A 135,775-nucleotide genomic window follows, 5' to 3' on the forward strand; every position below is an offset into this window, starting at 1 on the left:
TTAATTATGAGGTTTCACATAGAAAGAAAATCTCGAAAAAAACAGAGTTATATGGGTTTTTCATTTGATAGGTTTCTTCTGGTTTTTTCGAAAGGAAAAAGCTATCTGGTGAGCACTGGAGTCTGGAGTACAGAACATCTCGGCTTCAAGGGAACTTCTGAGGAGGTAGTGTAGTGGATTGAGCTGCAATGTAATAACCAATAAATAATGCTATACCGTGTGTCAGATGTTTGTCTCAATGCATGTGAGGGTTCAGTTCTTTTGACAAGTCTCGTTAATTTTGTGAGTCTTCACCATTTTTTCCCAATTATAGCTCAGAAAGGGTGGATTACAGGTTTTACAAATTGTTGGGTGGTTGTGTAAGCTGGGTGAGAATTGAAAGTAATTATCAGAGAAGAGGGCTAATAAAGGGCATTGCAATTATGTTAGTTAATAAAGGGTATTGTAGTATTTTCATGTCAAGTTTTGGTTAAAATTATAAATGTTTATAATAGTTGGTTAAAATTCTATACATGATCCAAATTTGGGCTATTTTTCCAAATTTCCCCCATAGTTCCCGACCCCGCTCTCTCTATTTTTATATTCTTTCTGGTTTTGATTTGGTTGCATTTAATGGGAAGAGATCCCCTCCGGATCTCTCCCACCAAATCCTAGTAATTCGAAGATCCGGGCTTAAAATTTAATCCAACGATTACAAATAGGGATCCTTGCAATTTCGATACAGTGAAAACTAACACCATGTTTAGATGAAGAAAATAAATTTAGAATTTGGGTAAAAGTCATAATTTATAAATTGACATACACCAATTACTTTGTTTGGATTCATAAACATAAAAATTTAGAATCTTGAGTACTAAACCCACCCTATTGTCTTATCTTCTCACCCACTATAAAAACGTAAATAATAACATCACTCTTTTTCCACCACCATAATTCCAATTATAACCTTTTAAATATCTTTAAGTTCTTTAAATTTTATTTTCTGTAATATGTATACATAAATATGTATGTATAATATATATGTAAATATTTATTTCAAAAAAAACCAACCATGGGATGAGATAGCAAGCTCCTTGGCTTGGGCAACAATGATTGAAGAAGGAATACATTAATGCTGTTTCCCTGTTCGTTCTTGGATAGAAAAAGCCCATCTTACTCATAGGAAGAGGCTCATGCTACTAATATAATATGAAACCAATTTTCAGAGAAGACAAAAGGGCAAGTTCAGTAGATTCTCTAGGAAGCATGACTAATCTCCGTTGTCGTTGACACAGTTAGTTTGGCTACTGTACAAGAGATCAGGCAGGAATTGGGTTTCGCAGGTATTGGTGCAAAACGATTAGAATGGTCTTTTCTTACCCATGGTCGCTGTCAATGGCTTCGACCGAATAGACATAGACAGCAGCACAACGAGTTCTACATGCACAATAGATGAAATTTGAAGAGGGAGGAGCTGTCATCGACGCCGCCGTGCGTGCGTGCGTGCTGTCAATCAACCAAGAAGACATCATAAAAAAGCAACAAACTTTTCACATACAAAATACTCCTTTTGTGCCTTTTCAAATAATCATTGAAACTTGAAGTTCTGAGAAATCCCATTAAAAAAATTACATATAAGAAATAAAATTGGAAGTTTTGGGAAGTTTAGGGGAATAAAAAGAAGAAGATGGCAATAAAATTTCATATCCAGCCTACCCCATTTCAACTAAGCACTGAATTTGAAACTTCTACAGAAACCCATTTAAATATAACAAAACAAAATTGGGGATTTTGAGAAGTTTAGGGCCAAGAGAATGAAGATGAAGACGAAGAAGAAGAAGGACCTTGAGCCGAGGCGCTGTGATGCTTCCGGTATTGGCCGAGCCAACTCGCACGAACTGCTCTCTCAGAATTGTCGACTTGTTTTCCATTTTCTCTCTACTCTCTATTCTGTGAGAAGCTCACTTAGTCGTTTGAGTTCTCTCTTTTATCCATTCCCTTGAACCCCTTCTCTGAAATCCTCTTGGAACGCAGCGTTTCGCACCGTGTTTTTATTTGCAGTTCACTGTTTCAAAATCTCAACGGTAAATTTTTAGAAAAACTAATTAAAATAGTTTAAAGGCTTTGAGTTTTAACGATAAGGACAAAATAAAGGGTAAAGTGAATAGTATCATGATTGACTTTTTAATGTAAAAATGTGATTTTTCGTTAAAGTGAACAATACAGGAAACTTTTCGATAAAGTTTTCTAAATTTTTCCTATAATCACAGCCTAAAAAGACCAAATAGGCCCTTCCACGTCAGCTAAACTAACGTTTCTGCAATTCAGTTGACAAAATGGGAGAATATGGGACACAAAGGATGAGTAATAGGGATGAGCTGAGACATATAACATCATAAGATTGTAAACAAATCCCAATTATCAAGAACAAAAGTTGCATCTTAAAAAACACGACACTTGAAAACAGTATCACGGGATACTAAACATCGAAAAAATGCGCTAACATCTTTAGTCCTAAATGTAGAATACAAAGTCCTCCAAACATATTTGCAACCTAAACGTTGCACACCAATGATGTGGATCGATCTCAGGAAATTTTTTTTTGAAAAAAACCACATGAGACAAAACTTCAAGACAAAGAAATAAGAGCGCGGCAAATACAACGTTTTATAACTTTGGACAAAAGATTAGTCGACTCAAATCAACAATCATTCAAATCCATCACAGCAAATGGAATTTTGGCCAAAATTCTAACATAAGATTGGATAGGAATTGCAGCCTAGGATATTTGAAATGCATTCGATTAATTGTAACATAAATATTTTGGATTTGAATGTCGATAAATTCATTTCAAATGCAATTCTTGGTGCCACTCTCACCCGAACGTCACAGGTTTCTCTCAGCAACTAGGTTTGATTTTCAGAATGCATTGTGGCAACAGTTTTTAATTGTGGCCGCAGTTTTTTCAGAAAACATTCACAATATCCGCAGAGAGCAGACTAAAAGATAGTCGTTGGAGTTGTCAACGTAATATGTTCTTCAAGGCGTAAACGAGTCAATCAAAAACTACGGGGAAGAAAAAAAAAACATTCACATTATCTGCAGAGAGCAGACTAAAAGATAGCTGTTGGAGTTGTCAACAAAAGAAACCCGCTCTAATATGTTTTAAGAAACACACCCCCCCCCCCCCCCCCCCACACCAGGACAACTTCTGTTGCTCGGAGACAACTCAAGAAAGAATCTTGGTCGCTTAAATGTGATCGAAGTTGTCTGTCAGCACGATCAGTGATCCAAGAGGAACTCAGCTGGTTGAGCTTTAGCTGCATAGCCAAACTTCTGTGTGCTGTACTTCCTGTGCACTCCGGTCAGTTTCGCGGTTTCAGCCTTCTGATGAAAAGTAACCATCATCCTCGAGCATTCTCTGTCGATACATAAATTACACATGAAACATTTCTGACAAGTAAACAATACGCAATTGTCTGACAAGTATGCCAATGTGGTCCAAATAACTTTATTATTTTGCGTATACCATAAAATTGCAATGAATCGTGACAATCAGTGCAAGAGATACTCACAGGAGTTCATCTTCTGAGTAATTTGTATACCACTCGCTGGTTTGGCTCCATTGCTTGAACCGGGACAGAGTGCACCGAGCAGTATAAATTGCGGCAGCGGCTAGCATAGAAGGGGGGAACCTGAGCATTTCGTACTCCACCAGGCATAGCTCAATGAAGAAGAAGGACAGAAACTCAAGCTGTTTATTCAATTCCATGAAAACCAAGTACATTAATACAGTTATTTTTATAAAAATAAATGATATTACTTCATTTACTGTGGGTTCGTATGACTGACGTTTTTGTCCGATTGAGCTGCCTTGAGGAACCGCCTCATGAACACATACACGGTAGGAACAGAAAAGTTGAATTGTAAGCTGTTCACCATTGATTTCTCCATATCAAGCACATCTTTCCTTGAATATGCCTTATCTGATATCAGAACAAAATCTTCCACAATTGGGACAGAAACCTCCTCATACTTGCAAGCTAAAAGCATGGCAGTCACACCAACCAACTGAAGCTTCTTTCTGATCACTGTTTGGCGCTCAAGGAACCTGTCTATAAGATTTACGGTAAGGAATAGTGTCTCGTCCATAAGCTCAAACTTGTAGTGGACCTGTTGAAAAGAATCAAAACCGTTAACAATCTGTTTACATCACAGGTACCAAACTCTTAATACTTAAACTATGGTCTTAGAAAAAATCCAACCGTTGACACAATATGGGTACCTCGATAAGCCAGTCGATGAGAATTGCCCTCATTTTCTCGTTGATGTCAGGTTGGTGAGCCATGTAACCTGGGGAGACAGAGCTTGAATTCTGCATGATTAAGATGCTCATTTTTCAGTATACTGAACTTAGTCAATAACCTCCCCCATGCATCTAGTTAATCTAGTTAAGGGGTGTCTCACTGAACAATCTGGCCAACTAACCAATTTGATTATTACATGTTTGAGCTCATCTAATCAAACAAATTATTTTTCGACAGATCAACATTTGCATGTCCAACTATTTTGGTTTAGCTACATGATTTCAGAAATTTTAGCATTCGTTCGTTTCTACCTTTAGCCATATGAGAACAAACAGTGCAGTGCTTTTAATTTTCGAAGCTCATCTGATCAAACAGATACAATAATTTAGAAGTTTTCGTTCGAATCTACCCTAAGCCATATGAAAACACAAAAGTGCAGTGCTTCTGATTTTGAAGCTCATCTAATCAAACAGATGCATGAATTCAGAATTTTCAACATTCGTCCAAATCTACCCTAAACCATATGAGAACAGATGTATTATGTGCTTGCATTGGATTCAGTGATAGCATAGTATAGCTTTTAATAGCTAATGAAAATATACCTCAGATTTCCTGTAGTGAGCATAGATGTCATCTATGTACTCAACAACATTGAGCGGATCCTTCGAGCTGCTGCTGTCAATATCCATAATGGGGTCCTCATCCTCCAGATTTTCATCCTCTTCCTGCAGTAATCAACAGTTCACGTTCTGATATGTATGTATGTATGTATGTATGTAGGTATGTATGTATGTATGTATGTATGTATGTACATGTATGTGTGTGTGTGTGTCTATATATATATATATATGAATAAGAAAACTGCTAGTAGTACTAGACATCAAGACACACATACCATCCTATCAATTTCATCTAGCATAGCTTCAGTGTGCTTAACAAACATTGGCACATGAGCATCACAAGCCTCATCCTCAATATTCTCCACATCTATAATTTCGCAATCCACCAGACCACTAGAATTGGCAGTATATGAGCTCAGTTTCTGAGCTTCCTGATCAACATCCTCCACAGCCTTCGGATTCGCAGCAAATAAACTCACAGTCACTTCCATGGTTTATTAATTACATATAACAAACACCAAACATTGCAAATTGAACCAAAGCGAAAGAACAAAATGTAAACAAAGGATCCTTGTTATCAGTCTAAAAGGTACTACCTTTGGGTGCTGCTGAAGCAATTGCGCAAACCTCCTATACAAACATCAAGAAATAAAAATCAAATTCTTCGGATAGCCTATTATGACACAAACAGGAAGGAAAATTGAATAGAGTGAATTCAAACCTTGTCACTGGTCTATGTAGCAGATCTTGCACATTTTTCTTACATTCCGCAACATCTTTTCTGAATAATGTTGATTATCCAATGTCTCCAATTAGTTCATTATTAAGCGAAAGACTACTAAAAAAGAATCAAACATCAAAACATAAACTTGGAAAGAGCTTCATCAGATTGTAAGAAAATGTCACAAACCTAGGACATTCTCTTGTGGTGATGTTATGGACATCCCTCAGTGCTGGTCGAGGATTCGGCCCAACCTCCTTCACAAACTTGGAACCCCACATTCGCGGACCTTTTCGGGAATCCAAAGAAAATAAATACAAACGAAGAACATAAATTCCCAAAAATTGAAAATTACGTTAAGTTTAAATCCTGGGGTTTTGCTGCGTCTCTTACCTTGATAATTTGAGGGCCTAACGAGAGCTGGGTTGTTCTCCTTTGATCCCATTTCGATCACCTTCGATATGAAATCACCATCAAACCGCAAAAATCAAACCCCAAATTAAAATTTGAATAAAATAAGAAAAAAAAACCCATGATCTAGAACAGGAAGAAAACGACTGAAAATCTGAAACAATCAAAACCCAGAACATTCAAAATTTCAAAAAAAAAAAAAAAAGGATAAAAAGAAACCCACAAACCTTGAAGAGAAATCAAGGGACTTGATCAATGTAACACAAATATCAAAGCTTTGAATCTTCAAAACCCCAAGAGAGAAATGACTGACATAGGAAGCCGCTTTCTCTCTTCTCTCTCCCCTCTCTCTCTCTCTGTACTCTGCGCGTCTGTGTTTCTTCTTGGGTTCTTTAAAATGGGTTTTTATTTATTAAGCAGATTCACATTCGAATAAAGAAAAAGAAAATAAAAAAGCGAAATTTGGAAGAGAAGGCCATGTGTTCGTCTCGTTTTGAATACAACGGCTACTACATTGCTAACCGTCGGATCTTCATACTACCTAAGAGTCCCGATGGTTTGTGTCTAACGGCTATCTCGCTTTTGTGCTGCCTGCCCTATTTATTATTTCAAATGATGACAGATCTCCGGGCTTTGTTTGTTTCTTTGATTGGTTGGGCTTGGCCTTTTGACCATTTTGTCTCTAGTAATAAGCCCGTTAACTACGCTCTACGCTATTAATTTGGCTTTTTCCCAGGGTTAATTTCGGAAATTTGGGGTACGCTCTACAGCACCGAGGATGGTATCCCTAGTCTCCTAGAAGCTCCTTCATGAAACACTTTTTGCCCTTATTTTTTTTATTTAAATCTCAAGGTTAAAAAATCCAACCTAAAAATTTCGAGTACAAGAATAAATACTTTAATTAGGTTAAGCGCTTTAATTATTTGAGTTACAAGCCATTTTGCATTATTTTTTGTTTTTGTTTTGGGTGTAGCAATGGGTAAGGTGAAATTGAAAAAGATTGTCAAAAGAACTACTATGTATTAAGTATCCACAAATTAATTTTCCTTTTTCTTTGTTTTTTCTAGAACTGTTATTGAAATTTCAAACCAATGTATTGTTAAAGAAACAATGAGTGTGTGATGATTATTTCAGAGCGCCAATATCAATTCACATCGTTTAACAAATCAATTATCACGTAATGTGATCAGGTTATATATAATCGTATTAATTCTACACCAACATTTTCATTTTGAACCTTTAAACTTTAACATTAATTAGTGACAAAATCATATGAATTGACTTCATTTGCAAGACAACAAAGGAAAAGAATTACAGACATCGAAGAGCAATGTTAGTATTCCTTGAATTTGGTTATCTTATTACAATCATCTTAGCAAATAGTGTGGTGTCTACCTCCATTGCAGATTCAGTTTCCCCTTTTGGTTTTTACCTTTTTCTTGCCAAAACAATTTAATTTTCCTTCCCATATTCCTCTACAAACTCTATATGATGATGACCATAAAGGTAAATTGGCCTATAAATAATTTTGAGTGCTACTAGACCCACCCCAGTGTCTTATTTTCCCACTCACATGATAATCTCACCCACCATAAAAAGTAAAAAATGTAAAATGTTATTTTCCCACCCACCATTATTCCCAAAATAACCCTAATACATCTCTAATATTCACTGTTTTAAAAATCCCCACCTAGCGCCGCCTAGGCCCCGCCTAGGTGCTAGGCCCCAGCCCACCGCCCCGATTAATGCCTAGGCCTCAGCCCACCGCCTAGGTTGCAACTCACTTAGACAGAAAATACATAGCTTTCATTTTGCATTTTGTTTTTTTCCAATAAATTGTAAGAGACTTGTTGCATATTTGAATGAACAAACATTATATCCTTATTTCACATGTTTTCATTATGTTCCAATACTTCATGATATATATGCATTCTATTTTGTAGTTTATGATGAAATTATATATATTTCAAGTAGAAGCAGACACTTATTTACATGAAATATGATAGATTTACTTAAATCCGCCTAGTCCGCCTAGGCGCTAGGCCCCAACCTGCCACCCAACTAGTGCCTAGCGACTTTTAGAACCTTGCTAATATTTAAATAAATAAAAAAAAGTTGAAAGAAAATGCAAGCCTTGGACATTCATCATCTCATTCAAATCACGCATGTCCTTAAACTCATCGCATCCCTTTCATAATATCTTTTCCTACTCCAATTCCCCCCCCCCCCCCTAAAATCTCTTTCCAAATCCCCACCCTTTATTTACACCGATATTCCCTACCACCCACCCCCCCTCCAAATGCCCAGTATTCACACCTACCGCCGCACCGTAGAGGCTCGATTGAAGTTTCTCGCCTCCATCTAACACACACCACTCCTTCCTCCAACCTTTATGCCGATTGTAGCCCAAATCTTTCCCAGCCTCTCTCCAACGTATATATCACACCCCACACACCATTATTTATTTATTATTTTAAATTATGTTTTTTTTTTTTGAATTTTTGTAATTAATTAAATAGGGATTTAGAAGTCTTCTTTTAAAAGGATAAACATGTCATTAACATTTTTATTAAATGGTGGGTGGGAAAATAAGACACTGGGGTGAGAATATCAACACTCATAATTTTTTATAATTACATATGGACCGTGGTAGAAGCTGTTTTCACGAAAGTTAAACATTATAGCATATTTTACTGGATACAATGATATTGGGAGGGTGAAGATTGTGCACAGCCAAATAATAGGTCAACCATAATTTCGGTTGCAAACTCACACTCTAAAGATTTCAAACATAAATCCTCTCACTTAAAAGGAAAGAAATATATAACACTAAACACTAGTATAAAGTCACGAGGTCCACCAGTACATAAAACATCACACAACAATGCTTGCCTAATAGGAGAGAGGGGGTTGGTTGCAAGCCCAAATTACATCAGAAGGAATAAAATGAGCATAATTGGCTAAAGTATCGGCGACAAAGTTAGCCTCTCGCCAAATATGACTAAAATTAGTATACTCTAAGGTAGAAGCTAAATACAAGATTATCAAGAGAATTAATTCTCCAAGAAATAAGACAATGATGTAGAATGCAGTAAAAATGAGCTTCGAGTCACCTTTCAAACATAAATGTTTGTATTTGATACCAAACAAATGTTTATATTTCAGTAAGAGTGATGTTTGGTAGACTAAGTTTGCAAATTAAATATATCATCGATATAAAATAATTACGTTGATCAATACTTAAGTAATAATAGTAATGAAAGGAACAATGACTTGACCTAATAAGCTTGGAGGTGCATGTATCATGCAACCACATACCACATGCCGAGAAGAAGACGTTGACCAGCGAAATGTGGTGGCTGGCAATCACTCACAAGTCGGAACTTTCTTCGGCTTTCGATTTGTGGCCCTTAAAAAGACTTAATTACAAAGACCCCAAGCATGAAGTCAAGGTTGACGTGGAAAAGACTCCATCCAAATGAGGCATAATTCTTCCACTCTGCAGATTCAATCCAATCTGTAATTACTAATTTTTAATCCTTGTTAACGGGTCAAATTGAACATTTTGAATGTTTTCTTAAGCACCCCCACAAACTCGGCTCAACTCATGGGCTAAGCACAACTGATTTTGCTACCAATCAAGAATTCAATTTGGAAAATTTACTGTCTGCCATTAAAATCTTTATAATCTTATTATAATATTAGCGAACGATATATTTATATTTTCAGGAATGATTTCAACGAGTATTTTCGCATAAGAGAGTAACTTTTCAATACGGAGATATGTCTTAACTTTTCATTATATGCATCATTTTACTACACAACTTTTCATTCTCTTTATTCTTGTTTAAAAGATCATGTTTAGAAAAAAAGGAATCTTAACAAAACATTCCTGATACTGTTCATTTTTAACGTTAAGGACATTTTAACTCTAAAAAGTCACTCCCGGTACTATTCACTTACAACACATTTTTGTCTTTTTGATTAAAATTCAAAGTTTTCAAGTTATTTTCATTAGTTTTTCTTTAGAAAAACTCGTTTGATATGGAGAGCGTTTATTCTTTCATATGAATTAAAGAAACTACGGTTCATCATGAGGATACTACCATGCATGTGATCTAATATCTTAGTAGTTAGGGTGTTGAGTTTCTATTCATGTATGTCAGCCAGTTCGGAACTCTCCATCCTCAAAATTATTGTAATAGTTTCAAACCCTCTCTCTCTCTCCCCTTAATAATAATAAATTAAAAAGATAGGGATACTACTATAATTGTCAATAAGTACAAAAATATGCAATGTCGCCGCATATAAATGTTTATGTTGAGCTAAAATATTTCTATATAATTGTTTGGGACAATGTTTGATTTTTTAGAATTGATAGCATGTCATTGGGCTTGCGGGGATGTAATTCCTTGTCAACATGGAAATCTTCTTGGTGAAGCCATAATGTTTTTAGCTTCTCAAGCATATTTACGGAGAAGCATTAAAGTGAGCACTACATACACACATGCACTAGATTTTATATATAGGGTGTTTTTTTTCTTTTCAATGTTACATCTTGGAAATTGACGGGCTCTACTGGTAGTTCTTTACAATCTATACAATTTTCATAAAGGATAACTAAGTAAAAAAATAATATGTTTTAGCTCCAACTCTATTAAGTAATAACCTCTCTAAAGTTATCAAATTGGTTTGGTCCCAACTTTATAATCAAATAGTGGTTTTAGTATATCAAGATTGAGCTCAAAATATAGACTCGCAATGCCTCCTTCGACACTCAACTAGTGGCTCGGATTGGCCTCATTTTCTTTCGCTTTGGCCCGGCTGCTGATAGTATTAAATCGATCGACTTCGTCCTAGAAGCTACTGCTTCATCCTTCTAAAACTTTGTTACCCTTCATATATCACTGGTGTTAACATGTGTTTTTCGGAGGTCAACACAGACTCTGAGCTCGGCAAATGTTGATCAAATTTGGGAGAGGTTGAGAATATGATTTGCACATTCTTGGATAAACTTGATTTTAGTTGGGCTTTACCAGTTCAACTTCTAATTCAGTCTACGACGTCCTTAGTCTGCTGCTGTGCATGCATTTACATGCATCAGTGCCGTATGTGTCATCCCGATTTCAAGAGGTAGTAGGTCAAATGGACATTAATATAATGGACGTTAGTCTATGTGCATACAAGTAATTGTCGACCGCTGATGAAGTTGAATTTCATAAGGCATAACAATGAATAAGTAAACGACTCGCGCTTGGTGATTGTCGCAAGCACAACTTATCTTTGTCACTAATTTAACTGTAAAATCAAAACCTATGGGATCGCAAACCCGAAACCCTTATTTGTCTGATCCAGGTCTCATGTCCTGCATATAGTAAACGTGTTAGCAAAGAGTCCTCTCTGACTCCAACCTAGTTGTAGTCAGACCAACTGTGTGGCTTTAAACATAAAAATCTAAGTTTTATTTGTTACACAATCATAGTAATTAGCGGGTTTTAATTACTTTCTCGGGAAATTCACCAGTTGTCCGGGAAAAGTTGAAGATTTGTAAGATTTAAAGACCCTTTTAAGGAGTGTTTTGTATAGCTTAGAGATATAGAGCTAGTGAAGTGGTACCAGTGGGAAATGGCAGAGAGGCAGACAGTGATGGAGGTTGGGGAGAAGAATGTTGGCAGTTCTGGAAGAGGTGAGGGAATTGGATATATTCAAGATTACTTCTACAACAAATGCTTTAAATTCTCTGGTCAATCTGAAGAAAGCACTTTTTTCAGCCAATAAGTTGCTGAAGAACTGCAGATGTGGAAGCAAGATTTACTTGGTGAGTCTTCTCTCTCTCACTCTCCTCTCTTTCTCTCTCTACAATTGGCTTTTGGCTTTTTGGGTCCTCAGATTAATGGTTTTGTTGCTTTTTTTTTGTGTGGTTAAAACATGATTTTAGACACTGGAAAGTGAGGCAGTGATGGAAGATTTCATGCAGTTTATGATAAAAATTAAGCCAGGCTTTGGATGATATGCCATACAGTGAGCAAGTAACTTGGATTCCTTTTCCTTTTAACTTTTCCTTGTTTTGCTTTAGCCATCTTCAAATTATGTTATAACATCTCGTAAGAGATTGTTGCTCAAGTGGTTAAGAGTGTTTATATTGCAGTCGAGGACTGACATCCTGTGTTCAAAACCCCCTCACTAATATCGCTTGTCAAAAAATGGAAAATTTTCTTAAAAGTAGACTTGGACAAAATTCAAATATTGGGTTAATAAATTACTGATGTGCTTGTAAAATTGGTCGATTTTTGTATTGATTTTCAGGTTGAGCTAATGCTCATGCAGCTCAAACGGGCAAAGAAATGCGCTGACACACGTGACATAGAGCTAGCAATGGACATGATGGTTGTGTTCTCTAAGGAAAAGGAAGGCAGGAATGCAGACGGTGCAATTCTGGAAAGGCTTGCCAAGAAGCTGGAACTTCATTCCATTGCAGACTCGAAGGAGGAAACAGTGGCAGTTAGAAAGCTGGCTAAGAGATCGGTGAGGCAGAATGCTGAAAGCATTCAATAAATCACTGATCTTCTGGGAAAGTTCAAGGAAATTGCAGGTAATTACGAGGATTTCTTGCTTGATGGTCCTGTTTCGACGAGAAGTCTAAGGAGGTGTCAGTCTTTGATGATTCTTCATGAATTTCTCTGTCCAATTACTATGGAGATCATGACTGATCCTGTCATTGTGGCAACCGGACAGGTAATCTTGAATTAGAGGACGACTCACCTGTCACGGGGTAAATCCCCAATGTCTCCAGCTCACTCCTCGCGGTGAATTGCATGAGTAGTGAGATATAGAGATGACTTTGGGGATATTAACCTAGGGATAGGTGAGCTTTTTCTGATTAATTAGACCATCTAAACACTTTCTGCAACTGGTTATTACCATTTATGAATTGCTAGAGTCAATACCTCTTATTCAAAGTGTTTTTACATTTTGGTTTATGGATCATAAGTTAGGGTTTAAGCGTCTGTATCAATCCCTGTTATTACCATAACTGAAAACTTGATCCAGAAAAAAGTTGCCTAAAGTCCAACTATCGTTGAATTTTCTTAAGTGCCTAACATGGGGTCTGAGATAGTTTTCCTGCATTTTTCTGAAGACTTATGAGAGAGCAAGCATACAAAAGTGGTTGGATTCGAATCACCGCACCTGCCCAAAGACGGGACAAACGTTGGATCACTTATCCCTAGCGCCAAATTTCGCCCTCAAGAGCCCAACTCAGCAATGGTGTGAGAAGAATAATTATGACCTCCCCAAGAAGGATCCTTACGCAAGTTCGGATGGCTCTTCTACTGAATCATAGAGGAAGTATCCCGCTTAGTCCAAAATCTATCTTCATGTCAGCTGGATGTTTTGAGAAAAAAGCCAAATCATAAAATCCGAATACTCTCCAAGGAGAATCCGGAAAACAGAATTTTGATTGCTAACAGTGGAGGAATCCCCCAGTTGATTAAGCTCCCTTCATATCTGGATTCCAAGATTCAAGACTACACCGTGACAGCGCTTTTAAATTTGTCAATTGACGAGGCAAACAAAAGGCTCATAGCCAGAGAAGGGTCTATTCCCGGTATAGTTGAAATACTGCAGCATGGAACAGATGAAGCTGGAGGGAATTCTGCTGCTACATTGTTCAGTTTATCGATGCTTGGCAAAAACAAAGTACTGGTGGGGGCTTTGAATGGAATTCCTCCCTTGGTAGATGTTCTGCAAAATGGAACAGTCCGTGGCAAAAAGGATGCTGCCACTGCATTATTCAACTTGTCTTTAAACCAAGCCAACAAGTCTAGAGCCATCAACGCTGGCCTAATACCGCCATTGCTTCATTTGCTTGAGCATAAGAACTTGGGCATGACGGATGAAGCCCTCTCGACGTTGTTACTCCTTGCATCACACCCCGAGGGTCAAAATGCGCTGCACTAGCTGTCTTTCATTGAAACACTGGTTGAAATTATAGAGGACGGGACCCCAAAGAACGAGGAATGTGCTACATCAGTTCTTCTGGAGCTGGGATTGAACAATTCGTCAGTCACTTTGGCTGCACTTCAGTACGGAGTTTATGAGCATCAGGTGAAGCTGGCTAGATGTGGAACCAACAGAGGGCAAAGGAAAGCAAATTCCCTTTTGCAGCAGATGAGTAAATTTGAAAACATTCCCCAACATTTCATACAAAATAATTGGATTTGTAGTTAATCCTTTCCTTATATATTGATTCTTGAATGCAGCCTAATTATGCTGAAAGTTGTTGATTCTAATGAGTGAGAGAAGATATCTTTACATACAGATTCTTAGACTGTTCCTTTATCTTCTTTCTTCTGCATAGTTATGTTTTGAAAGGGGAAATGATTTTCTCACTCCCTTTTCTCTCTATTTACTCGTCCCTTTTTTCTAGAATTCAGATTGAACAAATTGAAAAAAAAATCAAGGAAGATGAACAAGGGTGGAGTAAAGTTGCAGGGACAGAAAACGAGAGTGAAAATCACTATCCTATCGAAAACTTTCCAATATCATATAAACAAAGGAGAATCAAGGGCTGTACCACAAGAGTAGGAGTAAAGTTGTGGAGACAAAAAACGAGAGTGTAAAAATGACTACCGGATTGAAAACTTCCCGATCATCATATGAATTATTAATTAGTGTCTCATTGGATGCATAGTACAATGAAAACATATTGATAAAAGAGTGGAATATATTAATCTAAACCATGTTTAGTCAAACTCAGATTCAGATTGGCTCAATGTGATATTATTATTTAGTTTCATGTGAAAGTGTTAATTGTGCTGCAAAGCTACTTGACCCTCCTTTTTTTTCTTTTTTCTTTTTTTTTTTAAAATAGGGGGTCATATTACTTGTAAGATTTTCAAACTAGTTATAAGATTTGGTTAATCGTACTAAAGAAGTAGCTTTATTCTTTAACATGCACAAAATGGTCTTAAAGAATCAAGACCTGGAATTTAGCCATTACCTACAAAATTAGGCTACTTCTTTCCCACTCAGAACAATTAGAAAATGCTAACTTCCGATAAAACGACCATCTTATATTTTATCACTAGAAATTTAATAATGTAATACAAAAAGAGACAAACGGGGGGACAAAAAAAGACCCGTAGATAGAACAATAGAATCAACGAAATAAAAAACCAGTACATGAAGCTGCTGATGAGGACCACATCACATTTTATTTCCTGAAAGTCCAGAGAAATTTTCTAATAGCAATCCAACAAAAAATATACCAAAAAAGTTGATAAAGAAATAAGTAATTAAAGATAATATTTTGCAACAAGCAACGTGTAGTAAACATAATGAAATCTATCCACCACTCATATTCCTAATGTCCTTTTCATTTACAATTTAAGCATCTTCTCAAATTCTACACACAAGTTGATATGGCCGATCACATGACCACTTTGGATATTAATTTTAAAAGCTCATTCTGTGTAAGTTTATCTTACATTGTCCAGATAAAGAATGAGGGAGAGGGTGTCGAGCAGTCGACAGCTGACACTCCGTTCTTACGCTGAATCCATATGATAATGAATCCTAAATGAAATTCCCCCTTTGTAGAAGTAGGCTTTGTTGTTGTTGTTGTTTAATTTGCGATAACTAAAATATGGTTTCAAATATTTAACTTGTACATGATTACTGACACGTAGAATCTCGATAAAACTAAGAATTTTCCTCTTAAAGTCCAGAATCCAAAACTTCAATTAGAAATCAAGTCAACTAGAGGATTAGGTGATCCGATTTTCTTGTCCTTACTTCCCCTTTTTCTAAAAGTTGTTCGATCCCTTGCTTCTATCATCCTTTTAAGTAAACAGAAAGATAATTAATGTCATTTAGCACATCCATTGGTGTTTATACTTTTTATAAGAAAATTAATATTACATTTGATCAACTTTTATGCCCACCCATCTTCATTATCACCAGTATTGTATTCCAATCGCTTCTTCTCTTACACTGATAGTTTTTCAATATTTTATGGGGGGGCAAAAAAACCAGGGTTTTCTTTGGCAAGAAGCAAATATAATGGCATTATGAATCTGTTTTCTATTAAACCATCCAAATGGAATGTCCTCACCCATATTTTCTAATCTCTCTTTTCGTCATTGTAATGAATTAATGTTATCCTATCAAATTGAATGTCCTCACCCATATTTTCTAGGGAATTTTAACGAAAAGCTTCCGGTACTGTTCACTTTAACGGAAAACCTTTTTTTTACACAAAAAAAGGCAATTATGGTACTATTCACTTTACCATTTATTTTGTCCATATCGTTAAAACTCAAAGTTTTCAAGTCTTTTTCATTAGTTTTCCTTATTTTCTAATCTCAACTAATCATAGAAACCAAACATGACCTAAGACTTGAACACATAAGTCATTTTAGCACTTATTTTTTCTTAAAACAAACGATGGGAGGTTGAGAGTTGAACAATCGTTGTAAATGAGATGATAAATGTTCCAACATTGAATTTGTAACCTCTCTATCAAACTGAATTTTGATCATTGACTTTTGTTTATTAATCATTTTTTGTCATTTTCATCTAAGTTGAGTGCTAATGTGTGTACGTGGCACAACAAAGACTCATACATTAGATTTTTTTTGTTTTTTTTTAGTACAACGATATATTTTTTTACTGAGGTGAGGGGAAGTTCGGGTAAGCCACACAATGGACAACCTAAGCTGGTATTGAATTGTCATTCACGAGATTCGAACATAAAACTTTTGGTTTACAAATGAAGAGGAATATCACTAAATTGTATGAATGACCATACATTATAGTTAATTAACGTCAAATTAAGCGAAAAAGATTTTAAAAATAATTATACTGTGTTTGGATGAAGAAATTTAAGATTACTAAGGAATTTCAAAATAACGGAAATTGAAATGACAAGATTTTATTTTCTAGAATTTGTAAATTTTCTTGTTTGGTTAACCTAAAATAACAATAGAATTGAATACGGAATTTGTTATTTTTAAACTCTCAAACATAGAAATGGGGAAATGACACCTATTTACATGGAATTTGAACTTGGGAATTGGAGGTCCCAAATTCCAAGTTTTTTTTCCACGCGAAAATTCTAAATTTCTATGTTTATGAATCAAAACAAAGGAATTGATACATGTCAATTTATAAATTCTGACTTTTACCAATATTCCAAATTTATTTTCCTCATCCAAACATAGTGTTAAGGACATAAAACACAATAACAAATACTTCAACCTTAAAAGACAATACCAAAAAAAAAAAATCCAAACAAAATACAATAAAACACAATAACAAATGGTATTTAAAAAATACAAGTACAACCACTTTTCCTCTCAATTTTAATAGAAAATAATTGAGTGGGTCCATCCTATATAATATGAGTTATAACGAAATTTTATAAAAATGCATTATAAGTTATAACTCATAAATAAAAGAAATCGAAACTGCAAATGAGGCTTTACTGTAATAGCAAAAAATAATAATGCATATACAGATTGATGCGGTTTTGATTCCAACTGATTCTTTCACCCATTAATAACTAACTGTTTAGAGTGTAACTTTGCAAAACCCCTAAAGTGGAGGTGATGCTTACCCCCCATTGATTTTGGTTTAACTGATTTAAGATATATATCTCAAAATTTAAATTAATCTAATGACAATCAATGGAGGGTGAGTCCCTTTAACGAGTGAGCAAAAATGCACTTAACTATCTAACCGTTGACGTTGTCACTCTACTAAAAAAACTTAAACTTAAAACTCATCAACAACAATTAATACAATGGTGAGCAAAAACGACTCGAAGAGGAGAAATTTTTCAATGTGATCAAAACACGTGATGATACATCACATGTCACTATACAAATGGTGAGATATGTGTATTAAAAGTTAATAACTTACAAACTACAATTTTCTATTACTTGTATAAAACACGTGGTGTACCATCTGTATTCCGGTTACAAGAAAAAATTTATCCCCAAAGAGAATCTCACCCTTCATTTCTTCAAGAATATACGAACCTAACTATAGAGAATCTAACCCCTTCTTTCATTTTGCCTTTGGCACACAAATCCACCTATGCACGTTACGTTTTTAACCTGTTCGATTCCAAATCTTCTTCAATTTCCTTTCTTTTCTCTCTTAATTTTAGTTTTTGAGATTTTGCAAATTACAATTTTAATTTTTTAATTCCCAAAAAATATATTCCGCTATATAAATATATATTTTTACTCAGTAACACAATTTTTCTGGGCTGTTCCCTTTTTAACTTTCACTCAAAGGCATCGATTTCAATTTCATAATTTATAGGGTTAGGGTTTTCGATTCATTCCTCGCGATCGATCGATTGGGTGGGAGCGAATTATGGGTGGCGAGGGCGATTCGAGCGAGCCTAAAGTCGGTGGCGAAGGAGAAGGAGGAGAGCAGATTAACATTCGATGCTCGAATGGCTCCAAGTTTTCGGTGAGGGCGAGCCTGGACTCGACTGTTGGGGCATTCAAGGAAGTTTTGGCTCAGAATTGCGATACTCCAGCTGATCAGCAGAGGTTAATTTACAAAGGTCGTATTTTGAAGGACGACCAGACCCTCACTAGTTATGGTACGCTTTGTTTCCTCTTCGATTTGATTCTGTGTTCGTTTTGACTTTTGAATATTGATTTTGTGATTTTAATCGAATCTGGGGTTGATTGTGATGTGGGTTTATGTTATTTTATCGAAATTTGATTATAATTTTGTTATATTTGTATTGGGAAATTGTAATTTGGGGAAATTTTGTGGATTATTGTATCGTTGAATGTTTTGGGGTGAGATTGTTGGATTTGGATGCTGTCCATGGCTGTGAATCTGCCCATATGTCATGTTTTGGGTGATTTACTGTATTCTAATGCATAGTTGATTTCTTGTGTTGAAGGTCTGCAGGCTGATCATACTGTTCACATGGTCCGTGCCTTTGCTGCACCTGCGTCAACCCCCGCTCCCCCTGCTGCTACTGCTAGTCCTACCACTGCTCCAGGTGTTACACGCGGTGTTGGTAGTGAGGGGCTTCAGAGTCCTGACCTTGGGGCATCTTTGTTATTTGGGCAGGGTTTAAACCCACTTGGTGGCGGTGGTGGAGGACAGGGTTTATTTGGAGCTGGGCTTCCGGAATTTGAACAAGTGCAGCAACAACTGACTCAGAACCCGAACATGATGAGGGACATAATGAACATGCCTGCCATTCAGAGTTTGATGAATAACCCTGATTTGATGCGTGGCTTGATCATGAACAATCCGCAAATGCGTGATATCATAGACCGGAACCCAGAGCTTGCACATATACTTAATGATCCTGGCATTCTCCGGCAGACATTGGAAGCCGCAAGGAACCCTGAACTCATGCGTGAGATGATGCGAAACACTGACAGAGCAATGAGTAACATTGAATCTTCCCCTGAGGGATTCAACATGCTGAGGCGGATGTATGAAAACGTTCAGGAGCCATTTTTGAATGCTACAACCGGAAATGCTGGAAATGATTTGGGTTCAAATCCTTTTTCTGCTCTTTTGGGAAACCAGGGTGGGGCACAGGCCAGGGATGGGTCTAACAATCCTTCAACCACTGGTTCAGAAACAGCTGCTGGTTCTGCTGCTCCTAATGCAAATCCACTTCCTAACCCTTGGGGCATTGCTGGTGGTGAGCTTCTCCCTCTTTGTTCTCTATTATCCAAATATTTGTTTGCAGGTAGTGTTTCAATTTATCTCCACAATTTATGGGTATTAAATGGAAGAGACTTCACATGGAAGTATAATATATTCTCGGCACTAAATTCTATCCTGAAAGTAGGACTGATTTTGCCGTTGGACATAGTCTTGATATCTGATATATGGTAATCAATGGTTATGCAAACTTGTTGCTGGGTCTTGAATCTTAATAATATGCTTAGTAGTAAATTCCTACATTTGTTACATTTGTTGGGAAATTTTAGCATGATATGGCCTTCTCAATTTTAATGGGTTATATAGATGCTCTGACTTGCATCCTTCTGGAAGTTTATGTTCAAGTCTGCATGTATTATTTAAACCGTTGCATAATTTAAGAGTCTTTAGTAAATTCCGTCGCTTGTTTGACCTGAAATTGACTGCTGTTGGCCCTTCAAATTGATTATTAGGTTAGCTTATGCCTTTTTCTGTTCTATTTTTGAGCTGTTTTTTAATAGATTTTATGTTGTAAAAGAAGAGGTGCTTTGAATACATTATGACAATTTCCATATTCATATATTTGATCTGAATTGTCAGGAGGAAATCAGCCAAATACTACGAGGACAAATCCTGTTGGGGATGGAAGGGCCGCCAGTATTGCTGGCCTGGGAGGGCTTGGTCTCCCCGGAATGGAACAGATGCTTGGTGGCATGACAGATGCTAATGCAATGAATCAGCTTTTGCAGAATCCAGCCATATCACAGATGATGCAAAGCATGCTTTCCAATCCCCAGTACATGAATCAGGTACCATCAGTTGACAAAGTTTTCCTTACCCAAGATGTGAATTTTTGCGAAAAGTGATGTTTCTTAATGTTTCCAATTTTTTTTTACCTTTAGATTCTGAGCCTCAATCCACAACTACGCGAAATGGTTGATTTAAATCCTCAACTTAGGGAAATGATGCAAAATCCAGAGCTACTAAGGCAGTTAATGAACCCTGAAACAATGCAGGTACTTTCCCTTTCAAAGTCTGCTAATATATGTTTTTGAATATCTCTCCTGGCTTGTTTATTCTCCCTAGTCCCTGCGTGGATCTTTATTTTTTTTTTATAATCTAGACTTATTGTCCCTAAGAACACTGAAATTTTTGGGATGTGAACCACCTATCTTTAACTTTAATTTTTTACTACTCTGACTTTTCCTCTCGCAGCAAATGCTCGCGTTACAGCAGTCACTATTTTCTCCCAATCGACAACAACCAACTCAGTGAGTCTAATACACCTTACCACGCCTGCTTGGTTTCCACATTCAGATTTTATAGTTACATTTTCTATCAGTATTTATGGGTTTTTTACTTTATACTTTTGTCAAAATACAGCATCATTCTAGGGTGTCAATGATTTCTTAATATAATTGTGTCTAAATAATATAGATCATTTACCCATAATTAATTCTCTATCCGTGGAGGTGTCAGCCTATCCCAAGTAGGAGTTTTGGCCACTTAAAAAGAAACAGAAAAATACTTGTCTTGATGTTAACCTTATTACTAATCATTTGTTGCGTTCTTGCCAGGGATCCAACTCTGACCGGTGGTGCTACAGGTACTCCGAGAATAAGAAGTTCAAATAAAGTTATGGGTTCCAGTCATTTTCTTCTTTTGGGTGTTCACACTTGTTTAATTCCTGTGTATAATCAGGTGCCCCTAATAATGCCGGTTTGGAGATGCTGATGAACATGTTTGGAGGTCTTGGAGCCGGCGGCTTGGCCGCTGCAAACCCTAACGGTTAGGCTCCCTATTCATTCATAACATCTTAATACAATCTTACCCTTTATGAAATCAACTTTTTATTATAAGAAGTCGAATTAAATAAACCGTTATGTTGTCTCTGAACACTTGTCATTGCGGTTGCAGTACCACCGGAAGAACTGTATGAAAATCAGCTGAGGCAGCTACGAGAAATGGGTTTCTTCGATACCCAAGAGAATATCAGGGCATTGCAAGCCACTTCTGGGAATGTCCATGCTGCGGTAGAGCGACTTTTAGGGAATCCTGGGGTGTAACTTCACTCGGTTTCAAGTTTTTATATTATTCGATTGGGAAATTTTCTTGTGGACGTGTGAAATTAGTAAACTTGGAGTAAAGTCATCGCAAGACAAGACATACAGGCACTTGTAGATTCCATTTTGAGGGGTGTGAATAAGCAAGAACACACGATGATGGAGCTGTGAAACTACTTGTGGCTAAGCTTTTGCATTACCCCTACTATTTACTTGGTTCTCTCTTACTTTCTCTCCCTTGTTTGCTTGAAAAGTGCTTTGGTATGCAAAAGTGCTTTTTGATCCGGAGTAGGTTCCTCTCCTTAATTATTCCTCTCCTCTTCCCTTCCCTCATCTCACACTTTACTTTTTGTTTATAAAAAATCAACATAAGATGTAGACGTGCCTTAATCGTTTAAGTAGAAGGAGAGAGATTAAAAGAGGAGATAATCCTCCTCCTTTTGGGTTATGTATAAGTCCACATTTGAATGGTTTCAAATTTAACAAATCTTAATTTTTGTTTGATCATAGAACAAATCATAATTGTTGCTGTCTGGTTGAATTATTGAAACGACTATCAATCAATTCAAGGCCTTTTTTATATAGCAACTTACTTGCCACAAATACACCGTCAACCGCGGTGGGTTCTTATGTGCGCAAGATCAAACTCAGAACTTTGGGTGCAAGAAGCTTCGTAACCGATTGAGCTGCAACCCCATAGCAAAATTCTTTTGATTACCGTATTTTTAATTTTTTTTTTTTTTTTTAACAAATGATAAGTTTCGTTCGATTAGATGTTAGATTAGCTACCGACGGAGTTTGAATCCAAGTCATCATGCAACGACACAAAACATTTCTATCACTGTGGTAAAGGGTTACTAGCCATCGATGAGGTTCGAACTCAAGCTATCATGCAAAGGCACAATATCTTTCTACTACTGTAGTAAATGACCACTTCAATTTCTCTTCACTGTTGTCACTGTACTATTTTTTTAATATTGATCAGTCCTACCAAAAGCTAAGATCATTTCCCTAATATAATATCATTTGATAATGATACACCTTAGGATTCTTTAGATTTCGACCCAAAGTTAAAAGATAAATGCAAAGGAGTGTGATTCTTTTCTCTATTTTTTTTCCCTCCCTTTCCTCTCCTTCTAATTTGAACGGTCACAGTTAAGCCACGTCAATATTTTATATTAATTTTTTATAGCAAGAGAAAGACAAAATAAAAGAATATGAGAGGAGAGGATGAAAGATGATGGAAAGAGGTGGGGAGAGAATCCTAGTCAAAATGGAAAAAGGAAACGTAAATTGTCAACAAAGAATTAATGAACTTCTATTTTACTTATTAGAGTTTCATCCCTGGCCAACGATGTGGTTTGATTAAAACTTTATAGTATTTCATGCCTTGATCAAGGTTATTTGACTTTTGTACACGTCACATTTTAGCATACATATATTAACATGTTATTAATATATTTTTTAAGCATAAATTTAAATTACTTTTTTAGGGCTTTTAGTGCTCACATTCAATTGGTTTACTTTTTTTTAGAGGTTTTGTTTAGCAAGATTATCTCTTCATTAATTTCAGTTTAAAAAATTCGTTTCCTTTTTCATTTTGAAAAATTTTCAGAGTTTGTCTAAAAATGCACCCGTTATTTTTTTTTCTTCTCAAATGTACCTAATTTGTTTTGTTAAAATGTACTTTAAAAAAAAAGCACTCATTTTCATTAGGTGGCAGGAGAGGAACTTCAATAAAAACCTAAAATGCATAGGGGATGTTTGTTTGTCTTCCCTAACTCTCTCTGGACAAGATTGGACTATGGGTTAGTCCAGTCCTGTGTTTGTTACCCGCATGTAGGGATGACAATTATAATTGTTAAAACCCAATAACCATGGATAACCATCCGAATGGATTGGATATGGGTATGAAAATTCGGGTATATTTGGGATATGGGGAAAAATCGTGAATATTATTCGGTTATGGTTTTGGATATGGTTATAGGGGTCCCCAATCTGTATCCGTCTCCGAATCTGAACTTAATAATATTATTATACATAATTGTATTATAATGTATTAATATATATACATATATATTCATTACTCACCGAATCCATTACCTTGAGAATACAAAAGTTGCATTGTGTGAGTTGCATTTTGTGGGAAAATTCAAAAGTTTTGATATGAATCAAAATCAATGAGAATTCATGGTACTTATGGGAGATATCAAGGATCAACCAATATCATCAATGTTTAGCTTTAATTTTATACTCCACAAGATCCATTCATTGAATCATTTTAGACATCAAATATTTTATGAAGAAATTAATATTTACTAAATTATAATACGTCAATTGAACAAATATATTTTTTGTATTGACGAAGATGGATATAACCGTTAACCGATAGGAAATCCTTTACCCAGTGGGTATGGTTATGGATAATACCCAATGGTTAATTTATGGTTATGCATATGGTTAATTTCGTGGTTATGGGGATGGATATAACATTTCCGTCCCCAAACCCCCGCAGGGATTAGGTTTGCTGACACTAACCTTCACTCACGTCGACTAACCATGTGACTAGCAGTTCTTAGCGACACCTCCAAAAAAGCATGAGACTAGCTAAGACTAACCAATTTTCAGATATGTTTCACAATCAATTTTCACATGAATACCAAATTGAAGCCGGGAGTGTTGGGGGAGGATTATACCTGAATTGAGAACAAAAAGGGGTAGGAGATGGTGGGAAAATGGCCTGGAATTCTCAACCGTGACAAATTCGAGCATGCAAAGATCGAATTTGGATCCAGGGATGGTGAGAACTTTGTTGGTGGTGCTAACCTCATCTAAGTCGACGAGGTTAAATAGAGATATAATTAAAAAAATCTCTCTCCTTCGTGTGAGAGGTCTTCTCTCCCTACTGTGAGAGTCTCTTCTTGCCCGTGTGTGGGCTTGGTTCTAATTTTTCGTTCCCCCTCCGCTGTCGGCCCTAGCTACGGCCAGGGTCGATGGTCCTTCTTCCTTGCTTCATTTTCTCTTTTTAATTTATGTTTTTCCTACTTCTTCCGCACCGATCTGCCATTTCCTCCAACCCTCTATGCTTTAAAAATCAAAATTTTAGCCATCACTTTCGATCTCCCTTTCCCGTCCTCTTTTTTCTTTTCCCACCATCAATCTCCATGTTTTTCTTCCATCCTTTTGTTACCATTCCCACCTGGTTCCAACAATCCTTGATTCCAAGTTTTTTTGGATATGCAACTTTGAACCATCAATGCGTTTTGATGTGGTTCTCCTGGGAAGTGCGTAGAGCTCCGACTCAGGTGTTCGCACCACCACTTCCCATGGATTTGTCTTCAATGGCTTGGTTGCCTTCGACGACTTTGTTGCTGGTGGGTTATTTCTCACTAGTTTCCTTTGTTTTCTAGTTGTTGTCCCGATCTTCATGATGGTCTTTGGATGTTGTTAGAGTCGTCTTCTCCTTCACTCTTGCGGATTTGGTTGGCTGGATCAATGGCGTCGGGTTGGAATTTTAGTCTATGGTGGTTTCTTGGCTACGCGGTAGCGGCAGCTGTGGTTGTAGGACTGTAGAGTTGTCTTTTTGGTTTTTCTGTTTCCAGGTTCAAAACTATTGTTTTGGGCTTTGGTTTGGGGTCATTTTTTTATTTGTGTTTATCTTGTAATTGTTGGAAATGTGCCCTAAACCAATCATATGATGATACTTTACGGACATTTCACATGTTAAACTAATCTAGTTTAATATAAAAGACAAAAATTATTGTTTGAAGCCGTCTCATATAAATATTATATGCTTAAATGATAAGTCCAAGGAATATGTAATTGGGAGAATGTGATCTAAAGAAGTTAGATTCAAGAGACCATTCTCTTTTTTATACATATCCTAAACGTTCCTGATCATAGGATTACCAATTGGGCGTTGACAGTCCGTTAAGATCAGTATATGTTATGTCTTCTCTTAGGGAGAGTAACTGATCTCGAGTCATTGGTGTGACTGACACCAAGACAAGCATGTAGGTGCACAATAGAGAATGAGTTCATTGAACACGATCAACAAGGAGTTCTCATACTCATGTCACATGAGAATTCATGGTTAGGATAATGCAAAGTAATCATTTGACCTGAGACATCATAGTTGTCTTGTGATTAGGTCTTTGATCTTTGACTATGTCAAAGTCACTCCATCAGAGGGTGTCCACGACATAGTTAGGGTTAAGCCACTTAGTCATGGAGGCAAGTGAATGTGCAACAAGGGATCTCTAACCTTCAAACCTTTTGAGGGAGAATACTCTATGATATGATTAAGAATCTCTGGCCAGAGTATGAATGAGATTTAGGAAGTCGTTCCAAATCACATTCAAGGTAATCATATAAGTAAAAGAATCACATTGGATAGTAGACATGAATAAACTATCAAACCAAACAATGTGGTCAAGAGTATTGAATTAGAGAAATACCGTATTACATTGTAATCCTAAACTAAATAGGTTCTCCACCTCTTCTGATTAGCTTAGGTAGCCATGACATATTGCTAGGTGTCACTCATGGTTTGTGGAAGCCCTGGTAATCTTCATTAAAGGGAGAATTGAAATGTTGTTTCAATTCATAATCGATCGTTAAGAGTAACAATCGCTCACTGCCTCGCTAAAAGGAACCTAATGGATCGTACACCGTGTAAGGTAGAGATTGAAGAAACAATGGAGTTGAGTAAGAACAATTAAATGGTTTAATTGTTTATGGCTATGATTAATTAATATGTTAATTAATCAAACGAATAAATTCGTTTAGACCTCATGTTAGTTTTGGGCCTCAAGGCCCAATGGGCTTCGAATGTTAAGCCCATTGACTTAAGTTGTATGACAATTTAATGAATAAAGATTCAAGAGGGCCCAAACAGACCATAGAAGGTCGGCCATATTGATAAAATAGGGTTTTGGTTCTTTTTGTCACTTAAGTGAAGTGACTATATAAAGAACTTTATAGCCAAAATTCATTTAGGCCTTGTTTGGTACGTCGGATAACACATCGGATAGGACTAATAATACGGAGTACGGTGTTTGGTGTCCGTTTGAATTAAATAACCACCGGATTAAATAATCCAGGCCCACTTCCTTTATACGGTAAACACCCGTTTCCTTATCCCCTCTAAAAGCACGGGACAATTTAGTCAGAACGAACTCTCGCTCTCTCCTTCCTCTCCAGACGGTACAAGAAAATCTCTTGGTCTCTCCTTCCTCTCCAGACGCACTGCTCCCAGGTTTGTATTCTCATTCTTCTTCTTCTTCCCAGGTTCGGCCCCTTCCTCTGTTCTTCCCCCTCCTCTCTTTTTCTTGCAATTTTCTTTCAATTGTTTGAATCTAGTTATTGTTTTCTCTGTAATTATGCAATTGATTATGTAATTTTGTGTTTTAATTAGAATTTTCGAATTTTAAGGTTTGTTGATGGGGTCGAATTAGGGTTTGTTGGGGTTGAATTTTGGCACGAGAATTGTGCTAAAAAATGAGCTGCTTCCATATCATTGTTCTGCAAATTCTTATGTGGGTTTTCTTTGATTTGAGATTTGGTTAGTGGGATTTCGTTGAATTTTCAAGATTTTGTCTTTCAATTTTTTGTTGAGTGACTGATGCATGGTGAAAGTTTGCTTTGATTTAGCTGTTATGTGTTTATTGTTGATATGATGATGTTAAAATAATTGAGTAATTAAAGGAGTGGTCAAACGTTAATGGTAAAAAAAATTGCTCAGATGAACAAGATTAGTAATGGGTAAATGGGATATTATATAAAATTTGTGCAGATGATTAACTCTAAAGGCTACTCTGTACTTGATGGGTAAGAACTGAAGGTTACTCTGTACTTGATGGGCAAGCTACAAGATTGTCAAGGGCGGTTAAATAGAAGAAGAGATAATGTGGGCCGAAAGGAAGTGATTAAAGTGTGTTATATGGTATCTGTTTACATGTTAGAGTCATTAGACTGCATATGTTGGGGACTTCGTATGTTATATGGAATATCGTGTATTTACTGCTTGTAAAAAATTGTTGTGTTTTGTGTGGTAGTATTTTCTCATAAGTTTTATATGTTAACTGAGAATAACATACTGTCTTGGTTCATTTTTCTGTTTGTAACTGAAACTTTAAGTGGTGGGACTAAGTAAATGAAACACTGGCTAGTTTCACTTCAGTGGTGTGTTGATCCTTTCATGGCACTTACGTCAGTGGTTTGTAACAGAAGCTTTGTCTTCGTTTTGTTGTTTGTCTTGTTAGGCTTTCAAATCTTGTTCCTTTTAAGCTTTTTTAGTTATTTTATTCATTGCATTTATCAGATTTTAAGTGGGGTTGTCTAGGTTTTGTTTGTTAAATTTCTCTTATTGTTTGTTTGGACTTATGTTTGCGACATTAATGCATCTGGCCTTTATGATTGCAGGAAATATTTGTTTTGTTGATGCTCCCTGTGTTTGTTGGTGTTTAAGGAGAAAGCAAAGCAGAGGGAAGAGTTTGCAAAGCAGCAGCATGCATATATTTTGGCTATCTGGACAAACTGTTTCTTAGTGAAACCAATTTGCATTTGTATATTTTATGAACTTTGATATGTGGTTGGATTAATCTATATAACGTAATGACTTGTAGTTGTTTTTTGTGAACCTTCTTTTATGTTATTGGAAAATATTTTGAATTTGATGTATGAAATTTACTATTTATCATTGTTATTTGAAAATTTGTGTGGTTTTCAATACGTATAAATATGAGAAAAGTTCATTAAACAAACAAAGATTTGTTTTTTTTTTCTTGTCCTATCCGGCTCAGTACCAAACACAGTATAAATAATACGGTCATTAGTCTGATACTACACCAAACGCCCGACTAATTTAGTCAGTACTATTTGATGGCTATTTATCCTATCCGACAGAAATAGTCAGTACAGTCCGAGCTGCCAAACGAGGCCTTAGGGTTCTTTTAGAGGAAATTGGATAGAACAAGTCTCTCCCTTTCTCTCTAGGAGGCCGGCCCCTTGGAGGAGATTAGCTAGCAATCTTCCCTCCTCCAAGATTACTCATCTTTTCTTCTAGTCTCTCCTTGGTGTGGAGACTTAGATGTTCTCTATTTTGGGAACTTGGAGAATTCATTCTACCATCCTCATCCAAGAAATCCATGAAGCTAAGAAGTAAGGAATGAATACCCTATCTCTTGGGTGACTAAGGAATGAAGACCCTATCTCTTGGGTGACTAGCCTTTGCTTATGCAAAGAGGAATCAACAAAGGTATAATATTTCTCAACTCACTTTGTTCTTGAGTTGAGTCTTGGTTCACCACACTCACTAGGCCTTGAATTTCATGGGTAAAGTTTTGTTTTTGAGTGCATATAAGCATGATTCCGCCTTTAATTGTTAATTGCATGTTGTAGATGTTGCTTAAATGAACTTGTTTTCACAAATATTTCCTTCAGTAATTGGGTATTCTTGTATATTTGGTGTTTGTTCTTTGCTTGGCCTTTGCCCTGGAATACTATTTCCAGTTTACCAAAGAAAAAAAAAAGTCGATGATGTTTGGCCGAAAAAAGCTTCAGGAAAAGAGGTTTGGCTGGGAGGGTTTTGTTCGAATAACGCACAGCTAGGAGAGAGAGAGAGAGAGAGGGGGGGGGAAGGAAAGAGGGAGATATAGAGAGGAATCAAGAGGGAGTTGATGAGAAAAATTTCGAGGAGTCCAGTTCATTGAGGTTTGATATGGGGAAGAAGGGAGAAAAAGAAGGAGAGAGTGGGACGAAGAAGTGAGAAAAGAGGGGATTAATAATAAAAATATAATACCTATCCTACTTCTTATTCTGACATTGTACCAAACATTTCATTAAGTTAATCCAGCTTAGTCTATTCTAAGCTAGTCCTACTTAGTCCCTGAAGCTAGTCCAGTCCGAGATAGTCCGGTACGACAGTCACCCCCATAAGGTTTTTGTCCGTAACAGTTGGGGGCGATGGACCACAACTAAACCGCTCAGTTAGTACTTCTCTTTCAGACATTGAAAGTGATCATAAGCTTGTATTTATGCTATTTGTTGATATTTTATTCAATGACGGAATCAAGCTTCATTTTTTATTTTATTCAGACCTAATATTTTTCTTTCTAAACCAACATATAATTTTTATTTTTATTTTTTATTTTTTTTGAAACCTTTGTTTTCCCCATATACTACAAGGCTTTAAAACCCATATACTACAAGGCTTTAAAAAAAAAAAAAAAAAACCAAAAGGCAGCCCATTAGTGAAAATACCTTCGATTATCTCATTCCCGCTCCTCCATGAAAACACCCTCTCTATCTAACCCCCGATCGCCAAAATCATTTGTCATTCCTATTGAATGGTTTAAACTCATTGAGTTTCAACCTCAAATTGATTTATCACAAAATAGTTGATTTTTTTCTGAAAAGGAAGAACGAAGAACTAGGATTATGCACACATACTCATTGAACTCATTTTTAATGATTGGGATTGAACAAATTGGCTTAATTAGATGATACCTCTTAATTGATTTATTATTATGGTATTTGGAGTATTGCATCTTTATTATGGTGGGATGAGATTTGGGTTTTTAATTGTGGGCGGTATGGGAAGTGCAAATGGCGTGGTTAGGTGGTTGGTGAGGAGGTGAAGAACATTGGATGTCTTTGGGTTTAGAGAGGCAGGGGAGGATGTCGTAGGTGATGTTGGCGGGGTTTCTTTTTCGTTTTCTTCTTTTTCTTTCTAAACCCATTTTGCATCTATTTTTCTCACTTTAAACACCCTTGTTAATTTTTAGTTTTTGAATTGAATAAATCACAATAGAGTCAGGGAACACGTGCATGTGGTTTAGTATCCTAGTGGATAGAGTATTGAGTTTCTACCCATGTTCTCTAGTTCGAAACTCCTCATCTTCTAAATTATTGTAAAAGTTTCGAACTCCCCATCTCTTCTTGTAATAATAGTAAATTAAAAAAAGAAAAGGAGTCAAGCCCAAGAATGTATAACCAAAGCAACAGTTCAGGCCCAACAGGATACAGGAAAAGGATGATAATCAAGTCCTTCTGGGGTAAAAATATAATATCAAAAGACTCTAAGTACCAAAATGCAAAATGCCTTGCGTAGTTAGAGAGCCAAAGCTTCCGGCTTTTGAAACCCGTAGTTTCAAGCGGTTCCAGTGGGCTAAGGTAAATGCTCTTCCCCTTCACCTTCCATTGCTTTTTCTCGATCAAGATCTTCGTTTTCTTCTTCGAATCATTAGCTGTTCTGGTATTTTTCTTCTTGTTTTTGCGTATATATGCATTTACATTTTCAACGGTCTGATTAGGTGTTGTGTGATGTTAGAACATGAACAAAATCTCAATTGCATGTTGATCTTTTGGTATGGAGTTTGATTTTAAAGTGAAATTGATCAGATGGGTGTTGCTAAATTTTCGATTTTAGTAGAACCCATGTCTGGAAACTGATAAATTCATGCGGAAATGCAGTGATTTGGATAATGGTAATTTTCTTTGATGCATATTTGTCTTTAAGTTTCCAGAATTAGGAAGTGGTATCTAAACGTGTGAAAGCAAGTTATTTGATCATTGATTAGCCTTTAAACTGCTTTTGGTGTGAAAAAGGAATGCAGCGTTTGGTATTTGGAAGCTAAGCTGGCGTTTTTGTGAGACTTGAGTTTGGGTCTTCTTTAAAGTTTAAAGGAAACTTGGAATGCATTTTTAGGTCATAATACTGAACTTGAGTCTTTCCCGCCAAGAAAGAACAAGAAAGATAAAACGTTCGGTATACTACATTTAATGTTTTTGCTGATTTGGATAAGGGTAATTTCTTTGATGCTATTTATCTCAAAGTTTATAGAGCTAAATAGAGGAATCGAAATGTATCCATAGAGCAAGTTATTTTGATCATTCATTAGCCTTTAAGCTGCTTTTGGTGTAATAAAAATGTGCTTTGTTAGGTATTTGGAAGCAAAATTGGTGTTTTTATGAGGCTTGAGTTTGGCTCTTCTAAGTAAGTTTAAAGGAAACTTGCAATGCAATTTAGGTCATAATACCGAACTTGAGTTTTTCCCGCCAAGAAAGAACAAGAGAGAATGTTGAGCATACAACATTTAATTGTTTGCCGATTTCACTTATTTCTTTATTTAATGCAGTAATGCACTTATTAGCACCTTCTTGTATTAGATATGGTAGTTTTCTACTTGTGTAGATAATTACAGAGGATGAATACTTGGTCAAACTACTTCTTGTAAGATATTACTTTGATATTGTGTTAGATGAACTCTTCCAACGGTTTTAACTATGTGTAATACTTTGAAACCTATATCAAGAACGATGTATTCTCTTGTGCGCACCATTGGGGTCTGTAGGAGAGAATTTCTGATCAAGAACATGCTTGGTTTGTCGTGCTCTGGAGATCTTATGTAAAATAAGCTTGTCTGCTTTAGTTTACCATTGTAAGTTTGCTTTCGTTAATCATCGAATTACTCTTTTGTTTCAAATTTTGACTGGTTTTTCCATCACAAGGTCTCTTACTTTAGATGGTTCAGCAAACCATAGGTTGTATAGTCAGTAATATGGGATGGGAACTACTGAATCTGAGTCGCCTATTCATGATAAACAACTGCCAGTTCCTGTAAAGAAGACAGTGTTAAGAGATCTGCAAAATGTGCCCAAGGATATAGGACGCACTAGTAATGTCCCTAGAGTTTCGAGCACCAAGAGACCTTTACCTGAGCGGCAGATGAGCCCTCCTCAACACCAATCCCACGGTAGCAGTGCTGCAAATGCACAGCTTGTCTATGTTCGTAGAAAATCAGAAGCAGACGCAGTCAGAAATAACGCATGTGATAAAGCAACCATTAATGCCGAGTGTCAGGTGTCAAGGAAACTTAGTCACCACGACGCAAGCACCCGACCCATATCCCAAGCAAAGGAAACAAAAGTTTTTTGTGTACCGGCTTTTGCACCTTTTCCAGTGGCAGCTTCAACCATTCTGCCTGGGAAACCTTCAGTTCTGGTCCCGCTTTGTAAGTCTGGTACTGGACTACAACCAGCAGGAGCCAATTGCCATCCCCATACTTCTGCGACATTGCCAAAGGGTCTAAAAAATCTGCACTGGGAAGGGCGATTCCATCAATTGCAGTTGCTGTTGAGGAAATTGGACCAATCAGAGCATGAGGATTATATCCAGAGTACGCTCTTGAATTGAGAAAATCCACCTTAATATGTTTTGATTGAATTTCCTTAGATTGTAACTGTACTGACTTCCCCTTTGGATTTTGATTTTATGTTAGTGCTACGGTCGCTGTCCTCTGTTGAACTGAGCAGACTTGCAGTTGAGTTGGAAAAGAGATCAATTCAACTTTCACTGGAGGAAGGTATTATGATTCTTTTTTTTTTTCAGAGATCTATTATAGTTAAAAATTTGCTAAGCAAATATCCCTTAATTGGAAATCATTAATGGAAATTCTTGTTTTATTGTCTTGTTACAAATATAATTATCTTGGTCTTTGTGTAACTCCGGAATGGGGAAGTTACCCAAAATATATGTCAAGAAATCTTGACCTTCTTCAATGTAAACATTGTCGTCCAAATACATGGCTTCTATCTTTTTCAAAATCATTCATTACTTTCTCATTTAAAAGAGTGCATTTTTGCTCACCACCCTCAATGGTGGTAATGCTCACCACCCCTTATTACTATCGGATGAGTTTAAATCTTGAGATTTGTCTATCCACTACGCAGATATCGAAATTTAAACTTATCCAACAGTGAGCATCACCATCACTTGAGGGTGTTGAGCAAAATTATTCCCCATTTAAAACTCTGTGATCCATTTGATGTTGGGTCAGAGTTGAAAGAGCCCAAGTTTTTTTAATCTTCTATAATTATCTGGTAATCATGCATTTTCTTGTTGCCATAACTGTTGTAGCCGGATGGTGGTTACATATAAACTTTTCAAGCATTCTGTTAATTGTTCCTATTATATTTCCACCGTCCATATCTGGAAAAAATAGAAAACATGTGCCTCTTACATTCCCTTTTGCATCTCCCATTATTGCAGCAAAAGAGTTGCAACGTGTTGGGTGTTTCAATGTTCTTGGGAAATCTGTGAAGCACTTTAATGTGCCCTCAACTCAGGAAGACCGATCCGAGAAGTGAAATGACACCAAGAAGTAGTAAATTGCAGCTGGATAAAAGTGTGCATACTAGTTTTTTTTCCACCGGTTCTTACCTTTTCTGCAGTTGGGTCTCCTGCTGGTATTCACTGCAAGTTGTCTGTAAAATTTGGGTTGCCATATCAATATGTGCAGTATTTTTGCATCAGCAGTAGCCAAAGCTGCTGAAAGTATTGAATTGAAACTGTTGAAAAATAAAATTAAAAGGTAAATTTGTCAACTGCATTCCTGATGCTTTTTTTGTTCCTGCAGCTTCTAACTTTACACTTGCTTGTTTGTGTATTGGGCTCTGTCCTCTTGTGTTCATCAGGCTGAAAATGTGGTGGGTCACTTCGATCATAAGGATCAATTTCTAATCGCATAGCTTCATAATAATTATGTAAAGCTTCTGCATAATTTTCTTCGGATTGAGTTGACATTTGTTACGATCATCATTCGATTCAAAAAATCTCCGTTAAATCCAAGGTTTATGTGAACGTTTGGCCCAGTTGTATGATCTGCAACAAATTAATGTGGGAAAAGCATAGCGACTGGTTTTTAAGTAGAAATTGTTAAAAATAATAATAATAATAATAATAATCGAATTTGTGTTACAATGCATCCTTAGAAGTCTCCTTTTTATTTAATTAATTTGAAGTCCGCCTTTCTTGTAAAGAGAGTAAAAATTTGCGTAATGAAATCTTGGGTTAGGCGGCTTGAGATTCCGTCATGCCGTTCATATTATTGATACATGCTATATGGGACACTAATCATATTTGATGCCTTGATTCCAAAACTATAGGTATGTTTGTTAGCTAATGTCACTCTAGGCAGAATTCCCATTGTCGAAAGTACATGACGATTTGGCAACATCTGAGTTATCGAAGAGGATACATGATTAGGTAACCAACTCAAAATATTTCTCATTTGACGCGTTTACTTACCAGAAATGGGGAAAATAAAAAATTAAAACTTGGTAATTGTTGCAGTTAAAAGATGGGAAACTTATAAAGAAAGTAAGGAACGAAAATCAGATAGATTAGAAGGAAAGAAAATCAGATAGGTTATTTCCCTTAGTTGATCTAATAATATTTTTACGGAATGTGCTTGCATATTTGGGCTAAATAACCTAATCTGGATTCATTACTTTAAATTGATGGACTAATCTGTTAATTTGCCTGCGTATTCCAGTGTCCAAAGAAGACCTAACTAAAAGAAAGCAATTTAAAAATTGCTTCCAAACTAACTTAACTATTGGAATGGAACAGAAGAATTGATTCAATAACCCTAACGTCTGAATTTCTAATTTTTCAGACTCGAATTTCCTGTATAATATGACACAGCTTGTAGCTACAAATCCATCCGGCCAGTCGCCGCTAACACCATATTTTGGCTAATACTGAACCTATAAACATCGTGGCTTGTAACTCAATCCCAGAGACTAAACAAATACCAAAGCAAACTAGCAAGAAGGTGCAATTTGAGTTCATACGTTGGAAGATGAACAACAAATTAATGTGCTACATGCATTAAGACAAACATCTGACAAACCCAACTCAGCTAATTTGTAATTTCTTAGCTAAGAAATTTAATTGTAATGAGAAATTTGTCTAATACACTATATATTTATATATAATCTCCCAATTGAGGAGCCAATAACAAGTATTTTAACTAAGTACACATATATTTCCATGTCAAATATCAATTGTTACAAAATATACCAATCACCTATTTAAGTTCCAAAATACACACACTAACATATATATATATATATATATATATATATATATATATATATATTCAGTAATTCAGATTCCTTCAAATACCCAACCTTAAATCCAAAGTGAGTCCAGAAGAAGAGTAGTGCTGATGATCATCTTCAGTAGTGTGAGAAGCAGAAGCAGCAGCAGCAGCAGGCAAATTCAAGTCCAACCCCCCACCACCACCAGAATTTTGACCTAAGAATAATCCTTTTGAAGTTTCACACGGATGCTGCAGGTTGAACCCCAACCCTAGCTCAAACCCGAACCCTAATTGGGTCTCATCCCCTTTGTCCCAGTGACACCTCATGTGCCCTCCCAATGCCTGCCCACTTGAAAAGACCCTCCCGCAAACACTGCACTTGTGCCCTAATGATGATCCCAAGTCCATGTGATTCTCATCCATCACATCCTCATCACCATCACCATCACCATTATCACCACCACCATCTCCATTATGGTGATGATGATCCTGATCAACCTCCCCATCGCTTCTCGTAATTGCAAAACAGCCCTTCACATTCTTGTGGCTTGCCCTGTGGCCCCCCAACGCCTGGTGGGATCCAAACACTTTCTTACAACTCGAGCACTCAAACCTACCACTGTTGTTACTATTACAACCATCAAACACCTCTAGTGCACCTTGGAGATTAGTATTACTCACACTCTGAGTAGCGGCAGTACTAATGATGATCTCATTACTTGTCCCAGAAGTAATCCCACTGGAAAGCATTAGCAAACTCGAGGCCGCCTCGTGGTCCTCTTCACCCATTGCCAATCCCAACTCGCTCAGCGGTATGTTGGACGAGACGGGCCGCCGCAGATTTGGCGGCGGTTCAATGCCCCGCCACTGGCGCTCAGGGTGGCACCGCATGTGCCCGAACAAAGCCTTCCATGACCAGAACGTCTTGCCGCACTCAGTGCAGGGTTTCGTGATCTTCGGGGCAGACGGGTCGGGCTTTTTTGCATACTTTGGCCTCGAAACCTTGTTCGGAGCAGTCGGGTTGTCGAGCCTGATCAGCTTGGAGCGTTTCTTCCTGGGATTTTGGTGGGTTCTATCGCTTGCAGTGAAACAAGTGGAAGAAGAAGAAGCGGCGGTGGCGGTGGCGGGGGCGGCGGGAACGACGGCGTCCTGGTGGGTTGGTGGAGATATGGGGAATCGGAAATCAAGGTCGGGAGTGTTGTTCATTGAGGAATGTTTTGTTCTTGTTGTGATGGGTGGATTTGGTGGAAGAAGAGACAAGAAAATAGGAGAAGAGGAAAAAAGTTCAACAGTTGGAGTGGGTTCAGATTTTGTAGGGCAACAAAGGGCGGTTACTTTGGACTCATATCTCTGAATTGGCAGTTATAGTCAGTTATTGTGGTTCCTATCCGTACAGTTCAAACCCCACTATTCCACAATATCTTTTTTTTTTAATTAAAATTTTTAATTAGTTTTATTTTCTTCCACATTGCGTGTGCATGAAGGTATTAAGATCTTATATAGAGTTTTTGTTGCCATTTTTTTTTTTAATTTTTGGTTGGGATTTTGGCCTTGTTTCCTAAAATTTTCCTAGCTACAATGTTTAGCTATTAGAAATGGGCACCAGAAGTAAAAAAAAAAATATATATATATATATATATATTTTTTTTTTTTCTTTCTAATTTCTGAGTTCATGTTTGTAAAAACACAAGAAATAAAAACATTAATCTCACTTTAAAATCAATATTCCAACTTCTCAAACCAGAAATTGGATCAACTAGGAGAGTGAGTTGTTCTGGTTGGTATTTCTTACTTCTCCTATTCATAATTCCGATTCTTTACTACTTTCTCAATTCTTAATAAGTAAACATGTCATAGATGAGGAAATTATTTAGTTAGACTCCCTAACCATGTGTCTTATCTAACAACCGAGATGCATCCACTTTTCATTTAGATTTTCGTCAACAGACACTAGGGAAATGGCACATGCGATGCAATGTGGTGGAAGTTAAAGAAGGATTTATTAGCAAAAATTGAAATTTATAAGTGTGGGAGAGGAAAAAGGAGGCAGATTGTCTGCTCTCCTGTTCGGGTGCCCTTCCCATCCCCTTCTATTTTGTGCGGTCACGGTTAAGACACGTCAATATTTTATATTAATTTTTTTATAGAGATAATAAGACAAAAAATAATAAGAATATAAAATGTTGACGTGGCTTAACCGTGACCGCACAAATAGGAGGGGATGGGAAGGGCACCCAAACAAGAGGGCATACAATCTGCCTCCGAGGAAAAAAGCATAGTTAGAAAAACCGTAGACCCAACACAGTTGAAAGGCGAGCAATTTTGTATTATACTTAGATTTTTGAAGTGTTTCACTAATATTTCATATCTATACATTGCTAAAATTACAGATCTGTTCAAAGAACTAAAGGAATACAGGAAAACTGGGAGTAGTAAAAACGTATTAAATACGAAACAAGTAATATGTAGGGGCCAACGGAGACCTAACAGCGGAGTAGATGCCAGTCTGACGTTTTCAATGGGCTTACGGAGGTCTCAGAATCGAGTAGAGGCAAGTTTGCGACTTAGCAGCATGTCTACGAATGATGAATGACACTTCTTGTCTCATGCATCCTCAGCCGGTCTGGAGGTAGTAACTGTGGTTCTAGCTTCCTTCAACTTTGCTGTCTATGTGACCAATGCTATTGATATGCGACCAAAACATAGGACCAAAAGCCGAATCAAGTTGACCCAAAGCACATGAGGAAGACAATCCTGAAAAAGAAAGATTGGCTGAGCTTTTGTGACAGAAAAAAAGGAACTATAGCAGGTAGCTGAAAGGTTAGAATAAGAGACCACAAAAGGTTGGATCTTCACAAGAAGATGATAAGAATTCACCTAGTCAGTTAATTTCTAGTAAAAAAAATGCAAAACTATGTTACAGAAACTGTTTTGTGGTGAAAGAGAACTCTTGAAAAGAAATCAAGCGAACAGTCAATCATGAAGTGAGCTGCATGAGATCTTACATACCATGAACATTTTCTTTTGCGTATGTTAGTAGCTCATACAAAGGAAACTAAGGAAACATCGACACCATAGTCATATATGCCTTAAAAAAGACACAATGAATAAGGGAAATCTAATTTATGGACAGGACGTTAATTGATATATATAGTTAGTCCATTCAATATCCTAGTAAGGATTTCGGTACAAGTGTGCTGTAAGATTCCTAAAATCAGTCAAAGTCTGTTATTCAATTGAGCTGAGCGAGCATTAAAAGTCAGCAAACTTTGACTCTGCTAATCCTGCTTGCGATTTTAACAGGAAGCACTTCTGGGTTCTTATTGATATAAACCTGTCCCTAGTATGGAATTTATAAAAATAAAAAAAATAAAAAAATAAAAAAGAAGAAAAAGAGAGTCAATAGCAGAAAACCAGTTATACCTGAGATCTTAAAGGTCGATTTCTTTCTTGGCTTTTTTTGTAACGTTCCATTATGTCGCCAACCAACTCCAAGTTTTTGAGGGAAATCATTTCCTCTCAATATTCGATAAATTCATTTGTGTGGGGCTGCAAACTCGTTAGATTCTCTCGACCCCAGCCTTTCTGTACCCGCTTGAGGGTTTTCATTGCTATTCCACTGCCATCATCTCTGAAAAAAAAAGAAAGTAAGTTACCAAGGAAATATCAAATCAAAAGTAAATAAGTAAAGAAGCTGACATGTCCCATGCATACACACAAAGCAATTCCAGAAGGTGATTAATCCAAAACGGAAGTTAAGAAGAAAAGAATCACATATAACTATTAATCAACCATACCTGTGCACTATGGTCTGCCAATCACTTCTGCAGGTGTTATTTGGTTTTCGACTACTTGTTTCCCTCTCATTTCGGTAAACCTTATCTGTTACCCTACCCTCTGTTTCCATTTCCATCATTCTCTCTGCAAGTTCATCCGCCTCATGCTTATTTCCCCTTTTACCTAAGCCATCAATTACGGGCAGGAATGATGCTGGATCAAATCCGTATCCTTTATTCTTCATCGTGAGAAGAATGCTGCTAGCATCCTCTAACTTTTCATCCTTGCAAAGTCTGTCAATGAGATCTTTGTAGTTAAAATTCCCAAGATAAAAATACCTGTCTAGTGCGACTTCAAATAGCTCTTTAGCATTCCATATTTCCCCTCCAGCGAGCAACTCATTGAACATCAAACTATACAAAGCTTCCTTGTGGCCACATACACTTAAAGCAATGTCGAATACCTCATGCGCGGCTCCAAAATCACATCCCTTGCAGAAAGCTTCAATCAATATTCTGAAGGTAGATATGTCCGGGGATATGCCCTTCTGCAGCATTTCATCTAAAAGAGATGTGGCATCTCTGACTCTCTCTCCTTCACAGAGACTTTTCATCATATTATTGTAAGTGCGCACATCAGGGGGGACTCCTCTTTCTCTCATCTCATCCATCAGTCCATATATTTCAAATATTTGCTTTTTACTCCCTAATCCCAGGATTAGTGAATTATAAGTTTGAATGCTCTTGTTGCAACCTTTCTTCTCCATGTCCTTCAACACCCGGAATGCAGATGATATCCTTCCTTGCTCACAAAAACTACGTATAAACATATCATAAATCACTGAATCAGGGGGCAAATTTTTCCCCAACATCTCCACGAACTTCTTCTTCGCTTCATCAAGTCGCCCAGCCTTGCATAACCCACCAATTATGGTTGAATACGTGATCAAATCAGGGCTGCATTTCTTCCCTTTATTACTATCGTCAACCAGGCCAATAAAGGAGTTCCCTAAGTTTCCAAGAGCCGCACTTCCATGAGTCCACATCCCACTCACAATTTCAATTGCTTTGTCCAATTTCCCATCTTTGCACAAACCATCAATCACAATATTGCAGGTCACAGTATCTAAGCCATAACCTCTCTCATTCATCTTTTTCAGAAGCTCCTCTGCTTCTGATGTCCTTCCCTCCTTCCATAGGCTATGCAGCAAAGTGTTGCAACTATGAGTATTTGGGAAGCAGTTATTCATCATCATCTCATGTAGGATATTGTTGGCCTCAATTACCTTACCTTTACTGCAGAAACCATGAAGTAAAGTACTGTAGGTCACTGTATCAGGGGAAATATTTTTTCTTTCCATTAGACTCATCACCGTTCTTGCATCACGGAGCATCCCGCTTTTACATAACCCATTTATCACAATGTTGTATGAGTAAATACTGGGTTCTATGCCTTTATCTACCATCTCTTGAAGAACCAATCGTGCCTCTAAGAGCTTCCCTTTCCTGACCAGACCCAACAACCATATGTTATAACTCTCTAAATTAATAAAATCACCAGCCTTTTCCATAGATTTGAGCAATGCCTCTGCTTCCTCTAGCATCCCTTCCTTGCAAAATCCTTGCAACATCAAATTATATGTTACAACATTAGGTTGAGGCAGCCCCAACCCTTGATCATCAACACGCATATCTCTAAATATTCTAGAAGCTTCAAGGATTTTCCCTGCGCTGCAGAGAGCCGAAATCCTAGAATTGAAAGTAACGGCATCCGGAAACAATCCATCCTCTCTCATCCTCTCTACCAACTTCTCGGCCTCATCAGTCCTTCCTTGTTTACAGAAGCTAGAAATCAAAGTATTATACACAACCTTATTCGGAAAAACATTACAACTCCTCACCTCATCCAAAACCTCCAAACCTCTGCCAGCAAGCCCAGCTCGACAATACCCGCGAACCAAAATCCCAACACTGTACTCATTCGGTTGACAACCCTTGTCACGCATTTTATCAAACACCTCGCGGGCATCATCCAAACAATCCGATTCACACAATGCCCAAATCAAAAGGTTAAAAGTAAAAGTTTCGGGCTTAATCCCGGAGAAGATCATATCCTTATACAGCCACAAGACGAAATCTACATTGTTCTCCCTGAGAGAGGACTCGAGAAGCAAATTATACAAATACACAGAGGGGGGCTTATCAGGGAAGCGGCTGCGGAGGGATTTGAAATGGGCAACGGCTTTATCGGGGAGATTCGACTTGGCCAAGATCCGCACGAGCGAAACGAGGCAAGGGCGAAGGGTTTCGAGGGGTTGAGAGAGGAGGAGGAGCTGGTGAAGGCTGTCAATTTCGCGGTGCATTTTGGAGTCGATAAGGATACGGGCAATGACGGGGAGGGAGCGGAGGGGGAGATCGGAGGAGGATGAGGAGGAGGTGGGGGAGGAGATGATGCGCTTGAAGAGGTGCCACGCGAGCTTGGGATTGTTGGTGTTGTTGAACAAAGCTTTGACGAGAGAGGCGGTTGGGTCCATGTTTTGGCGGGAGACGAATGAAGAGCTGCTAACTCAAGGAACTCACTTTTAAAAGTAAATTGTAGCAATAATCCTTTAATTTTAACTCAATTGAAGTAATAATCTATCAACTAAACATTCATTATCATCGGTCCCTCAACTCATCAAAACGTGATGTTATGGTCCTGAACTAAAAATTCATTATCATTGGTCCCTTAACTTTAATCCAACTAGAGAAATGGTCTCTTAACTTTAATCTAATTGGAGCAATAGTCCCTCAACTTTAACCTAATCGTAGCAATGATCCGTCCAACGTAACTCATTTTGACAAAATTATGACGAAGTTGACAAAAATGACCATAACTACACGTTTTGATGAGTTGAGGAACCCCAATTGTAGCAATAATCTTTCCAACATAACTTATTTTAACAAAATTCTAACGAAGTTGACGAAAAAGACCATAGCTACACATTTTGTTGAGTTGAGGGACCAATGGTAATAGATTTTTAATTGAGAGACCATTGCTTCAATTTGATTAAAGTTAAAAAACTATTGCTACAATTTACTCAACTTTTAAATATTTTTCTTCCTTTTCTACCATAAGGATAATACGTCGACATGGCTGTTCATGTGTACAATCACATGATTAACATTGTTAAACTGATAAAATATTACTAAAAACGTTAACTTCTTTTTATTTTATTTTTGATAAATAGTATGAATTATCATGTATCAATCAACTTGTGAGTTGAAATGAGTTGAAATGAATATAATACGATATACATAGGTCGATCAAACAGTCATGTATGCCACCTTATACCTACAAGAGAAAAACTTACATGCAAGACACAAGTTGCGCATTGGCAAGTTTTTCTCCACCAGTATAATTCTGATGATGAAAATTATAGAAGATCACGGAAGGTGTACGATTTCTTAACAAGATTTTGTGGTCTTTATACCTTTTACCTAATCTGTCACATGTATCGTTACAACATAACTGTTATCTTTGAAGGGTCACTTTTTACTACATTCCCACCAGCAAATGGGAGAAGCCGGGAGCGTTGTGCAAGTACAAGCACATATAGTTTGACAACAAAAGTAGAACCTCGGCCCGGAAAAGGAGAGCCATACTTCCACAAGTATTTCACCTCAACACCGGTGAAGATTCAACTTCTTGCATATCAATACTTGCGTGCCTATTCGGTGGACCAAACAAGCTCAATATCACCTGCAAAACCACAAAAAGCAAGCTCATGTACTTATTCGTTCAATCAGTTTTATCAGCGACGAATTTGTTGAAGTGACTTGCAGGAGTTCACCCAACAAAGAAAGTGTTTCAGTGGTGCAAAATATCGCCAGCAGAGCCATCTTGTAAGGGGGTCAGAGTGGAAACAGTGACGAGAAGGAACTCCAACAAACTTACCGGCAAAAAGACGAGCCCATGCAAGAAACCAATAAGAACCAATGCCAGGTACATTCGAAAATAGTAAACCTGCAAAATTCACAAAGCTACTTTATACATCCGGCATTGCGAGAAGAATTTAAAAAGCTGAGAGGGAGAGATCAAACACCACAAAAATTTCTGATCTTGAGAAGGCAAGGACAATTACTCCAACCAGCTTTGTAAGTGTAATCCCACTGCCATAAAAAAATTCAAACTATCAAAACTCTACAAGGTATATACATTGTCGTATTTGTGGACAAAAGCACTGCCCTGTGTAGAGTATAAATTAGACACCATAGCAACAAACTAAGAACGCTGATATATAGAGCAGTATGAAATTGAGATCTGTAGAAAGTGATGGGCCTGATGGCAAACAAAGTTCCTTAAGTGAGCAAGGCCATTTAATAACTTATCATATTCGTCCCAGTGAGTAGACAATTCTCATTGCAAGAAGATTTCAGCTCAATCATGGAAATCTACTGAGTGCCACAGATGTCACCAACCCTAAATGCTTAACAAGAGGGCATTACAGTTTACCTGAACACAGAAGGTCCCACTCTACTTAGAGCTTTCGTTGCTCGTTGGCTCCTGTTGCCATGACTCACCTGTACAGGTATGCAAGATTGGTAATATAGTAGCAATATATAACCCAATCAAAGGTGGTTGTCCATTGAGAAGAGATCTCAATGGAAGCCATTAGAATTAGTAAAAGTTAATTACGCTGTTTATGGTGTGTAACATGATCATGTGAGAGAGACAGAAAGAGAGAGAGAGAGAGATACTAACCAAGAAAGCATGCACTATATGGACACAGAACTCAACAGCGATTCCGATTGACATTACAAGATTTACAACAGAGACTGCGTTTAGTTGGATATTGAAAATGGCCATTACACCCTGAAAGTTCAGTGAAGTTTGTCAGTTCTAATATGGGCAGAAGTTAAAGGAATTAAAAGTAAAGCTGACATGAAGGACAAATAAATACAAGGGGGCATAATCGGGAAAATATAGTTGCAAAATTAAAAGCTTTACTAATGACAGGTAAACATACCATGAGGTCCACAACAATCATTGCCAGTACAAGTAAAATGATAGCTGAGCTCCATACACTGTAATTAAACAGATGAAAAAGAAAATTGATAATTGTAAGTTAAAGTGATGGAAAAATTTCTGGGCTCAAGAAAGAAGACAAACCTGGATGTCATGAGCAGACAAACGATGAAGATTGCACCTGTTATGTCATCATATGAGATAATATTTTGGTAAATGCTTTAGGGGAAAATAAACATTTAAATTGCAGATCCAGATCGAATGATAATGAAATCTCTGCAGAGTAAAGCACAACTAAATACCAGTTCTTCAGTCATCCTAAAAACTCATATATAGTGGACAGATACAGATTCCGAGTGTTACACGCAGTACTATTAAAGATTTCTTTCAGGGACTAGAATATGTAATCTCTATCAGCAGAAATATATTATGAAGAGCACACATGCAATAATAGTCAGGGTGAATAGCAACTTAGAAAACTAAGGGACGTGCAAACACATATTGTAGAAAGACAAAGATAGAATACATCGTGCATAACCGTATAGTAATAGAGTTAGAAACACTAACCAAGTGCAATAGCAATGTCGATCAAAGCTACCCTCCATATATCCAGATATTGCTCAAAGAAGATATAGAACACCGAGTACGGAAAGATATCCATCTGCAGAAAATTAACACCGTAAGCTTAACAGAGATCCACATCCACCTGAGAAAGTAATGTGGGCAGAGAAATGTTGAAGATGCAGAAAAAGAGAAGTTGAAAGGACAAGAATTGTCAGTTTTTCTCCTCTCCACTATTTTCAAGTTCAAGGCATTTGGGAACGCAATCAACATTGTTTAAGTAGGAAATGCCAGCGGGATATAAATCATTAGGTTCAGTTATGCTTCCTAAGTAATAGATAAGCCAGAAGACCCAGAACACAATCAACAAGAAGTTGACACTACCACTCTCATCGAGAAGGTTTCAATTAATGAAACTTTAATGAAAAACTTTCAGCATTATTTCATCCCAAAAAGAAACTAACAACATTACTTAGAATATTAAATACCCAACTGATACACATGTGATGTCATTTCCTGCATAGAAAGTTGTGTTCTTGATGCGGTAATCAAATAATAGATGGACATCTGGGCATAACTTCTACATGTTAGGGTTTTGAGAAATGAGAACTCTTTAGACATCCAACATTATCACATTCTGGCATACAGAAGTGGCTTTTAATTTCAGTTCTACCATGACGATATGTGTTTCATGAATTTAATATTCCTGCAGTTTCACTATATCGAGTAAAATGTTCAGGCATTAGGAACAAAACACCACTAATCCAAATGATTATATACATAAAGCAAATTGAAAAAGTAGAAAGCATAGCATCTTATTCCAAATATGTGAAGAAAAATTTTCAAAGCTTATTCATGGAACTATGCTGCTTGGTTACACCTTTAAAGAATCAGACATTCTTGAGCTGAACTCCCGCGCAGCTCGTATTGAATTGACATAATCACCCTGAAAACAATGAAAGATCAAACAAAAGAAGGGTGTCCAATACAAGCTATGCCGAAATCATAAAAGTATAATTCTAGCCTCAGTTTACTCAAGATACAACCATACTTGTGCGTTCAGTGGTGTGTGATAGGTACGGAACTCAGATGCACTTATAACACCACTCCCATAACCTGAAAAAGGGAGCACAAATGTTCCTGAAATTAGACTGACTACAGATTCAATTAAAATATTTTGGCTCCATAGAAGGTTATAATCACAGAACTTGAGAGAAAGAGCTGATCTTTCACACCTTTTAGATCCACACTATTAGTGTAAGCACCATGGCCACCTTTTGCACAATCAGCAGAAGGCAGTGCATTTAGGAACCATGGAAGCTTCTCTCCAAACTGTGCTGTAGATGGACGATCATTGACCAAATCTGAGTGCCGAAAGCACTGGAAAAAATTTAAAACGTTAATTCTTGACCCTTGTCATTTCTAAGGTTAATCTCAACTGTATAGATAAGAAGAGCCTTACTGTTGTACAATCTTTGCAAACTCCACCAAGGCCACAAGGACCTTCATCAGGTGAACAACAAGGTGGCTGGAGACAAATGCATCTGCTTCAGTATATCATACTTTAAATAAACAGAAATAAATGGGATGAGAACACCACCAAAGTTGAATCCTTATAGTTTACTGGTCAATGAATGCACCAAATATATCACTAATTGTGCAATAACGCAATCATCACAGTTATCTTACAAATGAACAACAAATTAGCAAACCTAACTGAGTCACAAAAGTAAAACTGTTGCCTAAAATAAATGAAAGAAAGATCGAAAGATACAGATTGGAGACATTATCAACATATCTATGTCTTTTAAATGTAAAGAAAAAAAAAATCTAAATGAATGATAGTAGGAAGGAGCACTCAAGTCCCAGAAACGAAAACAGATTCCTTTTCAACTAAGGCATGTAAAATAAGCACCAACCTGATCATCAGGGGGACAATAAGAACTATTTAGATACTTCCGACAGCAGCCAAAAGCCTCAGGTGAAATCCATACAAGAAAATCATCAAGCCAAGAGGCAGCTGGCTTAGCAATGTAGCTTGATTCCGGTGTTGAAGATGCTCTGGATATCTGCAGCGTTACAGAAGAAGAAATTAAAGAAGGGAAAAAAAAGTGTGCATACACACAGAAAACGCTTCAAAGTTGTCACAGTTCAGAGCACCAACACAAAGACATAAAATGACAGGATGGTCAAGTAGAAAATAAAGCAATAAACACAAGGAAGAAATAATCAGAAGAATGCAGCAACCAAAAATTACATTGTGATTCTAAAACAGGACAATTCAATAGTAGAGAGAAACATGCATTAGAAGTAGCTTTTGTTGGATGCATCCAGCAAAACCCACTTTTACTTTTTGAGAAATACTACTCAACCATTGTTGTACTTGTACCTCATTTAAAAGGGAGTTGGAGTCACATTTACTGATGGAGCATAACTGGTTTGTATGTCTTGATTCCAAGCTGAGACAACCAGACAACACTCAACTGTTAATCATTGTTCTGAAAGTAATTTCTCATTAGTTATTACTTTAGATTAGGGTGAAGCAAACGCTTTGACATGGAACAGGGGACTATACTAGAGAGACGTATTGATATACAGCAGCCATAAAAAGACAAATAATAGTGGGCATCATGATAAGTTCATCTCAGTATCTATCTCAAGTTAGCAACGATTGTCTGCAATGGCTCCATCATCACAGTATAAGAGGCAGCGAAATCAGCCCCATCATTACTAACCCAAAAATTTTTAAAAATTTTACAAAAGGTAACAATAGATCTTATGTGACAACCCACACTCCAATAATATAGCAATGTCCCCCAGCAGCCCCATCTCCAAAGTACTCATCTTATACATTTGATAAGTCTATAATAGACAATGGACATTAAAAATGGATTAAAGCCATCAATGAGGTACTTACCTAATGGAGCGTAAAAATTACTCTGCTTCTAAACAAAGGCATCCACACAAAAAATTCATATTTCAGCTGATGCAGACTATTAAACATCCACAATTTTCCCTTCAATACAGCATTATTCTATTTCCTTTTTTAATATCTTATTTCAACCACTGCATGCTATCTTCAAGCACTGCATGCAATAATCTTCAAGCTTGGAAATAAAAACCAAGAGCACAGAACCAGAACATTGAAGTAGAAGAGAGATCACAGAGATACCTGTAGTTGTAATCCTTGACAACAAAATATAATGGTGGTCCAATCCTAAGATGCTCTGAAATGTTATTGAAGTACCCCTGATACACAAATTTTCAAATGATAAAAAAGAACGGGTCAGAACTTTAGGGAAAGAAGATTCCACAAAACTATGGGGCACCTGAAGGTAAGAATCCCGGGGAAGGGCAATCTTCTGTTCCAAACCAGGTTCAATACTAGTACATAATGTCTGTAAGGATCAAAATCATGTAAAAGGTTTCTGTTAGATACTCAAAGATAAAATAAAGCGAAACATAAAATCATGTGTAAAAAGATCATAAGCAACTTACAATGCTTGCCAAGGTGAAAGCAAGAAAGACAGCAACGACAACCATTTTAATCACCCAATATCCAAGAATGCGTGCATGTACTTCCTACAATAAAGCCATGACCAAACTTATTTCTACTTTTGAATTAAACGAAGGAGAAGATATCTGATCGCTTAGTTTACTTCTGTCAAAGAACTAGAACAAAATAGTGATTTTTATTTTTCATGTAATACACAACAAAAGCCCCGGGCTCTGATAGATTCCTAAAGATGAAGATGTCTAGTAGCCCAATATCCCCACAAGAAAAGGCAGAAACAAAGAACAAAAAAGAAACAGAAGTTACCTTCATATAGCGGGTCAGCAATCCAGCTCTTCTATGATAAATTCCTACATGATTAAAATAGAAAAAATTTCAAATCAACACTATATTACTAGAAACGCAAAGAAACCTCAACTCAAGACACTAGGTCAGCCCACCTATATTATTATTAATTTCATTTCCATAAGACAATAAAATTACACAACTGAACGAGACAACAAAATATAAACAAAAATCAAACACTGAGACAAACGTGCCCCTAGAAAGAAAGAGCTATGGAGAGACTTGTATACCTTCACTAGTTCCCTCAGAAGATGCAGCGACTTGTATGCATGGAAAACAATCAACCCTGTTGTCCTCAGCTCTCAAAAAGTCAAAATATATCAGCGCAACAAACGCAGTAACTTGCAGGAAGAAGTCCAGTAGAACAGCAAGAGCTACAAAAGAAATAGTAAATATACAATCAATGCACTAGTGAAACCACAATTCCGAAGTAATTGAATTAGGATAGAGGAGAATATTTTTACCAGCAAACATGGAGAAGACACGACAAGCTGGCATAGGAATGAAACTTCCAACTGCAAATGCCAGAATCTCAGATAAACTAGCCAGCGTTATGGATGGGCCAACTTCAGCAAGTGCATTACTTATTCGTATTTCTAAAGGTAAGTCCAGTGGTTGCCGTTTCACCGCATGTACCAGTATACACATGTTATCTACACCAACCTGATTACAGGAACCAGAAGGGAAAACCATTTGAAAAATCATTCCATACAAAGAAAACACATAAGATAGGTACTGCCAAGGGAGGAGGCAAAAATTTGCAAAAATTCACAAAAACTCTACAAAAGATCAAGAAATATATCAATAAAATATCTCTTCCCCTTTTGAAAGAGAAGGATGTGTTTGAACATGAGGAAAGGGAGGGTTGGCACCTATTAAGTATTGTGAACAACAAAGACTGGATAAAATCTAAAATTAGGGCAACAAAGGAAAGCTCCGAAAAAAGAAAAATGAAATAAAAATGATCACGTATAAAGAGAAAATCACGAAAAAAGTTCACTCAAGCCACCAGGAAATTAGAAAACCTAAATTAGAGGTGCAAATGTTCAACACCAAAAGAGAGTGGTATAACTCTTCCATGTTTCTATGTTTTTCACTTCCTTTCAGTTCCTCTGGTGAATACTTCACTCCAGATTTGCTAATCTAAAGTGGTGGAAGCTACAAGGAGGGATATACGACATTATATAGATATTCTAGGGTAGCAAAAAAGGTAATCGATGTGTTTTGATTAATTTATTGATGAGTTGTACTTGTAACATTGTATTACTACACACATATACATTACTTCCCAATTATCTCTCCAATTAGAGTGAGTTCGCATCAGGGTCTCTCACTGGTAATTTGGTAAATAATTACCATTCTCTTAGCTAATAACAATGGAAACAAAGCTTCTTAGGCATGTCACATGGTGACATTGGAGTGTTGACTACAGCAGACCTACCATAACAGGTAATTTTAGTAACTAAAAACTGCACGCATAGTAGTTGGGTAAAAAAAAAACTTACAGCAAGAACAAGGAAAGGAATGACTTCCATTATGATTAGTGTAGATTTAACTCCAACAGCACTGAAAAATCCAACAGACCCAAGGACAGAAAGCATGACAAGCATGACTCCTGACAAGCCAAGCAGGACCTACAAATCATTGAACCAAAAATTAATCGCATGTCTGAAAACTTGATCAATTCCAAATTGGTATCTATGTATGCCACATAGATAAGAAGTAACATGGTAAATACATTGTTCTTGTGACACTTCTTCAATTATTATCTAGTGGTTGTTGACACGATATGTGAACCAACAGTAAAACACCCCAAAATCCTCCAACTTGCTCTCACAAAAGCCTTCACAAGTTAATCTCAGTGTCTTGAGTACTAGTTCTTTACACCCTTGCTATGACTTGATGCCAAGAAAAAATCTGAGACAACTTTATTTTACTTTTACTGAAAACAAACTGTTCAACAGTGAGAAATGTTGATGCCATATCAGCACTTGTCGGATCAACCACGCAGAATTAGCACATCCAGATAAAGCATTGGGGAGAAGCCATGGTTACAGATGATTAATATGGTGGAGCCGGAATTAAAGTATAAAGTAATAGTCAAAGTAGCTTGACTATAAAAGCAAGCAGTAAAGAACATATTAGTGCACGCAACATAAAAATATGCATGCTGCAAATCAATGGTCATAAGGATTTGCAGACTACTTAAAGCCTTAAACAAAGGTTTAAACGTACCTTGGACGAGAGGTAAAAAGAAGACAAATGAGGTGCATCTCCCAAGGCTAGAGATATGTAAACGAACATTACCAGATAGCTTACCTGATATAATGTAGCAAAAGAAGAATACTTATAAAACAGTCACTTATTTAAGTCAAATGTTTGGCAACAAGTATAAATATTATATTTATTTTGTTTATTAATGTAAGATGGCATGATGCATTTGATCTGCCGCAGATTGATCTGAGCAACATGAAGATATCCAGGTCCCAGACTTACTAATATGGTTATCACATCTGCAGTACTTTCTCTTTTTAACTCTTCCTCAATTGAGTTTTCGGCTGAGAATGAGAGAGTAAGATTCCGAGACAGAACCATCGGCATCAGTTCCTCCTGTCAACATAACATCAGATTTCAATATGCAAAATCATCTATGGACTAGCTCAAGGGTTTTTTCCTTCTAATGGATATTAGGGGCACATTTGAAATTCAATAGCAAATATAAGAACAGAAACACAAAACAAGCAATATAAATATCTATATATATATAGCTTTCAGAAGACCTACTCCTCTTGATAAAATTTCACCGGACGTGCAATTTAGGATAACTATTTACAAAGATGCAGCTATTATATAGAAGCAATTTATCTTGAGCTTTATACACAATCTGAAATTCCCAGAGACAAGTATCACATGCCACTACAAAAACAATAAAAGGATGGATCTGTAGTGTTCAAACCTTCGCTAGCTGAATAAAAGCTTTCTCCCAAGCCAATGCCTTCCCATTCTCATTTCCTACATCACCAGCTGCATTATTAACTGGGTAGGTGACAACGAATGCAGAAGCCTGAAATTTGAAGATCATCGTAGTATTAGTAGATACACATACATCTGAGAAAATGATCACTTTCCTACCTCTGAATAGTTGTTTCCTGAGAATCCTCCCAAGGCAGTGCTTGGATCAAGTGGAGCCTGAAACGCGCTCAAACATGTGTCCGCAGAAGTAAAATGCTGCCGGTGGGAAAATGAAGGTGATGAGCATCAGTGAGTATTCAATACTAACTCAACAAAAACAAGCTTTTGATGTGCTAAAAACTAAGCAAAGCCATTTTTCAATAAGTTAATAAATAAAAACCTCACTGTCCCTGTCTAAAAAGTTAAAACAAAGTGGCTACCGCAGTTTACCTGAAAGCAATACTCTACATGTACAACCCCTCCATAGCTGTCAAAGTTTTCAGGGTCCATCTTAAAATACTGTCAGAAAAAAGAAAGTTAAAAGAAGTAAATTATCGGCAATGCAGGAAGTCGAGAACTTCACACTAATTCAATTCATCATTAGGGGATTTAAACATTAATCTCCAAAAATCATAATAACAGTCCCGATAAGCAAGGTGTAGTCTCTGGGTCTTTCCCAGTGCAGACCTTCCCTTAGTGCTGGTTGTCTTAAATACAAACTCAACATGTGAAAGAGTAGAAACAAAACTATATGCTATAACACCTGCAAAATGCTTTGGGTGGCACAATCTTGGCCAATAGGCGTCAAGCAAATATCAGTTAGAGCTACCACCGAGTCAGAATAATTAGCACGAATTCCATCAACCTGTTGAAACTCAGAAAATGTATAAATTAAATTAAATACTTGTACCAAAAAATAGAAACTAAAAACACACCATAGCACAAAATAGTCAAAATACCTTGTTTTGTATGTCAAAAAGTAGCTGAATATTATTATCTGTGACAATACTCGGTGACTTGCCATCTTTTGGATCTGGCACAGTCGCTATTATGAGCTGAAACAGAAACCAAAACCAATTAGCATGTTAGTTTTTCCAGAAAACCATAACCTTTTTATGGAAACACCGTGAAATATGCTACAGAGAGATAAAGAGCAGAAAACTGCATAACATAGGAACATAATCAATGATCACTTGAAGACTTGAAGTTAAAAGATTAGACATCCAATTTCTTTCAAGCCAATGAAAACCTTTATTACTCGGCTACAATAGATATATCAACTTGAAAGCAATTGTTTAATTGCATCATGTAATCCATTAACGTCGTAATAATATTAAAAATATCATGGAGTGCTACTTGACAATTTACCACTGTAATTTCGGTAGAAAATGGAAGAAAAGATCACAGCTAATGAAGGAGAAGTGAAACAATAAGACCTGCTCAATTCTGTAGAAGGGGGCAAGATGGCTGTCAAAGTATTGTTTCTCTTCCGCTGCCTTGCTCCCAGGACCTACCCACAGCTGCGAAAGTATCTACGTCAACCCTTGACCAATATTGTTTCTTTTTATACAAGCACACTTGACCAACAGGTCCAATACCAATTACAGCAAAGCTTATAACAGAAATTGACAACTGAAACGAAAAGATCTATTCTCATTATCTTCAACAAAATATGGGTCTTTAATTATGTTCTTATCTATTTATTTGTCTTGCTTAGGGTTTTATGTTTTAAGTTATTTGGTAGACAATACCTAGTCTTACTATTTTTAATAGTCCAGTCATGTGAATTTTTAATTAGACCTAGTACAGCTGGGACTTATTAGTTATCCTAATAGTAAAGGGCTAAGATGCTAGTGCTGCTATAACCTAGTAAAATCTACTACCAGGTATTCTTCAAGAAGGGATACCACAACAAGGAATGAAGGATTAAATATGAACAGAAACATGAACCAAAAATAATAGAAAGGTTAAAGCAACTGTCCCACACAACATTGTTATTAATTTGATTCAGCACGGATATTGGAGCTTCAGCATCACAGTAGCAAAGGCCTTTTCACATGCTATAAGTAATAAGAGAGATGATAACATGATACCTTCTCTGGCCGTGTCTCCACCTTGAAACGAACTAGACCCACACACAGAATAACAACAATTGCCACCGAGGAAAACAGCACAAGACTGGGATTTCTGGAGACCCAGCCTCCATAACTCCTATATAGACAACAAAAATTATTCAGCATAGACTCCATATGCTATAAGCAATGGTAGAGTTCTGACCTGTAAAAGTTTGACATAAATCCCTGAACAGGAGCTAGTTGGATCCCTTCGGTAACTTGAGGATCCATAGCATGCCTCTGATGATTATATAAAAATTACAATTAACAAAGGCCAATGACTTTAAAAAACTCTAAAAGCGTTACAGCAAACTGAACAGAAGATTAAGTTAAGAATTGAGAATAAGTTTCCAAAATTTACATTGCAAAAATTCAACAAAATGGTATTACTACTCAGTTTCTCAGCAACCTAAAATAACATTTTAATGCATTCCGATATCCATAAAGCCCCAGTTTGTGTGAGGCACACATACAAAACAGCTCCTGAACTGTAACAAATCATGGATCTTTGAACACTTTTTTTTGTACCCAAGGTTATCAAATATGCCACCAGAAATGTACAAATTTACCTTTGTGGCAACACTTTCATCCTTGTGCAAGTTAACAGAGTCAATGTCAACATCATGAATGACATTCAACAATGGTTCCCCGCTGGATCCAGATCCCCTCCTTTGTCCCATCCGACCAAAAAAGCTCCAACCAAAGAATGCAAAAACTAAGAGAATATACAATATGGCAACCGAAACTTCAATGCACTTTACCTGGAAGCATCAATAGGCGGATGTAACGTAATTTGAATGTAAGGCTAAATTGACACACAGATATAGCAACAAATTAGTTACTGCTCTATGACTTCAACCAATGGCCATAGCTGTGAAGTTGTAACCCTCAAAAAAAGAAAAGAAAAGAAAAAATCTCAAAAGAAAACAGTACAAAAACTTAAATCAAATGTGATTTTATCAAATCCAACCTCAATAGATAGAATTCTAATGGAGCATGGCTTTTTCTTCGGCGGAGGAGGTTCAGGATTTGAACACACTGGAGATGAAGGGCAGTCACCACAAGAGCAGCCTAGTGAAGTGTCACCACATGAATAAACCGACACATTCATGAGCTCCATTCCAGATGACTCAGGAACAACCAGCTTAAACTCAATCGCATAAGGTGAACCAGGGAAACCGGGATCTGCTTTCGCACCAATAAAATCAAACCATTCTGTTGAAATGGAAATTGATGTATTAGAACTGGAAATATAATCAAGGAAAAATGGGAACAAACATTCTAGTCACATCCGAGCTATCTGCCTCAGGGCTAAGGACAAGCCAGAGTAGACTTATCATGTTCACATTAATCTCTTAACATATTTAAGAAAATTCTCCTTGTCAATCGTTGTATATGAAAAGTCAATTATATTCTACTGAAGGCCTATAACAGATAATTTAGGAAGTCATCTAAAATTTAATGATACTTTTGTCACTACAGATAAACCCACTTTTTCTCCACATTCTTATGCTTCTCTCCCTCCACTAACTTCCATATTTATTTCCACATGAATAAACTTTATGAATTAGGTACAAGTGCTGTGTTTCAAACAAAGGAAACACCTAAAAGTCACAAACAGCCAAACTCGACTAAAGCGACATTAACTGGAAAACAAAATGACAAACAATAGACTGTATGTATTCCAAATTTGAAACCCACCAAAGTTGTTATAGTAGGTTACCTTCAAAATTTTTAGCACCGGCACCAATAAATTCTATTGCCCGTGTGTTCATAGTCCCAAATTTAACATCCTTGCAAGAGTCGAACAACCCTTCTCCAAAAGTGTCAGCTATGTAAAAGTCAATGCCATCCACAGTCATATTTCCATTAACCTGGAAAACATCAATTGTATAACAATGAGACTGAAAATATCTTTGAGAGAAGCTTTCGCTAAAGTTGTGATTATTAGATAGACTTGCTGATTTTAACAATCAAGTTGACCCTTTTAAAACCAAGTTGGCCTTTTTTTACTAAACTGTGTAATAGAACTAAATATTCAAGGGTCAACAACTTATGCCAACCATGAGAAACACTTTGTTTGCATATCGAGTTGCATAGGATGAACAATTGAACATAGAAGCTGAAGATCAATGACAGATGCTTTAGTTCAATCTACACTGTCCAACAGAAGAAGAGAGTGGAAATGGAGAATAATAAAGCCATTTAAGAAGCATGCAGCAGTATTGATGCCAACAATCCTTACGGTCCACTTTGAAATGAAAAATACAAGCACAAAAGTCATACCAACTAAAATCCAATCAAAATAGCAACAAAAAAAGAAACCATAAACAAGCTTTAATTAGGAACTTTCAACAAGTTTAACAACATTAACATCAAGTCTGACCTCAGACACAGAGGTCACGTTGATAAACTGACTCTGATTTGGAGAGCAAGAAAGCTCGCAAAAAAGATTTAGGAAGTTCCTCAAGCATGCTGGGCAGCCTACAAGAAACGGAATTGCCTGCAATAGATTACAAACACTAAGGTTGAGGTATAGCAAAAGGCATTGCAAGAAGTATCTTAGAAAGGCAGATACACAAAGAGATCAACTCGAAAAGAAAAATCATCTGCTACTACTTAGCTGCATGCCATAACTAATAGCTGTGATAGAACCATAGAAGTGACCATAATAACTGAATTCAGTATAAATATGTGTTAAAAGAAGCCTTACTTGTTGAACTTGTGCGCGTAATGTTTCAAACTGAAGCTCCGTGCAACAAACATTCCCACTTATTGTTGGACACAAACTTTGAATTTTGGCAGAAAATAGCTCATCAGGCTAGAAAGCAGAAAATATTACAGATTCCATCAAAATGCAGCATTGAAGGTGAAAGGAAAAACGAAAGAAGCAAAGATATTCATAACAGTGCAACTAGCCAGAAGCAATGTACCGTCACGGATGGGGAGCCATAAGGGCAATTCAGGACTTTTCCGTCGCTGCGTTCACCACATATATCATACATTGCACAATATTCTTCAGAGTTCCTTTTCCTAATAATTATAAACAGGGCATCAGCATCGTAAAGACCGGAAATAGGTCACTCCTCCATCATCAGCAATGCAGTTATAAAAAGACACTAAACAAATCCATGTAAAAACCCTAGCTTTACAGAATATAAGTCCACTCGGAGCAAATTAGCCTTACCCCGATGATGCGATGTCCGAAAATGAAAGAGCCGGTGAATCCGTCTCCTCAGCACTCATCAAAGAGCCGAAAAAGATAACCTACATCAAACAGTTCAGAGAAGAAAAATAAATAAATAAATATCTCAACTGGAACAACTGAAGAAACATACAACGTCATGCAAGAGTGGAACTTTTTTTCTCTAAAAATCATCACTCATATAATTATTCCATAAATCTTCTCTAAATATTATCTCTACAACTACAAACCATCAGAATTTGCCCAGAAGACAAAAATCAAAACAGAAAAAATTGCAGAAAATTGTAAAAAATTGAAATAAAAATCATACCTGAAAGAGAAGGAAAAAAGCAGCAAAACCCAGAAACGACTCCATGATTTGTGAATGATGGATCGATGGAGTGCAGCAAAAGACGTCGTCGGGGTTTGGTAGTTGTTGGGCAAAAGAGTCAAACGGAGGGAGTGACTGAGTGTGAAACGATTTAAACGTCTCTTTTTTTTATTCTTTTTTTCTGCAAATTATGAGGATGCGACACGAGACATTAATGGGATATGTGTCATCATATCTTTCGCGAATTTATTCGTACAACGCTGCGTTTTGAACGGGGTTGGCAGTAAACTGTAATATTTGACGTCGTTTATTAACGGCACCAGAACGGTAACTTTGTTACCGACATATTTGAGGATATTTACATTGAAATGGGTACTAGCAACAAGCAAGAAAATATCGGTAATATCGGAAATATCGGTAGTCCGAAAACACGGAAATATTGATGGAAATATCGGGATAATATCGATATCGATAAAAATTACATGGAAACCACGGAAATTGTAAGAAAAACTTGGAAATTTTTATTGAAACTTTGCAGGATGTTTATTTAGTCAATTATCTATTAGTTTATCACAAAAAATTGGAAGGAAATGCATTGCATGATGGATTTAACTGATTTAAGTTGATTATATAGCGAGCTGGCAAACATTGTGAATGTATAAAATATGTAGTAATTAATGAAAGAAGTTTAAACACACCATAATCATTTATATATAATGAATTAGTACAATATTTTACACTTTATACATTGCATAGTAAGATACATGAGTGACTTAGTACCACATAGAGTTCCTATGAGGTTCAAAATTTTCACTATCTTCATCATCTCTATTTGTAGAGTAAGTGTATTGTGAAGAGTAGTCAGCAACCATGGCAATGGTTTTCAAGAACCAAAACCCAAAAGTCAATAGGAAACCGAATACTTCGGTATTTTTCGGGATTACCAAACAAATGGGATTTGGAAACCAATCCCATATCGAAAATTTCGGTATTTTTCGGGATGGGATTCTTGAACTTCAGGATGGTTTTAGTTTGGGATTTTTCGGTTTGGGTTTGGGACTTTTTCGGTTTGGTTTGGGATTTTCGGGAATTTTTTCCAGCCCTACCATGTAAGTGACCAAATAAAAAATAGAAAAATTAAAAACCACATGTCATTGACTAAGTAATTAATTGACACAATTTAAAATATAATACCACAAAAAAATTGGAATATGTGCAAATTTGTTTCTTGTAAAAAGAATTCAAAACAAAACAATATATATAAATATAGTAGCATATTATCACAACAACATAAGTGATATGGTGGTTAAGGCGTTAAGGACTCAAATGGGAGGGGGTTCGAATCCCTTTAGTCTCAAAATTGAGACTTTTCAGAAAATTTTAAGAATTTTTGGATGTCATATCGCGATATTTTGACGAAAACTCATTGGATACTTGTTAAAATATCGGTAACTCAAAAAAACGAAAATATATTGCCGATATTTTCGATATTTAATTCCTTGCTAGCAACTAGTGGTGGATTTTTTTGCCAAATTGTCGTGCTAACCGTGCCATATCGATTTTGTGTCAAATTTTTTGTACCAATCAGTAATGGTACGGTATTATACCGTACCGAAATTTCATGGTACGGTATTGGTAATGGATATTATTACCACGGTATTACCGTACAATACTGAAAATACAATATAATATATAATTTAGAAATTATATAATAGATAATTATATAACACATATTTATAATATTCCAATAATTTGAAAATAAAACCCAACTTATATTAGCATTGTTGTTGGTGACTTTGATCTCTTGAAATTGTGGAAATCAAACACAAAAGAGTTTCTAATTCTTTCACAAATAGCCAAAATATCTTTGTAACCCTCACTTCTACTTTTGCTAGTGAAAATGCATTTAGCCTAGGGAGGAGGGTTGTGGACCTTTTAGGGTATCATTGACTCCTAAAATAATGGAGGCACTAGTGCCTACTAGTGGTTGGCTTAGGGCAGATGAAGTAAACTTCTACAATGAACCAACGGAAGATATGCTTCAATTTTACAAGGAAATTGAAAAAGAGAAAACAAGAAAGATATGCTTTGATTTTTTTAGTAAATTTGTTATTAAATGGTTTTCAACTTTAATTCTTCTTGCTACTAATTAATATGTTTTCTTTGTTTGTAATGTAGGCTTGACACAAACTCAATCTTCTACAAGTTCAATGAATTATCCTTTTTGAAGTTTACTTCCAATTTTCATTTGGTTTGAAACTTTAATTTATATTTGGATTGTTAACTTCTATTTATTTTGATTCGTAACTTCTATTTGGATTGTAAGCTTAATTTTCATGATGAATCTTGATGCATCATTTGAATTATTATGTGTGTGAATTGTGAATGATGAATAATAGATGAATTTAATCTATAATGTATGAGATAAAGGTACAAAAAAAATGTTTTGCCCTTGAATTGGGTTAAAAAAATAAAAACAGATTTTGTCCCAAAACAAAATGGCAATTACCATTGCCATATCATGCCAACCGAACTTTTGTCAATACCAAAAGTTTGATACGGTAATGGTAATAAATTTTACCAAACCGAAAGTTTGGTATGGTAATTGGTACAAGGGGTTTGGTACTGTAACCGTACCGAACCCACCCCTACTAGCAACGCTTGGGTTGGGAACGGAAAAACTATATTCATTCCACAAACACGAAAATTAATCTTAATCATAAATGCAAATTAATTATCGAAGATCATTTAATAACCATTCTCATCGGGTAATGGATTTTCGATCGGTTAACGATTATATTTATCTTCATCAATACGAAAAATATATTCGTTACACATTATAATATAATAAATGCTAATTTTGTCATCATAATACAATATATATGTTGATGATGTTGGCTGATGTTTGATCTCTCCAATAAGCACCATTGATCTCTCCCACAAAATGAAACTTTTGTAATTCTCAAAATAATGAGTTCGGTATATATTATACAAAACTATAATTATTATATACAAATTATATTATATATAACATGTATTATTCGGGTCGGATTAAAGACTGATATAGATTGGGAACCCTATTAGTTTATAACCATATCCAAAACCATATTGAATAATATTTCCTGTTTTTCCCTACATCTGAAATATAATTGAATTTTCATTCCCAAATAAATCCGTTCCATTCGGACGATTATCCACGGTTATACAAGAAAAATTGGTACAAAAAAAAAAATCATTTTTTGAATTTCAATTACTGAAATTATCGTTTTTTTTTTTTTTTTGAAAAATTAGTATCTGGTCCCTAGTTTCTAATGTTCATTAACTAAGACCTTATCAGTTTTTAGATTTTGATCAAAATCTCTAGCATTAATATATTAATAAATTACATGTCAGTTACATAATGTTTTAAAATAAAAATTAGTAAGTAATTTAGAGTTTTAATACTCACACTTTTTTTTTCAAACGATAGATTTGTTAGATTAAAGATTATATTAGGGAACCGACGAGGTTCGAACTCACGATATGATGTAAGGGCAATACTCTTATTAAACTCCTAATCAATTTTCAATTCAAACATTTCCAAAATATAAAAAATAAAATTAGAATAAGTTTGTACCCATTAAATTTTTATAAAAAAAATAAAAATAAAAATAAAAAGTTCTCGAACAAGAGTTCCCCTTACTCGTATTGCAAGCAAATTCCGTTACAAATTTCATCGTAGATGTGAAATACTTATACAAATAAAATACAAATCAAAATGTTCCCGAGTTGCAGAGAACAACCCGAACTGAGGCAATATTTCCGGATTCGCTCCACCTTACAACCTTGCTTCCCATTGTAATTAAATTTCAATGTTTTAATCTTATATATACCCGTTCATATAATTTTTTAATTTTTTCTAATCTTAAATGTACCCATTTTTAAAATATACCAATTTGTTATATGAAAAATGTACCATTGTTTTAATATAAAATGTACCTATTTTTATATAAAATTCATTGAATCTTTTCTCTAATCCATTTTTTAAACTTATATGGGTAAATTCTATTTTGTTGATTTAAGAATGTATCTCATTAATATAAATAACTACAAATTTCATTTTAATTTTAAATATTATAACCTACATAGAAATATATTATTACATTAATGTTAGAGACTTCGATAAAAAATTGAAAACCTCAAAAGCTTCAATCAAAGAACCTTGATAATTAGTGGCCGCATCCAAAATCTTTTTTTTTTTTCTTTCAAAACAAGCGATATTATAAATAGAGGAAATTGTAGAAATAGTCCCTCAACTTTAATCCAATTGGAGTAATGGTCCCTCAACTTTATTTCCATGACCATTGGTCCTTCAACTCGTAAAAATGTGTAGCTATGGTCCTTTTCCTTAACACTGTCAATAATTCCGTTAAATTCAGTCATGTGCGTGGCACATGACACTGACTGTAAGGATAATTTAGGAAACAAATTTTTTTCCCAGATAAAAGCATCCTCATCCCCAGGTTGCAGTCGATGCCCATCCCCAGGTTGAATTCAATACCCATCCCCAGGTTGAAGTTGATACCCATAGCTAATTTCAAGGATAGTTTAGCCGATGACGATGGAGTTGTCGGATGTCATAAGGTGGACCGGAGATCCTCCGAAATATTGTAAGGTTTTCTGGAAAACTTGAACCGTTTTATACTTTGTTATTTGATATGGGTGTTTTCAAGGAGAAGATGTACCTTTTATTAGCTGATTTCTACATCTTTGTCATGCTTTCTTTTGAGATTCTTATGTCTGCAACTTTTGTTGATATTATAGTGTTTGTGGTCCTACATTAGGGTCCCAATGTTGTCGGTTTGTCATCACTTGTTTTCGCATTTGTTTGGAACTTGTATTGTCTATGTTGCCATTGAGGCAGATGCTCACAATTACTAAGCCTATTTAGGCAGGTGTGCACATTTACTCTACCTGTTGCTTCTTGCCTTTAATCACTCAATCTTGTTTTTTATTTTTTATATTTTTTGTGTGCAGCTAACCCTGAAAAGTGTACTCTTGCACTGAATCATGGTGGTTACTTGATGGATGGTGCTTATATTGGTGGCCAAGTGTGCTATTTGGACCATGTGACAACTGATTATCTGTCATTGTTAGAGTTTAGAAAAATTGGGAAGTATGTAGGTTATGATGAGAATGATCTTTTCTCAGGGAAAGTTCAAATACACTACAGGGTGCCAGGGACATTTGAAGAGATTGTGGCTAACAGTACAATTGTCACCCATTTGTGATTTTAGCCGCGAGGAAGAATCCAAGGTCTGATACCTTTGTTATAAAAACCCTGCAGTTAGAGCACCAATGTGGGAGGGTAGACAAAGTTTTATATGCAGATTCAAGGTGGCTTTCAGAGCACTATATAGACAGACTTAGAGCAAACCCAAATTGGGATGTCGATGACATCATGGTTGAGGTTAGAAGAGAGTTCAACTTAGTGGTTACTAGAAACCAAGTTTTCAGAGCTAAAAGGCTTGCTAGAGAAGTGATTGAAGGCAGTTATGTGGAGCAATATGCACGATTATGGGACTATGTGGAAGAGCTTAAGAAGGCCAACGAAGGTAGCACAATCAAGGTGAAGACTCAAATGGACGGTGATGATATTCTTTGTCAAAGGATTTATGTGTGTTTGGCAGGGTGCAAACAAGGCTTTTTGGAAGGTTGTAGGTCTGTCATAGGAGTTGACGGTTGTTTTATTAAAGGCCCTTATTCTGGACAAATTTTGACGGCTGTTGGGATTGACGGCAACAATGGTCTATTCCCAATAGCTTATGCAATTGTTGAGATAGAAAACAAAAGCACTTGGGTTTGGTTTTTGGAGCTTTTGATTATTGATTTGAAAATTGAGAATGGCCTAGCATGGGCTTTTGTAAGTGACAAGCAAAAGGGTTTGGAATCAGCAATAAAAAAAATTGCTCCCAACTGCTGAGCACAGGATGTGTGTTAGGCACTTACATCAAAACTTCAAAGCTTCTGGTTTTCAAGGGTTGGAAATGAAAAATATTTTATGGGCAGCAGCAAGGGCAACAACAGTACCGTGGTGGAAGGAAGAGATGGAAAAGATGAAAAATCTACATGAAAAAGCATGGGAATGGCTTAATGATAGGCCTGCTAATAATTGGAGTAGATCTCGCTTTAATACTCAATATAAGTGTGATGTTCTACTTAACAACTTATGTGAGAGTTTTAATTCTGCTATTGTTGTGGCAAGGAATAAGCCTATCTTGGGACTTCTAGATAACATCAACATGTATATCATGCTTAGGATGGCTAATAGGAGAGCTGCTGGGAGGAATTGGAAGCATCTAGTTGGTCCAAGGATTTTCAAGATAATTGAGAAAAGCAAAGTGGAAAGTACTTATTGTATTCCTAAGATGGCTGGTGACAAGGAGTACCTAGTACAACACTTAAGTGGTAGACAGTTTGTAGTGAAGTTGAAGGAGTCTACTTGCTCATGTAGGAGATGGGATTTATGTGGGATCCCATGCTCACATGCAATTGCTTGTATATTCACTAGAGATGAGAGTGTTTACACATATGTCCATGACTGCTACAAGAAGGAAGCTTACTTGAACTCCTATGATCCTATGATCCACCTCGTTCCTGGAATGGACTTGTGAGATAGGACAAATTTAACTCCATTGAAACCTCCAATATGCAAGAAGCAACCTGGCAGGCCAAAAAGAAAGAGAATTGTGTCTGTAGGTGAAGTTGAGCCACAAGCACACTATCCTCCACCACCAACTAATTTATTAGGTGAGCACAATGACACACCGCAACCTCAGAGACTTAGAAAATGGTTTGTAGAGATAGCTTGCGGTAAATGCAGAAAGTTGGGGCACAATAAAGTAGGATGTGGAAAATCACAACACACGAATGCAACAAATAAGAATCAGGTACATATTTATGCTTTAGTAATTCCTAAAAAACCAAACTAGCAAGTGAATTGTAGTTTAATTCTGTTCATGCACAAAACCGGAAGTCTTGGAACAACGTAAATCCGACCGTGAATCTGCATGTAATGTAAATAACACAAGATGTATCGTGGTTCACCCCAAGGTTTGGGCTACGTCCACACTGAATATGTATTTATCTGATGGAGAGAGAGAGAATAAGCTCTGTAATGTGAGAGCTTTGAGGGGATGAAGGAGCCTTAAGAAATGGCCTCTCCTAATTGTGAGGGTGATGGGTCCTTTTATAGAATAAGGACTCCTCACTTATTACATATTTGCCCCTTCCTTTATCACATAATTACATTTAAGTCCCCCGAGTATTTATACGAGGTCTAAATACGATGCCCTAAATATGGTATAAACAGTAGTCCCCCAAGTCTTCAGTCAAGAGAGTATTTTGGCTGGAGACTTGAAATTCAATCCATGTGTGGGCCAAAGTAACTAGATGTTGTCTTGAACCGATGCTCGATATGAGGCGGTGCTCAATCTGAAATGATGCTCAACTAGAAGTAGCACACGTTACGGGGCTGCGAGGCTCGTGGCTTATGTTGCCTTGGTTGGCTAGGCTTGTGGCATTTGACGGTGAGGGAGTCCCTTTTATAGAATAAGGGCTCGCTCCTCAATACATGAATGATGGGTTAGAGTTGATGCTCGCAGCGAGGCGGTTGCTCAGTAGGCGGCGATGCTATCTAATGGTGGTGAGTGAGTCCCTTTTATAGAATAAGGGTTCGCTCCTCAATACATAAATGATGGGTTAGGAGTGATGTTCACAGCGAGGCGGTTGCTCAGCTGGCGGTGTTGCTCTCTAATGAAGGTGAGGGAGTCCCTTTTATAAAATAAGGGTTCATTCATCAGTACATGAATAATTGGTGCTCTCTAATGAAAGTGAAGGAGTCCCTTTTATAAAATAAAGGCTCGCTCCTCAATACATAAGTGATGGGCTAGAGTTCCCCAAGTATTTTGTATTTTTCATGAGGCCCAGTTGAGGCCCAATATATGGTACATAATGTAGTCCCCCAAGTCTTCGGTCAATAGAGTCTGTTGGCTGAAGACTTTAAATTGAATCCATATATGGGCTGAAGTGGCGGTTGTTCAGAGGCCGTATTTGTATACCCTGCACTGAAGCTTTATAGGTGAAGCTTTGCAAGTGAAGCTTTGTAGCTAGAGCTCTGTAAATGAAGCTTTCGAAGCTGGAGTTTTTGTAAATGAAGCTTTTGGAGCTAGAGCTCTGTAAATGAATCTTTTGAAGCTGTTTGACATGAGTGATGCTCATGAATGTTTATGTTGATTGACATGAGTGATGCTCATGTATGTTGTCATGAGTGATGCTCATGAATGTTAACATGAGTAATGCTCATGAATGTTAACATGAACGATGGTCATGAATGTTTATGTATGATTGTCATGAGTGATGCACATGAATGTTTATGTATGAATGACATGAGTAACGCTCATGTATGATTTGAAGTACTGGGCGTACTTTTAATCACCTGGTTGATAGCATGAAGGGGAGTACGGGTTGTACATTTCATCACCTGGTTGGTGGCATGAATGGCTAGTTGCCAAATGATTTTAGAGTATGGGTTGTACATTTCATCACCTGGTTGGTGGTAATAGCGGCAGGTTTCCGAATAATTGTGGAGTACTAGGCGTACTTTTGATCGCCTGGTTAGAGCTATTTTGGGCTTATGGGCCTTCGCTCTCCACACAACATTCCAGCCCATTTATTTTGGGCTTTGCCCTTCTTTTTTTTCTACCCTCTAATGAGGTTTATACATATCACCCTCTGATGGGGTTTATACAGATGTCTCCGAAAGATAATAAAAATAAATTACATCATTCGGGTGGGGTGTTTATTCCTTGCTTTTGCAGTGTTTTTCTGCTTTTGCTTTCTGCTTGGTCCACGAGTCCCCCACGATTATCCCTAGTCTTCTGCAATTATATCCGTCCACTCATGTTCTATGACCTTTGGAGACCATTTGACTTTAAGCTTTTAATTGCCATTCCTTGCTTTTCTCTAGAATGACAGCTGCTTGGACAGACACTAACCTTTTGCTTTTATCTCTCTACTCCGAATTTATTACATCCACTTTCTCTGGTAGGATAACATCCTTCATGAAGCCCTCAATCATCTCAACCACTTTCTCCCTCTGCTTTTCAGTCTCTCTCTTCCTCCAAATTTCAGAAAAGCATTGATAAAGCTTATGAGGCCTGAGCCCGGTTTTACACTAGCACATGGTGGGACTGGGGGAAGACATAGACCACTCCACATGACATTGCGCTGGAGCCGAGTTGCTTGTCCAAAATCCAGACCGAAAACTGCACCAAGCTTGGGCGGAGAAGTCCCAGAGCAGTCCTCCAGCTCGAGACTAATCAAACAGACCAATTGATTCCCGCGATCAGAGACGAGCAGCGTGCACTAATCAGTAGCGAAAACTAACTCAGTATCTGGTGAAACCCAGGCTTCAACGAGAACCCTCCCGCAATCGTGCTCACACTTGAAGCGTTCATCACAGTTGAAAACCCGTTGAACAACTATCTTATTAGCCCCTTGCTGCCGAGCTTATCCTTAATACCAGCAACAACGGAGGTCTTGTTGCCGAGTTGAAAACTCAGCCGCCATTGTTTCCGGTAGGATTGATCGATTCGAAGACGAATTACGGCGAGGTTTTTGTCTCCGGGAATAAAAGGGACTCCTTGTGGTGTGGAACTCGTACTTAGTCTCTGGGAAAATCGCCAAGACTCCATCTTGCTCCTCTAGTCGCTGCCAGAGCTCCCCTCCTGATCATGTCGCGGATTCCGCCCATCCCAGGTAATAGATTATTCCAATCTGGCGTCGTGTTCGATATCAAAGGGTATGCAAGGTAAGACAGCAAAATGGCGTTGTGTTCGAGATCAGAGGAATTGCAGAGACGGAGGAGATTGGATCGATGAGCGACGGCGGATCTTTAGATTGATCGTCGAGAGCGCGGTAGATTTGCCGGAGAAGGAGACACACGGTGTCTTCCAGGCTTCATCCTCGTACAGAGTCCCTACCGTTTCTCCCTGATCTGCTGCTCTCCTGCCCGTTCTCAATTTTTTGAAACCTTCATATTTCCATATAAGAACTGAGGCTACAACCATAGTAGATAAGATCCATATTGCACAAATGAGGTCGGGATCATGAGCTTCTCAACTGAAGAGGAAAAGCTCTCTTCTTTGTGGCGGTGGTGGTTGACACCGACATCGAGCGCTTCGTGGACAACTGGGTTTCTCCGACCGCCGCCAGAAGACGCGAACCGCCCACCACGTTGCTGCAACTAGAGAATGCCATCTGTCTCTCTCGAAAAGAATCTCTCCGGTGGAATCTCCAGCGTCGTTGCTCAGTTGGTAGCAAGCAAAATTGCAAAGGGAGAAATGAGAAGCTCCAAATGCAAGGAATTGGCGATCAGCCTTTATAAAACGAAGGCGTTTTGGTGAGGTTGTGCTCTGCGTTGAAATACTTTGGGTTTTTGCGGATTCACGGCGGAGATGAAAAATTGAGAGAGAACCGACATAACTTTTTGTGTCGTTTCCCACAGACGGCGCCAAATGTTGATGCACAAAACCGGAGGTCTTGGAACAACGTAAATCCGACCGTGAATCTGCATGTAATGTAAATAACACAAGATGTATCGTGGTTCACCCCAAGGTTTGGGCTACGTCCACACTGAATATGTATTTATCTGATGGAGAGAGAGAGAATGAGCTCTATAATGTGAGAGCTTTGAGAGGATGAAGGAGCCTTAAGAAATGGCCTCTCCTAATTGTGAGGGTGATGGGTCCTTTTATAGAATAAGGACTCCTCATTTATTACATATTTGTCCATTCCTTTATCACATAATTACATTTAAGTCTCCCGAGTATTTATACGAGGTCTAAATACGAGGCCCTAAATATGGTATAAACAAATTCATTCTTGGGTTAATGCAGGAGACTCAACAAGTAAACACTCAAGCAACAACTCAAAATGCCCAAGCAAACTCTCAAACTTCAGGGACACAAATGTCTTAAGTGAACACCGAAACACGAGCTCCAATTAACTCTCAAGGAAAGAAAAAGCAACATGCCAGTTCTCAAGCAGGGCAACAAGGAAAGGGAAAACAACCTGTAAGTTTATCTTTGATTATTTTCTCATACATTATATGCCAATTGGATTTGATTTACTGAATCAATTCTTTGATTTAGGGGAGAAGGGGTGGATACAAAGGGATGGGGAACCAAGCAAGACCATGAAGGCTTTGAAATAGATAATATTGCTGCTTGTTTTTTGATGTTCATGGACCAAGGAGGCCTCGATTAGTTGATGTTAACACTTGTTTTCTCATGGAGGATGTGAAGACCATGGTGGTTTTGAAATAGATGATGTTGATGCTTGTTTTTTTGATGTGGATAGACCATGGAGGCCTGGAATAGATGATGTAATATGTATATTGGCTATAAATATATGCAACCCAAGTCTTTCTGGGTATGCAAAGTTGACGTGAAACAACCTTCTTGTCGAATATGCAGAACCTGCAGTTCTTAAGTTTGTATACGGTACACAGAGCTTTTTGAGTCCAACGACAACGATCCTTTTTTTACCAATTGTCCACTACCTTCTACCATGTCGTCATAAGTTAACATCAATTATCATGATTAAGACTGGGTAATATTGTAGACAGCTATGGGTATCAACTTCAACCTAGGGATGAATATTGAATTCAACCTGGGGATGGGCATCGAATGCAACCTAGGCATGAGGATGCTTTTATCTGGGAAATAATTTGTTTCCTAAATTACCCTTATAGTTAGTGTCATGTGCCACGCACATGACTGAATTTACCTGAGTTATTGATGGTGTTAAGAAAAAGGACCATAACTACATATTTTGACGAGTTAAGGGACCAATGGTCATGGAAATAAAGTTGAGGGACCATTGCTCCAATTGAGTTAAAGTTGAGGGACTATTTCTACAATTTCCTCTTATAAATAATAAGGGAGTGGGGGTGGGCTAAGTCTCACAATGGCTAGAAATAATATGGTTCAAATTCGCCTTTGGCAAAATTTGAATATAAGACCTTTCACTTACAAGTAAAAAAGAATACCACTAGACCGTAGTACTAAGTGATAATGATTGGCTTTTAGTATCTTTTGTTGTTGACATTTGATTGTTACGTCATCAATATTTAATCTCAATCACCACGAAGCAACTGAACTAACGAACTTTATTCAATTAAGTCGAAATCATCAACAATATTCCTGTTTCCCGTCTTGATCATGCAGGCATGCAACAGCTCAAGCATTGAGTGCATATTTCCATGAGATGGTGAAACGGATTTGGAGTGGGAATTACCATCACCAGCAACAAATCTACATGCCTTGTCACCAACATGCACTAAGCTGTAACCAGCCACAACCCTCACCCTTCTTTCCTTCACCAACCTTCTCATACTTCCAGCGTCGACCCACAACCCGTTCGCTGCGTAAATGCTCGAAGCCAGTAAGTACCCGGCTGAGTTTTCAGGCTCCAGCTCAAGCACACGAGAGGCGGCTTCAAAACCAACTTTGCTGTTCCTATAGCTTCTGCAAGCGCTCAATAATGCACCCCAAGCATTACTTGTTCTGGCGGCCATAAAACTTTCTGGGATTTTTTTGATAAATTCCATTGCCATTACAAGCTTTCCTGCTCGGGCCAGCATGTCAACTACACAAGTGTAATGTTCCAGTCTTTGTTCAATGCCGTGATCTTGAACCATCGAATTGAACAAGGAAAGGCCCTCTTTGACTAAACCTCCATGGCTACACGCAGATAGCACAGAAAGAATGGTCACTGCATTTGGTTTCAAACCATACAGCTTCATTTCTGCAAGTAAAGCTAGTGCTTCATGGCCAAGACCGTTCATTCCATACGCAGCTATCATGGCACTGCATGACACGACATTTTTTTCAAGAATTTGTCCAAAAGCCTTTCTCGATTCTCCTATTGCCCCACATTTCGAGTACATGTCTACAATTGCGGTTCCGACAGCTACTTGTGCCGCCAAACCTCTTCTGATAGCAATTCCATGAGCCCATTTCGACCTCTTCAATTCGGCAGAAGCTGAACAAGCGTCAAAAAGATTTATGATGGTGATCTCATTGGGCTTCTGATCTTGTCCCTGCAGCCTCATCATCTCGTTGAATACGGCAATTGCTTCATCGGGTCTGCCACAACTAGCAAACCCTCCAATCATGTTGCTCCACGAAACCACATCTCTTTTCTTCATCTCTCTAAAAAGTTTCCATGCAAGCTCAACATCGTTGCACTTTGCATAAGCATCCATGAGAGAATTCAGGAGCAATTCATTTGATTCGTATCCCTGCCTGATTGTTACGCAGTGCACCGACTTGCAATGAATCAAGCCCAAATGTTCGGATGTTTGAAGAACACTCACAAGAGTAACTTCGTCCGCCTCAATTCCTTCATTCCCCATAGAGAAAAACAGTGACAGGGCCTCCAAATGCTTCTCGTTGAACACAAATCCAGATAAAATAGAATTCCACGACACCTTATTCCTTCGTGGCATTGCCTCGAAAACTTTAGATGCAGAATCCGCATCACTGCACTTGGAATACATATCAATCAAAGAGTTTCCAACGAACATATCACAATCTAAACCTCTACAGATTACCAACCCGTGGATCGACTGTCCCATTGTCAAGTCCTTCAAATTAGTGCATGCTTTAAGAACACTGACCATTGTAACACCATCCGGTTCAATGCCAAGCTCGGCTACCATCCTTCTGAACATCTGCATCCCAATTAGAGCTTCCTCACAACGTACAAAGCCCCCAATCATCACACTCCAAGAGATAACATCTCTCTGACGCATTTCATCAAACACATTCCGCGCGCTGTCCATATCACCTTCCTCTGCATACAGACTCAACAAAGAGTTTTGAACCGAAGATACAAAGGAAAACCCGCCTCGAATCACATAACCATGTACGATCAGCCCCTCACACTTATCCCGGAGGCGGCGACACGCTTGGATTACAAGCACCAAAGTAGAATTATTGGGTTGAAACTGAAATCCATCAGCATAAACCCTAGCATTGTTAAACCACCACAACCCTTGTTCCAAATCACCCTGATCAAGGCACCCACAAACCACAATATTCCAAGAAACTCCATCTCTGCTCCTCATGCCATTAAAAACACACAATGCAGAACCCAATTCCCCTGTTTTAACGTAAAAATCCATGGCGGAATTCGCCACGGAAGTGCAGGACTCGAATCCAGTCTTGATCAAGCCTCCGTGCACCGCCTTTCCAAAGGCGGAGGAGCGGAGGGTCGAGCATGCTTTGAGGATTGGAGGGAAGGCTGAAGGGTCTGTTAGTTTAAGTCCAGATTTCTGGATTTCATGGTGGTGGCAAAGTAGTTCTTGCCATTTTCCATTAGATGATAGCTCTTTGAGCCTCACATTGCAATTGGAAAGGTTTGGAATCGTGGGGAAGCGCATTTCCAACATGCACACATAATGTATGTATGTGCTGTTGTCCTCCACTATTATTCAGTCCTTTTTGTTGGTTCTTCAATGCAGTGAAAATTTCAGGTGCAACAGTCGTCGTCACATGATGGTACAACATGATTGATATTTCATAGATATTTATAATATTGATGAATTGGTACCAAGACATGAGGTTGTGACAATCAAACTAAAAAAATTTCTCTACAACGTTTCGTGTGCTTGCACCCGATCTCATTTGTATCAACAACCAAAAAAAATGAGCAAAATGACTATTTACGTTTAAGTTATCAAACAACAGAGGAGAAAGTTTTGGAAAATTTTCGTACTCGCAACTTTGAATTAGCTTTCGAAAGCTGTTATTGGAACTCCCAAAAAAATGTAGGCTTTCCAGTTTGCAGAAACATTTTCGTTCTCTTCCTACACTAAAATGACGTCTCTAAAAGAAATAAAGAATTTTGAATTTCCATTTCTTCTTCCGACCGACGGATATTACGAGAGCCGAGTGTCTGTGTGAGTGTGTGTGTGTGTGGTGACCGTGAGGGGAAGGGGGGGGGGAGGGGGGGGGTTAGGTTTTTATTCACTGATTTTGCAAAGTCGAAGATAAGGGTTATCAGACATTACATATCTTGACCAATATGCCTTGTACTTTGAAATAGCCAGATCCAACCATGGCTTGTAGTTTCCATTGTAATGGATCACAGCTGCATTCTCTATCGCCGTTTTGTTGAGGGCCGGGTCATAGCCAAGTCCCAACGCATGCCAACCCCGATCCAGCGGATAGGTCAGGTTGTAGAAAGTTATAAGTCCTGGTGGCAATGTCCCAAGTTTCCAAAGAGTTCTGTCCTCATTCTGCAAAACAGTTCTTCCATCAGTTACGGTTTCTTAATTGGGAATATCTTAAGAACTTGAGAATGAAAAATGGGAAATAATGGGAAGAACGGCAAAGGTGATGAAACTTTACCATGTCTTGCCAACGATGATATATACCAGTGATGTTTCGCTTCCTCCACTCATTCAAGTCGAAGATATTCATGCCGAATGCCCAGCCACAAGCATTGGAATCAAAGTTATCAGAGATTAATGGATTTGAGAAGTTGAGATATTTATCATACCGATGGAAGCTCTCTTTACAGGTCTCCACTGCACCATTTACATTCCCTTGAAGGTCAACAGACCAAATAGGCGTCAAATCCTTCTGAACTACAATATCGTCATCCAGAAATAGGATCTTGTCCAGCTTTGGGTAAACATCAGGAAGGTAGAATCTTAGATGATTCAGCAGGGACAAATATTTTGGATTCCGATATTTAAGAGAGTCAGAACCCATAGAGAGGGAAGAAGGATGATTTGCCTTGAAATAATATTCTTGAAGTCTGGCAGATTCAAGTTGACGGAGAACAGAACACGAAGAAGAATTCAGCCATTTGAAATCATCAATGTTTTCAACCTGGACTGTTGCTCCTGCAGGAGGGTTGACAATAAACCACATTCTCATAGCAGCATAATTTAGTTTATCGGTGACTACATGGAAAACATGCTTGTTGGGTTCCTTCGCATGCAGCACGGTAGAATTAACAACCACTGATGTTGCTATAACATTATCAGAAAAGATGGCATAGTGGAAGAGAGAAGGATCCTCAAGCTTTTCTTTGTTTGCATCCCCTCTATTATGATAACCCAATAAGAAATAGTCAGATGCAAGTTGTAGAGGAAGGCAATGTAACGGTTTAGGGACTGTTTTTGCAGCAAGCTGATTCAAGAATGCACTCTTTTTCTTCAAAGCATTTAGATTCTCTTCAGTTGACTGAAGCATGACTCTCAACTTCCTTTCGACAGTGAGGCAGTCATATAATTTGTCTTTCGCTGCAGAGAGAACACGGCCCATTGCTTTGGCTCGGTTAAGTGCACTGGTAAAAGAAAAATTAAACAAAATAAAAACTCTGCATAAAATCGATAAGCTTGCAAGCAGATAAAAAATAGAAAAACCTTGAATGAAGCTCAGCGTCTGAACTTGCTTCTCCAATAGCATGCTGACTAAGTTTATAGTGTTTCATGAGAGAATTAAAAAGATCAGTTTCATTCTTCGACATGGCAATGCTTGCGTAAGATTTGGCCATTATGATCTGGTCCAGCATAAGTTTCAAGGTTGAATCAGAATTTGGGCTTTCATAATCACTCCTCCATATGCTGTACTTTCCCTTGACAAGGGGATCAAAGTCTTTTGATCGTTCAATTGCTGCTGCAGCCATCTGGTTATTAGCTTCTGTATCCTTTCCTATCAACTCTGCAGTCCGAAGATTCCTCCTTTCTTGCCGCATTACCTAACGGGCCAGGAAAACCTTCAGACTACAAACCCAACTGAACAAAATGAACATAGTGAAGTAAAACAAGAAGCATTTGACAATTCACCCGACGCTTGAGCTTCACTGGGCTCATTGATGATAGACGAGAATATGGAAGTTCACCTTCACCAGATTGATGATCATCTGTAGGATGCTGAGTCTTTTCTTCAAATGTCAATCCAGATTGAGATGAATCCTCCGCCATCTGGAAAGAAGAATTAACTAAGTTAATTTCCTATCCAAGTTTCTATCTAGAAAATACAACTCCAATCCAGTTGAACTAAGAGCCTATGACAAATAGAGATGTAGAAGTTGTGAAATTTCAATCTATGTGACCTTCATTTCCTTCAGCTATGATAAGAAACTGTATATCCAATACCTCAAATCTCTTTGGATGTTCCTGCCTTCCATCAACAGGATTTTCCAAGACCCAAGAAGCGGATAGGTCCCCCATTTTAACCCTACTACTTTGCATAGCTCCAAGATTGTTGCTGTATGTCGCAATTATGTCAATATTCTGTTCGGAATAGGATAAAAGACATAAGTACCATTGGCAACTACAAACATAAATAAAAAGTACCCGTCATCAAGTACCTTTTCATCTGGTAGAGTACTGACTCTGATCACAGATGCACCCTCTCCCTGCTCAATCAGCATATAGTAAAGATTTCGCAACCGCTCCAATTGAAGATGAAGATGAAACATATGAATGCAGGATTTGTGGGTGTCAGACAGACAGTGGAGATGCATATCACTTCAGCGATCAATCTCTCTCTGGCAAATCAAACCGGGTTGTTAAAGGGTAACCATTAAGACCCATTTAGTTTGATTGTACCAGAATAAGGTACCATACCATAGTCACCACTACCAATCTCACCACCATATTATGGTGAAATCAAATTAAACAGGTCTTAACGGTTACCCATTAAGACCCCAATGGGTTAATCTGCCACCTCCACCAGTGAGGGAACTTAAAATGATTGTAGATCAAATACAATTCTTTTGGAAATATTCCCTTCACTGTAATTTATTTCCCTATATCATCAAGAAAATGACAAAAGCTAACTTTTCCCATAAACTAAATATCAACCATCTATATAACTAACTCTGAGATCAAACTATGCATACACTATAACTGCTAACTTACGTTCCACTTCGTTGTCCTTTTCTAAACGACCTCTAATGTTTCCGAACTAAGAACCCTCTTAACAAATAAACAAAAATAAAAAAAAATACAATTGATGCAAGGCCATGAAAGTGAAACGAAAACAACCCTGTGAAAAATCAAAGCGATATCAAATCACAAACGACTAAACATGTCTGTTTCCTACAGGCTAGTACAACAAAACTAGCATCACCACAAATGCATAGTTACTAAATTTTTATCATATGTGGAAAGGCGGGATACAAACCGTGCCATCTTCACATTGCTCACAATCACAGAGCGATCGGTATTTACTGATATCTCTTTGCCTGAAAAAAAAAAAAATCAGCAACGACAATCAGAACAATCAGAGTATAACAAATTGGAATAAACCAAAAGAATCAATTCCGAAAACCAAGAACAAAGCGGGTCATACCGTGCTGTAGCATCAGATATATCTGCTCCAATTAGGACACAGTGCAAAGCAACCTAAACGAATTGATTCATCAAAAACAGAATTTAAAACCTAATCTGAAATTAACTGATGCATAACCTGATACTGCTCAAATAAGTGAATCATTTAACGGTATAACATTAATCACTAAGATTAGCATTAATCACTAGATGAATAATTAGAAGATTATTTTCATACGAGGGATTTAACTTCTAAGCTATGGAAATCGATCCGCCATTGAAAAAGAAACCCTATAAAATCACAGAGATAGTAAATTGGTTACCAATGAGATACAGAGGATAAGCAGAGAAACGAAGCTCGCCGACGTTCTCGGAAGAACTTCCATTGCCGACGTACGGAGAGACAACGTACGGAGAAACACTGTCGCTTCTTTCTCTGAATTCCAATTCAATACGACGACATGTCGTTTAGGAAATTTTTTTTCTTTTTGTGGTTTCGCCGATTTACCCTTTAGGAAGTTCCTATAATTTTTAATTTTTTTAATTTTTTAATTTTTAATTTAAACAATTACCTCTTAATTTTTGTAAATAGCTAGTTCCTAAAAAAGTAACCATTCTCAACATTAGATTTTCAAATTTACATCCATTATTTCGTCTATGTTTAACAGTAGATTTGTTATTTTAATCTCTCTATTTTTTTATTTTTCTATTACCAACGATAGGATATCTACAATAAATTATGGGGATGCATATTCGAACACGGAACAACAGGTATAAGGATTGTAACATCCCACATCGTCCAGAGGAGTGGATCTTGTAAGCTTTATATGTATATTCTCATCTTTACCTAGCACAAGACCTTTTGGGGAGCTCATTGGCTTCGAGTTCCATTGGAACTCCGAAGTTAAGCTAGTTCGAGTAAGAGCAATCCCAGGATGGGTGACCCACTGGAATGTTCTCGTATGAGTTCCTAGAAACACAACCGTGAGGGCGTGGTCAGGGCCCAAAGCGGACAATATCGTGCTACGGTCGAGTCAAGCCAAGGATGTGGTGGGGGCCCGAGTCGAGATGTGACAATTTGGTATCAGAGAAAATCCTTGGTCGGAAGTGTGCCAACGATGACGTCTATCGGGTTCTATCGAAACTCTGAAGTTAAGCGAGTTCGTGCGAGAGTAATCCCATGATGGGTGACCCACTGGGAAGTTCTCGTGTGAGTTCCCAGAAACAAAACTGTGAGTGTCACATCCCGACCCGGGTCCACCACATCCCAGGCCCGCTCCGCCACCGTAGCACGATATTGTCTGCTTTAGGCTTACCATTTGAAGGATTATTTTGTGAAAACTTGTTCATTTGAGCAACATCATAAAGCATGCAATTAACAATTAAAGGCGGAATAATGCTTGCATGCACTCAAAAACAAAACATTATCCATGAAATTCAAAGCCTAGTAGATTGGTGAACCAAGACTCAACTCAAATCAAAGTGAGTTGAGAAATATATACCTTTGTAGATTCCTCTTTGCATAAGCAAAGGCTAATCACCCAAAGAGAGGGCCTTCATTCCTTGCATCTAAAATCTATGGATTTGGATGGAAGAATAGGTTTCTCCAAGTTCCCAAAATTGAGAACCTCTAAGTATCTTCACCAAGGTTAGATTGGAGAAGAAATGAGTGACCTTGGAGTAGTAGGATTGCTAGATACACCCTCCAAGGGGGCCGGCCTCCTAGAGAGAAAATGAGAGACATGTTCTCTCCAATTTTCTCCAAAAGAACCCTTAATGAATTTTGGCTATAAAGTTCTTTATATAGTCACTTCTTTAAGTGACCTAAAGAACCAAAAACCCTAATTTATCTCACTTGGCCGGCCATATAAGGGATATGGGCTTTTGGGCCCTTGTGAATCTTTATTCATTAAATTGTCATACAACTTAAGTCAATGTGCTTGACGCTCGAAGCCCATTGGGCCTTAAGGTCCAAAACTATCCCGAGGTCTTTAACGAACTTATTCGTTTGATTAATTAACATATTAATTAATCCTTGCCATAAATAATTAAACCATTTAATTATTCTTACTCATCTCCATTGTTTCTTCAATCTCCACCTTACACAGTGTACGATCCATTAGGTTCCTTTTAGCAAGGCAGTGGGCGATTAAAACCATTTCACATCGATTGTGAATTGAAACTTACTTTCAATTCTCCCTTTTGTGATTATACACGTTTAGGGCTTCCACAAACCATGAGTGACACCTAGCAGCATATCATGGCTACCCAAGCTAATCAGAAGAGGTGGAGAACCTATTCAGTTTAAGATTACAAATGCAAAACGGTCTTTCTCTAATACAATACTCTTGACCACATTGTTTGGTTTGATAGTTTATTCATGTCTACTATCCAATGTGATTCGTGTGCTTATATGATTACCTTGAATGTGATTTGGAACACCTTCCTAAATCTTATTCATACTCTGGCCAGAGATTCTAAATCATATCATAGAGTATTCTCCCCCAAACGGTTTGAAGGTTAGAGATCCTTTGTTGAGCATTCACTTGCCTCCATGGCTAAGTGGCTTAACCCCAACGATGTCGTGGACACCCGCGGATGGGGTGACTTTGACATAATCAAAGATCAAGGACTTAACCACAAGACAATTGTGATGCCTCAGGTCAAAGGACTACTTTGCATTATCCCAACCATAAGTTCTCATGTGACATGAATATGAGAACTCTTCGTTGATCGTGTTCAGTAAACTCATTCTCTATTGAGCACCTACGTACTTGTCTTGATGTCACACACACCAATGACTCGAGACTAGTCACTCTCCCTGAGAGAAGACACAACACGTACTGATCTTAACGGACTGTCAATGCCCAATTGGTAATCCTATGATCAGGAACGTTTAGGATGTGTCTACGAAAGAATGGTCTCATGAATCTAACTTCTTTAGATCGTATTCTCCCAATCACATATTCCTTGGACTTATCGTTTAAGCATATAACATTTATATGAGACGGCTTAAACAATAATCTTTACCCTTTATAATTTAAACTACATTAGTTTAACATGTGAAATGTCCGTAAAGTATCATCATATGATTGGTTTTAGGGCACATTTCCAACAATCTCCCACTTGCACTAGAGCCAATCAGCTTGGTCATCAGTGATGATACCTCTTCTGTAGTCATTTCATAAATGGTTGAATAGTAGGCCTAGACAATGGATATCTATATGCTATCCATAGAAGCAACCTTGAGAATAACGACGTCACCATTATACATGATTCTTAATCATGTGGTTCAGTCTCTCATTTGAGTTCGGACCTTGATGAGACCTTGATTCCCCGGCTTGAGCTATCGCCCCATTAGTGTCATAGTGTCAGTACACTAGATACACTTTCTGGTTGGAACCGAATAGAGAGTTCATAAATGAACTTTCTCATCCAAACAACACTGTTGTAAGCTTCTATATGGCAATATATTTTTCATTCATAATGGAACACACTAAAGTCATTACTTTTAATGTTTCCATCCAAATATCTCTTTAGTCATAATAAAGAGATATTTGTTTATCTCTTCATTCATAATGAAGAAACATCCAATGATGGATTAGATTCATAATCTAATACATTTACGCTTCCATTACGTTACTCTAATTCTTCCTCATTCTTTGAGGAATCTATCCTTTAGTATTTCTTAAATACTTAAGGACTCACTTGACAGTTGCATGGTTCTGATCCTGGGCTTGCATTGATATTGTCTTGTACCGTTCTAGGTACAACCCATGTCAATGTTTTTCATACAATATGAAATACATAAATCACCTTTCTGCGTATGCATAAAGGATTCTATTTATGCATTATTTCTTTGGGAGTTAAAGAGTACGTTCTCTTTGAGAAGAGCAACTTCTTAGTCTCACTAAAGTTGTCCTTTTGATTGAAGTTCATCATCATATGAGAAACTTCCTATCATCTTTTGTGTATATTTAGGGCTTGATATAATCCAATTATATCCTAAAATCTATCAATATAGATTTCCATCCCATGTATATAGACTATGTCTCCCATATACATTCCATCTTTATAGAATGTTTAAAGTCATAACTTTAACAAATGTTTAAAGTCATAACTTTAACGAAGAAGTATTCTTTCCATTTCCAAAATTAATATATCATATATATATATACAAGTTTAGGAATATGATTAACTCCCACTAATCTTTTGTAAACCTAGTAAACAAAAGATTCATTTACATCTTTATGAGAAATCAAACGATTTGACCTTTCTCTCATAAGACGCTTATAGCTCCCACTAGCTTGCTAAGATCCATGATGGATGGATCTCTACAACTTACATGTCTTGTGATTCATAGTTTTAGACATATATTATCAAGACTATCTTAATAATGGTTTCGGAAACCTATATTATGTCCAAACATTGAATCAACATTTAGTTGTAGCTAGCAATCTTCGAATTAATTGAAACTAAGACTACGTCAAAAATGGTTCCTTCAAAGTCAACCATTCTCTTTGATTGTAGTCACCTTAAGCTACCAATTAGCTATGAAGGTTTCATTATTTCGAGTCAAATGGTACTTTACCATTTCCTTCCGTATATATCATATATACACTCAATGTAGTCATAATGATTTTCATTCTTATTTCTTTCGAATTAAGAGGTGCAACTCTATGACATAGTCATAAAGTTCAAACCATTCAACTGAGACGGTTTATAAATCCTTCTCGACTACCTTGGAGCTTGTGGTATAGGAACTAGGTTGTTATATTTGTTGATTATCATCTTGTCTCTCAAAGAACCCATTCTTTGAGTTCTATCTCTCGTTCATTGCTTTATCTTAGGCAAATCATATTGTAGGATTACAATGAACTACCCAACAAACAACATTTGTTAGTTGGTTTATAGAAGTGATATCCAAAGGTTAATTTAAGGATATCCATAAGATAATTCTCAAACAAATATTGCTTATTAGCACACAACCCCTAATCTTAACATGATTGAGATTTATCTTTCTTTCCAACTACATCTTATGGAGTCATGAAAATCTTGGAAGATCTTATAATTGACAATCATATTGTCTTAGAAGTATATATCCTATATATGGGTAATAGATAACAACCAACGAACTAAATCTTATTCGAGTTCGTTCTTCTCTTAATGGAGAAATTCATTATCTTATGATGCTATTTTCCTTGATATCTTTCAAGGAAACTCATCTAAAGTGTTACTTTTCCTTGGATCAAATCTAAGGAGGTAAATACTTTAGACGTCTTACTCATCAACTTACATTTCTTGAATTCTTTGAAACCTTTTGCAAAGTATTCGGACTTGTGTTTATTCAGAATAAACTATAGTCCAACCGAGAGTGATCTTCGGTGAATGTCATCCAACATGAGTAGTATTATGTTGTGGACAAGTGCCACTAACATCTAAGTGAATTAATCTCAACAACTTTGTGATTCTTTGTTCTTTCCAAAAGAATAAAGATTTCAAACATTTTGCCTCTATACAATTTTAACAAGAAGGCATTGGATCCGGATCTAACGATCCAAAGCATCCATTTATTACCAACTCGTAATTTATGTTCTAGAGGTATCACAACTTTAGTTGGGATTAGTCACTACCTTGCAACCTTTTGGGTTTTAAGCATCGTTATATTCTAAACAGTTAACACTACCATATCATCTCTACTATAGAGATAATTAATTAGATTACAATAATCTAATCATTCATTAATAAAGAACAATGTTTTGTCAAACAAAACATTTATCCATTTCACATAGTGACGGAATTTAGTTCCTTAAAATTGGAATATAAAGACAATCTATGTTTTTCCAATTTCTTTGGTAGTTCATATGAGGAAGTAAGTACCATCTGCTTTCGCAGAGATCTATATTTGATTCACTTTTCGAATGTGAAGTACTTTCTCTTCTCTCATTAATCTTCTACTTCTTATTAGCCACATTTTTACAACTATTGTAAAACATAGTTACTAATACGGAATCAAGCATTCAAGTAGAACCAACTATTTTGAACTATTCAAGAACAATTTTCAACACCTTCGAAAGGTGTGTTCTTGACACTTGCAAGACATTTCTTGCAAATACCCCTTCCAATGTCCATCCTTTCATAAAGAAAGTTTGTTCCCTTGGAGTTTATTTCGCTTTCTTCATTTGACTTCTCCTTTGACTACAATAGTCATGGTCCCTAAACTCCCACTATCTCTCTTGAAACTTATTTCAATTGTGTTATACACATCAAACATTTTGGAGAGCAAGTGTTTATTGTTCACTACATAGTTTACAATAAACTTAGTGAACCATTAGGATAGGGACATAAAGGTGAAGTCCTAGCCTAGTTTCCGTTTCTTTAAGTGGTGTAACACTTCAACACTCAATGATTCAAAATCATCATAAGTCCATGTTGATGGACTATTTTTGTCAACCAACCATTATGTTCTAAACATAATTACAAACTTTCAAGAGTTGTTTAAGGCAACTCTCATTTCTTCGTACAACAATTTGTAAGTGAAGAATCATGGCACATAAAGTGTCCATGCCTTTGTGCTTTCTTCTTAAGTTCCTTGTTCATGTAACAAAGAAACAAGCACTAGTGTTTGCATTAGCTAAGGGTTGTTCAAAGCAACTCTTATTTCTTCATACAACGATTTGTAAGTGAAGAATTATGACATTTAAAAGTGTTGTCCTCCTTATGATAGACTTATCTAACATTTTCTTCCAATGATACATTATCAATAGGAAGATTGTGAGGATTAGACTACTTAGGTACATATACAATCCATTTAAGACAATCTTTGGGATTGTTGTACCAAGTCCGGAAACTAAAGCATTCGGCTTTTCTTTGTCAAGTTTTGGATAACGTTTGCAAATATATTGGTAAATAAATACATAACGAATATAAAATGATTGATTTTAAACCATTTGATTTGGGTCTTTAAATCAAATAGCACCACCCACTATTTTTGGCAAATTCCATATCCCTCATTGGAATTCGAGAGTTTTGGATGAAACTCTTAGTAGGGTATGGGAGACTCACTACTACCAAGCCCACCTCACAATGATATGATTTTGGCTAGCATTAATAATAATGAGAGAGTACGCTTACTCATTTGCATCTCTTGCAAGTACCCATCTAATTTGGCCTCTAGAGAATGTCACCTCACAATGATATGATGTTGGCTCCATTGCACTTAATTAAGTCATTCCCACCATGCTTAGTTTGTGAAGGGGTTCAAGAATAGCCTCACAATGATATGATGTTGGCCATCCTCGTTGCCTACACTCACCTCATCAAGTATGTATATAGACTCCTCCTGAGTGTAAGCACGCACTTTGTACTCCCCCATGATAGGGTGAAGCCGGTGTACGAGTCACAAACGATCGGAGCTACCACGGTGGAAGGCCACGAAAGAGTGTTCAAAGCACTCTCACGCTTATCAACTTAATAATGGTTTGGTTGAGGGTTTTAGGTCTCATCACATATAAACATACATTTTAATCTCTATTAAAACAATTTTGGTCCTATTACAACTATTGGTCCATATGATTGTTTTTAGTTGTATATAATATTCCCACTATGCTTATAAAACGGTTTTTAAAGCAAGAGTATATGATACTACTAACATAAACTTTTGCATTCATTTGATAGACTATATAGTTGCCTTAGGGCCTTAGGATGACTATGAACCTTTGTTTAGATTCAACACGAGCCTTGTGTTGAATCTCGGTCTAGGGATAGTGATTGATTTTAGTTACGCGTTTAATCACATTAAGGCGTGTTGTCTTAGGGGCGTTGGACCCAACTACTTCATTTTCATGCATATCAAATAAAGCAAGAAAGAAGTACTTCAAAGTAAAGGTGAGCTTATGCTCATTTACAACAATTGATCAAAACAAATTACTTTAAAGTAAAGAAGAGCTTATGCTCTTTTACAACATTTGATCATATCAAATTACAACCAAAATTAATCTACACATTCCCATGGTTCAAACAAATTTGAAACGGCCTTTCACATAGCTCAATTATATTAGGCTTAGGTTCATAATCACCCTTTCTTTAATTAATTAACGCTTTAACTAATTAAATTGAATGCAACATTTTCATTTGGTTTTTGTATCCATAAAATTGATTTAAATGGAGCTAAATGAAATGAATATCCAATTCTCATTTAAAGAGACAAAACCATTTTGTTCTCAACCTAACTTGGGCCATCATGCAATAACCACAACTTTTTGGGCTATATTGCGAAAACACAAACTTTTGGGGTCACTTTGTAAAAACACAAAAGTCCACTACTTCATGTAAATACAACTAGAACCCAAAATTTAAACAATGCAAAAACTTCATTAAAGGAGCAAAACAATTTGTCCTTTAGCGTTTTTGGACCTAAACGTAAAAACGTAAACTTTTGGGCCAAAGTGCAAATACACAAAAGTATCAAAACTTTATGTAATTGCATAAAAGACCCAAAAGTACTCCCACTTGAGGGAGTGGCCGGTTTTGAAGGGAAGGGAGTGATGTGTGTGTGTTGATTTGTAAGTTTTAGACATAAAGCATGCAAGTGGTGCATGACATAAATGTCATGCAAGTGGTGTGTGTGAAATGGAATTAATCCTTACACACCCACCAATATTTCTTACACCTTTCTAAACAAATATCTAATACATTTAAACATTTGAAAAATATAAAACATAAACTTTATGAAATAAATCAAAACTTTGAATCAAAACACAAACCTTTTTGTTCTTGGCAAAAATGTCAAGAACAATGAAGAACACTCATGAAAAACTAAAAAATTTCCATGAACATTTTTCACCCAAAAACATCCCAAAACATTCCTTGCATCTAAAATCTATGGATTTGGATGGAAGAATAGGTTTCTCCAAGTTCCCAAAATTGAGAACCTCTAAGTATCTTCACCAAGGTTAGATTGGATAAGAAATGAGTGACCTTGGAGTAGTAGGATTGCTAGATACATCCTCCAAGGGGGCCGGCCTCCTAGAGAGAAAATGAGAGACATGTTCTCTCCAATTTTCTCCAAAAGAACCCTTAATGAATTTTGGCTATAAAGTTCTTTATATAGTCACTTCTTTAAGTGACCTAAAGAACCAAAAACCCTAATTTATCTCACATGGCCGGCCATATAAGGGATATGGGCTTTTGGGCCCTTGTGAATCTTTATTCATTAAATTGTCATACAACTTAAGTCAATGTGCTTGACGCTCGAAGCCCATTGGGCCTTAAGGTCCAAAACTATCCCGAGGTCTTTAACGAACTTATTTGTTTGATTAATTAACATATTAATTAATCATTGCCATAAATAATTAAACCATTTAATTATTCTTACTCATCTCCAGTGTTTCTTCAATCTCCATCTTACACGGTGTACGATCCATTAGGTTCCTTTTAGCGAGGCAGTGGGCGATTAAAACCATTTCACATCGATTGTGAATTGAAACTTACTTTCAATTCTCCCTTTTGTGATTATACACGTTTAGGGCTTCCACAAATCATGAGTGACACCTAGCAGCATATCATGGTTACCCAAGCTAATCAGAAGAGGTGGAGAACCTATTCAGTTTAGGATTACAAATGCAATACGGTCTTTCTCTAATACAATACTCTTGACCACATTGTTTTGTTTGATAGTTTATTCATGTCTACTATTCTATGTGATTCGTGTGCTTATATGATTACCTTGAATGTGATTTGGAACACCTTCCTAAATCTCATTCATACTCTGGCCAGAGATTCTAAATCATATCATAAAGTATTCTCCCCCAAACGGTTTGAAGGTTAGAGATCCCTTGTTGCGCATTCACTTGCCTCCATGGCTAAGTGGCTTAACCCCAACGATGCCGTGGACACCCGCGGATGGGGTGACTTTGACATAATCAAAGATCAAGGACTTAACCACAAGAAACTGTAATGCCTCAGGTCAAAAGACTACTTTGCATTATCCCAACCATAAGTTCTCATGTGACATGAATATGAGAACTCTTCGTTGATCGTGTTCAGTGAACTCATTCTCTATTGAGCACCTACGTACTTGTCTTGATGTCACACACACCAATGACTCGAGACTAGTCACTCTCCCTGAGAGAAGACACAGCACCTACTGATCTTAACGGACTGTCAATGCCCAATTGGCAATCCTATGATCAGGAACGTTTAGGATGTGTCTACGAAAGAATGGTCTCATGAATCTAACTTCTTTAGATCGTATTCTCCCAATCACATATTCCTTGGACTTATCGTTTAAGCATATAACATTTATATGAGACGGCTTAAACAATAATCTTTACCCTTTATAATTTAAACTACATTAGTTTAACATGTGAAATGTCCGTAAAGTACCATCATATGATTGGTTTTAGGGCACATTTCCAACACCATTCCCTCACGGTTTTGTTTTTGGGAACTCACGAGCAACTTCCCAGTAGGTCACCCATCCTGGGAATGTTCTGGCCTCCTTCTCGCTTAACTTTGGAGTTCCTATGGAACCCGAAATCAGTGAGCTCCTAAAAGGCCTCGTGCTAGGTAGGGATGAGAATATACATTTAAGGATCACTCCCATGGGCGATGTGGGATATTACAATCCACCTCCTTAGGGGCACGATGTCCTCGTCGGCACACTTCCCTTGTCACATCTCGACTCGGGGCGGATCACTACCCGGGCCTGCTCCACCACCGTAGCACAATATTGTCCGCTTTAGGCCCACCATTCCCTCACGGTTTTGTTTTTGGGAACTCATAAGCAACTTCCCAGTGGGTCACCCATCATGGGAGTGCTCTGGCATCCTTCTAGCTTAACTTTAGAGTTCCTACGGAACCTGAAGCCAGTGAGCTCCCAAATGGCCTCGTGCTAGGTAGGGATGGGAATATACATTTAAGGATCACTCCCCTTGGCGATGTGGGATGTTACAATCCACCCCCTTAGGGGCCCGACGTCCTCGTCGGCACACTTCCGGCCAGGGATTGGCTCTGATACCATTGTCACATCTCGGCCCGGGGCGGATCACGACCCGGGCCCGCTCCACCACCGTAGCACGATATTGTCAGCTTTAGGCCCACCATTCCCTCACGGTTTTGTTTTTAGGAACTCACGAGCAACTTCCCAGTGGGTCACCCATCATGGGAGTGCTCTAACCTCCTTCTCGCTTAACTTTAGAGTTCCTACGGAACCCGAAGCCAGTGAGCTCCCAAAAGGCCTCGTGCTAGGTAGGGATGTGAATATACATTTAAAGATCACTCCCCTGGGCGATGTGGGATGTTACAATCCACCCCCCTTAGGGGGCCGACGTCCTCGTCGGCACACTTCCAGCCAGGGATTAGCTCTGATACCATTGTCACATCTCGACCCGGCCCGGATCACTGCCCAGGCCCGCTCCACCACCGTAGCATAATATTGTCCGCTTTATGCCCACCATTCCCTCACAGTTTTATTTTTGGGAACTCACGAGCAACTTCTCAGTGGGTCATCCATCATGGGAGTGCTCTGGCCTCATTCTTGCTTAACTTTAGAGTTCCTACGGAACCCGAAGCCAGTGAGCTCCCAAAAGGCCTCGTGCTAGGTAGGGATGAGAATATACATTTAAGGATCACTCCCCTGGGCGATGTGGGATGTTACAATGAGGGCGTGGTTGGGGCCCAAAGCTAACAATATCGTGCTACGGTGGAGTCAAGCCCGTGATGTGGTGGGGGGTCGGGTCGAGATGTGAAAATTATCCCTAGCCGGAAGTGTGCCGACGAGGACGTCGAGCCCCTAAGGGAGATAGATTGTAATATCCCATATCGCCCAAGGGAGTGGATCCTGTAAGCCTTATATGTATATTCTCATCTCTACCTAGCACGAAACATTTTGGGAGCTCACTGGCTTCGGGTTCCATTGGAACTCCGAAGTTAAGCGAGTTCGCGCAAGAGCAATCTCAGGATGGGTGACCCACTGGGAAGTTCTCATGTGAGTTCCTAGAAACAAAACCGTGAGGGCGTGATCGGAGCCCAAATTGGACAATATTGTGCTACGGTGGAGTCAAGCCCTGAATATGGTGAGGGTCCAGGTCGGGATATGACAATTATCCTGTAAGCCTTATATGTATATTCTCATCTCTACCTAACCTGAGGCCTTTTGAGAGCTCACTAGCTTTAGGTTCCATCAGAACTTCGAAGTTAAGTTAGTTCGCGCGAGAGCAATCCCATGATGGGTGACCCACTGAGAAGTTCTCGTGTGAGTTCCCAGAAACAAAATCGTGAGGGAGTGGTCGGGGCCTAAAGCGGAAAATATTGTGCTACGGCGGACTCGAGCCCGTGATGTGGTAGGGGCCCGGGTCGGGATGTGACAATTTGGTATCAGAGCCAATCCCTAGCCGGAAGTGTGCCGACGAGGACGTTGGGCCCCTAAGGGGGGTGGATTGTAACATCCCACATCGCCCAAGGAAGTGGATTATATAAGCCTTATATGTATATTCTCATCTCTACCTAGCACAAAGCATTTTGGGAGCTCATTGGCTTCGGGTTCTATTGGAACTCCGAAGTTAAGCGAGTTCACGCGAAAGTAATCTCATGATGGGTGACCCACTAGGAAGTTCTCGTGTGAGTTCCTAGAAACAAAACGGTGAGAGCGTGGTCGGAGCCCAAAGTGGACAATATCGTGCTACGGTGGAGTCGAGCCTTGGATGTGGATTGTAACATCCCACATCGCCCAAGAGAGTGGATCCTGTAAGCCTTATATGTATATTCTCATCTCTACCTAGCACGAAACATTTTGGGAGCTCACCGGCTTCGGGTTCTATTGGAACTTCGAAGTTAAGCGAGTTCACGCGAGAGAAATCTCATAATGGGTGACCCACTAGGAAGTTCTCGTGTGAGTTACTAGAAACAAAACCGTGAAAGCGTGGTCGAAGCCCAAAGTGGACAATATCGTGCTACGGTGGAGTCGAGCTTTAGATGTGGATTGTAACATCCCACATCATCCAATGGAGTGGATCATGTAAGCCTTATATGTATATTCTCATCTCTACCTAGCACGAAACATTTTGGGAGCTCACTGACTTCGGGTTCTATTGGAACTTCGAAGTTAAGGGAGTTCGCGCGAGAGAAATCTCATGATGGGTGACCCACTAGGAAGTTCTCGTGTGAGTTACTAGAAACAAAACCTTGAAAGCGTGGTCGAAGCCCAAAGTGGACAATATCGTGCTACGGTGGAGTCGAGCCTTAGATGTGGATTGTAACATCCCACATCATCCAAGGGAGTGGATCATGTAAGCCTTATATGTATATTCTCATCTCTACCTAGCACGAAACATTTTGGGAGCTCACTGGCTTCTGGTTCCATTGGAACTCCGAAGTTAATCGAGTTCGCGCGAGAGCAATCTTAGGATGGGTGACCCACTGGGAAGTTCTCGTGCGAGTTCCTAGAAACAAAACCGTGAGAGCGTGGTCGGAGCCTAAAGTGGATAATATCATGCTACGGTGGAGTTGAGCCTTGGATGTGGTGAGGGCCCAGGCCGGGATGTGACAATTATCCTGTAAGTCTTATATGTATATTCTCATCTCTACCTAACACGAGGCTTTTTGGGAGCTCACTAACTTCGGGTTCCATCGGAACTCCGAAGTTAAGCGAGTTCGCGCGAGAGCAATCCCATGATTGATGACCCACTGGGAAGTTCTCGTGTGATTTCCCAGAAACAAAACTGTGAGGACGTGGTCGAGGCCCAAAGCAGACAATATCGTGCTACAGCGGAGTCGAGCCCGGGATATGGTGGGGGCCCAGGTTGGGGTGTGTCAATTTGGTATCAGAGCCACTCAGCCGTTCAGTGCGGATGTGACGGCGAGGACGCCGGGTTCCCCTTAAGGGGGTGGATTGTAACATCCCACATCGCTTAGAGGAATGGATCATGTATGCCTTATATGTATATTCCCATCTCTACCTAACACGAGGTCTTTTGAGAGCTCACTAGTTTCGGGTTCCATCGGAACTTTGAAGTTAAGCGAGTTCGCGCAAGAGCAATCCCATGATGGGTGACCCACTGGGAAGTTCTTGTGTGAGTTCCCAGAAACAAAACCGTGAGGGTGTGGTCGAGGCCCAAAACGGACAATATCGTGCTACAGCGGAGTCAAACACTGGATGTGGTGGGGGCCCGAGCCGGGATGTGACAAGGATGAAGACTCCTAACTAATTCAATTGTAATATTTTGAAATTCTAGTTATTTAAAAAAATATATTATTATAAGGGGAAGGGGGATAATTTAAAACTATTACAATAACTAAGGAATGAGGAAGTTTCAAACCCAAGACACCTAGATAGTTCCAACATCCTATGCATTAAGACACTAGACCACATACTGAAATTCTTGATGCGGAAATTTTAGTTAAGTGAGGCCAAATTTTGGTATTTCAAGTGATTCACCAAATTAGCATTTTCTCTATATATTTGTAAATTTAAAATCCAGTGCATTGGACTTTTACCGTGCAGGCACGAATTTGTGAATTAGTGAACCACGAGCTAATGAAGCGGACTAGAAAAACCTTGTGCAAGTTATTTTAGCTGACGCTAAAGGTGAAGCAAAAGTACAATTTGGCAATAAGACTATAGGTATTGACAGTGATGATCATAATTTTATAACAATAGGCTCATAATTTTGGCAAAAAAATTTCATTAGATCATTTTGTAGAGTGTTTGTTTTTTTGTTTTTTTTGTTTTTAATTTTTAAGTTGACCTTGGAATAGAGAAAAGTTCTTAATACCACAATATCCTACTAGAGAACTATTATCTTCCACAATTTCCTACTAGAGAACTATTATTTTCTAGAATTAATTTGCACACCCCATTGAATTTGTTCCTCGTCCTCTTCTTTTTATGATAATTTAATTTGTAACCTTGTCTATAATGGAATTAGGGTTTTCAAATTCATGTATGCTCTAGGGATTCATTCAATTTCAATGGACTCTTTTCATTATTGATTAGAGAAAATTATTGTAGCTTTCAAAATATGAAGAAGTATTGTGGACAATTGTAGCTTGTTATACTTTTACCTTAAATTATGAATTATTGTATTATCATTTAACTTTTAATTGTTATTTTCGTTTTAAAAAAATAAACATGTTTACATCTGGATCCAAGAGAGAAAAAATTCTAAATCCGCCAATAGTTATCGTGTAACATCCCACATCGTCAAGGGGAGTGGATCATCTATGCCTTATATGTATATTCTCATCTCTACCTAGCACGAGGCCTTTTGGAAGCTCACTGGGTTTGGGTTTCATCGGAATTCCAAAGTTAAGCTAGTCCGTGTGAGAGCAATCCCAAAATGGGTGACCCAATTGGAAGTTCTTGTGTGAGTTCCCATAAACAAAACCGTGAGGGCGTGGTCGGGGCCCAAAGCGGACCATATTGTGCTACGGCGGAGTCGAGCACGGGATGTGGTGGGGGCCCAGGCCGGAATGTGACATATCGGCAATCCAAAAAAATTATTGTACACTCCAAACTTTTTATATTTATAAAGAAAAGTATATACAAGTGGCCCCTTATCACAGTGGTTGAGCCTTTACATAACGGCGTGGGTTCAAATCCTATCGGTGACTAATCTAATATTTAATTTAACAAAATATATAGTTTGATAAAAAAAAAAAAAAAATATATATATATATATATATATATATATCTATTCTATTAAGAGACAAGGGCTTGTGAACTTTTTGCCCCCATTTCTTCCAATTTTTCCCTCACTTTTGAATACACAATGTTGACATAAGGAAGGCAAAATAGTAATTTTGTACCTTTTGACAAAATGACAACCATATTCCTTATTTTCCTATTTTACCCTCTCTTTTTTTGAGATAATGGCAATCATATTTTTCAATTTTACTCTCACTTTTGATACACAATATTTACATAAGGAAGACAAAACAATAATTATGTAATATTAAAAAAAATACACTTATTAAGAGAAATTGTTCACATACACACACAACGTGTGTGCTCTCTGCTAGTATATATTTATAAAAACTGCACAATAAATTTCTGGAATGCCAATAACAACAACCTATACAATATTAATGCTCACACTAATGTATTATAGTAGAATGTAATATGAGTTATGTATTTAAACAAAGGATTATTAAGGAAAACTAAAGAAAATTGTTTTAAAACTTTGAATTTTAACCAAAAACTATCTAATAACTTTATTTAATAATAATGACAAAAGAAAGAAAATAAAAAATGACCAACAAAAAAAAAACCTAACCCAAAGCGCACGCCAACCAATTCAAGTCTGTTTTATTTTATTCATTTGAAAAATTAATGAGTCAGACGAAGCTGACCATTAGTTTTTGCAGTGCACTCTGTTTACCACTATATTTCTTTTTCCCTTACTGAAACCATATGTCACTGTTTGGACCCAAAATTACACCATCGGCCCGAGTAATCGAGACCGTTAAGTAAGCATACCTCCACACTGTCGATGGAAAAGTGAAGATAATTTTAGTAAGGTTAAAAGATAACATTATGGTTTCTTTTATCATGATTATCTTTTAATAATGATTTATCTTGACATTTTCTTATGGAAATAATATATCTCCTAGCTGGAAACAGGAGCACAATTCAAATTGATATGGATGTGGGTATGTGGTTTGGATCAATTTTGGTTGACAGATATTATCCATTTAAAATATGGTGATAATTAAAAATGAACATCAGCATTCAGGATGCATGCAACATTTTTGGTAAAAGATGATGGCATAGGGTGATGATGAGAGCCTAGGAAAGCTAAGTTTTTTTTGGTGATGTGATGATGTGGTAAGAAACCTAGGTACGCTAGGCCTTTTTGCATGTGATGGGTGTTGTCAAATGAGTTTAAAGTGATAAGAATTGATGATGGAATCACAGTATGCGTGCCGTGTGAAAGGGTTTCAACGGAACATCTGTTGCTTCTCTAGTATAAGTGTGAACACGAAATTTTCCTGAAACGAAAGAGACAAGAACAACGTGCACAAAATAATATTTGTATTTGATGGTTTTGGGTTACAATCTCTCTCAAATTTGATCCTCTGATTCGATCTCCGTAAGGTGTTGATTTGTGGATGTTTCGTTGATCCAAGGGCTGTCGAAGCTTGATTTTGGATGAACTGTTGGAAGTTTCTTCAAGGGTCGTGGGCTTGATCTTTGAAGGTGGATTTGAGCGAATCTTCAAGGAGTCGTTGGGGCTTGATCTTGAGGATGAGTGTTTCTTCAAGGGCCGTTGAGGCTTGATCTTGAATAACGATGATGAACGGATCTTCAAGGGCTTTTGGGCTTGATCTTGAAGAACAGTGATGACGGATCTTCAAGGGTTTTTGGGCTTGATCTTGAAGAACGGTTGGATGTGTGGATTTATCGACGTTGTTGATTTCAAGGGTCGTTGGGGCTTGATCTTAAAATGAACGGATGATGAACGATGGTGCTTTCTTCAAGGGCCGTCGGGGCTTGATCTTGAATTGGTGGTAGTTCTTTAAGGGCCTTTGGGGCTTGATCTTGAATTGGTGGATTGTTGATCCAAGGGCCGTCGGGGCTTGATCTTGGAAGAACGATGAACAAAGAACACTTTCTTCAAGGGCTGTCGGGGCTTGATCTTGAATTGGTGGATGATTGTTGATCCAAAAGGCAATTGGGGCTTGATCTTGGAAGAACGAAGAACGAAGAACACTTTCTTCAAGGGTCGTCGGGGCTTGATCTTGAATTGGTGGATGATTGTTGATCCAAAGGGCCGTTGGGGCTTGATCTTAGGATGAACGATGAACGAAGAACGAAGAACACTTTCTTCAAGGGTCGTCGGGGCTTGATCTTGAATTGGTGGATGATTGTTGATCCAAAGGGCCATTGGGGCTTGATCTTAGGATGAACGATGAACGAAGAACGAAGAACGAAGAAAGCTTTCTTGATTCTTCGGGAACCGGGATGCTTGAGAGCTTCGGAGTTTCAGAGCTTCAGAGCTTTAAGAATTTTGCCTAATGATTTTGGTTCCCCCAAATGAATGAAATTGGCTTCTATTTATAGAATTTTCCAAGGCCTAATTTTGAATATAATATTCCAGATGAAATAAGTCATTTCTGCCAGGTGTTGACACGTGTCCTGTTTGATGACTTTTCCAACTTATTTCGATTTTTTGTTTAGACACACGCTACGTGTAAAATTTATGTAATACATGAGCGTTGAAACTTTGATTTATCGGTCAACATTTATTTACCGAAATTTCGATGTCTACAATAAGTCTACATGCATAAGAAGACTAAGAAGATTTTTGCCGAAATATATTAAAGATAAGATCAGTTGTTTTGATATTGTTTTTGGAGTATAGTCAGGAAATGACTCTTTTGGATTAGCGGTCAAGGAAACTTGGCTATAAATACAAAGCGGCAAACAACGAAAAGAGCCTCTCCAATTCAACACACAAACTGCCCTGCGCAAACCCTCGCTCTACGCGAAACCTCTCAACAACCTTGAGATTTTTAGTTTCTTTTTCGCCAACACATCTTCAGTTTGGATAAACAACACTATGAAGGTAACCGGCGAACATCTTTAGTGTGGATAAACAACATTGTGTCAAGGCCGACTGGTTGTCTATCCAAGTCTCGATCGAGAAGGATTTCCGAATTCTTATTGGCAGAGGTCATCTCACGAGCCTTCTCGGAGAAGTGAGGTGTTACGAATCACTAGACTCGGCGCATTGAACGCATAGTGGTTTTATGATTGGATACTCATAAGTTGGGTTTAGAGTTCGGCATTCTGATAGCCAAACCACGTTTACGATTAAGACGTACATTTGCTTTGAATATTTGTGTCCATATAGTCTAGTGTCGATTCAACGTGCTTATACTCTTACGAATATAATCACCATGACCGAATCTGACACTGACGATTTGTGAACTTCGTAGAACTAGTAGCCTTATCTTTAAGCTCTAGAACCCGAAGGCCGAGACGTGTTCCTTCCTCGGCCGCAATCGTAAGATCGAGAAGTCAGCAACGCATCCGACGCAACATCAACATATTTTACTCTTCAGCCGAGCTCGACCGACGAGTTGGCACGCTCGCATACAACCGAATGACGTAGTTAGCTCATTAGTTACTTGGCATGCGCGCCACATAGGCTTGGTAGTTTTTAGGGTCAACATTTTGGCACGCCCAGTGGGACCAGTGGGACCTCTGTTAAAACTACGAAGTTCACATGGTATATCAAGATCTCAGAGACGGTGAGATTTGGCGCCTATTCAAGGAAATTGTCGAGCAACAAAAACGCCTTGACCGGATCATCGAAGCAAATGAAGAAAGGCAAAAATCTTTCTTTCAAATGAGAAAGGTAAAGGTTTATCATAGCTTACAAGATTAATGGTTAAATGAAGATAGAGCTCGATATTATGAGTGGCTCGATAAGAAAACATCTTTTTGTCTTGGGTTCAAATCAATTCCATTTGAAGAATGGTTGGATCAAAAGACCGGGGGCCAATTTTTCGCTTCAGCTACAACCAACATTCGGTCTAAGAAGATTGTCGAGACGGTCGAAGAAGAACCTAGGTCACTTATTTTTTTGGTCGAGATTGAAATTATGGTAGGCCTAGAAGAAAAAGTTCAAGTTTCAAAGCCAAAAATTGACTCAGAAAATGATTCATCAGATGAGTGTTCCAATGACAAACAAGGCCGAGACATTGGCCTAGCTGAAAAAACCACGCCAATCGATATGATTATTGGTGATAAAGCCGATATGGAGAAGTCCCATTTGGTTAAGTTGCTCGAGTTAAAAATATTTGGAGAAAATTCTTTATTCAGCCTAAGATCTCGGCTTGGAATAAATCATCGTTGGCCTCCTCCTCTTTATTAGTTTGGCCACTTTTGTTTTCTTTTATTAAGAAAAGAAATAAATTATTTTCTTAATCATTAGGCTAATTAAGCCGATGCATAAGAAAATAGGGGGGCAATGCCTCGTACACCAACATTAGAAAAAAAAAAGAAAAAAAAAAGGGTTTTTTACTGTGTTGATGAGATATTCGGCCCTATATATATATATATATATATATATATATATATATATCTCACCCTGATTTTGGGTCGACCTTCATTTTCGACTGTTGAGGTCAAGGAAATAGGGGGGCCGAGACAAACCATTAGGCCGAAGTCGATATATATATATCTCACCCTAATTTTGGGTTGACCTTCATTTTTGACTGCCGAGGTCAAGGAAATAGGGAGCCGAGACAAACCATTAGGCCGAAGTCGAGAATAGGCCAAAGAGTCGAGAAAAGTGGATTGAAAAAAAAAATACCAAATTTTTATGATGTCTGAATGTCATGATTCCACTTTCCCTGACATGATAGCTAAAAGGTAGGCCACTGGTTTAGTGAAGCAGAAAGATTTGATGTGACTCAAATATGGTATTATTGTGACCCATTCGGTGGAATAGTCTCGGTCGAGAAAAATCGCAGTGGTGTGTTTGTCGAGCTCAACAGTGTTTTCACTTTGTTTCTGCTTGCCTTCGTTCTGAGCTTCTCGACCTATATATATATATATATCAGGATGCCATTACCGAGAAAAATGAAGTAGGTTTCAGCCTATGAACGTATGGTTGCAGGTGGGGAGTCATGATCAATTCCAAGTTATGTCAGAATATCATTGGTAAAGATAAAAGTTTTTTTTTTTAGTTTGGCCGAGCTGCTCAATATATGTTGCTTAGTTATTTTCTGAGCTTGGCCGCACTGAACGTCTAGTTCGACGATTTGTTTGAAGGTATCCAGTGGTTTTTTAGACGACCGAACGAAGTGTCGTGGTTTTATTTGTGTGTCAAACTAGTCTGACTTGGCAAGACTACTGGTGTTTGGCCGAACACCATCTGAAGTCGGTAGAATGGAGTTAGCTGAGGCGCCATTTCATATTCGGCGGAAGTATGGACATTTCAAGTATTCTATTCGGTAGAATTATGGAGTGCTGTAAAGTTTAATTTCCTCAACCATTCGGCTTACGAGCTGAAGCTCAAGGAAACTGGGGGCAATGTTTGGACCGAAAATTACACCATTGGCCCGAGTAATTGAAACCGTTGAGTAAGCATACCTCCACACTGTCGATGGAAAAGTGAAGATAATTTTAGTAAGGTTAAAAGATAAGATTATGGTTTCTTTTATCATGATTATCTTTTAGTAATGATTTATCTTGACATTTTTTTTATGGAAATAATATATCTCCAAGCTGGAAACAGGCGGCACAATTCAAATTGATATGGATGTGGATATGTGGTTTGGATCAATTTTGGTTGACAGATATGCACGGCATCAGATAATGAAGCATGCATGTCAAGATATTATCCATTTAAAATGTGGTGATAATTAAAAATGAACATCAGCATTCAGGATGCATGCAACATTTTTGGTAAAAAATGATGGCTTAGGGTGATGATGAGAGCCTAGGAAAGCTAGTTTTTTTTTTGTGATGTGATGATGTGGTAGGAAACCTAGGTACACTAGGCCTTTTTGCATGGTGATGGGTGTTGTCAAATGACTTTAAAGTGATAAGAATTGATGATGGAATCACAGTATGCGTTCCGTGTGAAAGGGTTTCAACGGGACATCTGTTGCTCCTCTGGTATAAGTTTATAGGCATAAGGAGACTAAGAAGATTTTTGCCAAAATATACTAAAGATAATATCTGTTGTTTTGATATTGTTTTTGGAGTATAGTTGGGAAACGACTCTTTTGGATTGGCGATGAAGGAAACTTGGCTATAAATACAAAGCGGCAAACAATAAAAAGAGCCTATCCAATTCAACACACAAACTGCCATGTGCAAACCCTCGCTCTACGCGAAACCTCTCAACAACCTTGAGATTTTTAGTTTCTTTTTCGCCAACACATCTTCAGTTTAGATAAACAGCACTGTGAAGGCAACCAACAAACATCTTCAGTTTGGATAAACAGCACTGCCGCCGTAAAATCAGCCGATCGCGAAGCACCTTCAGTTTGGATAAACAGCAATGCGTCAAGGCCGACTGGTTGTCTATTCAAGTCTCGGTTGAGAAGGGTTTTCGAATCCTTATTGGAAGAGGTCATCTCACGAGCCTTCTCGACGAAGTAAGGTGTTACGAATCACTAGACTCGGGGCATTGAACGCCGAGTGGTTTTATGATTGGATACTCACAAGTTAGGTTTGGAGTTCGGCATACTAACAGTCGAACCACATTTACGATTAAGACATACATTTGCTTTGAATATTTGTGTCCATATAGTCTGGTGTCGATTCGGCGTGCTTATTGAAGATGTTCTATGTTCAAGTTCATTGGCATATTCAATAATGTCTCCACAACATCTTTCGTTGATGGCCAATTTATGTGCTCATATTCCATGCAATTTAGTGCAAGGTGAGAAATTCGAAATGCGGCTTTGGAAGGATATCTTCCCACCACACGGGGTCCATAAGAGCATCTTTAAAGAATGAGTTCAAATATCCACACCAACAATAACAGTAAAAATAGATAACTTAAGTGTTTTTCAACTGAAATATCAATTCTTACGTGGCATGACGTGGATTGACATCAAAGGTGGTTGCTTCAAATCTATTTTTAGTATTATTATTTTTTTTTTTTTTGGTTCTAAAAATATTTTTTTTTTTTTGTAACAAACCATATTATCACACTAACGAGAAGGAAGTGAGTTTAGCCTCACAATGAGTTAACAATAATGTGATTCAAACTTGCCTTTGGTGAGAATCATATCTAGGACCTCTCACTTACAAGTGGAGGGAAATACTATTAGATTGTATGACTAAGTGGTTGTTCTAAAAATATTCATTACAATTATAAAATAAATAATAATTTAATTTTGACATATCGGGTGAAGAACAAAATTTAAAAATAAATAAAAAAAGTGTTACATAAGTCTTCAAATTCAAATTTTATGTTTAAAATTTGACATCTCATTTGAAGATGGTGTAATATTTCTCAATTTTCTTTTGTTTGAAAGAAATGATTTTGTTCAGTCTACTAAATTATGTTTTCCACTAAGAAGACTCTTAGTAAATTAATCGAATGCTCATTTTACATATAGGTGCCTATCTTGATCTTAGTGCACTTCAATATTTGATGCAAACTTTAATTACAAAGAAGAAAATTTCAACCGAACATGAATCTTTCTGTTTTTTATAAAATATATTTAGGGTCGAGAGTGATATAATTAGTATGGGAAAATGAGATGGTTCGGGTCAATTGCATCCATTGCCCCTACCTTGGTTCGCTAGTGGATGAATACAAAATTTAACAACATGATTATGTTTCAGATATACTCGAAAACCACTAATATCTAGTCTAAATTCTAAAGTGAGAAGGAAAATTCATTTAGACAGTGACCCACTTGTGTTTCATGCATAACGCACTTTAGACAAGTTGTACTCGTACTAAATTCATGCCGGCTCGGCCCATTGTACACTCTGTATTATGAATAAGAAATGTTTTTTTTTCAAAAAAACTGTTATTAGCACTTCAAAAAAAAATATGATAAATTACATTTTACCATATCACGTTTATGCTCATTTTAATTTACTTGTCATTCCTCAAACCCTTGCAAGCTCTCACACTAGTTATTGGAGTTTGGCAGAACCCTAGCAAATCCCCATCTTTTTCCTAGTCCTCTTCCTCTACCTCTTGGATTCTATCTACTTCAAGCTTCAACCACTAAAAGGGTCTTCTCTCTCCACTATCCAAGAAACAATGGAAGAAAAAGGGGTCGTGGACTTTGTTATGCCCTAGAGTTTTGTAAGTGGACGACTTCAAAAGGGGCTGTACTTGTGCCAAAATTGTGTCAGCTCAGCCCGTTCTACATTCCGTATTATGAATGAGAGTTCAATATCTCAAATGTTATGTTGTTAGATTGCTGTTCTAAAATACTGATAACGTTTATGCTTATTTTAAATTTATAACTCAAATTAATATTCTACTAACAACTATTATAAAATGCATTAGTGTAAACATCACTATTATAAATTAATGGGATTTTTTAACTTTAATCATTCAAGAAGATTAAAATTTAAAATAAACCTAGTATTAGATTACATATTGATTATAGTCCCTAGATGTGTCCTTAATTCAAAATAATTAATGTGCATTTTATTTAATGTCTCTCATTAAATATTTTAATTTATTTTTTGACCTAAAAAAAAGTTTATTTTTTAAATTTATTAATTTTATTTAACATTTTTCAAACTTGAAAGTCTCAATTAATGTACCTAAATGTATGTATCGAAATGTATTATATTGGACTAATGTATTTAAATGTTAGTACCGAAATGTATGTACTGAAATATATGATCTGAAATGTATTAAATTAAATTAATGTCCCTAAATGTGTGTACCGAAATTTTATTACCAAAATGTATGTACCGAAATATATTATATTGAATTAATGTACCTAAATGTTTGTATCGAAATGTGACAACCATCCCTAGTTTTACGATTTTATAAATTTTTAAAATGTGAATTTACGAAAATACCCTAAAGGCGAAGGCTTTGACTTCTGTTGACCATTGGTTAGAGAGACGTATGACTTATTCTTGTAGCATATCCCCGTAGTACTCGTTGGTACGAACGCATAAAGGAAAACCGTTTGCGAGTCCGGATTATAACGGTATAGTTACGAACATTTGAAATTTGTTACTTGTTAGTTTAATTTTGAACTCCCACTAGGTGGCAATAGTGGACCAATTAAATTAAAAGGACCAAGCAACCAATGAAAAAAAGAGATTAAGGAGGGAAAGGAGGGAACCAATCTTTTTTTTTTTTTTTGGACCCATGTACCCAGACCACCCAACCTGTTCGGTCGGGGTTATTCCGGCCAATTTCCACTCATTTTCCCGGCGATTCATGTCGAATTAACACTTAGGAAACACTCTATGACCTTTCCTCTACCAATTACAAACCAAAATTTATGGAGTTTGGCTTTGATTTGATGAAAACCATACCCAAGGGTGAGATGAACCCGTGTCTTCGATCCTCCAAATCTGAAATGATTTCATCCAATTACTGCCACCATTAGACTCTCCTTGAGGTCTAGAACAAAGCCCAAATATTGGTTGGAGTGTCGGAGTTGCTTTGGAGTCGAATCAAGAACACCCAAATTCAAGGGTTTCCGACGGGTTTTGGTAAAATTGAGGCTTTTCTCTGCCAAATTGGCTTAGTCATAAGTATGAAAGTTATTCCACTCATTGAGATCTTCATTCCTGTAAATTTTGGTAATTTTTGGAAATAGTTGGATTTTCCGGCGAGTCGGGACGGCAGCGCGTGCGGCGGTGCATGGCCAGGGGACCATCGATGTTATTCTTAGGCTAAATTAGATGTCTTGAATTCAGTTTTGGTGATTGTATATCGTAGGTTGATCGTTTGGACCTAAATTCATTAAGATACGTTACTTGGTAAAGATGTGAATCGACAATCCGACCGTTAGATCGTCACCAAACTTTAATACATCATAGTAAGTAATATTTGAGGACCATAGGAACTTACGGATCGGGAATCCGTGGTACGGATCTTCCCGAATTGGATTTGTAAGTTCTTAAAATAAAATGTTAACCGCCACTTGGTTTTGGCAATTGATGGAGATCCGACCGTTGGATTGTAATGGAACTTTAGGATGTTGTTCTAGAAGTATAATGTGGATCTTTGGAAGTAAGGGATTGGAAATCCGTGATGTGGATCTCTTGAATCGAACTACGTAGGGATGTGTTTTACATCAATTATGTATTTTATCGGTAAGAACTCTGAGACGTGATTTGATAATTGTTTTAGGCGACGATGGTTCATGATGTCTCAATATTTGTGCTAGGGAGTCATAGCGCGGACCTCAGGTGAGTGGGTCATTTCCTTTCTATCGTGTGTGTGTGTGTGTATATATATATATGTATGTATGTATGTATGTATGTATGTATGTATGTATATATATATATATATATATATATGATTGATAATTCCACAACAGTTATAAATTGATTATTGCATATAATTACTGTGAATGCTTTGAAGTACTATTGTGAACTACGAATGGTTTGATCCCTGTTTAGGGTACGTAGGCAGTCTAACGAAACATTAGATGCAGTCATACAATAATTGAGGCAATAGCCTTGTCTAGGGAATTGAGTAATGTGAGGGACATTGGTGGAAAATATGAGATTTAACCTTATGATTTGGTGGTTAAATGTTGGTCATAAATCAATGTGTGAAGAATCAAGAATTTGAAGTAAGGAAACGTAAGTAATAATAATTAATTAAACTAGTGTCTAGTTGGGCTTATCACCGATAATTATTTCCTAAAATAAATAGTTTGGGAGTAGGGTGTTACAACTTATGCATTTTTTTACACCATATTATGTGTGTGCGTGTGTGTATATATATATATATATATATATATATATGTATGTATACAATTGAAATTGCTATAACATGTTTGAGTATCAGATTGCATCATGGATTATCCATACGTATATTACCTGCACATAATTATTGTAAATGCTTGGAAGCGCGAAGGTGAACTCAGGACACACAGGTAAGTTCAGGTGAATTTATAGTATTAGTTGAAATGATGGAGTTATGACATGATTACATTTTATTCGGAACGATCGAGTGATGTCATGACTATATTATCTTTTAAGCAACTCCAACACTGTCGTACGGGTTGCCCATGAGTCGTACATGTTATGTTGAGATGCATTGATAGTTCATAAACCTGCACCCCGGTGTTGGTGCTCTCGCCCGTGGCTAGGGCACAATCCTTTACGTGATGTTCACCTCCCGCACCTTACGTTCACCTTGGATCCAAGGTAGGTGCACAATCATGTTGTACATACCACTTTAGGTGACTCCGACTTATGAGCTAGCATATGTGATGAGATATGGATGAGTTATACAAGTCACTATAGGTGACTCCGACTTATGAGCTAGCATATGTGATGAGATATGGATGAGTCATACAGGTTACTATAGGTGACTCCGACTTATGAGCTAGCATTGATTGATGAGATATGGTTGTAGTTGTACAGGTCACCATAGGTGACTCCGACTGGCGTGCTAATATGGGTTATTAGGCACTTGATTATTTATATTGATAATGAGATGATGCGATGTGGTATACTTCTGGATTTAATGTTAGTATTATTTTGATTTCATGTTTATCCGTACTATGATATTCTAGAAGCTAAATAGGTGTTACGGTGAGGGACTACATCGTTTAGAAGACCTTTATTAAAGCTTTATTTTCTGGTCACTCACTCTTGTTTTTATCCCTCCAGGTCTAGTAGCAAAGCTTTTGTATCGACGAGGATTCGTGGCAAGTCTTGGTATTGGAGATTACCCTTGATGGTAGGATTTTCAATCCACTTTACTGTACTTTACTTATGCTCTGACGTCACATATGAAATGGGTTCATTTCCACTCATGGTGCACTCTTGTATTTATGCACTTTTAGGTTTAAATTTATTCACATTTTTCCACATCATCATACTTTATGGCTTCGTCACCTTCCAGGTGTTGGCCGGCACAGCTCGATTCGGAGTCCTAGTGGACATCCAGGGTCGGGGTGTGTGAGAAATGTATGTACCTAAATGTTTGTACCTAAATATATGCACCGAAATGTATTATAATGAATTTAATGTACCTAAATGAAGAAGACAAACAAAAATTAGTTTATCTAAACGTTTACAACAAAATATATTACAATAAATGAAATGAAAATGATAATTGTAATGAAATAAAATTAATACATTAAAATTAGGAAGAAAAAGAGAAATAAATAAAAAATGCAAATGTAATTAATAACTGAGGTTATTAATGTATCAAGGGACTAAAATTATATTTTGATCTTACTCATGGTTTTAGTCTAAAAGTCATCTTTGCCAATGATTAGAATGAAGTTTTCCATAAATTAATTCCCTGCTGAGGTAACAACGCTCAAAGAATTTCTTCAGCTTTTGATTTTAAGAGTGCAGAATTGTTAAATTACAAAATACAGAAGGTAAACTGACAATAAAATATTTGTCCTTGAATCTTTGAACTTTGACAACAAAATGGAAGGGCAAATTTCCCTTCCAGAAAACTATAACTAATGACTCTTGTAACAAGTTTTGAAGCTCGATCAACACAATAATTACAGTTTCACTGTTCACGTAACGTACCCAGTTTAACACAAAATTAACATAATCTAACCTCCCAGGAGATACATAAATGAATTAATTGAAACTTTTTGACACGATATTTCCTGACAGCAGTCGTACTAGAGTTACCTCACTCGAGCCTGGGGTGACTGTTGGTAGCCTTGAAATCCATCTTGCCTGGGGTGAAGTGGAGAGCGGAGATGCAAAGGCTTCTGTCCTTGTCGATGAGCCATAGGATGAGTAGAACGAGGCCTAGGCTCCCTTGTAAGTTCTTTGACAGATTCAATCCGTTCCAATTTCTCCACGACATCTTTCATTGATGGCCTGTTTCTGTGTTCAGATTCGATGCAATTTAGTGCAAGCTGAGAAATTCGAAATGCGGCTTTGGAAGGATATCTTCCCTGTAGGTGAGGGTCCATAATGCTTTTCAATTTTCTTTTGTCTGAAAGAAATGGTTTTATCCAGTCTACTAAATTGTGTTTTCCAGTTGGACGAGTTGTATCAAGGGCCCTCAAGCCTGTCAATATCTCGATCAAAACAACACCAAAACCATACACGTCGCTCTTCACATACAGATGCCCTGTTAAATTAAACATGATATGAGGAATGTCATGGCAAGAACTTGAATTTTGTAATTGGCCTAATACTTATGCCAAACTCACATCAAAATGTTGAACCTTAACACCAATTCATGCAAATTCCATAAGTTACGTAGAATTACCAGTGGCAACATACTCAGGAGCAGCATAACCATATGTACCCATAACCCGTGTTGTCACGTGCGACTGACTAGCTGAAGGACCCATTTTTGCCAAGCCAAAGTCGGATATCTTGGCAGTATACGACTGCAGTACAACCAAAAGTTAAAAATATGTCAAATTTTTCTTCTTTTTTTCGACCTACAGCTTTTGATTTTTTTTTATTTCAATGAGTATTTGTTTTCTTACTAAAATTCACACTTAAAACCTACCCCCAAATCCAACCTCCCGAGTCAATCAATTGACCTAAAGCCTAAGAGTAACGTTGTTTTAGTTTTTATTTTTTATGGTTCTGTGACAGTGTGCATATTTTAAATAGACATGATTCTATTCACAACAGTTTGGTGGATAATAATATGTGGCACAGGTAAGGGTTGAATATATGGTAAGAAAATAAAACATATGAGCCTTTCTTAGCTTAGTTCTTGATAACTGTTCAATAGTCAAATAGAATTTTACCGCGTCAAGAAGTATATTTGAAGCTTTGAAATCTCTATAGATAACTTGCTTCTCTGATGTATGTAAGAATTCCAGGCCTCGAGCAGCTCCTATTGCAACTTTAAGCCGTATATCCCATGGAAGTGGCTGAACAGCCGATCCCCCTGCAAAAGTAGAGAACATGAAGTGTAAGGTGAAGAATGAACTTGCTATATTTGTAAACAGCATTGCCTGCACATAGGAAAATGCTTGCATGTATAACTAGTAATGTGGAAACTTATTTATCCTTACTTCCAAATAGATGGTTTTCCAAGCTACCCTTTGGCATGTACTCGTACACAAGCAGCAGCTCTTTATCCTCCCAACAGTATCCGAATAGCTTAACAAGATTAGGATGAGATAGTCGCCCTAAGAAATTAACCTCTGACTGCACCAGCAAAGAACAAGAATAGGATGAGATAGTCGCCCTAACTAAATTGACTTGATGCACTGCTTATAAACTTTATGGTTCCAGAAGACTGATAAAACAGGCCAGATGTCCTTGAAAATGTACGGATTTAGGTGTGTGCACCATGCACGCCAGGAATGCTAGAGAGAGATTATGGCTTGAGTTGAGGGATTTGGGGAAAAGAACTCGCTTGAGTTGGCCCTTTTTTAATTCAAACTAGAATCCGACCAAACCAAATTTGAAGAAATTGTATATCATGGAATTGTTTTATCATCTGTAGAACTCTATATCTCCCTTAAATTGTTGTGGACTCAGGGCACCAGCTGCATTAACCAATTGAAACCCTGCCCTCCTACACGAACAGTGGATACCAGTGTTTGACACAACGAAAATATTTATGTACAGTTTAATTTTGGTAAAGGATTAGTATTTCACCTTCCATTTTTTATTAACATATCTAATCAGAACTGCGACTCTTATGATCTCGTTCGCTTGAACAAGTTAAAGTGCTAATACCAAACAATTAAACATCACCAATTATAATCATTTCCTCAAGTGCAGTCAATTTACCTGCCATTCCTCAAACCCTTGCAAGCTCTCGGAACTCAATTTTTTCACAGCAATGACTGTTGATTTTCCTGACTTGGTCGGCGCCTTGTCATCAAGCCAGCCTTTGAAGACCACCCCAAAACCTCCTTCCCCAAGCACCGTATCTGATCTGAAGTTTCTGGTTGCAGCCTTCAACTCCAAGTAACTGAAGATCCTCAAGTTTGGGGTGGGCAAGATCTGCCCATGTGCACTGGCCTCATCACCGCTTGCCGCGGAGAACTGGCTATTCCGGGATACAGTACTCGCCCCTGAAGATGTGTTATTACTGGTTGTCTGAGATATGTTGCTGATCACTGAAGAAGCAGCACAGAGTCAGAAAATCACACTCAAAATGAAAAACACATGGAAAAAAATTTCCCATTTGACATGCAGCAACGTTCCTAGAAATCCAATAGCCACAATATTCATGATTTAATAATGAGAAATACCAAGGAGACTTTCTTAAAAGCGGGACTCTTCAACATTTCATGTATTTAGCACAATGTTTTATAATAATATTAACGCAGAAATTAACGTCAAATTGTGAGGTGAGAAAGAATTCACGAAGAATCCCATTTTGAGAGTCACCTTGCCATTTACTGGTCAATGAAACAGTTCAGAAACATAATTTGCAGCTCAATTAATGATGGGCATTTCTCAAAAACTAGTAACAACAAAAACCCAAATCAAAAGTTGAAAAATTAATGAAATCAACAAAAATCCAAATTTAATTGTGGGCTTTACCTGTACTGAGATCACCAGTAGTTGCTGGTGTCGGGTTTCTAACTGGAGAACCCCAACAAATCCCCATCTTCTTCTTCCTTTTCCTCTTCCTCTTGGATTCTACCTCCTCCAAGCTTCAACCACTAAAAGGGTGCTCTCTCCCCCTCTCCTCTATCTCTCTCTCTCTCTCTCTCTCTCTCTCTCTCTCTCCAGTATTCCAGAAAATGATGAACAAAAGGGCTCTGACTTTGTTATGCCTGTGGTTTTTGCGAGCCAATTTAGCATAAAAACAGTAAAAAGGGAAGCAAACGAATAAAGACCAAGTCTTTAAGAAGAAACAAGGTGAAGAGCTTGGTGGGGTAATGCAGAATTGCCAGACTCTTGTTCCAAGTCAACTACCGTGGGCAATGTGACTCAGCTCGGTCAGACACAGAATTTCCATTCAAATGAAGAAACCAGAGAGACAAATAAATTAATAATTTAACGCTATTATTGTTAGATGGCAGAGAAATATGAGTAATTGTGCTCAACTATGGCCCAATAGAGTGTTGATTATAAATTCTTGAAATTGTTATATTGTGAAATAATAATTTTTTTAGTTAACTTCGTTTGAACTTCATTTATTTTTATCTTTTTAAACTTTTTATTTTAAATATAAGTTTTAGCGGAGTTAGTAAAAAAAAACTATTATTCTACGTTACAATACTCTCAAAATTTTAATTTATACATCAAGTATAAATTGAGCCAAACTTCAAAAATCAAATTTGCTCCAATCAAATTATCTAGTACTAAACGGCTACAGTTTAATAGTTGAGAGATCAATCCTCACAAATTTTTAAATTATATATCAAGTATCAATTGAGCTAAAATTCAAAAATCAAATTTGCTTCAATCAAATGATCTCGTAGATAGTACGTTGTCCCAAACAAAAGAGACCATTCTGTTCTACCCAGTACCTACAAAAGAAATTCGTCACCCCTATTAAATTAAAATTTTGTTATCACTGTGCTCCTTGACGTTGACTTCCTGTTTGTTAAGAATTGGTTTTGGAATGGCCTGAATGGGAAAGAAATAATCTCCGGATCTCTTCGACAAATGTCACCGGATCAAGTGATCTGAGCATTTGAAATTTCATTCAACGGCCCACCTATTTTGATCTCTTAAAAACTATAATAATTTTTTGCGTTCAATGAGATTTCAAAGACCCGGATCACTTGATTTGGTGGCCTTGGTGGAAGAGATCCTAAGATGATCTCTTTCTGTCTGATTAGACCAGAAAATTATAGATTATTAAAGAATTTTAAAATAATAGAAATTAGAATGACGGAATTTTATTTTTTAGAATTTGTAAGTTTTCTTGTTTGGTTAATTTAACTATGGAATTTGAATACAAAATTTGTTATTTTTGAACTCTCACTCACAAAAATTTAGAAATAACACATGTTTACATAGAATTTAAACTTAAGAATGGAGTCCTAAATTTTAAGTTTTTTCCACGCAGAAATTCTAAATTTTCATGTTTAGGAATCCAAACAAGAGAATTGACACATGTCATCAATTTATAAATTCTTACTTTTGCCAAAATTTCAAGTTTATTTCTCTTATCCAAACATAGTGTAAGTGTTTTTTTCAAGAACTATGATACGTTTGACAGAAAAATTATATAAAATTTGGGTTGTAAAAGTGTTTCTTTTTAGAGAAGCACCTCGATCGCATATTGTTGAATACATTTCACATACTTCATACACATCATATATGTTTTTTTAATTAAAATTTATCTTAATACACCCTACATATCTTCCCATAATATCATCACGCTCACTCTTAATGTACACCTCCCATTTAAACAGCTCAGCATATATAAAACTGAACTACAATGAAAATTCATCAACCATGACATTTTAGGGTTTATGCCAGTTTCTTGAGGATCAGTGTAACACACATTTTGGGTGTGCTACCTTTACCAATCCAAGATGGAAAGAGAAGTGGGGAGGAAAAACAAAAGGATTAGGATACTCCTAAACGAAAAGGGAAGCCAATCAGATATGTTTACGCATCATTAACCGTACTTTTTTCAAGATATATCTCATTCATAATGCAGGCATGTCAATGTCATTGAAATATATCAAGCAAATAAATCACAACTATTTATTAAGATATCAATCAATTTGCATAACGATGTTGTTGAAATCACTAAAACAATGAAAAAAATATGAAGTCTTACCTCATGTGAAGCTTTCAAAATGTCGATTTCATGTTCTATTTGTCAAATTTCTTTTTTCAATCAACATATTTGTATTTCGTTGGTTAGAGTTTGTTCTGCAATAGGAGATGAGAGTGACTTTGAGAATAAAGAAGATAAATAATCTTGAAATACTTGGAGTTGTAGTAAAAATACACTTCTAACGTATACATGTATTCTTTTTATAAAAACAGTTCCAAAAGAGCCGCATTTATCGTTATGTTTAGAGAGTTGCATATGTTTACAGGGTCGTTTAAAAAGTGTATCGATTTTTCAATGTCAAAATACCCTTCAAAGGGATCATCAACAGAACACCTCAAGTTTTCCAACGAAAAAAGTCAACGGAAATAGAGAATATATATGCGACACATTGCAACCAAGTTGACAATGCATTTGTGAGGTGACAAATGGTATAAGAAAGTGTATAGTATTTGTCTAATTTTAACCTAGTATTGGTATTGGTAATTTGGTACTGAAAATTATAGTTTGTGTTGCTTCATTGAACACAACAATTCCAGGTAACCAAAAGTGATAAGATTTGGGTCCATACACTAGCTATTGGAGTATTTGACTGGTCACTCAATATTTAAGTTGATTCAAAGAAGCCAAATCTTGTTAGCCATTAAACTTTGACAAATTTTCTTCGAAAGAAACAACTAATCAGATTTTTGTCCCAAGAAATATTAAAGAAACTCTTTGAAAGTGAGATTTTTTATGAATTCTCTATCACCTCATATTTTTGACACAATATTTATAATGTTAGCATGAAAATTAACGTTAAATTGTAAGTTGACAAATGAGTCCTTAAAGAATTTCACCTCAAGATAATCTCTTTATTATTTCTCTTTTAGACACCTAGGCTTAGAAGTTTCAAACCACTAAGAGCAACTCCACCATTAGAGCTCTCCCTCCGAGCAATCCACCATTTAATCCACCTAGTGAACATTAATTACTCTTAATAAATAGTAATTGCCTTTGGTATCTCCACCCCTACACTTAAATAGCCCTGGCAACAGGTAAATAAAATAATAATATTTTTTGCACTCTTTCCCACTCCCTCACGTCAATCCTCTCTTTCCCGTGCACCTCACACTCTCTCTCCCATTTTTCTCTGAAGTTCCTCTCTCTCTCTCTCTCTCTCTCTCTCTCTACACTCTCGCTCTCTCTAGATCTCTGAGAGCTCTCACCCACTTTCCTCTTCGAAAATTAAACAAATCAAACTCCAAAACCATGAAACCTTAATCTCTAGGACTAAAGGATCCTTGCTATACCGTTGCATGCGTCATCGGACCATCATGGTGTAAGCCACCATTAAAGCCGAGAGCTTCAAGATCTGAAACTCGAACCCATGTGAGGTTCTCTATGCAAATCTTGTTTCATTATGTCTTAATGTTGCTTGGGACAAGATTTGTGGTGTTTTTCCAGTTCGAAACCAGAGGTTTAACCCCCTGCAGCTAGTCCCTGTTGCTAGTCCAGTCTGAGACAATCCGGTGCAACAAACGCACCATAATTGCCTTTGGTATCTCCACCCCTACACTTAAATAGCCCTGGCAACAGGTAAATAAAATAATAATATTTTTTGCATTCCTTCCCACTCCCTCACGTCACTCCTCTCTTTCCCGTGCACCTCACACTCTCTCTCCCATTTTTCTCTGAAGTTCCTCTCTCTCTCTCTACACTCTCGCTCTCTCTAGATCTCTGAGAGCTCTCACCCACTTTCCTCTTCGAAAATTAAACAAATCAAACTCCAAAACCATGAAACCTTAATCTCTAGGACTAAAGGATCCTTGCTATACCGTTGCATGCGTCATCGGACCATCATGGTGTAAGCCACCATTAAAGCCGAGAGCTTCAAGATCTGAAACTCGAACCCAGGTGAGGTTCTCTATGCAAATCTTGTTTCATTATGTCTTAATGTTGCTTGGGACAAGATTTGTGGTGTTTTTCCAGTTCGAAACCAGAGGTTTAACCCCCTGCAATTTCTCTGAAACCTTGCCTAGTTTTTTGTTTGTCCTCGGAGCGAACTCCGGCAAGTTTGTGGGTTGAGATCCAACGGACGCCAAGGCAAAATAGAAGAAAAACGTGGATGACATCAGGGCGACGTCAGCCTTGCGTCAAACCCACTCCGGGCTCTCAGGCTGGCAACTCTTCACCGGCCTCTCGCTCGGGCCTGCTTGCGCTCTCTTGCCAGCAAACGCTGGACTTGATTGCTCGGGCTCTCTGGCCCTGTTCACTCGCCTGTCCCTTGGGCTCCAGCACACGCTGGAGCTGCTCTAACGAGTGAACCCCAAAAGTAATGAATGAACCACCTACCAACTTCCCAGCCGATTAATAAACAAATTCCTAATTTGGAGGGGTGCATTTTTGCTCCCCATCTTCAAGTGCTGGTAACATTTATCACTCTACTTATTACTATTAGATGAGTTTAAATCTTGAGATTTGTGTCTACTCACTACGTAGATCTCAAAATTTAAGCTCATACAACAATAATAAAAAAGATGATGAGCAAAAATATTTCTAATTTTGCGTCCATTATTCTTTCTTAAACTTTGGTATTAAAATGTGTAAACAAGTTTAAGTTTTATACAAAAACTTTTAAAGAATCACAAGTAGTTGACTGCCTTGGAGATTCCTCTTTAACCTACTATGTCATGGTTTCAAACTCCTTCATCTTTTCTTTATACAAATTAGTATAGAATATCGTTGGGAAAAAACAAAATAAAAAAACTTTTAAAGAATTGCCGTATGTCATGCTATAATTTATTTTTGGTGTATGAAATTCTTTTTGTGTCCTCCTTCATTGAGAAGCCAGAAGGTGTTTTTCTAAAGTGAAGTTGAAGTGTTTTCCTCTAGACCATAAAGTTGAAGTGTTTTTCTAAAGCCACATTGAAGTGTTTTTCTCTAAACCGTAAAGTCGTTAATGACTTATATGTGAAAATTCCTAAACTTTTCAGAATTTGTTACCTTCTTTTACCATTATAGGTAAATTGAAATATACTATTCCACTCTATTCAAGCTAGGCTTTAGTATCATGTAAAACAGTCAAAATTATACCAGTATAAATCATAAGTTAAGCTTTCTACGCGTTTGAAAATTATGTGGTAGTAATACATTTGAGAAGTCACACCACATTAACAACTCGCAATCGTTCACGCGCAGAGGTAAGGGATTCGACATAGCCTCCAAGTTGACAGCTGCTTGTCATCCATTTCTAAGAATAACACCATTATTTGTATGCTTGGATTGAGGAATTGAGAGGAAAATGTTATTAATGTAGTTATTGAACACCATGCTGTTGTATTGTTGACCAAGTCCCTGCCTAGAACAAGAGAGCACAAAGACAGCAGTACCCCTCTCTCTCTCTCTCTCTCTCTCTAACTCTCTCACATGGTTCATCCATTGCTTTTACAAAAGTCAAACTGCCATTGCTTCCAAAAGTCAAACCTGTGAACGACTTTTCAATAACAAGACAATTTCACAAGACTACGAGTCACGATCAAACAATCTATTTTTAATTTTACATCAATGCATCAGCGTTGTGAGTTAAGAGTATTTATTATTATATTTAACGTCTCAAATTCGATTTCTCCTTCTCGAGTATTTGCTTGCAATGACCATCCTTATATGTCTATGTTACTCTTAATGTAATGAAAAACACCTAATAATACTTTGTTGTTAGGTTCCTAGTCAACCAATCTGCGCATTGCCTGCAGGGTCCAAAGAGTCTTTTCAAGCTTGAATTAGGGTTCAATTTACTCGACTGCTGGCATTTTCACAATTACAAATGGGGCGAACATTGACCGAAATTCAATGGTGTTTGGACGAAATGTTTAGCACAACCACGTACTATTATGAGTTTTTTTGCGAGAGTAATACTGATTTAAGTATGAAATTTTTTTCAATGTGCTCAGAACATTAACCGGTACATCTCACATGTCATAATACAAATGAATGGACAAGTGAAAAAAAACAAAAAGAAATCTCCTCCATTTGTATAATTACACGTAATATACTGGCATGTGTTTCGAAAACACTGAAAAAATATTTTAAGTATAACCCACACCGCAAAATGACGTGCAATTTGACATGAAACGTTGAAATTTTGGGCACTGCATAAAGTTGCTTGCATTAGTTTTTCAAAAGTCAGAAGTCGTGTCGGTTATCCCTTTTAATAGGACATCAATGTAGAAATAATAAACCAGTCATGTCTTGCAAATCCGACGCCGTATGAACACATTATTGAATAATCTCCAGCATGCAGAAAATGTTTTTAAGTAATCCACACTAATGGCATGTTTTCGTAAGGGTAATCGGAATAAAGAAAGGGAATTGAATTCTGATTACGGAGTATTCCGATGTTTACTAAATATTAAGGAATCAAAAAAGTGATGGAACCCACACGAAATAGGGAATCCAATTCCTGAAATTGGAGGAACCGGATTCCCTAGTTTTGTGAGGTATTTGAATTCCCTGAGGACAAGGGAATCAGGAATGCATCTTTTATTCCAATTATGCCCTCACTTGTTTCTTATTATCCGAACATTGCCCTTCATTTGACACTCATTATGTCATTTTAATATATAAATAAAAGTGATGGAACCCACACGAAATAGGGAATCCAATTCCTGAAATTGGAGGAACCGGATTCCCTAGTTTTGTGAGGTATTTGAATTCCCTGAGGACAAGGGAATCAGGAATGCATCTTTTATTCCAATTATGCCCTCACTTGTTTCTTATTATCCGAACATTGCCCTTCATTTGACACTCATTATGTCATTTTAATATATAAATAAAACCTATTTATATATTTTTATATAGATAATTTTATTATATAAATTTAATTAATTAGTATGAAAATAATTTATTTATGTAAGGGCAATTTAGTCATCAAATTAGTTTTCATTCCGATTGAAGTGAATTAGTAAACAACTTATATGGACTCAACATCATTCTTGCCATCTTTTAATAAATAAATAAAACCTATTTATACATGCTTATATAGATGAATTTTATTATATAAATTTAATTAAGAATTTAATTTAATTAATTAGTATGAAAATAATTTATTTATGTAAGGGCAATATAGTAATCATCCTAGTTTTCATTCCGATTGAAATGAATTAGTAATCAACTTATATGGACTCAACATCATTCCTACTCCGATTCCTGACAGTTTTAGTAAACAACTTGAACAAGAATCAAATTCTGATTCCACCTCATTTCAATTCCTCCTCAATCCAATTCCCCCTCAATCTAATTCCTCTCAATTTGATTACGGATTAGTAAACGCGTCATAAGAGAAAAGGAAGAGGGTATAAACCCGATAATCAGTGAATTGAGGAGGAAGACTCTTAACGGCAAAAGAAATGCACCTGATTCAATCTCAAGCAAACTTTTATTTCTTCAGACTAATAACAAATATTTCAAATGTGTGAAATAACATTACACCATCAGAAACCATATACAGAGATTACAATCCTTGGACTAAACAAGGATTCTCAGATTAATGTTAAAAACAGATTATCCTACATCTTCAGACAAACATCCTAAACCTAAATCATGGTTTCTTTCTAACCTCACAAATGAAGCCCTTTTCTTTTACTTGTGGCCCTAACAATTAGCATTAGGTAGGATACATTAATTAATCTGTACAAGAACAATCTACCCCTTTACATTACGGTCGAGTGGGGATGCGCTCGATGTTGAGAGACCGGCTACGGTCTCGTCATTAGAAGGAGCAACTGAATCATCCACCATTCTATTGGTTAACTTAATTGAAGGAGAATTGGAAATGGGAAGGGGGGGAAATGGATTATTATCAGAGCTGCAATGTTAAATCCGGCTGCGCTGAATCAGGCTGGCTAGAACTAGGGGCCCTGGGGACTGAAACCTGAGGTTCAGCTCTGGTGGAACTGAATCGGATTTTTATTGGGGTGACAAGCCTGAATCGGGTTTCCGTTGTTGTGACAACCCTTGCCAAGATGGCTGGGGATGAGTCCCCCTTGTCCGTGCTGCCATTGCCTCATTCACTGGATTTAGTAATGAAGGGGAAGAGTTTATCGTACCTGAAGTTTCAGAGAGTTTAGTTTCTTCCGAAGTTAAGCTGTTTGAAGTAGCTGGATGGAAGTTAACATTAGTCCTAGAGACCGCATCAAGCATTTGAGACAACTGGAAATTAAAACCACCGGGCCCGGCCGCTCCAACTAGCTTTCTCATATGAGCAGGAATGTTTAATCCGTTTGTGCCATTAAATCCGTTGATCCCAGGTTGGAATATGGAATTCTGATGGATCTGAAATGGAGGCCTCGGCCTCATTACTCCAAGATTGCTGCTCGGCATATTAAACCCAGTACAAGTGTTTGATCCTTCAGCAGTTTCTACTTTTCCAGGGAGGGGTTCAGGAGATTTATTAGCAACAATGGGGGGTGATAAGGTAGCAGCAGACAGAGGAAGCGAGCTGCTTGTATTGCTATCCAGTGCTAAAGGAATAGAAGGCACATGCTTCTCTGATGAGTTATACCCCGATGGCTTCTCTGATGAGTGATGTCCCGACAACTTCTCTGACAATTTATCTCCGTTAGACTCAACAGAGCAATATGCTGCAGCAGAAGATGCATTTGGACGAATGGGAAAGGGCTCTGATGAAGATGGCTGACATAGTGAGGCTGAGGCTAATAGCAGTGGCCTATGTGACGCAACATCATTTTCTCCAACCCACCCTGGGCCGAACTTAACACCAGGGAGCAAAGGCCTTTCGATCTTCTTTGCGGCAATGGTCCAAGCTGGAGCTCCAAGATTTGCAGCAAATCGAGCCAGGCTCCTTGCATAACCATAGTCTGAGTGAAGCCCTACCTGATTCACATAAAAGACAAGTCAGCAGACCACATAAATTAAACTCCACGCAAAAGATAGCACATACAAATTCATCCACCAAAAGGCAGAAAGCAGCATGTCCAAACCTACTGCATCATTTAATCATAAGTTTAATATCCTTTTTCCTTTATTATGGTTCGTCCAATTAAAATAACATCCAAGACGGGTCATGACCATCCACTAGCAAACAAGTAACCTCTAAATATATCTAAGACACCAATATACGCCGTCCTTATACAAATTTGGGGCAAAATTCAGGCACGAACATAAGTATAATTGAACAAAGTTATATACATACAGCCATCAGCTGTTTCCTTTCTCCATCAAATGTAGTCAATACAGATGACTCTCGTCCACTGGCTGAAGGATGAGTTTGATTATATGTATTACGCCTGTTCTCATCAAACACAAATTGTTTTTTCCCAAGCTTCGAATTACCCCTTGTGGAACCTGAAAAAAATTGCAGATTTAAAATCAATATTAATCAAAGATCCACCAAGCCTATTAAATGGACAAGTAACACCACAATTGGTGCACATACAACCAAATCAAACCTGTGACATCATCATTCCTCTCAAATTTGTTATCTGTCAACCAATTAATATAAACATCATTATTCCGCGAACCCACCAAACCAGACTTGTCTGAAAGAAGAGATCCTTTTCTAAGATCCAATGTGGTGCTTTCAGCCCCAGTAGCAAGAGCGGCATCTGAGCCCTCTGAACCAGCACGGTCCAAGGAAGGCCTGCCCAATTTCTTGTGCAAATTTTTTGTTGGTGGTCTACCTCTTCTTACGACCTTTGGTCCTGGTTCATTATCATCACTATCTTGCCTCAAATTTTCAAAATTCTTTTTCGCAAGCTCATGTATTGAGCGTGCCTGGAAAGAAGTCATTGAAGTTCAGTCAACAAACAAATAACCTCAAACAAAGTAAGAAAGGAGCTGGATCAAACTGTACCTGTCGAAAATATATGGTATCTGGGGCATTGTACTGCATTGCATTGGAGCAGATTAAGAAAATATCATCCTGCAAGTTCATAAAATTAAATTTTAATTCTGATAGGCCAAAGTTCTAGCAAAAATGAAAATTTTAGATAATCATCCCTTCGCCAATGGCACAATCCAAATTCTATTGCTAATTTTCAGCAGTCAAAGACAAAATTTGTCACGTAGTACTCCATGAAGATACTAAATAGTAAAATTCAACAGTCTGTACCAAAACACAGCCAAAAAGTTATTAAACAAAATGGTTTTGAAGGAAAACATATCTTTGAAACATACAAGGTCAACATCAAGCAAACCATCGCACTCAAAATGGTAAACTTTTATTGCTTAAACTAAAAAGGGAGGGAATAATACAGTCAATAACTACCAAAGCAACATGTTGTTGGCCCGAATTTCATGGTGTTGAAAATTTGATTATATACTCAAACATGGTAACCTTTTATGAATATTCACCATAGGACACGCAGGGCGAATTTTCAGCCGACAGACCTCAAACGGAACAAGGAGGACAAAAAGACAATGAAATCAGTGTAAACTGACCTCAAACCGTTCCAAACTGGAGTAGACTCCACTCGTAAGTTTCTTCTTCACCGTCCCGAAATCCATAGGGTGCTCGATTACTTCATGGTAGTCCGGAAGCTGCATAACATAGAAAAAAAAGAGGTTAGTATAAAAAAAAGAAATCTTTACACAAATCCTGGAAGTTAATGCGTCACCATTTATATAACCCAACCTCTTTGGGGTCCACTGGTTCAGAAAACACACCGTACGTGTCCTTCCTGAAGAAAAAAAAAAAAACAATCAAACATCATCAAACTGTGATGTTCCAGAAGAGTCGAAGCTACTGCAGCAAAGCAAGCAAAACACAAATCCAGAAAACCCAAAAAACACACTTTTGGAGCCTGTCGAGAACGAACAGCAGCAAATTTTTATCAGGCAAAGGGGTAGAGGGTCCAGAGTCCAACGTTGTTAACCCTCCTGCCCATGATTATAACCTCAATGCTGTCAAATACACAGCTTCCAAATCCAAATCCAAAAAAATATATCAAATTTGTTTCCACGAAATTTAGTAAAAATCAAACCTCGTAGGCTGCTTGGTGGGTTTGCAGCAGGAATTGACTTCTCACCCTGCAAAAGTAAAAAAATATTAAATTCAGTAACCCAAAAACAGCAAATTTATATTTTTCCACTGTGGGTGTGAAAAGGCAAAGTAGCCAGGCATTCAAAGGATCCCCTAAGGGCAAATAATGCAGTTGCAAAAACTGTGAAATAAAAATTATAAAATTGGAAAAAAGCACAAAAGGCAAATTTAAACTTTTGGCAGATCGATATGACAGTCTAATCATTATTAAGGGTTAGTAAATAAACATGAATTTAAGCAACAAAATCTAGGAAAACACTGACAATTATGATCAAAGTTAAATACTTTTTGGGAAATTTATGCAGATCTGCAGAAAAATAATAAAGACCGACCGGGTCAACCCTATTTACTAAAGATTGTTAGAAAAGAAAAAAAAACTGACAAAAACATAGTTCAAAGGTGCGAAATTCAAGGAATTTTGAAATAATAATGTCAACGTATAGTTTTCCAGACCCACAGAAAAAGACTTGAAAAAAATAAAGGAGGGTTTTTTTTGGCGCTTCGAACCCGCGTAAAAAAAAAAAACAATTGAAAATCCGGGCATTTCGCCCAAAGCCCCAAAATTGAAATACCTTTTGAGGGTGAGCGAGTCCAGATCCATAGCCGATCGCATTGATCTTGCGCTTCCGGTCGGTTCTGTCTTTGCCATCGTCGTCGGCGTTGGACTCGGAGCCAACGCTGGGGGAGTTCCGAGACGCGGAATTGGCCGACTGTTTCTGATTGCTGAAGGGCAATTTGAGGACGAGCTTGAGTTTTTTCTCGCGGCGATTCCCGGCCGAAACGTCGTCGTCTTCATCCTCGTCCTCGTCCTCGTCGTTGGAATTGCCGTCGGGGTTAGGGTTGCGGCGGGTGGATCGCCGGAGGGAAGCGTGGGAGGATTCTGTAGGGGCGGTCCTGTAATTAGGGTTGGAATGAGGGGCAGAATTGGGCTTTCGCTTCTGGTGCTGGTGTTGTAATTGCTCCTGCTGCTCTCTGAGAGTCCGTTTTTGAAGATCCAAAAGAGAGGGCCGTCCTTTCTTCTTCTTCTTCCTTTCCACTACCTTACCCATTTTTTGTGCCCTCTCTCTCCTCTCCTCTCTCTCCAGCCAGACAACAAACAGGGTGTTATTTTTTAAATTTTTTTTAAAAATTAAATTAAATGTTTTTTTATTATTATTTATGTTATTTCTACTTTATATGTATGTGAAAATTATGACTTTTGGGACGGAGGGGGAATTAGCGTGGCGTATCTCCACGTGGTGCGGGATGTCAAAAAGGAGCCGATGAGTGTTGGAGTTATATCCTAAAAGTTAATTTTGTTGGAGTAGGATTATTTTCTCTTATTCTATTTGATCAATCACGATTAAATCAATGTCTGTACTGAATTGTTTATAGAGAGAAAAAAATGACAAGTGAGAGAGGAGGGGCCGGAAGTGAGAAGTAATAATAATATAAAATGAATAAATTCGTAGAATTTAAGGTATATATGGAAACAATGTTCTAAACGATATTAGGTCATGAAGATTTGTATCTCATGGTCACTTCATTTTTAAATAAAGATCTTAGTAATTTGAAAAGTTAACTGATCATTGATATATAGAAAGACCGGTATATATCGAATTAAGGTTAGCAGAATCTTGTGCTACACGTGATTCGCTTCTTTTCTCGAAATTTATTCTCCCTTGCAGTTGTGGTCTTGAGTAACACTACTCTACATCTCAACTAATTAATCTATCTCGTGTACACAATTTTCTCTAATAAAAGTACAAGTACATATGTACCAAAAAGATAAATAGAGGATCTAAAATGCATGTGAATTTCGTGTGATCATTGTAAAATGAAGCATTGCTTCTTTGGGTACAGAACATGAATCAGACAGACATTAAAAGTTCACTTCATGTGATGTTGTGACACAAAATCCTCCGCTGATCAAAAAGTTTCCTCTTTTAGAAACCTTACCGTTACCGCCAATCCCACGCAAAATCCTGAAAAAGTGCAAAGCTAACCGTCAAGAGGGCAGCTATTTCCTGAGACCCACGTTTCAGTGGGCCCAACTCACGACGAGGAGAGTGAAGGTGAGAGATCACGATGGACCGACCTTCAATGCAGAATCACTGTAGGATGTAGGTTGTAAGCGATGAGGAACCAAGAATTCTGCAAAGACGAAGTAAAAATTGTGGGGAAAAAATCGAATAAAAGGGCAAGCAAATGTGTATAGCAGGTGAGTTCGGCAATTCTGGGTTGTTCTTAATTTTCTGTTTTCCGTTTGGAATTTGATGATTGATCTGATCCAATGGGGAGAATAAGTTAAAGCTACAAGTGGGTTTCTTTGGCATGGTGGGAAGGTGGAGAGATCGTAGGAGGAAGAGATGGGTTAGCAGGTGGGACGTGGCCGTCTTGCACCAGAGATGGCAAGGTGGCTTTTATCACAAATGCAAGAGAAGTTCAAAAGCTTGCTCAAGCTAAAGAGCTGAGGAGACCTTCCGGTTCGATTCTTGGAGGTGATTGTTGTGTTAAATTCTCATATGTTTTGCATCTTCCACTCTGTCAACTGTTGGCAAGAAGTTTTGTTTGCATATATTGATGTGTGCTTTAGTGTATTGGATTGCAAGCTGAATCCCCGTGTGTAGGTTGGGAGATAATACATATGAAATTAGGTGGAACATTGAAGTATAGGTGGTCCAAATAGCTTGTGATACACTAGTTACCGGGCAGGATGTAAAGAACGGACGCCATTTAGAGCTTAAACTTTAGGATTCTAGTCTCGGATTGGTTAAAAATTGATTCGTTTTCGGATTTAAGTATCGTACTTTCGGCAAACCAAAAACCAAACTATAAGGGGTGATTCTATGCCCTAAATAATCAACAATATTAATAAATCGATCAAAGTTGAATAAAAGTAATTTAACTAAGGTTTTCTCGAAACATCGTGCATAAAGAATCTCTGAGTGATCCACACATATCTACATTCATTTTTAGTTTGTACATTTTTATGTGATTGTGGAAATGAATACTACCCAACTGAAAAAGGTTCAAGATTTAAGGTGTAGGTGAAAACTTAATTAACTTATATGAAGTTATGGAGCTGGTACACTGCTGCTATAAGAAGAAGAAAGTTACTCTGACTACCAGTTTCTGTTTACATGATTAATTAAATTTTACGTTCTTTTTCATGTTATTGTTTGAGTAGGCTGAATGATTTTACTGCGATGTACTACCGCGAGCTTTAACTCTGACATGCGATTCAATTGCGAGCCAATTCTTCAGATAATTCGAAAAGCAAATTTCGTTGATTTCTTTTTCGTTGGTATGTTCTCTTCTTCTTATTTTTATCTTAATTCTCTATCTAATTTTCTCTGGTGAATTCAACAATCATTCAATATTTCTTGGTCTATTGCTAAGCATGGTGATTTCCAATCTAAATTCTGAACTTTAATTTTCTCTAAGACTAATCCCTTTTATTAGAGACAAGATGAAAATAAGAAGAAGAGAACTTTTAGAGACAAGATGAAAAGAGTCCCATGGAGTTCACCGAGGAAGTTGTGGAGTAAAAAGAGTCCCTGGAGTTCACCGAGGAAGTTGTGGAGGAGGCGGATCGGTACAACGGATTTAACCTGATATTGGCCGATCTTTGTTCTAGGACCATGTTTTATGTAACCAACAGACCAAATGTAGTAAAATATCAGTCAGTACTATGATCGGAACCTGGAAGCCGACTCTGATACCATATTGGAACTAGAGTAGGAGCACCCAAGCTGGAGAGATCCAACTTGTTCAGGGTTCAGTACGTAACTCATAGGAACGATTTCACCGTTGACCTCGGCCTACAGGAACCAGGCTATCTACCGCTTTTAACCCTGTTTGCATAGGCTCATGCATAGATTTACGTTCAATATATAATCCCAGGGGCTTTCACTTCAACACATCTTAGCTCGTGATCGCTTAGAGCCCCAAATGATGAGTTTATGGTTTAGTAACTCTACAATCATTTGCAGAAATCGTTGCTGATCTCATCTGATCATACAAGATCAGTCTGATACTTAATGGCTTACCGTGTTTCGGGTTACAATTTATGGCTGGTTTAGCACAGGTTCATGCCTTGTTAGCATAAACACTTGTTTGGTCGTACAGTGGAAGAATATAAGCACGAGATCCCACAGCATCTGCTCTGCTGGTTGTAACTTGTACCTCATAAGATTTTACTCTTTGATCCTTGTAACATTAATTCTTGTGCTTAATTGTTCTGACCACCATTCGATTTGGGGTTAAATTGAACATGTGATGAGTTGGATAAATTACAGTGACACCTCTTGCAGCTATTTGTAGAAGCCAAGTGTTATTTTGAAAGGAAAATGATTTTCGCACTCAAAATTATTTGTTTATTTTTGTTTCTCGATTCTCTAATCTATTGATCAGAGACAGGATCATGCACGGCAAAAACTTTTTTTTCTTGATTGAAAACCAATTTTCACCTTTAATGTTTGATATTATAATCTTCCAAATTAGATTCAACCCCATTAATTTGATGGGGTTTCTTTGATTATGTGAGGGCCTCGTGTAAATTCGAATTATTACCAATATCAATAATATAGATAATATTAATAATTGTAAATGTGAAGAGGGAGGAAGAAAGAGGGGAAAAATAAAGGAAAATTAATGAAAATGACTTGAGAATTTTAAATTTTAACAATAAAGACAAAATAAAAGGTAAATTGAATAGTATTATGATTGATTTTTTAGTGTAAAAATATGGTTTTTCATTAAAATGAGCCGTACCAAAATCTTTTCGTTAAAATTCCTAAAAATAAACATTAAACATACTTTATTGACTTAGAATTTGATAACGTAACCAAATATAATATTTGAATAACATAACCAAATATAATATTCGAACAAATGAATTTATATGATCTCTTACATATATTTTGTAATCTCGTTAGAAAACATATCCAAATATGATATTTGAAAGTCTGACAACATATGCGATTTCTTAAGCAGTTACTTACTTGCAAGGGGCGCCACCAGGGCACGGACTAGGGCAGCCGCACCGGTCGTAGGAGCTGGACACTATAAATAGCTAACTGCTTTGGAATAGAATTCTCTCTCCTTTTAGTCTTTCTCTCCTCTTATTTGAATGGTGTGCGGTTAAGTTATGTCTAATAACCAAAAAAAGACAAAAAGCAATTTGTGAAAGGATGAAAGGGAAGAGAATAAGAATAAGAGATAATCATATAAGAATAAGAAAAAAGAGAATCATACTCTTATATATACTGCCTTGAAGGGAGGACATGTGTGATGCATTGCTAGATATCGTGGTGATTCGAGATTTTAGGGCAGTACTAATACTGGAGGTGGCAATAATTTTTCATGCATTTCTTATAGTATTGCACCACGTAAACAAAACATTCAACGTCTTTCTGAATTTGTTAAGTTGAGTACAATATTGATGATGTTGGTAGTGAACCATATTAAATTTGAAAAAGTTTATCAAACTTAAGTATACTTTCTTTGAAAAATAACTTGCATGCAACGCTCATAAAATAGCGTCTCTATTTTATTTATTTATTTTTATCATGTGATCACTTAACGGTTTAGTGTTTGAAAGGTCATCTAAAATTGAGCAAAGTAAAGACGGGGTCCCATGGAGAAGTTGTGTTAAGGATGTTTTAATGTGAATTTCCTTGATTATGCCAGCAGACAACAGAAAATATAAGATCCACCATCTTTTGCTTTGGGGCATGGCGTGTGGGTCATACGAGTGGGGTGCGAGCTTTAGATATTTCACAAATATCATCGACAAAACAGTGATATATCAAACATCATTACATAATCGATAATTGAGGTCGCTCACATGCACAACATCGAACTATTTGCTGCGACAAAAATTGGAATCAAGGGATGGTAAAATATGAACAAATTTGAGTATTAGGAACTAAAAAAATTGGATATCGTTGAGAGTAATTTTTCTTGTATGTACGTGCATCGAACACACCTAGTTTCTAATTTTAAAAACGTGAGACATTATTTGATTTGATATATGAGCCAAAAAAAGGAATAAAACTGTAGTATGTTTATATTGTACAAATTCTTCTGTGTAGCAGAAAGCTTTCAAACTATCTCTCTCTCTCTCTCTCTCTCTCTCTCTCTCTCATATTATAATCTTAGCACGTTAGCTCATTTAAATTACCAAGGTCCATAAATGGAGCACCATCTATGATTCTATGTGTTTTTTTAATTAAAATGCACCTTAATATATGTGGTGGTAAAAGGAATTAACTTGTTAACTTTAACAATAATCAAGGTTCTAAAAACTTTAGCCTCTAGTTGGGTGACAGGCAAAAATTTAGGGTTTACGCATCTAGGTGTCTAGGTAGGACTTAAGCAATAATTTTTAGACCAATGACAATAACTTCCTTTCAAGAAAACAATCGAAATCTAAGAATAATAGTGTCACAACTGCATCGTATAAAAAGTTTTTGCAAATCAAGATATATAGCAGTGATTAGAAAAAAAAAATATATTAGAATATTCAGTCTTGCATACATTCATTGACAAATCCTAAACTATTCGTATTTAATATTTATTCATACACAAACGATTGATTCTACCACTCCTCATACACGGAATACAATCACTATGCTGAGAGATTTCAAACTTGTACCCCTTGAGAATCATGTCCCAAGTATATTTGGATCATGATCTGTGTGACTATATTTCAACTTGCATTGCGTGTCTAGGAAATAAAAGTTATTGCCAATGGAAAAAAAGGAAAAGAAATGTTGTTTGTCACCGGCATCTGCAGCAGAGTTTGGTATTTGGACCTTTTGGACCGACCCTTGTCATATTTTTGTAACGATATCCTTCTTTATTTTCTTATGCAAGCAGCCACTCCAAAGACTTTGCAAAATTGCAAGCCCCAAGGCCCTCTTTCGTAAATAATAATATTAATGTCCACTTTTGTGGTCCCCAATATTAGCTGTAGATCACAAACGTGCCATTAAAGTCGGGACTTTGGGTCATGAGTAGATCTGAAATTATTTTGCACCATCCATTAACAACAAGATACGAAAAATAACAAATTTCACTGTTTTAAGTTAATTTGTTAATGAGTTGAATTGTTATTAAATCACTTGTAAACGAGTTACGTTGTTATCAGGTTACCCGATAAAATAACGGATATAACACGTGAACAACAAGAACAAGACATGAAATATCACCAAAAAAACAAGTTTCGGAGCAATCTATTAACAAGTTTGGTCGTTATCGGATTACCTGTTGAGAACACATTAAAATAACAAGTTTTACACGACACGATCTATTAAAATAACATATATAACACGAAAACGACAAACATGACTTGTTTGCCAAATCTAGTCATGAGTGTGGCCTATTGTCCAGGTTTCTACCAAGTATTACACAATTTGAATAGAAATAAATTTGCCAACCCCATCATAAAATGACTCATAATAAAATCCATGGCTTCCACCTTCCTAGTTCAAAATATTTAAATTAAAATGAAGTTTTGGCAATGTCGGGGTTATAGAATCAACATCCCTTGGCTCTTACCCGACGTACTTCTCTTTACCTACAAATTATGGTTAGTTATGCGTACATATTAAAATAGAGTTTCAAAAAACGTAGTTAAAAATAGCCCAATTTAAGTTTAACAGAGATCTATTTTCAACACGAGTATAGAGACAGTTGCATGAATGACTCTTTTCATAAAGCATTTTCTTGGTGAAAAAGAGGATCAAATCACATGGTCAAAGTGCTTGTAAGGTAGGTGGCGACGGTGATTAATATTTAAAGAGAGCTTTTTGCATTGTTTGACTTGCATTATCTTGTAGAGACTTAGCATAATCCAAAGATTACGTCCACCAAATGACAAACAAGAATAATCACACTTTTGGGCTTATGTTCAACAAATACTTTATAAATTAAATTATTTCATCATAATTTAATTTTATATTTTTCTTAACTTGTGTATTGAAATAAAGACGTGAGAACCCCACTTGAAATGGTGACAGTAGTAGTGTCTTTGACAGCATGATGATTACGACGACCATGAAATAAGACATTTTGGGCTCTCCTGCATTCTCTCTGTGTACCTCTGTGTATCAAAAACCAAGTAAAATGCTTAATTAAATGCTATACTTCATTCACTTTGACAAGCTTTAAAAAAATCTACTACTAAGTACTAACCTCTACATTTTATGAGACCTGATTCTTTGTCCAAGTTGTTAGTGTTGATAATGACATCATCATTCATTTTTATCCATTTTAAAAAAACCTAATTTTCCAACATGTATCAACGATTTTATAATACGTAAATTGATAACGATATACATTACATGCATGTTTGAATCATATCACTTACTCTCTGATGTTTTGCTTCTTTATGCCATAAATTAAGAGTGCATGCATGAATTTATTGTTAAATTGGTTAGAAATTAGAATAGTGAATTTCACTTTTACATTCAAGTTTGTATCTCTCATTCATATTTTGAATCGGTTTAAATATATGTTGAATTAAATAAAAATAAAATTAGTGACATGAACCCTTACAAAAATTAAGAGTGAACAAAATTGCCAATGCAAATTTCATTCAAATGGGAGAAAAATAGATATAAACATATATGAACATATGGTATAAAAATTCGAAATAACCTAACTAAACTAACCCACCAAAATACAAAACAAAAAATTCAAGAAAATTACTATAAGCTCAAGCAGAGCTTACTTTATCCTCCAGCACCCCCACCACTGCCACCACCAGCACCACCGCCAACCACCACCAGCACCACCGCCACCCAGATTCTCTCAACCTCCAACTATCTATAACAAAATAATACAAATTTCTATCTTTTTTTTTCTTTCAAATTTAATCTAGTCCAAAGCATTAGGCCCAGCACAGGCCTTCAAAACAGGACTCCAAATCCACTGCAACAAAAACTTCCTCCCTTTGCTTCCATTCACATTGAACGTCCTCCCTTCCCGATCCCTCATCACCTGCCCAATGTACCCGCCGCCGCCACCGGTCCCATACAACCCTTCGCACAAGTCCCCAATCTCCGTTGGCGCCGTTGGGTCCTCCCCGGCGTACCACGCATTCACCAGCGGGTTGGACGAGAGCTCAGCGAGCTCGTGCCCAATCACACTGATCATCCCGTCCACGCCAATGTCCCTGTTGGGCGGCGACAGCGCCCCGGGCCCGCCGCCGCCCATGTACCCCGGGACTGCGAACGGGTAGGCGCAGACCTCCGGGCACTGCTTGCCGGAGTTTCCGATCCAGGCGTATGGCAGAGTGTAGCCCACCATGGAGGGGAAGGTGAAGTAATGGAACCCACAAACGGCTCGACAAAAGTCCTGAACAGTGACGTCCTCGGAAGTGAGGATTAGGTAGACGCCTTGCTTGTGATCGACGGGGAAGGGGGCGGATCGGACGGCGGAGGCGATGACCTGCTGGACTGAGAGGCGGGTGAGGTGATTCCCGTGGGAGTACTTCATGTCGGAGTACTGTCCGGCGACGACGACGGCGCGTGAGACATTGGCGCCGGTCTGGTCGGTGTAGAGGGAGACAGTTCGCCACCACTCGGCGACGGAGGGGGAGGGGGAGGCGGAGGGAGCGGCGGAAATGGAGTGGATGAAGTCGGTGATGAGGAGCTTCTGGGGCGCGGCCCACTTGCCGTACCAGATGAGGTAGATGTTGATGGGGGAGGAGGAGAGGACGGGGCCCATGTGGTAGCGGAGGTCGACGAGGTTGGAGGAGCCCTCGAATTTCTTATTGGAGGAGAGGGTGCGTGGAGGGAGCTTGGGGTTGAAGAGCTCGTGAGTGTTCAGGGTTTGGACGGAGGGAGTGGGGGCGGCATTGGCGAAGACGGTGGTGGTGGTGAGGAGGAGGAGGAGGAGGGAGGAGAAATTGGTGAGCGGCATTGTTGGGGTGCGGGGGATGGAGAATTGGAGAGAGGGGAAGGGAGGAGAGGGGGTATATAAAGTTGGGAGTGAGAAATGGAGTGGGAATGGGGCTGGAGACAGCTGCAAACCTATGTGGGCACAGAAGACAGAGAGACAGAGAGAGAGAGAGCGATATTTACTGTGAGTGAGTGAGAGTGGGTGTGTCACTGTCTCTCTCTCTCTCTCTCTCTCCTGTCTGTACTGGAAAACCGGGAATCGGTATTTTGAGCGGTGAGTTTTTGTTTTCCTTGTGTTTTTAAATTTTTCAACACGAAGAGAACACGTGAGACAAAAATAATGTGTAATTTGCTGCAAATTTTTGTTCCTCAAAGGAATATATTGTCTCTAATGAGAGTCTTTACACAATAAATCCGAAATTCAAGGTTTATATAATTGAAACCGTTGATCTCCAACAATAAAAAAGCAAAAAAATTCATAATCAATATGCACCGTCGATTGCAATAGTTCACAAAAAATTTAGTGAAGCGGCATGTTGCGGGACCCACGCCTATAGCTGTGTCAGCAGTTGTCGGGCGAGTACATATTAGAAACTACGTCTGAGAATTTTTATACTCACAATGGGCTCCACTCTTTGCACAACAATTCAGTCTCCAAGAAGTCCTTGATCGTGAGGATTTTTATACATACTTCGGTGAGGCTCTAAATTATAGGTATTGTTTTTAGATCCATTGGTACACCTTGGACATCATATATGAGAGCTATACGGTTGTAGGAACTAGATATAGAGCACCACTTGAGATGCTCTTACTTTAGATGCACAAGTGACCTTCTACTATAGAAGTTTCTGCATCATGAATTAGAGTCATTTAAGATATTGTCTTGTTAGAAAGATTAAAAAAAAAATTGCAATTTCCCTAAATTAAGACCTTACAGAAAAATTATCAAATTTACGACACAAGATTAGTATTTACTTTGTAGATTCAACTTGGTTGTAAATCCTCTAATCCAACCCTTAGAGTAAGTCTCAAAATTTGCCTTCTATTCCTCTCCTCCCCCGCCCCACCCCACCTGTCACGTCCCGATCCCAACATACGTCGAAAATCGACATGTGACAAGGAAAATAATGTTCGTTGAATACGGTATAAGTTACATAATGAAATACTTTAACTAATAACCCAAAATAATGTGAAGGTGGCTAAGTTCTCCACAAAATATTTACAAATATGTACATCCCAAAAAGAAGCATAATCTTTGCTTTACTAAGAACAAGTATGAGGTGCTTAAAAGAAAGTCCCAAAAGATAAAGTACAAGAGTGAAACAAGGGTAACCTAACGCTCCAAGTCTCTGATAACTGCACTGCTACCCCCACCTACAAACTTCTCGGAGTCTACTCAAACCTGTCACCTGTACGATCAGTGCCTACACCATCGGAATGGTGCACCAGGCAAACAACAACTTGGATAAGTTGAGAAGTTTATGCGAGTGACAAAAATATCAAGTATGTGAGAATAATGCTAATGCCAACCATCAAACACAGTTTACATATCTTGAATATAAATCATTCATAAGAAATCAATACCAACTTTTGCAAACCCTGAAGGAATCACCCAAACACCCAACAGTTCATCTGAAACCAATCACAACATCTCACAACCATCTTCTCATACAACACAATGAAAAGTAGAGTTAGAGCGACACAGTTTGACCAAAGCCTACCCCTTTGAAGCCATCTCAATTCAAATTCAATAAATCTCAAGGTGAGTAAGATCTCGGACATTCACTCAACGGAATCGCGAAATATGAGGGATTCCGGACCATCTCTCAACGAAATCCAAGTGGATACGATTCCGGACCCTCACTCAACGAAATTGCTAAATACAATACGTAACAATAACTAACTAAAACCCAATTTAGATACGATTCCGGAACATCACTCAACGGAATAGAAGGGATTCCGGACCATCTCTCAACGGAATCCGAGTGGATAAGATTCCGGACCATCACTCAACGGAATCGCAGAAGACCAACAATCAGAATGTACGGTGGCTCAAAGAAATGAGACAATCACATGCTACTTAATTTACAAAAACTCAACAAATGAAGATTAGGCACAATTACTAAATTTAGAACCAATCACCGAAGCGGAAGGTGAAACCATATCGAAGCAACAAATCCCCATCATAATGGTTAACGGTCATTACTAGTCCTCACATTAATCTCAACATGCCAATCATACAAGTCAAACCACATTTCCAATAAACATGCCACACCCCATTTCATAAACATAAATTGATGTCGAAGTATTGGAATAACAATTCAATAAAACATATTTATAAAACCAATTCATATCCACATAGGATCATAATTATGACAACCTGGTAATTACCAATATCACATATATTAAAGTCACTCATCTGGAGTCCATGCTAATGTACCCTAGCACGATAGTCAAGGCATCACGTTCTATCACCGCCTAACAAAGAACAAGTCCACATTTAGATTTCCTTCGAAAATTCACATACTCAAAAATTCTCATATGTCTCCCACAACAACATTTAATGAGGAATCGAACCGTCGTTCTAATGTAGGGTCCATGATCTTACGTCATTTGCTTCGTAAAATCCAATCACTAGATTTTCACTTATAAGTCCCTAAGGTCCATAAACAATCTACAATAGCATATTAAAATCTTGTCTCAATTCAATGATAAGATTGTCAATTGTTAGAATAATCAAGTGGTAGACCTTATCGATAATATATACAATCAACAACATTTTCATAAATCGAATGTCACATATCGGAAAATTCGATTTTTTTCCAAAAATTCTCAAATTTTACAAGAATGAAGATTTTAACAAGTAGAGTAAACTTTGTACCTGTGGCCGAGTCCAATTTGGCCAAGAAGGCCCTCAAATTGGCTCGCACCCAATGAAACCCTAAGGTGGGTGTTCTTCAATTCGGCTTCCTTGGTGTTCCAACGCCCCAACAACCAATTGGGTCTTGTTCTTGGGTCCAAGGGAAGATGATTAAGGGTGATGGTGAATGGTGATACTCTCCGGAATGACAATTCGTCGTCGAGAACCCCCGGGTTCTCCTATGGAGTTCTACATGAAATAGACTTTAAAACCCTTGATTTTTTTTTGTACAGAGGGAAGGAGGAAGGTAGTGGAGCAAGTTGCAGGTGAAGGAGGTAGGAAAATCAAAAGAGAAATGGTAGGAATTGGCCTAACATTGGCCGGTTTGAAAATAAAAAGGGTTTGGTGGTGGTACACGGGTTCACCCAATAGAAAAAGAAAATGTCAACCTTTTCCTCCTTCCTATTGATCATTTCTCAACCTTAAAAAAAATATGTTGGGTCCCCTTAATAGTGGCTGCTGCCTAAACTTTTTCCACCTCCTAATTTGCCCAATTCCACTTATAATAGCCGGTCCATTAATCTAAAAAGGGTTTGGGTCTTTTACCCATAAGTGGAAATTAAAATGATTCCCACAATCTAAAGTTTCACCATTTCAAACGTCCGTAACTATACCGTTATAATTCGGACTCGCAAACGGCTTTCGCCTATGCGTTCGTGGGTTCAAGATTTATTTAAAAAACTAGTTGTAACTTCGAAATGTCAAAGAAAGATAAGGATTGATTATGAAACTTCCAACTCGATAACTAATCAATTACTAAACTTATAATTATTAGAATTAAAATTAACTAATAAAGATAACGTAATCGCGAAATATGAATTTAAATTACGAAATACGTAATAAATGGTGAAATTCCGGGGATGGAATTTCACACCACCCCTCCCCCCCCCCAAAAAAAAAAAAAAACACTCCAACCTTTGGCCTAAAATTGGGTTATGGGTTAAAACTCAAAAATTGGCCAAATTCCGGCCAAGATTTGAGTTTGGGTTAGTGGGCTGGCCCACGTCTACGCGTGGACGCGACCAGTTTTTTTAAAACCGCATGAGATTGACGCACCATTTACAATCCCACGCCCCCCCCCCTTTCCAAAACAAACAACAAGGGGACCCACCCATGTGGGCATGTTGGGGAAGGTATATGAGCCCAATGGTTCTTCATTTCATCTAACAGTGCAAAGCAACGGACCGTTGGTTGCATCCATCGGTTCAGATTTAAACTTTGTTAATTTCTAATTTTATATTTATAAATTCATTGAATCTAACGGCTGATATCTAATATGATCAAATCCAACGTATAACAAAAGATCTAACAACTCAAATTTAAATCCAACGGCTAAAATAATTTAAAAAAAAATATTTAACTCAAAATTCACCCAAATTTAGTGATTTTTCAATATTTATCGGAATCTAAATATTTTTAGGTTAAAATGTTCATAAAATTAAATTAGGACAGTGTACATAATATATATTTTTTAAATTAGCCTAAATTTATTCTTTAATAACCTCGAGCTAAAAATTTTAGGTCAGAAGGGTTGGAGCAAAAAAGTTATTTTTGGGTTAAAACTTAAATTTTATGGGCTAAAAATTTTAGATTTTACTCCAAGGGTTGGAGATGGTCTTAGAAGTCTTATTATTTAGTATTTTTCTAATAGTAATTTTATTTAGTATGTATTTATATTGAGAAGGGAGGAAATAGAAACAGTATTAAATAAAACGATAGGTGTCGACTTTTTCTTCTTCCTCGCCATATGCTTTGAACAAGAGAATGGCTTCTCTTTTTCAAGATTGCATAAGCTTGAGAGCTTTGGCAACACACGGAGGCCGTAAAATTGAAGGGAATCTAATGGCCTGTTTGGTATCCTATTCAAAATTTCATCATTTCTCAAAACATTTCTTAAGAACATATTTTGAAAACAATTTTCGTTAAGATCCAAAAACTTGTTTGGTATGAGATTCAAAATTGTTTTCAAATTTTAATAATTAAAAGAAAAGGAAAAATATCTTGCAACAACTCCCCTTAATTTGAGAATCACTACACAATTCAATTGGACAGACATAGATATTTAAAGAGAAGGTCGGAGAAAGGGAGATCAAAGAGAAAGATGAGAGAGGGCGAGGATTCCGGGATCCTCTTTGTGAGGATCTCGAGGATTCGTGAATCATGTATGTTCATCGTACATCGTGAGCCCATAAATCATTTTAAATTTTTTTCTTCAAAATTGAACATAAACAATACTTGAAGAAAATTGAACGCACGATGTACGATGAACGGATACGATTCACGCATCTCCGGGATTTTCACAAAAAGGATATTGAGAGGATCCTGTTGGGAGAGCGAGAGAGAAAGAACACAGAGAGGACAGAGAAATATAAGAGAGATTCAGAGGAGGAGGAGGGGATGAGAGAGAAATAGCAGACAAATGAGAGAGATTCTAGAGGAGGGGAGGAGAGAAAAGGAAAGGAGAGAGAAACGAGAAAGAGCAAAGATGAGAGAGAGGAGAGACATGAAAGAGCAAAGGACATGATTCACACATTTTCGAGATCTTTACAAAGAATCTGGAGAGGATCCTATTGGGAGAGTGAGAGAGATGAGATAGAAAGAATAGAGAAATGATAGAGAAATATGAGAGAGATTCAGAGTAGGACGAGGGGATGGGGGAGAAATAGTAGACAAAGGAGAGAGATTCTGGAGGAGGGGAAGAGAGAAAAAGAAAGGAGAGAGAAACGAGAAAGAACAAAGATGAGAGAGAGGAGAAACGAGAGAGAGCAAAGGTGAGAGAGATTCGTAGGAGGAGGGGATGAGAGAGAGAAAAATGAGATATGAGAGAAATTTGGTGGGGAGGAAATACTAAGGGTAAGATAGGATAAAAAAGGTCGTACCCAGTGCACAAGGCTCCCGCTTTACGCAGGGTCTGGGAGAGGTGAATGTCGGCTAGCCTTACCCCCATTTATGGAGAGGCTGCTCCCAATAAGGGTAAGATAGGATAAAGAGAAAAATTGGGAGTGAGACAAGATCAGAGAGAAAAGTAGTGGGTTTGGAATTGGGAGTGAGAGAAGATGAGAGAGGAAAATAGTGGGTTTGAAGTTTTAAAAACTCTAAAAACTCACTTTCTGTGTTTTTTAGAAGTAGACTGATTTTGAAGTTAGTTTTGAGTTTAGTTTTTTAAAACAGTCATACCAAATAAGTATTCAAGTTGTAGAACTTTATAAATATTTTTGAGTCTAAAAAGTTGAATTTAAGTAAAATACCAAACATGTCCTAAATTGAAAGGGCTCTTGGTAAATTGTAGCAGCTTCGAGTCGCTCCCTCAATCTATTTTAGCCCCTTCGAGCCGTTTTCAAGCCGAATTCTTAACAAATCTAGAGAATCTGCCACTCGAAGAGAGCAATTCGTCACCAACTCAAAGCTCCCGTGCTTCATAGTTTGGCAGCAAGAGGAAAACTGACACAATGCAAAGTTTGAAAAATGTCATAAATTCATGGTATTTAAATTTAATTTACTTTTAATTTATGATAATATAATTAAAAAAATAACACTCTAGTTTTTTAAATATAAATTACACATTGGTGTGGAAAACAATCATGCATGTGCACCATGATGTGAGTTTGATTCTCACTAATTCCGCTTTCCTCAACAACTGATTATATAACCGACTAACGCTATTACTATACTAATATATATATGTAAACGGATTACATTAACATAATTAAATCATAATCCTTTTAGACTTTAATTTATTGATTCAAGGCCTAGTTACAGTTGTTAATAATGCTACAACAAAATTAAAATTACAACACCAAGAAATTGGTTCCATAATATAGGGACCACAAATATTATTTTAGCAAAGCCATTCAAAGTTTTTAAAATAAAATTATTAGCACATTCATTTGTCTCTTATCTTTCTCTTGGCTCATTTTCTAAACCTTGTCTATTATTTAGGAGAAAAGAACACATGATGAAGTCGCATGATCACTAGCCACTGACCATTAGGCATGCTGCTGCTGCTGCAGCTGCTCCCCTCCCAAACATTCATTATCAAAGGGGATGGGAGGTGATAAAAAGGTAAGATGCTGTCCTTTTTTCCTTTTTGGTAGTGAAGAAAAAATTCTTATGATTATTTTAAAATTTAAAATGTTCATTGAGAAATATCAAAATACCGAAGGAAATGAAAATCGAGGAATATTGTAGGTTGCGTAGTCGAATCGAGTAATGTGTCTTATATCTTGCAGCTAAGTTAGATTTCTCTTTTTAGTGATCGTAGTAATTAGAATATTGTACTATACCATTTTCTACTTGAAATAGTTTAACTTACTTATAAATTCATGTAAGATTCATTTTCTTATTAATATTTGATTCATTCTCAATACATCATCTTACGTATGACGAATTTAAATTTAACACGTGGATAATACAAATAAAATAAGACGAAGCGAGCGTTAGCAGCTTAAAATGTATTTAACTTTTGACTCTTTTTTTTTTCAATGATTGAGGGGCCAAAAGGCCTACAAAGTGACGTTGACTAGAAAGTGCAAAGATCTACCTTATAAACTTGAGTTTCTAAAAATATCTACAGAACCTCTGAAAATATTCAGTGGGAAATTTCAAGTTTTCTGTAAGTAACTACTGCAGTTGCATTTAATGGGATCGATCAACTATTTGTCCCAGTCCTTTATTATTTCATTGGTGATTATAAACTCAACATTTATTG

The 135,775-nt window shown here is 37.4% G+C and overlaps 12 protein-coding genes, 2 long non-coding RNA genes and 1 pseudogene across 22 annotated transcripts; 5 read left to right on the forward strand and 10 right to left on the reverse strand.

Annotated features, from left to right (window-relative positions):
• Positions 1-1,057: 1,057 nt before the first annotated feature.
• On the reverse strand, positions 1,058-1,957 carry LOC139188796 (uncharacterized). Its single transcript, XR_011572094.1, has 2 exons — positions 1,824-1,957; positions 1,058-1,485 (listed from the first exon to the last, which is right to left on the reverse strand). It is a non-coding gene; the product is annotated as an uncharacterized lncRNA (long non-coding RNA).
• Positions 1,958-2,992: 1,035 nt separating this feature from the next.
• LOC103445214 (G2/mitotic-specific cyclin-2-like) lies at positions 2,993-6,502 on the reverse strand. The gene is made up of 11 exons (XM_008384204.4): positions 6,266-6,502; positions 6,021-6,081; positions 5,817-5,916; positions 5,628-5,687; positions 5,503-5,536; positions 5,182-5,358; positions 4,889-5,011; positions 4,265-4,354; positions 3,832-4,152; positions 3,555-3,733; positions 2,993-3,400 (listed from the first exon to the last, which is right to left on the reverse strand). The coding sequence occupies exons 2-11, from the start codon at positions 6,070-6,072 to the stop codon at positions 3,262-3,264; spliced, it is 1,275 nt and encodes a 424-aa protein (XP_008382426.3). The 5' UTR covers positions 6,073-6,081; positions 6,266-6,502; the 3' UTR covers positions 2,993-3,261.
• A 5,949-nt stretch (positions 6,503-12,451) lies between these two features.
• On the forward strand, positions 12,452-14,357 carry LOC103445259 (U-box domain-containing protein 15-like; annotated as a pseudogene).
• Positions 14,358-18,087: 3,730 nt separating this feature from the next.
• LOC103445215 (ubiquitin domain-containing protein DSK2a) lies at positions 18,088-22,023 on the forward strand. Its single transcript, XM_008384205.4, has 8 exons — positions 18,088-18,657; positions 18,970-19,731; positions 20,334-20,542; positions 20,636-20,749; positions 20,949-21,004; positions 21,311-21,339; positions 21,435-21,521; positions 21,651-22,023. The coding sequence occupies exons 1-8, from the start codon at positions 18,423-18,425 to the stop codon at positions 21,797-21,799; spliced, it is 1,641 nt and encodes a 546-aa protein (XP_008382427.2). The 5' UTR covers positions 18,088-18,422; the 3' UTR covers positions 21,800-22,023.
• Positions 22,024-27,055: 5,032 nt separating this feature from the next.
• On the forward strand, positions 27,056-28,471 carry LOC114827304 (uncharacterized). The gene is made up of 2 exons (XR_011572351.1): positions 27,056-27,085; positions 28,220-28,471. It is a non-coding gene; the product is annotated as an uncharacterized lncRNA (long non-coding RNA).
• Positions 28,472-30,869: 2,398 nt separating this feature from the next.
• Positions 30,870-34,188, forward strand: LOC103445219 (uncharacterized). Of its 6 annotated transcripts, none has more exons than XM_008384210.4 (5): positions 30,899-30,970; positions 32,113-32,238; positions 32,332-32,976; positions 33,079-33,162; positions 33,849-34,188. In XM_008384210.4, the coding sequence occupies exons 3-5, from the start codon at positions 32,364-32,366 to the stop codon at positions 33,944-33,946; spliced, it is 795 nt and encodes a 264-aa protein (XP_008382432.1). In that variant the 5' UTR covers positions 30,899-30,970; positions 32,113-32,238; positions 32,332-32,363; the 3' UTR covers positions 33,947-34,188. The 6 variants fall into 6 exon arrangements, with proteins under 6 accessions (XP_008382434.1, XP_008382432.1, XP_070662638.1 ...); XM_070806537.1 differs by having other exon boundaries at positions 30,941-30,970; positions 32,059-32,238; XM_070806538.1 differs by having other exon boundaries at positions 30,947-30,970; positions 32,309-32,976.
• Positions 34,189-35,636: 1,448 nt separating this feature from the next.
• On the reverse strand, positions 35,637-36,992 carry LOC103445260 (zinc finger protein ZAT3). Its single transcript, XM_029109210.2, has one exon. The coding sequence runs from the start codon at positions 36,889-36,891 to the stop codon at positions 35,761-35,763; it is 1,131 nt and encodes a 376-aa protein (XP_028965043.2). The 5' UTR covers positions 36,892-36,992; the 3' UTR covers positions 35,637-35,760.
• A 998-nt stretch (positions 36,993-37,990) lies between these two features.
• LOC103445218 (pentatricopeptide repeat-containing protein At2g17140) lies at positions 37,991-42,032 on the reverse strand. The gene is made up of 3 exons (XM_008384209.4): positions 39,483-42,032; positions 39,109-39,316; positions 37,991-38,439 (listed from the first exon to the last, which is right to left on the reverse strand). The coding sequence occupies exons 1-2, from the start codon at positions 41,993-41,995 to the stop codon at positions 39,205-39,207; spliced, it is 2,625 nt and encodes an 874-aa protein (XP_008382431.3). The 5' UTR covers positions 41,996-42,032; the 3' UTR covers positions 37,991-38,439; positions 39,109-39,204.
• A 684-nt stretch (positions 42,033-42,716) lies between these two features.
• On the reverse strand, positions 42,717-57,673 carry LOC103445217 (uncharacterized). Its single transcript, XM_017335192.3, has 39 exons — positions 57,471-57,673; positions 57,143-57,222; positions 56,889-56,988; positions 56,669-56,776; positions 56,342-56,458; positions 55,679-55,829; positions 54,926-55,170; positions 54,525-54,716; positions 54,119-54,195; positions 53,935-54,052; positions 53,278-53,361; positions 52,801-52,896; positions 52,605-52,706; positions 52,292-52,360; positions 52,022-52,117; positions 51,846-51,953; positions 51,386-51,499; positions 51,125-51,208; positions 50,395-50,523; positions 49,354-49,552; positions 49,120-49,263; positions 48,851-48,894; positions 48,529-48,612; positions 48,360-48,428; positions 48,203-48,279; positions 47,420-47,489; positions 46,950-47,099; positions 46,493-46,558; positions 46,266-46,410; positions 46,082-46,146; positions 45,911-45,976; positions 45,037-45,130; positions 44,614-44,650; positions 44,471-44,528; positions 44,206-44,316; positions 43,957-44,024; positions 43,547-43,613; positions 43,399-43,467; positions 42,717-43,203 (listed from the first exon to the last, which is right to left on the reverse strand). The coding sequence occupies exons 1-39, from the start codon at positions 57,513-57,515 to the stop codon at positions 43,120-43,122; spliced, it is 3,882 nt and encodes a 1,293-aa protein (XP_017190681.3). The 5' UTR covers positions 57,516-57,673; the 3' UTR covers positions 42,717-43,119.
• A 5,883-nt stretch (positions 57,674-63,556) lies between these two features.
• LOC139188627 (uncharacterized) lies at positions 63,557-64,123 on the forward strand. The gene has a single exon (XM_070806255.1). The coding sequence runs from the start codon at positions 63,557-63,559 to the stop codon at positions 64,121-64,123; it is 567 nt and encodes a 188-aa protein (XP_070662356.1).
• Positions 64,124-69,667: 5,544 nt separating this feature from the next.
• On the reverse strand, positions 69,668-72,081 carry LOC103412101 (pentatricopeptide repeat-containing protein At2g17210). The gene has a single exon (XM_008350699.4). It carries the CDS (start codon positions 71,965-71,967, stop codon positions 69,682-69,684), a length of 2,286 nt encoding a protein of 761 aa, XP_008348921.4. The 5' UTR covers positions 71,968-72,081; the 3' UTR covers positions 69,668-69,681.
• Positions 72,082-72,224: 143 nt separating this feature from the next.
• On the reverse strand, positions 72,225-76,328 carry LOC103445261 (probable galacturonosyltransferase 3). Of its 4 annotated transcripts, none has more exons than XM_029109828.2 (9): positions 76,191-76,328; positions 75,890-75,942; positions 75,722-75,782; positions 74,904-75,083; positions 74,689-74,826; positions 74,377-74,514; positions 73,954-74,288; positions 72,929-73,874; positions 72,225-72,816 (listed from the first exon to the last, which is right to left on the reverse strand). In XM_029109828.2, exons 4-9 carry the CDS (start codon positions 75,057-75,059, stop codon positions 72,541-72,543), a joined length of 1,989 nt encoding a protein of 662 aa, XP_028965661.2. In that variant the 5' UTR covers positions 75,060-75,083; positions 75,722-75,782; positions 75,890-75,942; positions 76,191-76,328; the 3' UTR covers positions 72,225-72,540. The 4 variants fall into 4 exon arrangements, with proteins under 4 accessions (XP_028965661.2, XP_008382476.3, XP_028965663.2 ...); XM_008384254.4 differs by having other exon boundaries at positions 74,904-74,951; positions 76,191-76,319; XM_029109830.2 differs by lacking the exon at positions 76,191-76,328 and having other exon boundaries at positions 74,689-74,800; positions 74,904-74,951; positions 75,890-75,905.
• A 27,575-nt stretch (positions 76,329-103,903) lies between these two features.
• LOC103445222 (probable serine/threonine-protein kinase PIX13) lies at positions 103,904-107,412 on the reverse strand. The gene is made up of 6 exons (XM_008384214.4): positions 107,018-107,412; positions 106,256-106,587; positions 105,529-105,664; positions 105,259-105,401; positions 104,763-104,886; positions 103,904-104,621 (listed from the first exon to the last, which is right to left on the reverse strand). The coding sequence occupies exons 1-6, from the start codon at positions 107,082-107,084 to the stop codon at positions 104,167-104,169; spliced, it is 1,257 nt and encodes a 418-aa protein (XP_008382436.3). The 5' UTR covers positions 107,085-107,412; the 3' UTR covers positions 103,904-104,166.
• Positions 107,413-114,614: 7,202 nt separating this feature from the next.
• LOC103422176 (uncharacterized) lies at positions 114,615-119,635 on the reverse strand. Its single transcript, XM_008360212.4, has 9 exons — positions 118,830-119,635; positions 118,199-118,244; positions 118,010-118,094; positions 117,850-117,895; positions 117,657-117,755; positions 117,070-117,138; positions 116,666-116,990; positions 116,410-116,561; positions 114,615-116,090 (listed from the first exon to the last, which is right to left on the reverse strand). The coding sequence occupies exons 1-9, from the start codon at positions 119,304-119,306 to the stop codon at positions 115,164-115,166; spliced, it is 2,226 nt and encodes a 741-aa protein (XP_008358434.4). The 5' UTR covers positions 119,307-119,635; the 3' UTR covers positions 114,615-115,163.
• A 7,187-nt stretch (positions 119,636-126,822) lies between these two features.
• LOC103429545 (protein EXORDIUM-like 5) lies at positions 126,823-128,293 on the reverse strand. The gene has a single exon (XM_017330715.3). The coding sequence runs from the start codon at positions 128,167-128,169 to the stop codon at positions 127,123-127,125; it is 1,047 nt and encodes a 348-aa protein (XP_017186204.3). The 5' UTR covers positions 128,170-128,293; the 3' UTR covers positions 126,823-127,122.
• Positions 128,294-135,775: the final 7,482 nt, after the last annotated feature.

Source organism: Malus domestica, chromosome 10 (genome assembly GCF_042453785.1).
Source record: "Malus domestica chromosome 10, GDT2T_hap1".
NCBI lineage: Eukaryota > Viridiplantae > Streptophyta > Magnoliopsida > Rosales > Rosaceae > Malus > Malus domestica.

Excerpts from the sequence above, each read along its gene's own strand:
- LOC103445214 (XM_008384204.4), bottom strand. The coding sequence starts at position 6,072 with ATGGGATCAAAGGAGAACAACCCAGCTCTCGTTAGGCCCTCAAATTAT. Across the intron at positions 5,688-5,816 it reads ACCACAAGAGAATGTCCTAG|AAAAGATGTTGCGGAATGTA; the intron begins GTTTGTGACATT and ends AACATTATTCAG. Across the intron at positions 5,359-5,502 it reads TGCTTCAGCAGCACCCAAAG|GCTGTGGAGGATGTTGATCA; the intron begins GTAGTACCTTTT and ends GCGAATCCGAAG.
- LOC103445215 (XM_008384205.4), top strand. The coding sequence starts at position 18,423 with ATGGGTGGCGAGGGCGATTCGAGCGAGCCTAAAGTCGGTGGCGAAGGA. Across the intron at positions 19,732-20,333 it reads CCCTTGGGGCATTGCTGGTG|GAGGAAATCAGCCAAATACT; the intron begins GTGAGCTTCTCC and ends CTGAATTGTCAG. Across the intron at positions 21,522-21,650 it reads GGCCGCTGCAAACCCTAACG|TACCACCGGAAGAACTGTAT; the intron begins GTTAGGCTCCCT and ends TTGCGGTTGCAG.
- LOC103445219 (XM_008384212.4), top strand. The coding sequence starts at position 32,364 with ATGGGAACTACTGAATCTGAGTCGCCTATTCATGATAAACAACTGCCA. Across the intron at positions 32,977-33,078 it reads GCATGAGGATTATATCCAGA|TGCTACGGTCGCTGTCCTCT; the intron begins GTACGCTCTTGA and ends ATTTTATGTTAG. Across the intron at positions 33,163-33,848 it reads TCAACTTTCACTGGAGGAAG|CAAAAGAGTTGCAACGTGTT; the intron begins GTATTATGATTC and ends CCATTATTGCAG.
- LOC103445260 (XM_029109210.2), bottom strand. The coding sequence starts at position 36,891 with ATGAACAACACTCCCGACCTTGATTTCCGATTCCCCATATCTCCACCA.
- LOC103445218 (XM_008384209.4), bottom strand. The coding sequence starts at position 41,995 with ATGGACCCAACCGCCTCTCTCGTCAAAGCTTTGTTCAACAACACCAAC. Across the intron at positions 39,317-39,482 it reads TGGCAGACCATAGTGCACAG|AGATGATGGCAGTGGAATAG; the intron begins GTATGGTTGATT and ends TTTTTTTTTCAG.
- LOC103445217 (XM_017335192.3), bottom strand. The coding sequence starts at position 57,515 with ATGGAGTCGTTTCTGGGTTTTGCTGCTTTTTTCCTTCTCTTTCAG. Across the intron at positions 51,954-52,021 it reads CAGGAAACAACTATTCAGAG|GCTTCTGCATTCGTTGTCAC; the intron begins GTAGGAAAGTGA and ends TTCAAATTTCAG. Across the intron at positions 43,468-43,546 it reads CAAGATCAGAAATTTTTGTG|GTTTACTATTTTCGAATGTA; the intron begins GTGTTTGATCTC and ends TGAATTTTGCAG.
- LOC139188627 (XM_070806255.1), top strand. The coding sequence starts at position 63,557 with ATGGAAAAGATGAAAAATCTACATGAAAAAGCATGGGAATGGCTTAAT.
- LOC103412101 (XM_008350699.4), bottom strand. The coding sequence starts at position 71,967 with ATGTTGGAAATGCGCTTCCCCACGATTCCAAACCTTTCCAATTGCAAT.
- LOC103445261 (XM_008384254.4), bottom strand. The coding sequence starts at position 76,253 with ATGGAAGTTCTTCCGAGAACGTCGGCGAGCTTCGTTTCTCTGCTTATC. Across the intron at positions 75,943-76,190 it reads TTATCCTCTGTATCTCATTG|GTTGCTTTGCACTGTGTCCT; the intron begins GTAACCAATTTA and ends CAATTCGTTTAG. Across the intron at positions 73,875-73,953 it reads GACGCTGAGCTTCATTCAAG|TGCACTTAACCGAGCCAAAG; the intron begins GTTTTTCTATTT and ends TTCTTTTACCAG.
- LOC103445222 (XM_008384214.4), bottom strand. The coding sequence starts at position 107,084 with ATGGGGATTTGTTGGGGTTCTCCAGTTAGAAACCCGACACCAGCAACT. Across the intron at positions 105,665-106,255 it reads AAGGGTTTGAGGAATGGCAG|TCAGAGGTTAATTTCTTAGG; the intron begins GTAAATTGACTG and ends TTGCTGGTGCAG. Across the intron at positions 104,622-104,762 it reads TCCTGAGTATGTTGCCACTG|GGCATCTGTATGTGAAGAGC; the intron begins GTAATTCTACGT and ends TTAATTTAACAG.
- LOC103422176 (XM_008360212.4), bottom strand. The coding sequence starts at position 119,306 with ATGGGTAAGGTAGTGGAAAGGAAGAAGAAGAAGAAAGGACGGCCCTCT. Across the intron at positions 118,095-118,198 it reads CCCACCAAGCAGCCTACGAG|GAGGGTTAACAACGTTGGAC; the intron begins GTTTGATTTTTA and ends AATCATGGGCAG. Across the intron at positions 116,991-117,069 it reads ATACCATATATTTTCGACAG|GCACGCTCAATACATGAGCT; the intron begins GTACAGTTTGAT and ends ACTTCTTTCCAG.
- LOC103429545 (XM_017330715.3), bottom strand. The coding sequence starts at position 128,169 with ATGCCGCTCACCAATTTCTCCTCCCTCCTCCTCCTCCTCCTCACCACC.